Source organism: Engystomops pustulosus, chromosome 1 (assembly GCF_040894005.1).
Source record: "Engystomops pustulosus chromosome 1, aEngPut4.maternal, whole genome shotgun sequence".
Classification (NCBI taxonomy): domain Eukaryota; kingdom Metazoa; phylum Chordata; class Amphibia; order Anura; family Leptodactylidae; genus Engystomops; species Engystomops pustulosus.
Genome location: NC_092411.1, coordinates 265,302,742 through 265,446,920, shown reverse-complemented (window position 1 = coordinate 265,446,920; position 144,179 = coordinate 265,302,742). Strand labels below are relative to the sequence as shown.

Genomic DNA, 144,179 nt, shown 5'->3' with positions numbered 1-144,179 from the left:
TTATAAATCAGAAGAGTGAAATGGGTTATGAATTGGTATGTATGTTTTTCCAAAAATGTCTAAATGAAATACTTTGAAACGCACTAAAAGACCTTCACAGTTCTCCATCTGGAAGCCATAATTGAAGTTAATAACACTTGTTTTGACATAAGGAAACTCTTTGACACCTCTACAATTTGAAGTGAAATGATCAAACAGACATCATCTACTTGTAAGAAATGAGAGTAGTTGGCTCTGGCACTATGTCATTTCGAGGCATAGACTTTCCATCTCCATTTAATAATCTTCAAACGATGTTCCATTCACTATTTAAGATTTTGTACCTTAACTCTAGCCAATTAGGAGATCACGTACTAAAACAGGCATCGGGTTCATGTCATTATTTATTAAATAGAAAAATTTGAAATATTTTTTTTAGCAAAAAATTTAGATTTTTTTAAACATAAAATGTAAAATATTGTCCAAACTACTTATCCTGCTAAATATTGGGGGTTCGTCCGGGATCATTTCTCTTCTTAGAGGTAAGTGGATAAGAAAAGTAAAACATATTTGTAAATTACTCTTTTCTTCTTCACATATACTGTATCCCTCAAATCCCTGCCTGTACTTTGTTTTAATGTTTATGTGCTCTATCTATATAAAGTCACTTTACATGCTGTAGCTTCAGCCTTCTGCACCTGAAGCACTTCCCCCTCCCACTGTGTGCTGAAACTTCTCTTCCTCTGCTGCAGTGAGATTACATCAGGCAAAGGAAGGTACAAGTGCTGAGAGAGCAGGAGGAGGGTGAGACAGTGTAGCAGCCAGTGAAGCAGCATGGAGAGGGCAGTAGACAGTAATTAACAGTAAAAGCAGAGATAAGGGACTTACCAGGGGTTTCTAAAAGGAGGGGAGGACAGAGGAAGGAATTATTAAAGAGCTGGTTTCCTAGAAACTGAGCATTTATAGCAAGGTGTAGCTGAAGGCATGGGAAATAGAAGGAGTTTGGAAGCACCTAAGCATCCTTCAGTGGCAGAAATGTGTGAACTTTCTTCGCATATGTCTCCCATTCAAAAAAATACTTGGTTGCCCCATTGGGCATGGAGGGGTTGTTTAAAGAGGACTGGGTTATTCCATAGAGGGATTTTCAATCACAGTGGTAAAGTAGCAGAAACGGACCCTATCCCACAACAGGTGGATTGGCCCAGCAGGGGAGATGCTCCTTTAGTTATCCCACCACCCCCAACTAAGAGGTGCTCAAGGAAGGAAATAGGTCAGAATGGAGGCCTATAAGGAGTGGAACATTTTACATTTACTTTCCAAACCTAATGCTGGAAGACATTAGTAATATTAGTTTAGATGGTTTTTATGTATTTTGTATTACCAAAGTTTATATGTTGCCATAGAAGAAGAGGCATAAGCAAATGCCAAATATCTCTTGCTCCACTCATAAGGACGTCAGGGGAGTCTCTAAACAATTACCTTATGTTTATTTCAGGATTCTAGTTATAAAAGATTAAGGACCCTGGTACAAATGTGGGTTCAAATGCCTCTCCTTATATAAGGGTCCATTCACATATATATATATCTCTGATAATGGTAACTGATAACAAGTAAACGGACCATAACAAGGCACCCAAAATTAAAGGCACATATAAGATGATAACGTTTCTCACGCATGACAATTTCATTTTTGTTTGTCCAGAGCCCTCAGCAACAAGTGATGTCCACAGTCTTGGTGATAGTTGGTCAAAGCTAATTTATTTTAAATTTTCTGTTACAGTTCCAAAAAGTAAGAAAATAGAGATTTTTTCAATCCCCTTTTGGACCTGAAATAGAAAATGTAAAAAATTTTTGGATCTGAAAGAAAAAAATTAAAAAATCTGAAAAATTTGTTCACAAAAATTATTTAAATTTAAACCAAATAAAAAAGCGGAATAAAAAAAATTACCCTGAATCTTGACAAGAATTAGATGTTGATAGTTTCCAGTTTGTTCCTAATCTAAACAGCTGTTTTCTCCAGACTTTTACTAGAAGTAACCAGAAAGTCAACAGTTCCTTGTTGATGTCTTAAAAGCAACATAGACATTAGCCAGTGACTGCGAAATACAATCTATATTTCATACCTCGGCTCTGTTCCCTTCTGACTTATTTAAAAAATATAGCAAACTACTGCATGATACAGATAATGGGAATATGATGTCATTAGGGAAACATATGTTTATTTTTAAAGGGCCCGCTGGGAGTTTTCCATGTGTTGAACAGCTCTGTCTAAGCCTTGATTCATTCATTTGACTTCTTGTGAATCATAAAACAGGTTTCACTTGTCTCAAGTGTTACTCCGAGCATTATGTATCATTTCGAGGAGAAAATGGCTACACATCCTCTCCTCCGAGCGCAGACCAATAAGCAGTCTCTTATATTTCATTTGCTATGGCGTATTAAATTACGCTGTAAGCTTTCGTCTTTTGGGAGCCCTTTCATTCATCTGGCAGGTCCGTGACTTAGCTGAAGGCTATCTAAGCAAGAAGTATGTTGTTACAAGGCTAATTTGGACTTTGTGCGTGGTTAAACCCTATAGTTAGCCATGTTCTGTTTATTTGTGAGACGCTTTCTGACACCTATCCTCAATTACCTCCTTAGATCTTTAAACAATTTTTAGGAATTACATCTATTAAGATGGTACACTCACCAATTATTTCATTTAGGCGCGTTACTTGCTTTAAAACTGAAATTTGGGCCAGTTGTAGAAAACGAATATAAAAATTTGGTTAAATTTCACAAAATTCTAATGGCTGGAAATCCACTTTAAGTGTTTTGTTATAATAATGACTACAATAAAATATTTTTATAGCACTAAATAAAGAACGCAGGGCAAACAAATTTCTGGGGGGCTAACAAATTTCTGGGGGGGCATAGCCGGATTAAGACAGCAAAAATTAATTAAATTTTTTTTTTAAAACTATTTTTATGAAACTATTTTTATTATCTACAGAAGTGGAAGGATAATATTGCCTTTTGGATCAAGGGAAGCATTTTGTTTTTTATTATTATTTTTAATATGATTATTATAATAATGTATACAAATGTCAGGGATAACAGGGTTCCTGGACAGTGTAAAAAACATAAGCATTAGAAGACATTGGGGGAGATTTATTAAAATTGTTTGAGAGCAGAACTGTTCTAGTTGCCTATGGTAACCAATTGGAGTTCAGCTTTCCTTTTCCCACAGCTGTTTATAAAGCTGAGCTTTGATTGGTTTCCATGGGCAATTAGAACAGTTTAACCTCACTTCTGATAAATCTCCCCCATTGTGTAAGAAGACTCTTTACCATGAAATGCAAGATTTAAAGCCATTGATGCTCCACTGGCAAATTCTGGGAAATATGCAAATATGTTTTCCAGGATTGGAGAAATAAAACTTTGCCTCTTGAATACCTCTTAGGTTTTCTTTCAGAAAGTATAATGACATGGTTAAAGCCAAACCACCATAAATAAATAAGCCATAAGTAACAAATTCCCAACTATAGACATGTAGTCAATTATGTGGCAAAAAACTTATTAAACCAGATTAGCAGCTGGAGATCAGGTAGATAAAGTAAGGGGGAAGGTCTTACCTCAATGCTGCAAGCTCTCAGATGTTCTCCAATTCTGTGGGGGAGAAAGCTCCTAGTACTCTCTGGACAAAACCACAATCCTTTTAGCCAGATATGGGGCAATGGCCCATCCATCTTACTTTATTCGGTTCTAGGCATAGTATGATATATAGGTGGTAGGGAAGGTCCAGTCATTTATATCATATTGTCAGGGGATTGACACCCAGTATCTCGCCAAGCAGTTGTTTACAAGGTCCATGATGCACCAAGACTAACAAGGTAGTAGTATTGTAGTGGACAATAAGGGCTCATGCACACGAACATTGGGGCTCATTTACTAAGGATCCGAACGCCGCACTTTCGTCGGGTTTCCCGAATATTTACACTTTGCACCGAATTGCCCCAGGATTTTAGCGCACGCGATCGGATTGGGGCACATCGGTGCCGGCTTTCACGCAACAGAAATCGAGAGGCGTGACCGTCAGACAACCCGACGGATTTAAAAAACGATTTGTGTTGCAAGATCAACACTCACATGCACCAGGAAGAAGAAGGTGGAACTCCGGCGGACCTAGGCGCAGCAGCTGCGACACCTGCCGGATATCGGGCGCACAGACCTTAGTGAATCCCAGCAGACCCGAATCCTCGTTTGACAACGCACCGAGGGATCGCGACTGGACCGGGTAAGTAAATGTGCCCCATTGTGTCTAGATGCTAGAATCAACAGGTTTCAACATACTGTCGTTTTGTAATGTGTGCCTCAGCATGCAGCAAACATCACCACTTTTTTGTATGGGATCATACATGGCTGTGATTTTCATAGCTCCCTGTATGAAACAACCGCTCAAGACTGCAAATCTCGGTGCAGCTCATATTCCTATCTAAGTTTGGCACTCTTTTTGTGTGAGTAAGTAGATCTCACACAACAACCATACGCGGGCTGCAAACAATGATCTATAGGTCCGCTGTGATTTGCATTGGGCCAAAGCGATAGGTCATTAAATTTAATGTCTTGGAATACAATTTAACTATAAACTAAAGACTTAATGGATACATTTTGGTTTTACCAAGTTATAACTTGCCACCCTTAGAAATGAGCAGACCTGACATTCAAGTTAAGGTTTGGCTGCCTGTACCTGACTTACTGCCAGATTGGTGGGCGAACAGTCAATCCGGCAAATCGACGCCCTTAACAACTTTAATTTTGTGTGCGCTCATCTCTACCTATAATGCTACTACAGAAGGCCTAATACTGTACTTTTACAAAAAGTGGCACCTGGTTTTCCCCAGAGCCTGCCGCAAAGTGGGATGGACTTGCTGCGGCAGGGTACCACCAGGTCGCACCACAGGTGTGACTTTGCCCGCGATGGTGGCCAAGGTCTGGCACAGAGTCGTGAGGCAGAATCGTGGTCGGGGATAGCAAGAGTTTGAGACAGGTAGCAGGGGATCAACATCAGGAACAAAGCAGGACGTCAAGGCAGGCAGCGCGCAGTCAAAGTCGGGAACAGAATCGGGGTCACAACGGGAAATCAGCAGACAGGCACAAGGCAATGAAACAAGCTTTCTCTGAGGCATGAAGCACAAACATCCGGCGTAGAATGCAGGAAGTGGCCGACTTTTATAAAATTCCTGGAAATGGCCAGCACCAATTAGCGGTGCACAGACCCTTTAAATCTTTGAGAGGCTCCGCGTGCATGCCCTAGGTGGCAGGGATGTGCATGGCGGGCTGCTGGATCCGGAGCAGGAGCATGGAGAGGTAAGGAAGTACAGGGAGGAGCTGGGGGCTTCAGGGGAGCTGTGGGCCGGAGGGAGGCACGGGTGTGCCTGCAACATGGGAATGTGGGTCGTGGGGACACCCAAAAAGAAGTGAAAACATGAAAATTAAGTCACTTACTAATTTAACCTAAAAACATGTACATTTTTTAAAGTATTTTTTAGCACATAGAAAAAATGATTATCTAAATAAATATACTAACCTATTGTATACATATATTTAACTAGTCATTTTTTATGAACTAAAATAAAAGTGTCAACAGTGATATTTTTACTTTTATCTAACCATTTACAATTTTCCAGATCACACTCTTCAATTATTAAATTCCTGTTTCTTGCAAAAATAGTCCCCAAAGCCTAGGTGACCTTCTACTAGAGCCACGTGTGGGAATTTGACCTAATTTAGTTGTGTTAAAATTAGAGACGGTGCACGGAATATTACTTAAGAAAATACTCCTTTTCTGCTGCCAGCCCATATTTCCCTCAGTAATTGTCTTCTTGATACACATGGCAGCTCGGACACACGGCTCAGGTTTACTCTGAGACCAGGATCCAGATGTTACAAAACACACTGTGCCACTCAGTCATAATTAAGTCAAGTCTAATATGCATCTGTCAGGAGCTATTGACCTTCACTGGTGATGTTGAAATAAAAGCTTTGATACTCTAGCAGACGTTTAAGGATTTTTGACGGAATAATGTCAAAGGTTTGCCTGTTTTGGCAGGATATTAGCTCTTGAGATTCTAATGACAAATGTTTTATGCCTAATCTAAAACAACAATGAAATGGTGATATCTCAATTGCGACGTCTAATGTATAGTATCACTTTACCCTTGTGGCTCTACGAAAGACCCAAAAAATATATGAACACTTATATGAGTCTTCAAGGTGACATTAATGATACTGAAATATTCCGTAAGTGAAATAAAATCAAAAAGAAGAGATTTTCTACCGGTTTAGGATTATTATAGGTGTATTATGTCTCCAAAAATTTGGTAATGGGAGAAGACAAAAGCCGACTGTGTTTGTCATCTGCCATCAGTCTGGGTTAGTGTTCGTGTAAAAAATTGGTATTTATTACAAGTTTTGTAGAACTAAAAAAACAAGATGTTGTAAAGTAAGGTGAAATAAAATATGTGTTAAAACATTTTAAAAAATGATACAATTGTACAGAACGACACAAAGGACCAACGCGTTTCAAGTACAGCATCTTATTCATTCATTAATAAACACATTGGGTGATATGGATGAAATTGTTGTTTTTTAGGAAAGTGCGGAGTAGCACTTGACAGTTCTCGGCTGTGCCAGATTATTCCCTGTGTCTGATGTTGGATAATTAATCCGGTGTAGTACATTGACATTAATGTGTGCCTGTAGCACGGAGGGCACACATCAGTGCCAGGGAGAGAGCGTTGCTCACCCCGACCATCTCCGTGATAATATATGGCGCACAACGCCGTATTCCGGCAGAAGATAGGATAAGTCCTATCTTTCTCCCAGCTACAGAACGTTATGGTGCCGCACGTGTGCTGCACCGTACCGCTCCCATAGGGCGCCCCTCGCCCATTACTGTGTATGGGGGGCGTATATACGCCGTATATATGTCATCACATATACGTCCCCCATACATTCATGTGAATGGAGCCTAAGACTGGTGAACCTGGTCTAATTTGCTGCACCACAATATTGAATTTTCTGGCTCACAGACTCAATTTTCTGGCGCACGAGTTATTTCTGGTGCTGACACCCCCCTTCACCGTTACCAAGGACACACCCTTTTTTAGTAGGAGTCTGAAAAACTGCCTAAAATTTGTCTAAAACCTGTGGCGCATAGCATTTCAGGTGCAAATTACTCCTGTTTTCTGGGCTTATACTCCAGTATAAGCCTAGTTTTTCAGCACAAAAAGTTTGCTGAAACCCCAAACTCGGCTTATACTCGAGTAAAAAATATTATGGTTTTTACCAGGTTTTTGTGGTAAAATTAGGGGCCTCGGCTTATACTCGAGTATATACGGTACTAAATTCCTGTATTGGATGTTTGTGCTGGAAATCGTTCTGTACAATTTTATATGGATACAACAAAGAGAATGTGCTTTATCATCCTTTCTGTCATCCTGGGAAGTGTTATACTTTTGATGGGTCAGCAGATGGAAAAGGACAGCTTGAGCTGAATTACTACGTATAATGGTCAGGAGGTCCGAATCTCATGGTGACCTCAGTCCATCTTGAGAGAGACAAAACTAATTTTTAGTTTCATTGAGGGAAGCAGTTATTAGTGCAACCAATATAAGTCTAAGTGGAAAGAGAAAGGAGAAGTCATTCCAGAGAGACAGACAGATATAGACTCTGCTACTGCTTTTATTAGAGGAAATCAAAATCAGTAATGATAAACCAGAGACCCTTACTCATAGATCCAGGCACCGGGACTGTGGTAATCTCCTTATATATGTTGGCTTCCTGGCTTCACCGGCTGTTTACATTGTCCAGGAGCACTTCCCAGCTCCCACTGTGTGAGATTAATGCAGACAGTGGGAGGGAGGAAGTGCTGTGGGAGCAGTGGGAAGATGAGGTTCTGCACAGTGTAATAACCTGAGCAGCCAAAGCAAGAATGGGCTCTGGTAATGCCCCCAGAGCCTTTGAGACTCATTATCATAATTTTATGATATTCCAGGAATATTAATATCTGGGACCTTGTATTTTCATTCCTTCAGTAGTAGTTGCATTTGGACATTATTATTCTTTCAATGGGTGCAATTTATGATCCCATAAGTTGTGGCAATTGTGGGGGATAGGTAATCATAGGGGAGAGGGACCACGGAATCAAACTTTTTAGCTATGATGTTGTATTATGTGTAACAAACCCCAAGGTTTCTTTAGCTGGAGTTTGAGTGTGGTCCACCCATTTAAGTGGGCATGATGGTATGTACCATACTTAGGCATTACGCTCACCTTTCGCTCTAATAAACACCCAAAAATCTTAACGTGATTACCCAAGCCATTGCACGAAATTTACAATATTATTCTAATCTTCCCATGTCATGGGTAGGAAGGATTTCAGCGTTAATAATTGTGGTAACTGTCGGAGGTACTGGAATTTATGAACAAACACTTTGAGTTCCCCCAGCTTAAGACCCCCACAGTATGTCTCTTAGGTGTGATGGATGAAGTTGTCAATGGCCACTACGACAAGATCTTTTTTCCGATTTGTATTATACTATGCCAGGAAAGTTGTAATGCTGTCTTGGAAGGGTCAGGACCCACCTCCCCTAAAAAGATGGATCTCCTTCATTAATAGCGCTATCCCCAACTACCACTTACCATACACCATCAGGAAATGCCACCAGAAATTCAATCACATTTGGTCAGAGTGGTGTGCAAATCCACATACTACTACATGTGTCCTACTAGTATGTAGTTCCAGGGCTAACAATGTCTTCGCTATAGATAGAAGGACGGATATCGGTATGAATGTGTGCTTGTCCTATGTTTCTGTCGTTTATGTGGTGTTGGGTTATGAGCCAGCTGGCCATCTGCAGTATCATAGTCCTCACTACTATTTGATGTACACATTGAATTTACCCCCTCTGAAACTGTTCGCTTGTTGTTTGCATTGCATCTGTAAAAACTTGATTATCAAATAATGCGCTGTAGCCAGATGTCTTGTTCTTATGTTCAAGTTTATTGTTGTGTTTAAAATTTAAATATGACTAAATGAATAAATAAATACTTTTAAAATAAAAAATTATGGTAACGTCATTTTGGTAACCTGCCGATTGTATGGTCTAAATCCTCCCTGATTCAGATCACAAAAATTTTTGAGGATACTCTGCTTTTGCCATCAAAAGGGGGTTTGGGGTGCATTCGGCGGAGGCTGTAATAGTAGACCAACTTAAGGCCTGGTGGCTGGACGATCAGGACAAATTCCGGGTGGATATTGAAAGATTTATCCTACGCACTATGTCATATGTTTTTATACTGTTACGAAAAAAATGTAATAAAAAATGTGTAGTTAAAAAAAGCATGTAAGGTGATGAATAATTTTATTAAACCCATCCATGTCCTGGTGGAATCGCCAAATGTTTATTGTTAGCGTTAAGAACTGCCTCGCTGTTTGTCTGCAAGTTATCATTCTTAGTGCAAATCCATTACAGCTAATTGTACTTCCCTCCCAAAGATAGACTTTCCCTCCACATCTGGTTCCCATTTGTCCTTGAATCGTCCAACAAATGTTACAGCAGGACCGTACAATGCGTACTATATTAAATTGTGGAATGACCTGAGCCTGAAGGTGAGAAACAAATTTGCACCCTGTTAAAATATCCAATTACAACGCTTGGTCATATACAGTAAGTTATTAATATAGGATTAGGCCCTGGGTTCTAGAATATCGTTTGCAACTTCCATTTCAAGGGGAGAGAGGTTATAGACAATTACAGCAGGTAACATTTGGAAAGGACCTTACAAGCTTATGGAGTGATTTATTCCTCGGAGGAACGAAAAAGAATAAAATGAAATAGGTCTACAATGTGTGAGGAAGGAGGCCGCATTGGCAAATCATTCTCTTGGCAATTACCGATACCACCGTGGTTAAACGATATATTCTGTAATGGGGTCTCGTGTTTTCCCAGAGAAACACGTTGATATAAGAGAACTTTCCACAATACAGGTCATAAGAGGTCTGTAATGCTGTTCATGGACATATGGCCGGGAACTTGTGTGTTGTTTTAGCATTTTATATGAAATACAGTATTTCCCATAGCCAATCAGACATGAAGATCATGTAAAACTATCATTGTGAGTAGGTGAAGAGGTAGGATAGCACGCACCGGTCTTCATTCAATATTTTCATGCTTTATTTAGAAATCCAAACTTAAAGACGGGAGGTAAGATAAAAATGGGGATGGAAAGAGAAACAAGTAGCCCATGCAGAGGCCAAGCCTGTTTCAACCTATTTGGCGCTTCAGGTTGAAAATGACTGCCAAGGATGCAAAAAACAAGCAAGAATGGGATCTGCTCTATGTTTTGCACCTTGGGCAGAAAAATTCACAGCCGTGTGCATGAGGCTATGGACGTGTGCTATTTTTAGAAAATATGTCTAGCTCTCGTCCTCATTTCCTAATTGTGAACAGTTAGCCTAAGGCCTCTTGCCCAAGAACCATGTTGAAAATTGCAGGACTTTGCTCAGTGTGAAACGTTTGAGTTTGATCGGATTGTGTTTGGTCGGAGTGGGGTGCATTTATTAATAGCGTTCGTTTTTTGGGCGCAAGTTAAGTGCGGTGAGTAAGACTGGGATGTTAGCAGGGGCGTTACTACAGTGGTAGCAGCCATAGCAGCTGCTATGGGGCCCGTAGTGTCTGCAGGCCCTGTTATCTGGGGGATTTGGGTGTGTTCTTGCAGTAAGTGTGTGCTGGGTATATACGGTATGTGTGTAATTGCTGTATGTGTGTGTATTTGTGATATGAATATGCTCTATATGTGTGTAAATGTGATGTGTATATGCTGTATGTCAGTATATATGCTGTATGTACGTATATATGGTGTGTCTATACCATGTGTGATTGTAAGGGGGGCCCCATTCATAAGTCTGCTATGGAGCCCAGCCTCTCCTAGTTACGCCTCTGGATGTTAGATTGTGGCACAAGGGCTTTATAAATTGGTGCACGACCAAAATGTGTCTGAAATAACTTCACATTCATTAATCTGATATACAACTCAGTAGACTTGCTTTTTGTGGGTTTAAGCGTACGACACAAATTGCGCCCAAAAAAGTAACAGGGACCTAGAAGTGCAGGAAAAGTGTTCCCAAATCAAGCGACTAAAGAAAAAGAGGTGTGAGTGACGGAAAAAGAGAAATATGGGGGCGCCGACACTTCATATTTATGGAGCCCCAGGCGCAGCAAGGAAAAGAAGTCCCACAAAAAAACTTGCAGAAACCCATTAATAAATGCCCCCAGTGTTTGTTAAGATTTCAGTCTAAGTGCGATGTAACAATGCGTTTTTATTTGGAGCACCAATCATCCAGGGAGTAGCAGCGAAAATGTGCCACAGGTAAAACATGATTGATGCTCCAAAAAAAATGCATTATTACATCGCACTCTGATCAAAATCGCATGACTTTCACTAAGCACAGTCCTGAAATTTTTTTGCATACAATGTTTGGCATCACTGTTTCTGCTTTATTTGCAGCTATTTGTGGAACATGTGCACTTTTGCGACTTTTCCGTCTCCCTTTAAAGTTCACTACGGTGAAGTTTGTTGCAGTTTTCCTCGAGTTATCACTTAATTTCAGATGTGAAAGAATTTTTTGGATGAAGTGAGGATGACATTTTTTAAGTTTTTATAGCTCCTTTCCCCCAAGCCATTTATAACCTATTAAGCCCAAACAACCCCTTTCATTTATTATAATTTACCAACCTTCCCCACATCGTTGATACTATGGGGCACATTTGCTAAGGGTCTGTCGGACACATTTCCGTCGGGTTTTGCAATTTTTTCCAATTTGCCATGAATTGCCTGGGGTTTTCGGCTCACGCGATCGGATTGGGATGCATCGGCGCAGGCTTGCATGCGACACAAATTGGGGGCCGTGGACGTCGGACAACCCAACTGATTCGGACAAACCGCAGAATTTAAAAAACAAATTGTGTCACAAAATCAGCACTCACATGCACCGGGAAGAAGATGGTGGACTCCGGCGGGCCTCAGCGGAGGAGGTGACACATGCAGGAAAATGTCCGCATGATCTTAGTGAATCGCAGCAGCTCCGACTCCTTGTCGGACATTCCGGATCGGCGTCGTCAACGGGACAGGTAAGTAAATGTGCCCCTATGTTCTGTACTAACCACAAGCAGAATGGATGTGTATCCCAACAAGCAAGCCACTCCTCCAAAATCCAGAAATCCCGCCCACTCTGATTCCATAAGTCTAGATAGGGGTGTGAGCTCCTCTATAATAAATGGGATCTGTTCATGAACTTGTTACTTTTCAATCGCCTGCAGAATGGTGAAGGAGCGTTGTGCCGTTCTTGGCCTCTTTCCTTCTTGGCCACTTTCCTTCTTCTTCATCCCCAGCTGCTTGCCTGATGTCATGTAACACGTACCTATGGGTGCCTGTGGTGTCTCTACTTCATAGCTGAAGCATTTGGTTTCCTAATTGGTTGGTGATTTTGGCTGGGATAATGACAGTGGCGACCAAGATATTTACAGCAGAAAATGGAATTCTCTCCTGTATTTGCCACTGCCGAAAAGTTCAGCTAATTAAATTGGTGGTTTCACTTTTTTTATGTACTACCCTCAAAATAAAGTCCCTACTGATTTTCTATATAACGCATCTTACTGTTTATAAGTAGTGGAGCGAGCGTCTGACTTTGCCAAGGTCAGGCCAAGCAGAACTTGACTTTATTAGAAGCTGGAACGCGTCCAGCCTCAATGTTAATTTACAAAGGTATAAATCTAAGTTGGTCAAATACCGTCTGACTGTAGAACAACTTCTCAGCGAAAAAAGCTTCACTCCTCCAGGGCGATCGTAAATCAATTGTATATCGCCCTGCACATTTACACAGCTTCCCATGGTTACTGCAGACTAGACAAGGGGAAAGCTTCGAGGAGACCCTAGTGAAAGCCAAATGTAGCATCTGCTAGGACAAAGCCCCAAATTATGTGTAATATTTCCTCACTATTTAGGGTCCTTGGTGGAGATGACACTTCATAATACGGAATGTATCTGGAATTTTCATGCACCAAATTCAATACAAATCTTTTCTGATTCGTTTCTGGGGATTAGAGGGGGTTAATACCGATTTTGAGCATTTTCTATATGAATCGATTCATTTAGAATCAAATTGAATATTTTGAAAAATTTGGAAGACGGTTCTATAAATCAAATCTGCAATGATTCACTCATCTTGGTGTGAGATTGTGAATGTACAATTCAGGATTAAAGACCTGGCCTCAAAATAGATGTCAGAAGAAAAGAGAGATAGAAGATATTTAGACGGGCTGATGAATAAATATGATATAGAGTAAGAGCCACATACATAGATAGATAAATAGATAGATAGATAGATAGATAGATAGATAGATAGATAGATAGATAGATAGATAGATAGATATTAGATAGATAGATAGATAGATAGATAGATAGATATTAGATAGATAGATAGATAGATAGATAGATAGATAGATATTAGATAGATAGATAGATAGATAGATAGATAGATAGATAGATATTAGATAGATAAATAGATAGATATATATATAGATAGATATTAGATAGATAGATAGATAGATAGATAGATAGATAGATAGATACGAGATAGATAGATATGAGATAGATAGATTTGAGATAGATAGAACGATAGAAAGATATATATATATAGAAAGTTACATATGAGATAGATGATAGATTGATAAATAGATTGATGGGACCACCAGCCCAATAGTAGCGAGTCTTACACATTGGATGTGGAATCTGTCAGAAATAATTTTTGAATCAGAGAAGCAAAAGCTATTTGAGGATGCAAAAATCAAAAATTGTGAACAAGGTAAAAGGGTCAGCACGGTGGCTTAGTGGTTAGCACTACAGCCTTGCAGCGCTGGGGACCCTGGCTCAAGTCCTAGGGTCAGCATCTGCAAAGAGTTTCTATGTTCTCTCTCCGTGTTTGCGTGGGTTTCCTCCGGGGTCTCCAGTTTCCTCCCACACTCCAAAACATACTGGTAGGTTGGTTGGATTCTGAGCCCCAATAGGGACAGGGACTGATGTGACAAGTTCTGTGCAGATCTGTGTAATCTGTGTGCGCTATATAAATACAGGAATTATTATTATTATAAAGGAAATCTACCATCAAAATCTATACTGACAAACCAGAGACACTTACTCATAGATCCAGGCACCGTGACTGTAATCTTCTTATATTTGTTATACAAATTAGACAGGCGCATGTGAACCAGTCCCCCTGAAGATGGGAGCCATGGGGGTAGAACCAGTGTACAATGGTGCATGCGCAGGATCTAGTAGGGGGTGTGAGGTGTCAAAGTGTAAACAGTAGATGAAGATAAAGGGGTCGGTCTAGTGTGGCAGGTTCCCTTTACTTCAATTCCATTCAACATATTTTTGCTGTAAGAGCTTAAAAAGTAGAAATCTTTCAGGTAGGTTGTCTCATATGAAATGTCCAGCGAGAAAGGCCAACAAAACAGAGAAATGTTGATATGTAAGTACCAGAAGATAATAATCATAGTCTGGCTTCTGCTCTACTAATTTACTGCAATTTTACGATTTGGGTGGAAATTCCCTTTAAGGCTTTACTGTTGAGAGCATTAAGACTTGATTGTAACTTCAGCCTAATAATCATCATCATTTTCCCATTGCGGTAATTCCAATAATCGGGATAACCTTGGCTTTCTCCAGATATCATTATATGAAGCAGCTAATAATTTACAAATGTCCTCCGAGTATATGAGACGATGGCTGAGTTGCCATAAGGAAGTGCTCAGACGGGCGTATATGTATAAGCTCTGGGATCGCACCATGGATGTATCTTGTCCTGGGTACAGGGATTACCAGCAACAAAGAGCAACTGGAATCATTTTCTGACTTAAGAGGATTAGACGGTTGTGGTGAACACGGAGGACATTCCCAGACAGTAGAGAAGCTGCGGTGACTGTCAGGAGAGATTCATCTCATATAGAGAAATGGTGATGTCCTCTACCCTGCACTCCCCTGTGCACATTTGGGATAATATTACATAGAGAATGTCCAAAATGAATTCTTTCTTCTAGAAACACTACTACATCAGTCCATGAGTTGGGTCTGTAGTTGCATCTCTGTACATTTAAAGCGAAAGCAGATGGACTGCAATACCACGCACAACCTGCGGACAGGTGTGGTGCTGTTTTTGTAATGATTTTTTTCTGACCCTGTAAAAGCCTTTATTCCTTATGAGCATAAAGAAGGAGGAGCTGTGAAACTAGTTGGGGATCGCACCATTTCATTTGGATACATTGGGGCAGATTTACTTACCCGGTCCTGTTGCGATCCCGCGGTGCATTGTACGACGAGGATTCGGGTCTGCTGCTATTCACTAAGATTGTGCGTCCAATTTCCTGCATGAGATCCGCCGGAGTTTACCATTTTCCGGGTGCATGTAAGTGTTTGATCTTGCAACACAATTCCGTTTTTAAATTCCGCGGATTGTCCAAATCAGTCGGGTTGTCCAACGGCACGCCCCCAATTTCTGTTGCATGCAAGCCGGTGCCAATGCACCACAATCCGATCGTGTGGCCAAAAACCAGGGGCAATTCGGTGCAAAAAGGAAATATTCGGGAAACCCGATGGAATTGCGGTCCGCGGACCCTTAGTAAATGAGCCCCATTGTATTCAGGTTCCTAACTGTGGACAGGATGTTATAGAGATGAAGCTGAAAAGATTCCCATATAGAATTGTTAGAAAATATCCAATTTCATTTCCTGTTACTTTATTTCTGGGATGGCAGAACTACCCCCATAGCAGCCATAGCAGGGCTCATACATTGAATGTGGATAGAGTAGACTGCAATGGAGGAAAAAAGAGCTGCAGGCTCCCTTCTCTATATCAGTCCCCAGACGCTCTTGTGTCATAGGCTTGGGGACGCTCGTGTGTCATAGGCTGGAAGGCTCAAGGGGATGATGTCATACCGGCCTTAAAGATATAGCAGTAACAGGGAAAATAGAAGAGTAGAGAAGAGCTGCAGGGAAAGGTGGAAAGGTGAGCATATATAATTTTTTTTTTAGTTTGACTGCAAAGGGGAACATGCATCTTGCTGCAGGTGCTGCTGCCTGAGGCGAGGGGCTCAATTTGCCCCAGAGAAACTGCACCCCTGGTTGGACGCAAACACATGACCTGTTCCACCTATCTTGAGCATAGTCCATTACTGTTATGTGACGCCCATGTTGCCAGTGTGCTATACATACAGATAAGAACTAAAAATATGGGATCTATGCTATGACAGCCACAGATATTATTACAGAGCTAATCTTTTACATTATATCTTAATTTTTTTTTTTTAGTTAAAATTGAAATTTTCCAATGTTCTTTAAACAGACCTGAGGATTTATGGAGGAAGTTAATAAGAATACACAGAGTTGCTTTAATAATGACTGTTTCCAGAAGAAAAAGGCAACATTGTGTTTCTCAAATTTATCGCCGGTTATGAAAACGATGAAATAGAGATCCTCTCCACAGCTTCCTGTAGAAGGAAGAGCTCGCAGGGCCTGATTGTCTATACTGGGATGATTTGTACTCCTATGTATTCTAGCAGGCATGTTAATGGAGAGTCTATTTAGAGCTGGGAAGCAGCTATATACAGACGTCTATGGGTTCTCACAGCTCACAGCGTATTCCGAGCAGATTCCGAGCTTAGGAAGAGGAAGTAACACTGAAATGGTTTATTTTGCATGGTTTAAATCAGTAATTCCTATCTCTAGTCCTCAAGGACTCCTAACAGTGCAGGTTCTAAGTATATCCTCTCCAGGGGGAGACGGCTCAATCACTAACTCACTTATTCAGTTTCACTTTCCTGTACCCAAAGCGCTGTGAATTCATAAAAAGAAGGGCAATGGGATTGTCAGTAGTCTAAATGGTCATTGTGTAGAGACTGCATGCATGAAAAGGTGCTGGGAAGATGGTGAGTGTAATGGGTTACAGATGTATGTTGCATTTGTAGATGAATTTGTAGGTCAAGTTCACTTGTCCAAATGTGACACATCATCCAGGCCACACATAGAGAATAATGTTCTGCAACATATTCTTCTGCATGTACCAAAAACTTCCATTATTACAGTTTTTCTGCAGTCCGGTGGCAATAAGTGATGACCAATGATGAGTGGATTCATTAAAACCCGAATTTCAAAATCCTGTTCGTTACCTGAACCCCGGACCCAAACCAGTAACTGGCAACGATTGTGGGTGCTAACAGTTTAAATAGAAACAATTGGGCTGACATATTAGGGAGAGTTGTCACTCTATGTCAGTGGTGGCGAACCTATGGCACAGGTGCCAGAGGTGGCACTCAGAGCCATTTCTGTGGGCACTCAGACCATCACCCCAGGACAGAGTTCCCCAAATAAGACCAAATCTTCCCGCAGTCCCTGGCAACGTAAGCGACACTTCATTGGCTGTTTGGAAAAATGAGAAGGTGCTGACAAAACTGTGTTATCTTTGGAGCTCATCCTTCCCCTACAGAGACACCATGGAGAGAAGCTACGAGAGTCTGATTTTGCCCCTCCTTCTTTAAACTGTATTGGTGGCCTCAGGGGGCCAATACGATTGAAAGATGTGGAAAAACAGGTAGCAATAAGTTACTGCTTAAAATGCCATGGTGGCACTTCACGGTAAATAAGTAGATTTTGGTTGTAGTTTGGGCACTCGGTCTCCAAAAGGTTTGCCATCACTGCTCTATATGATGATACTGGGGAGCAACGATCCTCCACAAAATGATGGTATCCAGCACTGCCAGTAGGTTAATGAGGGCAAATTGCTGTAGCCACTTACTCTGGTGACTTTGTCATTGGCATTTTAAAGGAAATCTACCACAGGATGAAGGATTGTAAACCAAGCCCACTGACATACTGGTGTGTGCCCCCCTCTGGCAGAATATGCTCTTCTTTTAGCTTTCTATGCTGTTGTTTTTAAGAAAAAGAGTTTAAAAAAATTATGCAGATGAGCCTTCATGGCTCCAAGCTCTATTGAAATCTATGGAGTCTGGAGCCCCCGACGCTCATTTGCAGAATTTGTGATTCCCCCCTCCGGGCAGGTTCTGCTTTTATTTTAGCTTCTTAGGACCTTTTTTTTTACAATAAAAAGGTTTCACAAATTCTGCAAATGAGCCTCAGGGGCTCCAGACTCCATAGATTTCAATAGAGCTTGGAGCCATGAAGGCTCATGTGCATAATTTTTTAAAACTCTTTTTCTTAAAAACAACAGCATGCAAAGCTAAAAGAAGAGCATATTCTGCCAGAGGGGGTGCACACCAGTATGTCAGTGGGCTTGGTTTACAATCCTTCATCCTGGTGGTAGATTTCCTTTAAGAGTTAACCTGTGATTAGTGGTGGGCAATAACCACTAGGAAAAGTTGAGATGAAACTGGAGCCAGCCTCTAACTTCTAATGAATGAACCCGAAGGTTGCGATTTAGGTCTGCTCAACACTAGTGATGAGTTCTACACACATGGTACATCATGATCTGAGCTCAGAAGTGGAATGCCATTGGTTTATAGGACACCACTTCGCCTGTGATTTGTTGCATTGCTAACCTTCCGCTAAATGAAGTGTCACCTTCAACAGGTAGAATCGGAAAGGCAGTCCATTTCTATGTGAACAACCCAGTATGCTTGTAGAAACGATCCTATACCTCTACCAAGGGAGATGTCCCTTTTCAGTAAATGGAAGCTGACCCTAAGGTTACGTTGCCCCTCCACTACACATAGACAACATTGAGACAACTGCTTCCAGATGAGGGCACTTTATTTTGCTGGCAAAAACACAGACCCGGACATCTGATTGATGTGGGGACCGGATGTTGACCTCCCATGAATCAGATATTGAAGGCTTCTTCTTAGACAAACTTAGCTCTCAGCTTCTCATCCTTCTAAATATCCAAATGTATTGTCCATTTTCATTATTAGTCATCAATAAACCATGATATTTTCTTTTACAATATTGTATGATAAATTACCTCACCTTCAGCCGTTCTCCCTCACCGGCACCTTCATAGATGCTTCTGAGAGCAATGACCAGTGTAACGTCAATGCTGCCATGACAAGCCACCAGGAGCGAAAATGTTACAAGAGTATATATACTTTTTTGTGTGTATCTAACCACAAGGTCCAATGTAAATGTGTTAGAGCGACCTAAGATACAGAACCAGATGCAGTAGCCTTCACCAGGACAGTGATTGATCTACTTCGGCCCACCATCATGGAGATAAGAGATTAAACACACAGACACAGGCTCTCAGCAGGACACAAACATCCCTACTGTGAACAGAACAGAAACAAATTAACTCAGTAAACAAACCTTACATGATGAAACATCCCATGGTAAGACCCTCACCCTTCCATCATGACTGATAGCACCATCAGAGGTCATCCGGACTAAGCTTCTATCCCTGGAGATATATTACGGGTGATTACTGCTATACGTTATCACTAGTATATATTTTAGAATATCTAAAAACTGTAAATGTCCACAATAGCTGCTTTACAATGGAAGGTGCAAAAAAAAAACAGTACTTTGCATATCATGTAACCATGAGAGGACACGAACCGCAATATTTGAGTCTCTGCCGGATATTGTGGGTTCTGGTTCCCCAGACACGGCTTCAGCAAGAAGTCCACGTTCTAAGGATATTGTCTCTCCCTATGACGTCACCTATTACCGGTGTGCAGATTTGGGCCCAGGTACAAGAACCTGGACTTTTGTGTCCAAGTTTGGCCAAACCCACCGGACACCAATCCAACTCATGACTAGTGACCACCTTTCCTTTCATAGATGCAGATATAGAACTATTTTCATGTAAAATAAACTCTCTTATAGCTATACCCACAAAAAAGTTTTGGGCTCTTTTATAAGTTGACAATGTAAAAATAAAACAATTGTCTGAACCTTAAATGTTTTTTCGGGGCTAAAAATACTGGTGACGTCTGTGCCGAATATTGTGGGACCTTGGATACGAAAATGGACTTGAGCAAGAAGTCTGTGTTCAAGTTTTGCGCTTGGCCGAATGGTCATCGGTAACACCCAAGATTTTCTAGGCTAAAAATACTGGATAAGTCATTAGTTTTAGACTGGTGGGGGGGTTATAAATTGACTGTTTTTTTAGCAGAACAGGAAGCAGAAAGTGCCGTTCTCTGTGTGGTGGCTAAACTGAGTCACTGCAGCTTGGCTTTCATATATAAAAATAGGATTTGATGTGCAGTAACCAGGTCTGACCACTACACAGATAATGGAGCTATCTGCTTCCTGTACTATTGACAGCAGCTCATCTTCTAGGGGTGATGAGTGATGATATTTTAAGTAAAAAAAAACCTCTTTAGGGTCGTAGAAAAGCAGACACAAGTAAAGTAAAGGTGGTTCGGTTCACCGTATTTTGGGGATAAAAGAGCAATTTGCACTAATGTATGTTAAAAAAAAGGAATATTCCCCATCCAAATATCACTGTATATAAAAAGGCAGTAACCATAACTGAGCTATCCCCAGCAACACATAACCCGGTCCATCCAATAACTCAACGCGCTTCCGTCTTAACTCAAAACATAAGGCGGAAATGTGTTTCGTCAACCGAGAGAAATGTGGCCGAGCATAATCCCATTAAATTAAGGAAAAAAAGAAAACTTGCGGCAGAGTTTGCAGAAGTCGTCCCTCACAGTGTAAACAGATTATTTAGGCAAAATGCTAAACATGATAAATGGCACCGGGAGATCAAATGTTAATGACTTTTAAATTGCCATTTGTATCCGAGTCCCGGCGCACTTAGAGATGACATATCACTGCGCTGGGATAGGATCTCTCCCCTAAATTATCCCGGCATTATGCAGCGACTGCTGAAGTGATCATCCCGGCTAGAATTTTTATTGCCTTGGTGTTTAGTTGTACATCTCCATATATAGAGAATAAGAGAAACAGATGGGAAGAGTAATGGCCTCTGCCGGGACGTTTAGCGCAAATTCTTTCTCTGCTTTTTGTATGGCCGTTATAGGCTCCTGACAAGGCTGCATTCCCTTGTAGCATGCTCTCTGTATTATCAGATAGTAGTGACATTCATAGCCGCGCTGTGTTGACAGCATTTTTATGAAAAGTAGTAAAATCGGAGAAGACAGAGTACCTGCTCAGCGTTTCACACAGAGACGCACCACAACTTATATCTAAAATGGATTTACCCATTAAACTAAAGTATTCTCCCCTGGCATGCCTCTACTTTAGAGGAAGTGGTGTCTGCAGGAGACGGGGATCTGGATTATGGTTAAAATCTGGCAAATTGTTTATATATAATAGACTAATAGCGGCCTAATGCTCTCCGGCCCAGGTTCTGTTGGGCATTGATGGAGGGGGTAAATATAATCTATGAGGAGGTAGCAGTTGGTTTCTGAGGGCCCACAGTATATGTCATAAATGCGTGACAGATGTAGATCCAACCTCTAATCCCAGAGTGGAAACCCCTTCCTGTGGCCAGGCTGAACAATGTATATTCAGGTGTATAGCAGAGCCAAAAAATCAGTGTCTATATGTACGCCACTCTTATAGACACCAATTGAGAGTGGCTGCGCATATGTTATCTCTGCTCAGCCTCACCAAGAGAAGAAGTGCCACCCCTTTTCTTGGTAGGTGTTGGTCTCTTTTGCCCTTTTAAAGATCTAGCATTAGGAATTGAAGAGTTGTCCCGCTTAACAGTATTGAGAGCCGATCCATTTTATACGTCACCAGTACAAAATGGGGGATTGGGCAAATCATCAGGGCTTAACACGACTCAGGACCCCAAAAATTACCAATCACTGCTCCGCTCTTGGTCATTCGTACAACTCTCTGTTTTGTTTCAGCTGGTTCACAGATTTCAAGTGTTGCACCCCCACCTATCAAAAAATGAAGGGTTATTGGTTCTATAAAGCTGGCAAGTCTCAAGAATTTCAATATTGATCACTTATCCCTATAAGTATAAGCTGGATCCACACCAAGGAAACTGTAACTATTTGGAGTTATACAGCTCCTGGCACGATGCAGTGGCCAAGCCAAGTTACTGCAGCTCAGCTAAGATTTAGTTGAATGATTTAGTCGATGTCCTACAGTTTATGGAGATGTCTTCATCCAACACCCAAACAGTGGGGGGTAAAATATCTTGCCAAGCTCAAGTTTTCTGATGCGCAAGATATGAAGAAAGTCCCAATTTCTTGCCTGTCCTTGTCCAATTAGAAAAAAAAGACGAAGCAGGGTCAGAACAAGGTAGTCCAGGGCAGGGACATCTTGGCCAGAATACTGGTGCGAAATCTATGTAAGCCCTTGATTGCTGTAGAATTCAATACCAATGGAATGAATGCACTAGGTCAGTGTTAATCAGCTGGACTGACTGGGTTTTGGATATTGGACCAGGATCAATTGGATATTGATGACCTATGCTAACACTAAGTCCTAAACATCAATATCATGGCTGTAAGTCTTGGCCCTGCTGTGGATCTTACGGTCTGATCTAATAACATCATTGAGATCTATGTCATTATACCAGGACATTCAGGTATTATACCGGCTCAGGTAAGTCCCATATTACTCTTATATGATGGTGGGCCCATACTCCCCTTCCCCAATTTGTAGAATTCTATGCTCTTTTTATTTTGTTACATTGAATGGAGTCTCCAGCAGATTTCTTCTACACTTTAGCCCTTAGGTAAATTAGTCCTAGTACTTTAACCAACACCTTTATTAAACATTGCATCATGGATACTGAAGGAAAAGCAAAGGAAGAATCAGCCCTGGCAGAAATATCTGTTCCGTAATTAATGTTAGTAAAGTAATTAGTAGAAGTATGGGAAAAGAATCTAGGTTTGTGGATGGAGTTACATGTATTTATGCAAATCTTCCTTCAGGGTCTTCAAAAGTGAACAAAAAGCTTCTGATCATGGGGGAAAATAATAATAATTCTTTATTTATATAGCACACACAGATTACGCAGCGCTGCACAGAGCTTGACAGGTCAGTCACCTGTCCCCAATGGGGCTCACATTCTAATCAATCTACCAGTATGTTTTGGGAGGAAACCAGAGGACCCAGAGGAAACCCACGCAAACACGGAGAGAACATACAAACTCTTTGCAGATGTTGACCCTGGGAATTGAACCCAGGTCCCCATCTCTGCAAGGCTGTAATGCTACCCACTTGGCTTAGTAGATAATTTAGATAGATACATTTAGATAAGAAAGCTCTGTCTACGTGCTTGGTGGTTGGTTGTCTACGTGGTTGGTGGTTGGTTGTCTACGTGCTTGGTGGTTGGTTGTCTATGTGGTTGGTGGTTGGTTGTCTATGTGGTTGGTGGTTGGTTGTCTATGTGGTTGGTGGTTGGTTGTCTATGTGGTTGGTTTAGTGCAACCATTTGAATGGGGCGAGCTATGTACTGTGTCACAGACATTTGGAGGTTACGTACAAGATCGGTTCTGGAGGTTTGTTCTTAAACTGAATATGAATATAAGTCGGACCTGGTACATTTTGAAGGTGTAAATCACCTTTCCCATGTGTGAGGGACCGATATCTGGTGCACAGTTTGTGGCCAGATATTAGTCCCTCAAGAAGCCTATGGCACCCAGCTGCAATATGGTGACCACACACGTGTCACCATACTGTACTGTCCATGGGAAAAAGATAGAGCATGCTCTGTCTTTTCCCCTATCTATGGCCTGGCACCATGCCACACTGTGGAGTGCACGGCGTATGCTCGGCAAATGACCCTGAGGGGCTCCAGGCTCCATTAACAACTATGGAGCCTGGAACCCCTCAGGCTAATTAGCATAATTTTAAAAGTCTTTAGAAAAAGAAAAAAAAAACTATGGCATGAGAAGCTAAAAGAAAAGCAGATACTTCCAGAGGGGGCACACACCAGTATATCAGTGTGCTGAGTTTACAATCCTGATAGGAGATATGGGCAGCATGGTGGCTCATTGGTTACCACTACAGTCTTGCAGTGCTGGGCTCCTGTGTTCAAGTCCCATTCAGGTCAACATCTACAAAGGTTTTTTTATGTTATAACCGTGTTTGCGTGGGTTTCCTCAGGGTCCGCTGCTTTCCTCCCACACTCTAAAAACATACTGGTAGGTTGATTAGATTGTGAGCCCCATTGGGGACAGGGACTGATTTGGCAAGTTCTGTGCAGCGTTACGTAATCTGTGTGCGCTATATAAATAAAGAATTATTATTAGTATTATTAGATGTCCTTTATTAGCAGCCTGGGGCTAAAGTTCAGTAAATTACCAGCATCCACAGAGCTTCACCAGAGGTCACATTGAGCAGAGAGGTCCGTCTGTAAGTCAGGTTTTGTCTTGGAGTCATCTGTAAGTTGGATGTTCTTAAGTTGGGAACTACCTGTACTGCCTCTGAATGAAAACAAGAATCTACTTTGTAATATATAATAAATGTAGAGGAGCTGCAAAACAAAGTATATTACAAATATTGGAGCAACATTGTTCATTGTTCATGGACGATCTTCATCCGATTCTGCATCCGATTTGGATGTGAGTGTCTAAGGACCATGCATTCCTTATGGATGGAAGTCTGATGCCTTCCTAATCCCCACAGGTTTTGTTTTTTTTTTTCACTGACCCATTGGACGAGATTTATCACCGCATTGTTTGGTTTCTTCTACTTAAGTGAGACAAAAAAGTTTCGAAAAGTAGTACAAAAAACCAGATAAATCCCCCCCCCCCATTGACTGCTATTGGACAAAAGTTAAAAAGTGAACCTACATATGAATATACATTGTCTCACGGGCTCGGTCCTGGATTCTATACATGATTTTCCCTGTTTTCAGAAGACCTGGAGTCTACATGAAGGAATGTATATTTGTTCCTGGAGTAACAGGAAAGCGTGCCGGAGCCTAGTGGTGAAATTCTGCTCTGGTGACTGGAATAGTCTGGGTCTGCACAAACAAAGGAACCATAGACGACGTGTACATTTTAATTAAATATAAAGCAGAGCACTTTCTTCAGTTCCTACTGATCTCCTTAAGTGTCCGACATTTAAAAGAAAAACAAATGGAGCTTATTATGTTCCAACCACTGGGGCTCACTTAAGTACTTTTCCATCTCTTAGCGTCTTTTTCAATAACTTCAGCAACTGGATTTCCCGCTCCCCCGGGATGTCCTTGGAAATGCCGGCCTCAGTGCTTTGTATTTAGGATTGGCCATATGATGCGAGTGGGTTATAATAGATAATGGACCAGAACAGAATTTGCGGGATCTGGACAGCGCCAGGCTTGATTGATCTGTACATCGACTGTATATAGACCCTTTATGTCAACTTAGACTGGAAGAGGCTGTGCTACTATACAGAATGTACTCTGAATAACATGAATACTAAATTAGACAATTAGAGACCATTCCATTGCTGAATACATGAAGATTTAACTGCTTTACAGAGTTGTTACTCCAATCACTGTGTGTATAATCCCTATACTGTGACATCACTGTATGCATTATCCCTGTACTGTGACATCACTGTGTGTATTATTCTCTGTACTGTGACATCACAGTGTGTATTATCCCTGTACTGTAGCATCACTGTGTGTATTATCCCTGTACTGTGACATCACTGTGTGTATTATCCCTGTACTGTGACATCACTCTGTATATTATTCCTGTAGTGTGACATCACTGTGTGTATTATCCCTGTAGTGTGACATCACTGTGTGTATTATCCCTGTACTGTGACATCACTGTGTTTATTATCCCTGTACTGTGACATCACTGTGTATATTATCCCTGTAGTGTGACATCACTGTGTGTATTATCCCTGTACTGTGACATCACTGTGTGTATTATCCCTGTACCGTGACATCACTGTGTGTATTATCCCTGTACTGTGACATCACTGTGTGTATTATCCCTGTACTGTGACATCACTGTATGCATTATCCCTGTACTGTGACATCACTGTGTGTATTATCCCTGTACTGTGACATCACTGTTTGCATTATCCCTGTACTGTGACATCACTGTGTGTATTATCCCTGTACTGTGACATCACTGTGTGCATTATCCCTGTACTGTGACATCACTGTGTGTATTATTACTGTACTGTGACATTACTGTGTGTATTATCCCTGTACTGTGACATCACTGTGTGTATTATCTCTGTACTGTGACATCACCGTGTGTATTATCTCTGTACTATGACTTCACTGTGTGTATTATCCCTGTACTGTGACATCACTGTGTGTATTATTCCTGTACTGTGACATCACTGTGTGTATTATCCATGTACTGTGACATCACCGTGTGTATTATCTCTGTACTATGACTTCACTGTGTGTATTATCCCTGTACTGTGACATCACTGTGTGTATTATTCCTGTACTGTGACATCACTGTGTGTATTATCCATGTACTGTGACATCACTGTGTGTATTATCCTGTACTGTGACATCACTGTGTGTATTATCCCTGTACTGTGACATCACTGTGTGTATTATCCCTGTACTGTGACATCACTGTTTGCATTATCCCTGTACTGTGACATCACTGTGTGTATTATCCCTGTACTGTGACATCACTGTGTGCATTATCCCTGTACTGTGACATCACTGTGTGTATTATTCCTGTACTGTAACATCACTGTGTGTATTATCCATGTACTGTGACATCACATTACCCTGGATTATAGTGCTGGATTTTGATGGTAGGTTTCCATTAATTGGAATGTGTCAGATGGATTTTGGACACTAAACCACCCACAGGTCCTTATGGACCAAATCGCTGAAATTGCCCTCTATGTGATTACTTTAAAAAAAAAAATTATACTTACCTTTGTCTGGAGTTCCCGGTGCCTGTGTGTTGCTGCAAGTGAAGGCATCAATGCACAAGCTCTTTAAGTCTGGGCCATGTGCATTGAAGTCAGGTGCCATCTTGGCTTCATTTGCCAAAGCAGGATCTACAGATGTGAGGTTAGTATAAATGTTTTTTTTTAATTAGGGCCACCCAAAACTTATATACAGGTCCATTTGGGACCCTAAACCACAGGTCCCAAATCTACCCGACTCTTAATGGAGGGTAAATGGAAAGTCTGTAGTAAAAATGTCCTTTCCCACGTCTTCTGGCTACTTTAAACATTGGATCTTCAGGGGTGTCTATAGATTTACTCCCATAGATATGATCGTAATCGCCTATCATAAATATCAAAATCCTGAATGTACTTTAAGATAAGGAACTGGCAATCCAATTCTATACTGAAGGCAAGCCATTGAGGGGTTAAATATTTGTAATTTTAGCTTTGCACCATTTATTAGTTCTAAAATGGTACAGCTGCGAGGAAGAACAGAACCCATCGTAATACTAAAACCCATATGAATAAATTAGCTTGTTTCGCAAGTGTCATTGTGCTTTGCATGAATAGGAGCAGTCTCTTAGTTTGCCCATATCTGCTTGTAAGCAATGGCAGTCAGTCTAATTTTAGACTAATAGGGGAAGGGGAACCGGAGCAAATTCTAGATACATGTGTTTAAACAATACATACAATTGCTCAATTTTATTCTAAGTTATTAGTTGGAGTCGGGCCCAGATTCACTTTACTGCAGTGCAGTGTGTGCATCATGTGTGGATAAATGCTCAGAGTGATGTCACGAATGGTCTGGAGATGAAGACACAGGGTCAAAGATCCTCTGTGCCATGTACATTGTAACATTCTCGCCTTTCCCATCCCCTGTTCCAAGTTGTAAAAAGTTTATCAATGTGCAAAACTTATTGAGCTTCATATATTGTATATAACTCACCCTCTTTACACTACAGTCTATATTACAAATATAATAAACATCATTTAGGAATTTATCTGTGAATATTTTTTACTTCTAAAGGGAAAAAAAGTAATTGGAGAAAATGACCTAAAAACCCCCAAAAGTCAGAGGGATCATGAGACCCGGCTTTCACGGTCTGTATTCATAATGAGAATCAAGATGAAGAGAGATTTTACCTTTCTGCTCTATATTTCCTATAGGGAAAAAAAATAGCAATTGCAAAAAATTACCTAAATTCATGAATTTTGCAGAAAGAAAAAGTAAAGTGTCCAGGATGCTTCCAGTGCACGTATCAAAACATCACGACCAGAGACGGCACTGGCAAGTTTGGGGCCCCTGACTGGCAAACTCCCCCCGACCCCCCAATAATGATAATCCAGCCCTTTGTGCATAGTGGGGGTCATTTACTAAGGGCCCGAATTGCGTTTTTACGGCGGGTTACCCAAATTTTTCCGTTTTGCGCCGATTTTGCCTGAATTGCCACGGGTTTTTGACGCACGTGATCGGATTGTGGCGCATGCACGTGATGGAAATCAAGGGGGCATGGCCGAATGAAAACCCGACGGATTCGGAAAAACCGCCGCATTAAAAAAAAAAGTGTCGCTGGACACGCGCTGACACGCGCTTACCTGCACCCAGGATAGGATCGTGAACTCCGGCGGACCTCGGCGGACTTCAGCGCAGCAGCGACACCTGGTGGACGTCGGAGGAACTGCCTTAGTAAATCGCCGGAAGACCCGAATCCACCGCAGAGAACACGTCACTGGATCGCGAATGGACCGGGTAAGTAAATCTGCCACAGTGAGTTCCTTGCACCTTGGAGTGGAGTAGGGTATTCTGTGACTTGGGGCTCCTTCCCTTCCTCGGGGCCCCCTGAACACAGTCATACTAATCCCCCCTGTTGGCTGCCTTGACCATGACAATCCAGTTAGAGGAAATCCAAGGAATATTGTAGAGAGATACCGATCAGGATAACAGTATTACAACTCGTCTTACACTAAAGCAGAATAGGGGGAGATTTATCATAAGTGTCTGAGAACAAAACTGCACTAATTGCTCTTGGCAACCAATCAGAGCTCAGCTTTCATTTTTTTAAACTGCTTTAAGAAAAAGAAATTTGAGCACTGATTGGTGGCCACAAGCAACTAGAACAGTAGTTGTTCTCAGAGACTGCTAACTCTCTTCCATTGTTTTCTATGGGACAATTTACTGGATTAGCCGCTCCTAGAAGTATCAGGTTGTAGGGTGCTTCTAACAACCAATTAATACATCATCACTTTCCAAGATGGCCATAATATTCATCTTTTGCGCCTCTCACCCATTCAACGAGGCTCCATCAATCATTGGTCCTGTGCCAAGGGAACCTTCCCCATCATTGGCAGTAACATTATCAGAAGGATAAAGCACATCAGCTTTAGGGTCTCACCACATCTTAGCTCACTGGGCTCTTATGTCAGAGGAGGGTTAGAGGAATATTCATGGAAATGTGTGTGGCCTAATAACAAACAGATCACATTTTGCCAGAGCTCAAGGCATAACATTGTCTAATATAATTTACAGCATCCTGAATATAGGAAGTAACAGTCTGAAAAATACTCTTTAAAGAGTATTCTAGGAATACTCTGTGCAGATATGAGGAGATAAGCTGTGACATCATCTATTGTCAGTAGTGATGTAATGATGGGTCAGTGTTATCAATATAGAGGTCATTGTACAGGGAGGAGGAGGAGATAAGCTGTGACATCATCTATTGTCAGTAGTGATGTAATGATGGGTCAGTGTTATCTATATAGAGATCATTGTACAGGGAGGAGGAGGAGATAAGCTGTGACATCATCTATTGTCAGTAGTGATGTAATGATGGGTCAGTGTTATCAATATAGAGGTCATTGTACAGGGAGGAGGAGGAGATAAGCTGTGACATCATGTATTGTCAGTAGTGATGTAATGATGGGTCAGTGTTATCTATATAGAGATCATTGTACAGGGAGGAGGAGGAGATAAGCTGTGACATCATCTATTGTCAGTAGTGATGTAATGATGGGTCAGTGTTATCTATATAGAGGTCATTGTACAGGGAGGGGGAGGAGATAAGCTGTGACATCATCTATTGTAAGTAGTGATGTAATGATGGGTCAGTGTTATCTATATAGAGGACATTGTACAGGGAGGGGGAGGAGATAAGCTGTGACATCATCTATTGTCAGTAGTGATGTAATGATGGGTCAGTGTTATCTATATAGATGTCATTGTACAGGGAGGGGGAGGAGATAAGCTGTGACATCATCTATTATCAGTAGTGATGTAATGATGGGTCAGTGTTATCTATATAGAGGTCATTGTACAGGGAGGAGGAGGAGATAAGCTGTGACATCATCTATTGTCAGTAGTGATGTAATGATGGGTCAGTGCTATCTATATAGAGGTCATAGTACAGGGAGGAGGAGGAGATAAGCTGTGACATCATCTATTGTCAGTAGTGATGTAATGATGGGTCAGTGTTATCTATATAGAGGTCATTGTACATGGAGGAGGAGGAGATAAGCTGTGACATCATCTATTGTCAGTAGTGATGTAATGATGGGTCAGTGGTATCTATATAGAGGTCATTGTACAGGAGGAGGAGGAGATAAGCTGTGACATCATCTATTGTCAGTAGTGATGTAATGATGGGTCAGTGTTATCTATATAGAGGTCATTGTACAGGGAGGGGGAGGAGATAAGCTGTGACATCATCTATTGTCAGTAGTGATGTAATGATGGGTCAGTGGTATCTATATAGAGGTCATTGTACAGGGAGGGGGAGGAGATAAGCTGTGATATTATCTATTGTCAGTTGTGGTATAATGATGATGTTTTCCAGTATCCTTTTATCCTATATCTGTGATGTAAAGAAGATGACTGCTGAATAGAACCTCCCATTACAATCACTAAGTCTATTATACATTGTACAATATGGATTAGTAAAAAAATTCAAAAAAGAATCATCAAAAACTGCTAACACATATGTTTTACATGAAAACTTCTTTACAAAATATGTCATTTTCTGATTACATCTTGCCTTTAAGGTCAAGTGTAGTTTCAATTTCAGGGTAACATCAAAATATATTCTGTATATTAATGGAAAATCACGTGACCTCTGGTAGACCACATTCATCTCATATTAATTGGCCGATGAAAAATGTGCAAAAAATCTCTGTAGCAGAAATATTATGACTGGGTTCTTAGATAAGTGTAATCTCAAGTGCAAGAACAAACAAACATGGGGCAGACAGCACAGGGCAGAGCCTCCCAGTATAAACCAAGGAACGTCCATCCACGTGAAAATAAACTGAAATAATGGAACAGTCTGAGCCGTGTTCTGGTGTGAGGCGGCCACATAGATCAATGCAGGCTTTATGTGCTAGACACCACTGTCATAAGTAATAAAGGAAAGGCAAGTACAGTATCAAGACATAAACAGAAATCCCTTCTCTGAATAGTCGGCATATGGTCTTTCTCAAGCCGGTCACATTTACGCTGAACATGTCATGTGATTGGTGTTTTGGTTAGACAGAACTTAAGTCACTTAAGGACCAGAACAATGCACACGTATACTTGGTCTCTTTAATAATGTATAAACATATGGTGATCCGAGCCATGATAACAAGATATGATTGACTGTCTAGTATCGGCAACACCCAAAAACACTTCACCGTGACAAGCGAGCCCCGAAGGAAAACAAACTTTGAGTGTTAAGTGCAAGGGAAAAAAAAAAATTTCTCGCTACGTCGATACAATTTACAATGTCATAAATCATTAATCATGTTGTCAGCCAAGATTGTCCACATTCACAATGTATTCTAGCTCAGCCGTGAAACCCATATATACGCCCCCAGAAGGACGTCTCTTGTTGGGTGGTAACGGTTCCTCTTGACATTGTCCTTGCCATGCTGCTCTAGTTTTCAGAACGTGAAGCAGATCTTAAGCGTGATATAAGATGGAGCGTGGTAAGACTATAGCATGAAGTTTGGATTGTGCAGATAATTCTAGGAAAATGGAGATGATGTAAATACTGTCGAGAGCCGTAGAAGCAGGATTAGACACAGGTTTAGATTGGTGGTCAACATGGTGGTACCGATGTGTCCTCCTCAACATTTCCTCTTGGCTCGATATCTCCAGATACAAGTGTCACAACATGGTTAGAATTTCAAGTCATGATTGTTCTGTGATACTGTGTAATATGCTACATGTTCTTGGCTTTTCATTTTGGAATTGTGACCAGTTAAGATTTTTTGGTAATACGATTACAAGAAAGGTTTTCGGGCACTAATTGGTAAAACATCAGTAGTAAATCTTTAATTCTCCATCCATAAACCCATAAAATGAATGCCATCACCATACTCATGGTCGGCCTTAGGTTTCAGTAGGCCCCTCGGTGACAGAGCCTCAGTGGGCCCCTTTGCAGAAAACTCACGTGGCGGGATCAAAATTCAGAAACTAAAACAATCCCCTGTTCCCAAAAATATTCCAAACAGCCCCCTCATAGTTTTTTTTTATATACACTCACCATTGTTATTAAATATAAAGCCCCCCTGAAACCCTATGGATTCATTAGATACAGCCCCCTCACCTCCATGGATTCCTTATGTACAGACTTATGTGGGCCCCCTCCCCAGCAGCTCTGGGCCCAGGCACTTGCCCAGGTATGCCCAGCGCTGGTGCCGGCCCTGATCATACTGGTCACAAGGTAGGATAAGTCAACGTTTTTGAAATGCAGAGTGCTCCGTAGTGCGCTTGAAACTTATTAACTGATGACTATATTACCACAATATTAATTGGGACTTGTCTTCCTTTGTCATAGGACTTACACTTTTATATAGGATTTTTCTATTCCCAGGTCTTCTAAAGCTTTGTCTCGCCCTGTGGTGGTGCCGTTGCCCATAGTCACCATTCAGGTTATTATCTGAAGCCATTGACTAAATGGTCTGGGCTTCCTATAGAGCACATCTTATTGAAATACTGTAAAAAAAACCCTCATTGCTTATACTTCCTTCCCTCAACACTTTTTACAGCATAGATTACAGTTTAATTACCCTCCGACTTCATTGTTTTACCTTTCGGAAACAAATACCATTGAAACTCGAAGACTCCACTCAACACCTCGAGGAAGGGGCCGGCAAGAGATAATAGAATATCAGATGTCCTTGTCAGTCCCGTCATGCAATTCTATAGGAGAATAGTAATAATACGGTATATTGTGTCTATTATATTATGTATATTGTTGAGGCTGTAGGCAGCCATCTTTTCATGTACATGGCTGATTGACATGGGGAAGGGATAGGATATAGAGATAGCAGGAGCTATTCTCACAGACGGGATCTTTTTACAGTACAGTATACACTGGCCCCTAGCCAGACGACTTGTGCAAGTACGGAAATGTTCATTTTCCCCCCAATCTTGTATTTTATAATGTAAAGGGAACGATTAAGAACACCTGTACTGACCCATGAAATTTATAGGAGTGTAAAAGAAGTTATATTACATTAATAAGCAGGTGGTCTATGCTACGCATAAAAGCCGCACTCATACGGTATTTCCGACCGTCCAATGAGAAGCCTATTTGCATTATGCATCATATGATGTTTACATGTTTTTTAAGTTTTTGATATACCTTGAGTTGTTTTATACTGTAGCAGCTTCATCCTGAATGTTCACTATCCTCCATCTGTAGCATAGCCCCGGTGCATTCATCTATCAACCCCCCGCCCCCCCAGTGTCTATTATAAAATATTCCCAGGAGTCTCCAATGTAAGAAATATGATGGAAAACACATAATATAATTATAACACCTGGCCGGTGCAATCGCTCATTTATTAGTTATTTTACGGGTAAGTTATATTGTTCAGAGTTTACTGTGGAAATTATGTCTAATCTCCCAGGTCATCCATTACATCGAAACTTTATAGGTCATGTGAATTTTTGTTTATTTGAATTGAAAAATTGGCATTTTTGATGATATTTGTTTTGCCTGTGAAATGTACTGCTATAATTATAATTGTTTAAAATTAAAGAAAACTTCCCTAACTATAATGCATTTTGTTTTATGAGTAAAACATAATTGTTCATCATAGTTATTTTGGAGCTGAGCAGACTGTACATGGTGTCCCATCTGCAGGCAGCATGTTATAGAGCAGGAGGAACTGAGCAGAATGTACATAGTGTCCTATCTGCAGGCAGCATGTTATAGAGCAGGAGGAACTGAGCAGAATGTACATAGTGTCCTATCTGCAGGCAGCATGTTATAGAGCAGGAGGAACTGAGCAGATTGCACATAGTGTCCTATCTGCAGGCAGCATGTTATAGAGCAGGGGGAGCTGAGCAGATTGTAGATAGAGTCCTATCTGCAGGCAGCATGTTATAGAGCAGGAGATGATCAGATTGCATGCAGTGTCCTATCTGCAGGAAGCATGTTATAGAGCAGGAGTAGCTGAGCAGATTGCACGCAGTGTCCTATCTGCAAGGAGGAGCTGAGGAGATTGTACATAAGTGTCCTATCTGCAGGCAACATGCTACATAGCAGGAGGAGCTGAGAAACTTGTACATGGTGTCCCATCTGCAGTCAGTATGTTATAGACCAGAAGGAGCTGAGCAGATAATACCATGTTACATAGTAGGAGGAGCTAAACAAATTGTGCATAGTATAGTATCTGCAGGCAGCATGTTATGGAGCAGGAGGAGCTAGGCAGCATGTTATAGAGCAGGAGGAGCTAGGCAGAATATCCATAGTGTCTTATCTGCAGGCAGCATGTTACAGAGCAGGAGGAGTTGGGAAGATTGTACATAGAGTCCTATCTGCAGGCAACATGTTATAGAGCAGAAGGAGCTGAGCAGATTGTACATAGTGTCCTGTCTGCAGACAGCATGTCATAGAGCAGGAGGATCTGAGCAGAGTGTACATAGTGTCCTATCTGCAGGTAGCATGTTATAGAGCAGGAGGAGCTGAGCAGAATGTACATAGTGTCCTATCTGCAGGCAGCATGTTATAGAGCAGGAGGATCTGAGCAGAATGTACATAGTGTCCTGTCTGCAGGCAGCATGTTATAGAGCAGGAGGAGCTGAGCAGAATGTACATAGTGTCCTATCTGCGGACAGCATACTATAGAGCAGCAGGAGCTGAGCAGATTGTACATAGTGTCCTATCTGCGGACAGCATACTATAGAGCAGCAGGAGCTGAGCAGATTGTACATAGTGTCCTGTCTGCAGGCAGCATGTTATAGATCAGGAGGAGCTCAGCAGAATGTACATAGTGTCCTGTCTGCAGGCAGCATGTTATAGAGCAGGAGGATCTGAGCAGAATGTACAAAGCGTCCTGTCTGCAGGCAGCATGTTATAGAGCAGGAGGAGCTGAGCAAAATGTACATAGTGTTCTTTCTGCAGGCAGCATGTTACTGAGTAACTGAGTAACTCAGGAGGAGCTGAGTAAATTGTACACAGTGTCCTATCTGAAAGCCGTCTGTGGATTGAAACCTCCCAATCGAATACTGATAAATTACAAAAGCAGTTTTTTTTGTGTAACTTTTGGGTTGTCTTAAAGGAATTTTCCAATTACTGCTAAAACCTTGATTTGGAGAGTATTGAACATGTGACAAATGCTGGTTTACAAGCCCATATAAACTTAGTGAGAGCAAACAGCAGGGCACGTCCTGCAGAGCACATTTTGTTAAAAGGGGGCTCTACTGTGGATATTTTATTAAAGGGGGCCCTTAGTCCCCCCATAGTCAGTAATCCATGTAATAGGTAGGTCCTCCTTTATTCAGATACTCCTGCGCTTTCTCTAGTGTCCTCATGCGTCTTCTTCACGCAGCTTGATATGGATGACGCAGGAGTGCAATGCCATCACCATGTTCCTAAATTTTAAAGAGGTCACAGAGAACTTGATTCCATAGGACAACCAAAGGAAACGGTTTATCTTTGATATTATTTACATTAAAACTATGTACCATGCATTACATCGTCTGAAGTTGGATCATAGACCTAAACATTTAACATTGGTGCTCTATCAGATCTATTATGTAAAAGGAAAAGACCATGACTGGTGCTGATGACCAGTCACTATGCTGATCACAGTGTTATCAGTACCAGTGATGGTGAAGCAAGCACATAGACAGGGAAGAAATAGTTACATGTGCAACACCCCTGCCACTGTAAAGGCAAGGGGGTATTTGCGAATAGAGTCCTGCGCAACTCACCCGAGGGATAATGCAGGGATAACTCAGGTAATCTGCAGCTGTAGCCTCTGCCTGGCAAGGCAATAGTTAAGTGGGTGTAAGATGTTATCCAATTATATGGCTGTATTGTAAACTGGAGTGTGATTGGAGAGGTGATACCACCTGACCAGGGGGAGTATAAAAACCCTGGGTATTGAGGGGCACAGGGCTCTTGGTCTCTAGAATGCATGGTCTGTCTTTACCACAAGGTCAGTTCAGCCAGTCAGGGTTCAGAATAAGAGTGAAGAGAGAGAGAGAGTCAGTGTTTAGTACACCTTCAGTACTGACACAGAACCAAATCCCAGGACCAGAGTCAGGAGACTCAAATCCTGAGGTGTGGCTTCCACAGTTTGGACACATCTCCATCCCAGCCTGAATCTACTACCAGGCTGGTCAGCTATTCCTCTCCATGACCACTGCAGTGATCCGAATCTGCTGTGAGACTGTTTAGCCCGTTGCCTGCTGTTGTTCAATAAAGAACCGTGAGTTATTTTGCACAACATTGCCTCCGTCGGATCCCAGGATACGGCTGTTACCACCACGGGCTACCCATCCATTACCCAGGGACTCATCCTACAGACACTTAGGGGTTGCTCCAGGAAGAACCAGTACATCAGCCTCTCCCTCCATATTTCTTGCACACACCACATGCTGGAGACCTGCCAGGCTGTGGGACAGCCCTCCGGTCCCCATACCAAGCACTGTGACATCAGCGCGTCCTAGGCCACTTCGGTATTCTGGGCCCTGGCTGCCTCCAGGCCCCAAGAAAAGGCTAGGCCCCGGGTGGGGATGTTGCAAATCTATGGAGTTATATTGCTCTTTGGACATTGCCTTTCTTTAAATAGACCTCATCAAGTCCCAGTGTCAAAGGTAATAAATAGCTTTGGCTTCAATGCGGGTTTGAAGACCACTTGAAAATCCATCCCATGGTAGAAAATAGTAGGTAGAACATGTAATTTCTGAAAATCCTAAAACATACTATGGAAGAATATTTTCCTTTTTTTATTAGGGACTACAAGTACTTGCAAATCTCAGACACGTTACAGGAGACAAACTTTCATGTTCCAAAAATAAGATAATATTTGAATTCATAATATTGGTCAAAGAGCTGCAAAACACATCAAACACCAAAGAGAAACATCTTGGCCATGTGTATACGTATGCTTTAATTCCTTCCCCCCCATTTACTTTGATATTTAAGGATTTTATATAGTGTAACCTATCTCCAAGATTAGATTGTGGAAAACTCAATTTCCAAAAGAGCCAAAGCCACACACCACATCTGGTTTATAGGATTCCACTGAAAAGTGCACTTCAAGTGTTATTTATGTAAGTATAGAAGTAACATGGGGAGGCTCTACCCTCACGGGCCACAGGGCAACTGTACATTCCAGAGAATATCTTTGGTAATTAAAGGACCAACATTTGTTTGTTTATATAGAAGAACTGTCAAGGACTTTGCTACAAAAATCGTCAATTTTAAGCAAATTATACTCCATAGTGATTCTGTAGTCAGGATAGATGTACACATCCAGTAGCTACATGGGATGATTACCTGCTTGTTTCTCTCTCATTATTGCTCTTGGCTCTCTTTTTGATATTTGCTCCGTTTGAGCCAAGATTTGATCTATGAGCCATGACCACGGATTAGCTGCAGTGCCTACAGGGATCTCCGGGTAGTTTGAGGAACAACTCCTGTCTCACTATTGGTTCGGGCTGCTGCTCTCTTCTTCCAATCTGTTACTTTGTCTTCAGATCATATTGCTAGGTCTTTAGACTTACTTATTAATTATGTCCCTCTGTTATAGTGTCTAGATATTCTCAATTTCAAAGCACCAAGCATCAATCGGTGGCATGTGTGAGGGACAGAAAAGCCAGATCTGAAGCCATTTTTGTTAACTGCTTGAAACCTCAAATGTTAGGTCAAGTCTTGTGGTATTGTGATTCTATGATCCTTCATGTTCATCAATGTACCCATTACCAGAGGTAGATGAAGTCCACCATGGGCACTTGGATGAATGAATATTATAGTTCTACAAGTCTGGGATAACTTCCTACATATGGGACTAGAATCAGCTTCTTGGAGAATGGAGGATTCCTCCATAATTTGATTTTCAATCTGAAGTTTTTGGGACCTTTGGGGGACCTTCAAGAGTCCTCAAATGGTTCTTGTGTATTTGTGTATTGAGAGCAGGAACAGTTGTATGTGGATTTCATTGGTGAAGGTTCTTCTCTGTATCAAATTTCGTCTGAGTGACCATGGGCTCCGGACTGCCGCCCAAACCGCCTATATTATAATCCACTACTTGTATCAAAATGATAGAGACAGAATCCTTTAAGTGAGATACCATGTTCCCTTCACCAGATAACTACATATTAAAAGTGTGTTACATGCCCAAGTGGTTGAGGGAACAATGACACACTGGAGTGAGAGCAAGAGGTGACAAAGGCAAATCTCGACAGGGATGGATCATCAGATTACAAGTAGTGTGGATCCAGTCAGCACTTTAGGGGAAATTGGACATCACATAGCAAGTCTAGGGTGTCATACAGTATCTACACATCCATCCACAGAGGACCATTAGTAACCTCATGAAATAATATTTTTTGGTACAAGTACCTCTTTTCATCCTCATAGACTGTAAGCTCTTGTGTCACCTCCTCATCCTCATAGACTGTAAGCTCTTGTGTCACCTCCTCATCCTCATAGACTGTAAGCTCTTGTGTCACCCCCTCATCCTCATAGGCTGTAAGCTCTTGTGTCACCTCCTCATCCTCATAGACTGTAAGCCTTTGTGTAACCCCTTCATCCTCATAGACTGTAAGCTCTTGTGTCACCCCTCATCCTCATACACTGTAATGTCTTAGTGTCACCCCCTCATCCTCATAGACTGTAAGCTCTTGTATCACCCCCTCATCCTCATAGACTGTAATGTCTTAGTGTCACCCCCTCATCCTCATAGACTGTAAGCTCTTGTGTCACCCCCTTCATCCTCATAGACTGTAAGCTCTTGTGTCACCCCCTCATCCTCATACACTGTAAGCTCTTGTGTAACCCCTCATCCTCATAGACTGTAAGCTCTTGTGTCACCCCTTCATCCTCATAGACCAGTGATGACAAACCTTTTAGAGACTGAGTGCCCAAACTACAACAAAGACCGCTTATTTATCGCAAAGTGCCAGCACAGAAATTTAATTTGTGATTTATACTCCCTTCTCTGTCATAGTTTTCTTTGATACCAGCACCTGAGGCACCAATATAGCAGAAAATAGTCCCAGGTAGCGCTGTCACTTTAAAATAGCTCAGTGCACAGCAAGTCCTGGGCTGTCTGGGACTGTAGTAAGATACCTGGAGTCATCTCTGGTGATGGCCTGAGTGCCCACAGAAAGGGCTCTGCACCAGTGCCATAGGTTAGCCATCACTGTCATAGACTATAAGCTCCTGTGCACCTCTTCATCCTCATAGACTGTAAGCTCTTGTGTCACCCCCTTCATCCTCATAGACTTTAAGCTCTTGTGTCACCCCCTCATCCTCATAGACTGTAAGCTCTTGCGTTACCCCCTCATCCTCATAAACTGTAAGCTCTTGGATCACCCCCTCATCCTCATAAACTGTAAGCTCTTGTGTCACCCTTTCATCCTCATAGACTGTAAGCTCTTGGGTCACTCCCTCATCCTCATAGACTGTAAGCTCTTGTGTTTTCCCATCATCCTCATAGTGTCTTCAGGTGCACCAAGTATTATTTTCTTATTAACAGGTCTGAAGTTGTCTTAACTTTAAAGGTGTTTGCTCATGAAAGAAAGCCCTAGTTTACACAATATATATTTACACAATAAAGATAATTTAGAGTTAGTGGGAACTCTATAAGCAGACACTTAATTATTCTGTATGCTGACAATGTACTTAGATTAACAGGGTACAGGATTATCTATGCTTTCATTTAGCTTCTGAACATTCACTACTATCTGCCGCTTGATGATACAGATTAGAGTCATGAGATGGATATAAGACACAATGACACACTCAGCTCTGCTTCCTCACATATAAAACACAGTCAGCACTGTTATGCCCCCCTCCCCTCGGATCCAGAGCTTATCTTGTCTGTAGAGCTGCTGCCGTCTCCTCTGCTGCTGATGCGCAGGAAGTGCCTGTGTCTGTAGTTGTCTCTGCCTCTTGCCCCTCCCCTTGCAGTACAAGAGAAGCTATTCATGAGAGTTTATGTGAAGAGTTTATGGTCGTATCCAGGGACAACCAAAATGTAAACACCAAGACTTTGAAATGCTGTGTTTTTGTTAATAACAGTGAATAAGAGAATGTGTTATTTTGTTATCCTGAATATATTCAATGATTTTGTCTTCGTGGGAGGAATGCCCCTTTAATGTAAACTGTTGACTCATTCCTGATGTCCCCCATATTTAGAATTTACTACATTCGTTTTGTACCTTCTTTAATTCGCTCCAGAATGAGAAGGGAAACTCTTCCATTTCATATACTTAGGTGTTGACAAAACGCACAATATTTTTCTTGAACATTTTATTAGTGGATAGTTTGACTCTCCGGTTAGGTTACTTTTATGAGCGACTTGAAGACACTTCAGCAGTATGAGAGATTCATTCCGGATGCCAATTAAAGATAGATACATTTTACTGTAATGCTGGCCTTTTTTACGAGTAATACCACTATAATCGCCTTGGGAATTTACGGAGGACTGTAGAGCCAGTCACTGAAACAGGCTCAGATTTGATTTGGCAGGAAAAATAAACATGTCTCTGTTTTATTTAGCAGCTGGCATGAAATAAAGCCATTTACTTAAAAATACTTATTCTGCCAGACAACACAGAGTCTTCTGAATAACAAATATAATTATACTGTATGATAAACCCTTATTAAATATAGTAATGCAAAGTCCATAAATCCCAAAGGTTTCTACAAATATTCCCTAATTGGAAGAAGCAAAATGGCTGTTCCATCCGAGCCAACAATCTGTAGAATGATCCAGTGGCCAAACTTCTTAAGTACAGGGTCGACTTTTGTGGACCCTCGGTTCAATGATCTTCTAGGAGATTAGGGATAGACATTGAAGGCATTTAGGGGACACTGCTGAAATCTTCTTCATTCTTTTAATAGATAATCCCATTCTGAACATTCTTCTAGTATGTTACACAGAAAAAGAGACATGAGACAGATCAGAGTCATGAGATTGGTATAGGACACAATGACACACTCAGCTCTGCTACCTCACCTATAAAACACACAGTCAGCACTGCTATGCCCCCCTCCGCCACGGATCCAGAGCTTATCTCATCTGTAGAGGTGCTGCTGTCTCTTCTGCTGCTGGACAGGAAATGCCTGTGTCTGTAGTTGTCTCTGCCTTCTGCCCCTCCCCCGGCAGTACAAGAGAAGCTATTCATGTCTTGCCGACCATAGTCATGAATTTATGGTCGTATCCAGGGACAACCAAAATGTAAACACCAGGACTGATAGAGTTTTATCTGTGAAATGCTGTATTTATGTTGATAACAGTAAATAATAGAATACATTTTTTCTTATCCTGAGTATATTTAAGAATTTTGTATTAGTTGGAATTGCCCTTTAAGTTCTGAAAAGTCACACAAGGCAAATAATAAAACCAAAGGCGAATCAGCATGTTAAAGACAGCCTGTCACAGTGACCCCCCACTACAAACCACACTAAGTACCTTTTAGATGCTTAAAATTATGCTTATGAGTATGAAGTTCCCTTGTGGGTGTTTCCCTTAGTGCTGTAGCTTCAAGGGCTGTCACAATGAGCAAGTCTCCCCCTCCCCCTGCTGCTACTAGATTACACAGGCAGATGGAGGAGGGAAAGAGCAGGAGGAGGGTGAGACATCTTCTTCTCATTGTAACAGCTACAACATGGGGAGACTCTGGTAACTACTCCTTCAGGCTCATTAACATACCATATTTTTTGGACTATATGGCGCACAAAAAATCCTTTTATTCTCTCAGAAATCAAAGGTGCGCCTTATAGTCCAGTGCACCTTATATATGAACCATACTTACAAAGAACAGCTGCCTTGAACTGTGCACAGGTCTGCCACCTGCTGGTCATTCATCCGTATAATCAGGTGCGCCTTATAGTCCGGTGTGCCTTATAGTCCGAAAAATACGGTATTTATAAAAGTTGATTTTATAGGAAGGAGGCCAAGGATAACAAATATAAGATTACCACGGTCCCGGTGCCTGGATCTATGAGTAAGTGCCCCTGGTTTATTAGGATGGATGATGGTAGATTTCCTTTAAGAAGAAGAAATTCTTGGATACATCTTACCTCTCTAGACAACAAAAAGATTAGTAACCCAACATGCCTGCTCTCTGCAAAGTAGATTAAGGCTCTGTGTTAAAGGCGCTCTCCTGTCCAAAGGATAGTGAGGTCTCAGTGATGAGATCCCCATGGATCACGAGAATGAAGGTCCTTTGTACCTCTCTTGCACTTGAGATGACCGGAGCAGGAAGTCGCACATTCACCAGCTCCTCCATCTATCTCTATGTGGCAGATAGAGGGTGCGGTCATCTCCAGCACAACAAGGGTACAACTCCCATCACTGAGTAGAAACATATTCCACAACACAGAGGGGCTCTGGTAAGAGCCCCAAAGCTCTTCTGGGTCATTAACATAATTATAAAAGTTGATTTTAGAAGGAAGGTGGCCATGGATAACACATATAAGGGGACTATCCCAGTCATGGTGTCTGGATCTATGAGTAAGTGTCCCTGGTTTATCTTGATGGGTTTTGATGGTAGATTTCCTGTAAGTCTAACATATGTCTACAAAGAGCCAGACTCCTGGTCTGTATCCCTGCTGCATGGTATTTTTTCTTGTAGGGCTGTAACTTTAAACAAGAAGTTGTCACCTGAGAGCGCAGGCACATTCCGTCATATGAAAACATGACCTTACACTCAAATGTGTCAAAGGAAGGGACTTCCTGGACTTCTACTATTTCAAAACAGACGGCTTCATGTGGCCTACAAAACGCATACACTGGAGGAAAATAAGAAACATAGTAAAGATTCCGATATACTGCCCACTGCTGCTCGGTTCCCAAAGTTTACAAGGTGAGCTGACTGTGGGTGGGATCATTGCCTAGACATCTGACCCAGCCGTTCTGTGTGCTCAGCATCGGCTAGTACAGACCCATAATGCACTGAAATTAGGATTAATGAGCAGGTTAAACTTTATTTATAGTAAAAACATTCAAGGAGCAACTTTTCCGACCCCCTTGCTTGAAGATACTGTAACCAGTGTTAACATATGTCAACTTTCCCATTCGGGTGCGTTACAATATTTCATCTTTCTTTGGTTTAGTAAAGTAATTTTTCCTTTGTTCTCCTTTCCAACATCAAAGTCAAGTCATAAACAGAGGCTGGGATGGGTCAAAAAGCTTAACTCATAACGTAAACTCATCTCTAAGTATTGTGGACACATGTGACCCTTCCAATATTAAATCGCTGCAAATCACTTCCAACCAAGAAGAATGGATAGTACTGAAAGAACAATTCTATTCCCCATCCAAAAATTTGAGTTTTTACAGTGAAATGAAGAAAATTCAACCACTTAAAAACATATGTTCAGATTTTGGAGTAAATTAAAAAAAATGTAAAATATAATAAAATAAATTATTTGTCCTAAAAACAGCATCAAAAATGGTGTCTTTTCTTTTTGCATTCTTAAAGTGATTTTCCTAGAAAACAAGTTCCTGTGGATAGGGTCTAACTTGCTGATCGGTTGGGGTCTCAGTGATGGGTCCCCCCCCGGATCACAAGAACGGGGGGGTCCGATGTACACCCCATCGGACCCCTCGTCACACCCCAGGATAAGTGGAGTAGCTGGTGGAGCATGGTGACGGAGATTGGCGAGCACCGTATTCAGCATCTCGGAGACCGTTTAGGGTTCTGACTGGGGTACATAGGACCCCCGATTCTTGTGATCTGTGGGGGTCTCATAACTGAGACCTCTACCTATCAGCAAGCTAGGCCCTGTACTGTGGATTTCATTTTGCTTTTGTATTTTTAAACTGCAAGACGCAACCCACAGTGAAAAGGATCCATATATGAGGGTTAGGTGCATATATTGCTCTTGAGCGCCCCCACAGGCAAGCTAAAGTAATTGATATCAACTTCACTATTATCTCTATTATTATCAATAAGACTTGACAATTTTAAGACGCTGGAGTTCCCTGAAAGTGCGTTGTCCGACAATAATACACTAAGATTGTGCTCCCGATATTCTGCATGTGTCGCTTCCCCGCTCAGGTCCGCCGGAGTTCACCTTCTTCTTCCTGGTGCATGTAAGTGCATTGCCTTGCGACACAATTTGGATCTTAAATCCCGCGCTCAGTCCGCATCCAAATCGCCCCCCAATTTCTGTCGCATGAAAGCCAGCGCAGCTGCGCCACAATTCCCTGTTAAATACCTGTGCCAGCCGTGCAAAACCCGAAAAGGTTGGTAATTCTAACAAAAGACCCCTAGTAAATACCCTAGGTCCTCAATAAATGAAAAGTTCCAACAATGTTAGGCTCGGTTTACATGTGCTTTCAGAACTCCATTATAGTATTCCTTAAATAAAATGATAATAACCTTAGTTTCATGGATTTGCTACAATTTCTGTTGAAGCCTAGGGGGTCTAGAAATGCAGAAAAAAAATGTTAAAACATTTTGTAAAAAGTTCAAATCACACCTCTTTCTCTAAAAAAAAAAAAAAACATCTAAAAGTAAGCAAACCCAGCAAAGAAATTTTAAAAAATCTATTAAAACCCAAAAGGTGGAATATCTTGCAAAATACACATCAGAATGAAAAACTAAAAATTAAACGTATTTAATATATATTTTTTTTAAATCTATCCAATGATACCAAACTCTGGTATTTTAAATGGGAAACTCATTTTTTATTGCAGATTCGGATTCGTCAGGAAAAATTACACAGATTCAATCTACGATCCAAGTAATTTTCCCTGACAGATGGTGCTGTAATTGCCCAAAATCAAAATGGGTAAAAGTTTTTTCAAAAAGAGGGATTTTTATGTAGAAACTACATTCAGCGTAACCCAGGAACAACAACGTGGACTGTAGTATTTTTCTGTGCTCTTCGGGGGCTGGATTAGTGTGAGCCCCGCCTCACACATATCAGAGAGATGATTAACCGAAGTCTCCTCCCCTCTGAAGATGGGGATTTTTCTTGCTGGCTACAAAGTTTTCAGATATCAAATGCTCTACATCAAGTGCTGGAACTGCACATCTAGAGGAATCTGATTTCATATGCTGGTATCATATTCGATGGTAAATACTCGAATGGCGACAAGTCAGGAGAACGAGACGCCGACTCAATTTTACCTCTTCTTCCAATCCATTGTCTAAGAAATTGTGTATGTATCGTATATGGACTGCCTGAGTTTATAAGGTTTTACATATTTTTGTATCCAGCATGGGTTCGGAATATTGTGATATTAATTTAGGGGATTTTGTAGGTAGTGAGCATTTCTACCGTCTGTATTTTTAATCCGTGATTGAAATAAAGCTTGTATTATATTCTGATTTTGAAGGCCCCACTCACACGACCATCGTGGGGATGTAAATCTGGAAGCCAATTTTCCATTGGAAATATGACTCTATAGATAGCTCTGGTGATCTGGCATGGGAACGGTGCCACACACGTTGCGCACCCTCTATCTTTCCCCATACGTAAAGTGCTGTTTCCGGATGACCGTACACCTCTTCCTCTCCAATGCGCCGCCGGATGCTCACCCGGCTACGGCCATGCAGCATACATTAGTGTGAATGCACCCTAATACTTACTATTGGTTTATTAGTAAGCATCAGAATTGTGAATACAGCTCTGAAACATAATATACCGATTGTCCTGCAATGTGTTTACACGTTTACTTAGCTTCCAGTGTAGATGTTAATGTAAACCCTGCTCAAAACTTAACCTAAGCTTCAAGATTGCTAAAGTAATTATAGATGGAAAGCGCGTGGAAAAGATCATTTACCGAACAAATGATTTATGTCGTCCAGCTGCAAAACCCATCCTTCCACAATTCTCAACTTTTGAGTGAAATCCCCCATTTACAAGTCGTTTCTTTTGACAGATTTGTCAGGCAGGACAGTGTCAGTACTTTACTCTTTCCAGTGCATAAAGGCCCCACCAAACTTGTGCAATGGACTGGATGACATCCAGATATCTCACTTCATATTTTCCTAGTCCGTCATCAAAATATTTTTTTTCCACATGCCAACATGATGAAGCAGCTTTTGTTTATCCTCCATGTCGGCACGAAGATTTGGAAACATAAACAAGAGATGGATGTGTTCCCTATCTGATCCTAAGCCCCTTCTTTTACAGATCCTCTTCGTCTCGAGCTCTTAGCCGGCTTTGTTTTCGTAGGACTTGCAGTTCTGTGTCTCTCACGTAGTGTGACCGCTCCTCAGAGCTTTCTTCTAGGAAATCTTGTAGCATAAATCAGAAGGAAGAGTCTGGCACTAGAGGGATGAGATAAAAAGACACAACTTCCTAAAGAGGGATACAGGAATCCCATTTATGGATAATAACAGCCCATTCATTTTATAACTTTACATATTCAAGTTCAGGACCGAAAATAGAACTTATGGTGGATTCCCAGATCCAAAAGGAACCCTTTGGATGGTGAAGCCTAGTGGTGGCTTTAAAGGAAATCTTCCATCAAAATCAAGAATGATAAACCAGATGCTCTGCTGACGCCCCCAGAGCCCTCCTGACTCATTAGTATAATTTTAAAAGTTGATTTTAGAAGGAAGGAGGCCATGGATAACAAATATAAGAAGAAACCTCAGTCCCGGTGCCTGGATCTATGAGTAAGTGTCCCTGGGTTATCATGATGGATTTTGATGGTAGATTTCCTTCAACTATCACATACAATAAAGCGTAAACTGATGATATTTTATAGAACTATTGGTACAATAAAAATGAATAATTGTAATAAATGTAGACAGGACATAATCCTGCCTCCACTGCCAGTCTAACATTTACAAATTCTGAGAGAATGAAGAGTATTCCCATTTTCTAAAAAGCCTTCAACACTAAATAAAATAAAAAAACCCACTACATATATGCAGACCCTACAGGGGCAAGGCAGATGCTTCAGTGCGGAGACCTGGAATAGTCTTAGACGTCATGTGCATAATATACATGAGATCAAATATTAAGAAAGCAAGAAGTGGGCCATAGGACACCAATCAATACTGTGCAATAAATCTTTATTATAATGCAAAAATAACTCCAACAAGGATATAGAAGACAAATATAAAAACACTTTAAAGGTACAAAAGTACATATAATGTTCTACCCCTGAGGAAGTCTCCAATACAAGACGGAACGCGTGGGGAGTCCTCCACATCCTCCATAAACGCTGACCTGCCCTGATGATTAATTGTGTTGATGCCGTCCTGCGTACCCTTTTTGGAGGAGGTGTGTGGCTGGTGAATCTTACAACCATTTGATTATTATATGTACTTTTGTACCTTTTAAGTGTTTTTATATTTGTCTTCTACATCCTTGTTGGAGTTATTTTTGCATTATAATAAAGATTTATTGCACAGTATTGATTGGTGTCCTATGGCACACTTCTTGCTTTCTTAATATTTGTATCCATATATTGTGTGTCGACACATTTCTTACCTTGGTTGGTTGTGCAGGGTCCATTCTTGCAATATAAATATAGATGAGATCATCACTCTTATCCAATGGGAACAGGAGTAGGGAGGGACTGGAAGACACCACTAATTCCAAGGAGGCCCTCCGGAGATGTAGGGATAGATGGAGAATAAGAACAAATCATCTATCTCTAAGTCAATGGTGGCAAACCTATGGCACGGGTGCCAGAGGTGGCACTCAGAGCCCTTTCTGTGGGCACCTAGACCATCGCCCCAGGACACCAGACAGGACTCAAAGAATTTTCCTGCAGTTCCAAGCAACTTAAAAGATGTTGCTTTCAGACATATTTTGATACTTACTTCGCTACTTGGGACTGTAGGAAGAGGGAAAATGAATAGACAGGGCCGAATTATCTTTGGCGGACCTCATGCTGGCCCCTACAGGTCTACAGAGGGACACTGGAAAGAAACTAAAATAATATAAATTTTCATCTTTCTACTGTGTTGCTGTCCTCAGGAGGCCAATATGATTGTTGAAGAACAGGGAGCAATAAGTTACTGCTTTAATTTATGGTTGGCACCTCGCAATAAATAAAGGGGGGTTTGGGGTGTCTTTTTGGGCACTCGGCCGCTAAAAGGTTCACCATCACTGCTCTAAGTGCTGTCCCCAAAGGGGTTTTCATCAAGAAATAAAACCCCTGGCATCTCTGAGCGATTTGAGCTGGCAAAACGGGGTTAAGGGGAACCTGTCAGGTCGATTTGGGAAACTAATTATGGGCAGCACAGTGGCTTCCAGCGCTGGGGACCTGGGTTCAAGTCCCAGGGTCAACATCTGCAAAGAGTTTGTATGTTCTCTCCGTGTTTGTGTGGGTTTCCTCCGGGTTCTCCAGTTTCCTCACACACTCCAAAACCTACCGGTAGGTTGATTAGATTGTGAGCTCCATTGGGGACAGGGACTGATGTGACAAGCTCTGTGCAGCGCTGCGTAATCTGTGTTCGCTATATAAAGGAATTATTATTAATAAACCCCCAGGTATTTACGGACCTGCTATTTAGTGTCCCTAATCACACTTTAGCTAGGCCTTCAAAAAAATTAACCCTATATACTTGCCTATAGAGACGGGTTTTAAAATTTTACCCATTTTGGCTGCTCTCCACGCCAATGAGGAGCCCCATTTGGTAAAAAAATAATACTGGCCCCAGTTGGTGTAAAAAATAAATAAATAACTTCTACTTACCTTAGTTGTTACCTCTGGCCGAGCACAGCTCTTCCAATTACCACCAGCCTATGCTGGCACATGTAGCGATATTACATAGACAGAGAGCACCAGACGCAGTCTTTATCGACAGCACCTTGTAGAGCCTCTGTATACCAACAAAGTCCAGTGGTATTGGAAGGAGCCGCGCTGGATCAGAGGCAGGGAATGAGGTATTAGTTTGCTTTTATCTATGGGCCAATACAGGCAACAATAACTATATGATTTAGAATGATCAAAAAGACACAATGGGGGAGATGCATTATGCACACAAATTTCCATGACAGTTCCCTGGGCTTCACTTTCGACGCGTCTGAAAACGAAGATGGGCTTAAATGCCTGACCTGTCTGATTTACCGCTATGACTGTAGCAAAAATGTGGTCAGACCTGGTCTACAGGCCAAACTGGCAGAGTTTGGGCCCAGTTTCTACTCAAAGCCTCTTAGTAGATCCAGGCACAAGGTGGGGAATTTTAAGACTGATATTTAAAACGCCAGTCTTAATAAATTCGCCCCAATGGGTGCAATTTACTAAGATTAGCATTTTGCAGGCCAATTCTCAAATTCTCCCAGCCGGCGCATGATTTCTCAGATCTACTCTTTGTAGATCCGGAAGGGATCTCTGCCAGGTCAGCCCTGTTTAAAACAGATTTTAGCTGGTCTCTGGCTATACTAAATAAGGTGGGCCGAAGCATTGTCCTCCGAGCCCGCCCCCATCATACCCAGAGTGCAGTGTGCGGGGGTGGGGGGGGGTAGAGAAAAGCCTCCAAACAAGGCATTATCAATCTCTCTCATTTTGTTATGAATACTTAGTGTATAAGGATTTAACAAGCAATTTTATCGAAACACATACTCAATAATAAAAATGATTAAAAATACAGACAAAAATTTTTTGCAATCAAAAAATATTTATTTTTCATTTTTTTGGAATATAGTTTCATAAATGTATTTGCCAACATATATATGTATGGTTCACATGGATAATAGTATAACAATGCAACCCAAAAGGAATAACTATCTGCAAAATGATGACCCTCGTAACTCTTAACCGAAATTCTGAAATTGTGCCAAAGCTCCTCCCAAGTACAGTAAAAAACAAAGTATCTTCAGGATCAATTAAATAAAGGAATACACAATAATGTATATACCGTAGTAAAAAAAATAACAGATTGCACGCAGTTTCTCAAGCACCTAGTACTAAAAAAAAAAAAAATTTAATTCCCGTTTTATTCATTTGTTTTCATACATTTTTTTAATTTCCTGGGTAAAAATCTCAGTGTGTTATTGTATAACCGAGAATGAATTGAAATAACTGCAGTACATTCAGTATTAATCACATTACTCATTTTATCAGTGGTTGAAGCAATATGGAATCTGTAGGCGACTCCCCCGCAGGAAAGAAGTTTTACATTCAGCGTAAAGTTCTGACTAAGCGATGGTAGACTGTATAACGTATACGACAAAGAGGAAGAGTCCATTGACGCGTGACGTCCTGCAAAAAGTGGTTGCTTTGCCTTGATTGAATAGTAAAAATTAATAAAAATGGGGGCGGGGGGGGGGGGGTAGAAATAGCAAATGTGCCCTGGATAACCAAGCGTTCTGTCCATTGGTGGCCCAACCAACCAGGAAAAACAGATTCCCATGTAGAATCAATACTTCTCCGAGGACCTGAGGCAGGGGGTGGTAGACACATAAAATGTATCATCATAGGTTGGAATCTATGGACTTCATGCTGACCGTGTCCTGTTGTCTCCTCATGGTACGGACTTTAAAAAAAAATCTGTAGAAGGGGTGTGCCTTAATAGAAAGGGTGTGGTTTAAATACGGTCAATTCGAGCCAATAAAGGGAACCAATCAATAAGGAAGAGAAACGCCGAAAGTAGCTGTATCAAGATGTGCCAAATTTATCCACTCTTATATGGTGCCACAGTAGAGCGGCCATACTGATGTGCAAGGCTCTCACTACCTTGTAATATATTGGTATATTAAGAGAAGACCTTTCATCATCTCACCATAATATAGGCGCTGCTATACAGATTCTGGGGCACTTTCAATTTCCTTTCTATCCCTGACGGTTACCGAGATATTAGTCCTGGTATCGGACCATTATAATCCTCTCCATTGTCAGAGAGGAGGTGCTGGAGCAGAGGTGTTTCTTATGGAGCACTTTCCCCTGCCAAACGATCTCCGTATGATGAAAACTGGATCAACGTGTGCAAAAAAGAAGGCAAGGTCCGGCACTTGCAGAGATTTTCTAAAATTCAGATCCTTTTTTATCTCATATCAAAGACATACAAAGATATATTAATATATATAACTTTTTGACACATTACAGACAAAAGTCCTTAATCATGTTAATCCCTTACTCTGCTTAAGAACCTCCTCTCTGACAGTGGAAAGTACCACAATGGTCAGATACTGGGGATGATATTTCAGTAACCATGGGCAAAAAAAGAAAACTCAAAGTCCCTTTAAATTTGTGTAGCAGTCCCCCCTACATTATGGTACATTAATCTCCAAATGTGTGAGGTGGTGAAAAGTCCCCCTTTAACAAGATGGTGTTTTGTGGGATTATAATAGTGGCTATATACGTGGCACACGTCAGGGTCGACAAGAGAATGTGTAGACCGATCACCATAGACATGGAATCAGCTTCTTCATCCTATCTTACAATTTTATAGGAGGGGCTACAATTAGATGTAGAGAAAACACCCTCTAAGAAATTTCTGGGTTAGTGGAATACAATAATAAAAAGGAAAAAGTTGGAATGAACCAAACATTTACATTTTAACTAATAATGGAATTTTACAGACTTGAGTTCATCATATGTATGGTGAAAATTGTATGAATGTACACATACCTGAAGACTATTAGGATCTCTGTAGACGGAACAGATGCAAGAAAGTAAAGGTACAGAATTCTGAAAACTCCATTCTAATTTATACTTTCTAGTGTGTGGTCCCGGGGCTTTGGACATCGGCCAACCTGGCGCCTGCTGTTCATAAAATAAAATATTGTAGTAGGTTTTTTTTCTGAGTCCTCTAAATGCACTGCATCAAGATTGTCGTTGTTACAATGAAGTTCATGGAGAACCGCTGGGCTGTGCCCACAGTAGAAATCGCCCCTTCATTCGATCCATGGGGCCTTCACTGAATGTCACACATTGAACTTCGAGGAGGGTTTACCATTCTGGTGACGGGCTCCTGACTGTAGTTCACAATGTCAGCCTTCACCACTCTCTGGAATAAGAAATAAAACAACCTAGTGTGACTTTGGTACAAAATATATAAAACATTTTTTCTTACATCGATATGAGGAGGAATTAAAAAAGTGTCCAGCCTTAACCCAGTACAGGCGGTCCCCTGCTTAAGAACACTCGACTTACATACAACCCCTAGTTACAAACGGACCTCTGGAATTTGGTAATTTATTGTACTTTAGTCCTAGGCTACAATAATCAGCTGTAACAGTTATCACAGGTGTCTGTAATGAAGCTTTATTGTTACTCCTGGTTCTTATGACAACCCAACATTTTTAAAATACTATTGTCACAGAGACCAAAAAGATTCTGGCTGGGGGTTACAATTATAAAATATACAGTTCCGACTTGCATACAAATTCAACTTAAGAACAAACCTACAGACCCTATCTTGTATGTAACCCGGGGACTGTCTGTACAAGACTAACACAGGCTCTGTCAGCTTGTAGTCACATAGTAGCTAAAATATATAGTAATATAGGTAAAGTGTCTTGAACCATACTGTATGTGTGTGGGGTCCTACTGAAAAGCAGTGGCCTGAATGCAGAGAAATCTTCTAAAAGGGAACCTGTCAGCAGGTTTTCAAACTAAGCCAAAACTACACAGGAGTCTTTATACTGTGCTTTATACTTTATACCGTTTTGTATAAAAATCCATAACACTGATCTATCTAAAACACTATCTAAAACTTTAAAAACGAAGGTGGCACCTTGCCACGGGATTCAGTGGAGCTTATTTACCAAGCGTCGTGGATCGCACTTTCCGACGTCTTTTGTGATTTGCACGGCTTTGATAGGTTTTTAACAGGGGTCTGCGCTGGGATTGTGTCACACGCATGCGTTGGCTTCCACGCGACACAAATTGGGGGGGGTGGGCCGTCGGACAATCCCTCTGATAAAAGTGATTATAGCGAGATCGGAGCTATAAATTTTTTATATAAAAAAGCATGGGGCACAGTATGAAGACTTCTGTAGCAACCCGTCATCAAATTTACAGCTGAAAACCTGGTTCCCTTTAACTTACATGCAAATAAGCACTTGGGTGCATCATAGGAGTGTTGTGGGGAACCCTGTTTAGCCAATTCTCACCATTCTCATTTAAATGACTGCGCTGCTCCATCCGTGAAACTCGACTAGGAACTGAAGCTCATGACCACTTCCATGGTGTGCCTAAGTGTTAATTTACATACAAACAGAAGTGGAGAATACTCTGCCTTTAGGCCCCAGATTTTCTTAAGAAATGTTTATGATGTAGGACCCCTACAAGGCCATAGGTTAGGATTATGTGTGACCAGGGGGCAAACCGATTCCCTCTTAGACAATATTTCGACTAAATATGAGTGTTTGGCTATACATACAGCCTTGGGAAAGGGCTCGGCCTGTGAATCACCCGAGTGGGAATCCCCACCACCTTCCAGGCTCTGTCTCCCACATCTGAGCAGGAGATAAAATTAGGGAACCTTTATTCTGTAGACACTTACAAGGTGGGGCTCCCAAAAGTCTCTGAATCTCCCATAGCGGGTAGGCAGCTCTCTTGAAAGACACAACAGAGGGTCTACTGCCAATTGTCAACTTTAAAGTAAGACCTGTCACCATTAACCCCAGACCCTTGAAAATTATTTAAAAAATGAAACGGAACATGCAGTAAGACAAACGAATATCCAATTATGTCCCATGGTTTTTAGTTAGAATTATATTTATTTGTATTTACAAATATGCTAATGAATTTTACAATAAAATAAATGTAGACTTTAAACCTCTGATAATAACACATAATAATATCCCTGTACGTGTTATATCATTGGACTTGATAATGGCCTCGTGGCCAGTGTGAGACGACTACCTGAGTGACACACAATGGGTTGCAGCACATGTCAGCGCGCGCTTGTATATAATACCTCCATCTATTGCAATGAGCAGACTTTACTCTGAGAGCGTGCCGAGTTCAACTGTGTATCGTCTTCGGGATAGTTCACTATTTCTGCCTTTACAATTCGCTGCCAACCCGGTGTCAAAAGTGTAGGCGAAAGCAAAATGAATGATCATGCGAAGGGAAGAAAGAAGAGAGCGATGAAAAGGAGGGAAACAAAAGGTTAGAATAAAAAGAAACACAGGGAAGGTAAGAAATATGAGCTATGGAAGGAGAGGAGAGTCTGCACATGCATCACAATGAGATTTACACATGCAAATAGAAGCAGAAGCGAGACCAGAACATTCTGTAATAAAGTGTTTCCCTTTTGAGGGGACTAAGCGTATTGGCAACCTCTGGGTCACAATACGGCCTCAGTCACTCATGTCACAGGGCAACATTGAGATCTTCAAAAATTGCAGTATTGCCCTAGTCTTAAAGGGGATGAGGGTGTTTTATATCAGGCGGAAAATTATATAAAGAGGTGTTTTTGTTTTTTTTTTTACAAAAAAATTCTACAGCAGTTAAAGGGGTTGAACTCCTGACCATAAAATGGCCGCAGATGGAGGGTCATGTTTTCCTAACTCCCTACCAGGACCTTGATCATATATTCATGAATACTATCATAAGGTCCGGGCACGGTGATTGTTCATGGACAGTTAGAGATCACATGACCCTCCATCTGCGGCCATTTTATGGACAGGAATCTCTGGTTGATGAGGTAAAAGACAGGAGGCTTCACTTTACATATCAAGCCCCCCCACCCCCTAATACTTACACACACATTTCAAAAACATGTGGCAAAGAGGGCAACCCATTTAAGGCTGTATTCGCACTATATTTTGCAGTACCTTTGAAGATTTACATTTAGGTGATTTCTCAATGTGTACCTTGACTGATACCACTATCTAGGCACAAGGTGGGATCCTTGGGATATAGGCACAGATTACAATATGGTATATATTACTGGATGTTTCCCATAGCTATAAATGGAGTATCGACCTATACCCATCCTAAAAGAGACTATTTTAGGCTCTGGTAGCTGAATGAGGGCCTTTCCTTGCTGAAGAAAACAGTGAGTTGGGTACAGACTAATGATTCTGTAGTGGCCACAGGAGGATCAGTAGTAGTTGCAATGTATATGACTAGGACTTGTCCTGGTGAAGAAGGTCAGTGCGTCTTATCTGCTCTCCTGGACAAGGCAGTGATTTACAGAGGTGCAGGTTATCTCTAGACAATTTGTTGTGCTCCAGTGTGAAGTGCTCTTATCTCCCCGAGGCTGAGATACCCCGTATCTCTCGTACAGAGTTGTCAAGCAGTCAACAGTTTTGCAAATCTTTATTTACTGCAAACATTTCTGTAACCAATTACCATCCCGGAGCTGATCCGCATTATCTAAAATGGTCAGAAATGGAGAATTGAAAAATGCATAACCCGAGGTAAACAGTTTATAAGATGTACAGCCCCTTTCAAAACATTTCCAGATCTGTACAGAAGACAATGCAAGACAGCAACCCCTTGTGAAGGCTGACACGTGCCGGAGGAGGCTACCAAGCCAAGAATTAAGTCATTCCACAGTTCACTCAAGTGTACTGGGACTAGTAGATGGCAAGTCTTATTCAAAATGGCCGCCTAAATGTATAACATTAAGGAGTTCTGACCACCTTACGCATAGGTGCGATACCTGGCATCTTCCCTGATCAGATGGGCTCTTGGAGATAAAAATGCAGTTTCAGGGCTGTTGGGGCTCACTGAGGGCAACGCTGTTATTGAAGTGAATGAAACCAACAACTCCAACTAAGCAACAAAGTGCAGCTTGGTGGCCCATACACCAAGGATGGAGCTGCCTAATTCCAGTCCCAACCGTAGTGTAGTGGTTGATGCAGCACTACTGATCTTCTCTAGATAGAGAGAGTCATATAGAGCAATATATGGGGCCGAAGACCCAATCCACCACTCAAAAGAGACTACATATCTTCTACTTAGTGAACTGAAATTTCATTGTGAACTGGGCGTTTCTACGGCAGGCAAGTGTCTGATGACCTTGCTGACAACTCCTCCCATTTGGAGGAGATAGCGACATAAACAAAATTTTAAGGGTTGCTGCCGAGACCACAGGACACTTCTGTCCTGGATACATGTCTGCTGAAGAGCTGCTCTGCAGATACCTGGAGATTGCTCTGCATGTGGCAGGGGATATTTTTTTCAGTGCTTAGCCCTAATAAAATGTATTAGGTCAAAAACACTTGAATATACAGTTTATTTTCACCCATGCTCTCTCCTTAATCTAGTTAAATGGATAAAATATATTAATAAATAAATAAAAATGCCAAGATCAGGCAAAATGGGGGGATTTATAAAGAGAGGCGTTTTGAACGCGCTGGCGCTCCGGTGCCCGTTTCTACTGTTGGGCTTCGGCCTCTTAGTAAATACTCCGCTAGTTCGGACCTAAGACCGGGAATGATCTGGTGGAGTTATTTGCTATAGCCTCCAGCAGGGACTATATTAAATCTGGGGGGGGGGGGGCAGTCGTTCATACCCTCGGCCCATCCTGCTACCTATTTGCTCTCCATCCTGACATGCCCCAAGTGCTGTGCAGGTCAGAGAAGCATGGCAGGGAGGAGCAGATTTATGTGTCTTCTCCACCAGTTTTTGGCATAACGAATCTCCGCCAATGTGACTAGTGGAATGGTAACACTGACTTGTCAAACAAATCATAAATTGGGCGGAGTAATAGTAGAGGAACCGCACTTGGCTGCTTTTTGCCACAAACTGCTCCTCTCATGACTGTGGGTAGCATGTGGTATTGCAACTAAGCTCCATTTATCTCCACACAGAAGAGCTGCAATACTGGCACTGACCACTATCTGATATGCCACGGTTTTTGGAAGAAAGCAGCCATGTGTTTCACCCCTTAATTCGGCAGCATTATGTAAAACATGCAATTTAATTGCTGTGGATCACAAATCTACAGAAATAGCAGGTCCGGCTGCAGATATTTTAGTACGCTGTGGATTTACTACACAGAAATGCTAAAGCTAATTTTTTTTTTCCCCACAAGCAATTTTTTTACATTTTCGCAAAAAAAAAAAAAAAAAAAAAAAAATCATATCCACTATTATTATTATTATTACATGGTACTCAAAATTCTGAAAACTTTTATGTTTTCCTATGGATTTTGTAGAGGGTAAAAAAAAATTTTAAATATCTTGTGTGCACAAAAAGCCCAAAAGAAAAAAAATCCACAGATAACCCATAAAAAATTGTAATTGTAAATTTATTTAAGTTTTTTTAAGAAAAAAATTGAGAGAGTCTATACCTGAGATTGTTCAATTTCTGCCTTGTTTAATTTGATCCCGAGGATCTCTGCAGCAACTCTCTGAAAGCACAAGAAAACCTACAAAAGGGGGGGAAAAAATGGGAGGTTAAATGATTAAAAGCAGACATCCTCCAGTTACTTTCAAATAAATCAAGTCTTTCCTGCACTGTAAACACGGACGAGATGTAAACGCAGAATTTAGACTCGACGGCCCTTAAAATAACTTCGGCTTTGAAATTGGTGTCTTTTTAATACAGAAAAGTGTTGTGTTTAGCAATTGAATTCCAATACATTTACCAGATTCGTTTCACGGAACGAACATTTGTCTCATTGTTTTACAATGAGATTCCGAAGAAAGTCAGAACAAGAGGAATTAACCGGAGTCAATCCAATAAAATATAAGGGACAGCACGTACAACACCCAGGAGAAAATCATTTTTAAAAAAACAAAAGGGAGTAAGAAAAAAGTGAATAAATGAAAAACTTTTATACCCAACAGGTCCACAGTCAGGGTACCTGGTGCTGAACGACGATGTGGGTCTCCACCAGTGTTATTCTTTTTTATGGTGTAAGAATTGCTTCTTAAATGAGTTACCCGAGTATACTAATAATTTAGGGCCGGGCTGGGGCGGGCTATTTAAAAATAATAAACGTGCACTTACCTCCTCCGTGGCTGCCAATGTCCCGCGCCGCAGTCCATCTGATCTGTGCGCCGGTTTGTTTACAAGGGCGCACAGGGAGCTTACGGCCGGCAGCTCCCATCCAATACCATCTCCCAGCTGAGAGATAGGGTCGGATGGGAGGAGCCGACCACCTAGCCGTTCCCTGTGTGCGGCTTCTGTGCCCCTGTAAACAAACAGGGGCACGGATTAGATGGATCGCGGAGCGTGACATCAGAGGCGCCGGAGGAGGTAAGTGCACCTTTATTATTTTTAAATAGCCCACCCCAGCCCGGCCCTAAATTATTAGTAAACTGGGATAACCCCTTTAAATACAGTACCAGAACCAATCTTCGTGGGATAGGATTAGAATCATTTTATGTTGGCTTTCAGTTTAAGAACCTGTGGTGGACCTTAAAGGTCCTAGACGACCTGTTCTACACATGTCAAGAGCTATAATATCCAAATACAAGAGATCAGGTTTGGGGGGAGGAGGGGACCGGGAAGAAAAAATTATAACCAAGTGGTGTTACATCCCTCTGGTCCTAAACTGCAGTGGTCCCCCACTTTTAAAGTATACGCTTGGGGTTAAAACCTCAAAACATAATGAAAGCTGATGGTATCCCACCAGAAAAAACAAACTGGAGGGAAAAGAGGAATAACCAAAACAATGTATGAAATATAAAACAAAATTATTTTATTGTTAACAAGATAAAAATGAGCAAAACATGTAGACAAAATACATACAGTATGGTGATGACACAGAGAGAATGGCGGTCAGAGCCGAGGACAGTGAAGGAACCTGAAAGTATATGTTGTACTGGACTATGTACCAAAGGGGAACCCACTAAAGTCCTGGCAGGTGGGAAATACCGTGCCCGGTCACAGACCAATGATGTGGGAATATACCCGATGTTGACTAAAGTCCTTACCAGTTAGTAATGATGAAGTGTTCCACTGCCTGGGATGAACCGCCTGCCCCTGAACACTTCATCATTACTAACTGGTAAGGACTTTAGTCAACATCGGGTATATTCCCACATCATTGGTCTGTGACCGGGCACGGTATTTCCCACCTGCCAGGACTTTAGTGGGTTCCCCTTTGGTACATAGTCCAGTACAACATATACTTTCAGGTTCCTTCACTGTCCTCGGCTCTGACCGCCATTCTCTCTGTGTCATCACCATACTGTATGTATTTTGTCTACATGTTTTGCTCATTTTTATCTTGTTAACAATAAAATAATTTTGTTTTATATTTCATACATTGTTTTGGTTATTCCTCTTTTCCCTCCAGTTTGTTTTTTCTGGTGGGATACATGTCAAGAGCTACTACACATCTATTAGGACTTCAGGGCTGGAGTCCCCCCTTTTTATTATCTCTACAAGGCAGAATCAAATCTGGTGAGTGGATGGGTCACCATTTGGTCCATATAAGCCTCGAGCCCAATGATCCCATTAATCCACTAATGCAACCACCCCAACCTAAGCTATTGGAACCCTAGAATTCAAGGGGGGGTACACAATAGTTGGATGCAGTTAATTCTCCTTGAATGGGGAGAAGCACCCAACTCATCCCAGTAATAGTAAACTCTTCCAGCTTAGTCCTACAGCCGAGAAGAGAACAGTAGACTCCTTGCTCTTCCATGTGGAGCTGAGCCGTGTATTTGGGGGGCACCTCTCATATAACTTTGCCTGGGGACCAAGAAATGCCAAATACGCCCCAGTTAATGGGTTCCAATTGGTCTGTACTTTTTCAGTCCTGCATCAACAGAAGAAAAGCCTGCCAGGTTGGTCAATGGCTGAGATGGTCCAATGTCAAGAGGGGAAAAATAAGAAAGATCCTAAAAAGGATCGTAACTGTTACAAAGGAAGTATTCAGGGGTGGAGGAGCGCTTACTATCTTTTTTTCCGGTCACACACCGAATCATTTTACATGTCCATGGTTGTATGTAGAGAGCAAAGGCTGACCTGGATCCAGAGGATCTTGCTGTCCAGGCAGAATTAATTGAAGGGAATCTTACAGGACCATACAAAGCTGGAGACCAGGTTAGGTATTGTCACTGGAGATCGGTGTAAACATAAATTAATCTGCGTTGGTAGCAGCACAACTGTGAAAATGTATTTATATTCCAAGATAGCAGCTGGATCCATTGCACTCAGCTGCCTCCCCTGCTGTAAATCACTTGCTGTAGCAGGCTTTGGGTCTGAATATTACAGCAATTACTCAGTGGGGAGACGATGTGCTGTGTTCTCATACAACAGTCCACAAAGTCCAGCTACAATCCTGGAACATAAATTTATTTTTTACAGTCCTGGTGCAGATCTCCAGGGCCAATGCCTAATGCTGTCTAGAGCTTTGTATAGCCAAAAATTAATTCCTTTCAAACCTTAATTGATTAGATCTGGTAAGGTTTACATAAATTTTAAAAGCAAAGTTGACGGTGTACTGAAGATAAAAATCTGTTCTTGTTTTGTGATACACACAACACAGACACATGCACCAGCCCTGGTAGCCTTTATTTCAGAAACCATGCTCCTGTCTGAAAAGCCCATGGAAACTTTGCCAATTAAGGCAGCCTTGCAGGCATGTGGAGACTTATAGCCATTGATGCTCCACCAGTGAATTCTGGGAAATATGCATCCTGAAAAACTTAATTTGTATATTTCCCAGAAAACCCCATGAGCAGTACAGATAGTTATCACCTGGGTGAAGGGATGAAGATTTCTACTTCATTACAACAAGACAAAATCTCAACGGTCTTGAGTTACTGAAACTGCAAGTACCTTTAACTATTATTATACATTTCTGGCTGACACATAACATCTTGGATGGCCAACATTCACATCCAAGGTAAAGTCAAAGTCTGGTTGAATAGAAGGACATTGCAAAAGGACCATCACACTACATTTTTTTATGAAGACCCATAGTTTACGTGGCAAAAACGTTTGATTCTGGTCCCTTTTTTTTTTATCCCAATCAGTGAATACATTTCTTCCAACAAACCTCCATGGCTGTTGCAAGCTGTGTGAGGACATCTCAGACCAAACATTGGCATGTAGAATTCTGCTGGATAAAAACAAACCAAAAAAAGTCATGGTATGCATGGCGCCAGACTTGGACTTCACCAGAGTTGAATGTTCGAACAGCCTGACTTTGGAAGGTTCCTCTAAGGCAGATCTTTTGATGTAACCCGCAGCTTAAGACGTGCTCCTCTGTTCATCTTAGAAAACTAATCTTGAATAGGAACATAACACCTGAAACAGACTTTTCTATACATTTTGACCCCCATGGACTGTGGACACATAAGGGGACATTTATCATAATAAAACCCCTCATGTATCTGGCTGTCTCTCACTGGTGTGCAATTCTATGCCAGGTTCTGCCTGTTGTACCATTATGCTATTACCAGCAACTGTTCAGTCCAGAATGGCCACAGGCCACTACACTGCCAGACGTGCCCCACTACGCCCACTTGGCGTGAAAGTGGCCGATGGTTTTCTGGCCATTGCAATTGTTTCAGGGCTTGTGTGCCAGTTTTCTGATAAATTTCGCCCTTAGCGCAAATCTAAATGTGCAAATAGACTCTAATAAAGTGAAGACAATTCTTTTTATCGTCTTTACTTCTTTTCTTTAACCCCTTTGTGACCAATGGTCATTGATGCCTGAACGTAAAGGTCAATTTTTGCAGTTCTGCTTCTTTAAAATGATGAGATCTTTAAGAACGCTTTACATATCAACACTAATTTTTCTTAGTTTTTTTTCATGACATGTGAGACTTTTACTTGATGGGATAGTTTTACTAATGACATTTTTTTCTTTATAAAAACACCCGAACGTTTATAACTACGAACATGAAACAATAACTTTTTTGGAATTTTTCAGATTAACGTAACGTTTTTATTAACAAGTTGTAAAACTGAATAAATGTTTACCAAAATATCGTATAAATATCATTCAGTATCATTCCATCCCCCTTTCCCCAAGTTCAGCCTACAGATTGCAGAGCTCCAAGTACATGCTCCCTCTGCATTTGTAGCTACATCTTTCCTGCGCTTCTGCCTTTAGCTTACAGGCTGGAGGGGGGTACAATTCAAACAGCTTTACCTCCTGAACCTTGGTACCTAGAAACACTATTCTTGTATCATATTAAACAAAAGAATCTTTCTTTAATATAATATACAGATTTTATACGAAAGTGTTCCATAAAAATCTAAATTAATTAGTGGATATCTCTGGTTCTGGGAAGAATTCATACACACTCCAGATATCATACTAAAGGAGAGATGCTCCTGTGTTTCTAGGTTCCAGGGTTCAGGAGATATTGCCATTTGACGTTGGCCACCGTCATGGCGCTTATAAAATGTTCTTTTTGTACAGGGCACAAGCAAATAGGATGTATACAGCTGTATGGCAGTTGTGCAAGGGTTAACGCTAGCTGCACAGGACCCGTGTCTAGATGCAGTATCCTTGCATACTGGGAGCCCAGGAACATTGGATTTGGGCGAGCTGGATGACATCTTTTGATTCATCATAGAAAGCTAACTAAATGTGAAAACGTCACTAAGTATCCGAGAAGTGATTATGGACGGAAACAATACGGCACATGGACAAGAGTTGTCACCTTTCCATCTTCCAACCTAGTAGTAACTGGTTAGAAATTGTGTATTCACACTCACGTTACAGAATATATTCAGGGTATCACTTGTGCCGCTCACCTAGTCTGGTTGTATAGGGTATCAGACTAGGTTAGTGGAACTTCAGAATGTTCCCAGTGTTTTTATCTGAGGGTCTCAGTCAACTAGTTGGGTTCTCGACTACTGAATCTAAACAAGTAAAGCTCATGGTCCATCACCGTGACATTGCAGTGCTTATATTTACCCTTTAGGGAATAGATATACACTTACCGAGTCTCCAGTCTTTGCAGATACAAAAAAGCTTCCTAGTCCATTCTCTTGGCAGAACCTCTGGTGTTTATCTGCTTTCACTGTCCGCATGTGCTCCAAATCAACTAAAAAATAAACACCCAGAATAAACACACAAGTGAGTACATATATACCACATACACACAAACCCAAAGCAAACTGTAGAGCAATAAATTATAGCAGTCCTCCCACATTGTGCCACACTTTGATACTTTGATGCTCGGGCCAAAACAGGAAATTAACAAGAAGTCTTCTGCAGTTTTATACATTAACCGTCATAAAAAATACACAGTATCCTGTTCATTCCTGGTTGTTCACACGTAGGTCCATACATCTGCGAGATACATTTGAGACACAAACGTTAAACCCTTTGATCTCAATGCAGCAAAAAAAATAAAAATAATAAATTACGGCTATATGGTTGGCCGAAATCGACGGCCTCCAAATAAAATGTGTAAATCTCGGTATGTAAAGGCTTCAACTTGTGATGAATGAAATGACCGGGTAATAAAAGTGGAAGCAGGTGCAATATAAATATATGTGGACGTAAAACCAGATTAGCTGTGGGAACGTCTATCCAGATGTCTATGTGACCGATGGAAATAAAGGGATCCGTGCTGATATTTATCTGCACCTTATCCAGCTGTTTCAGTCTACCTAGCATGTATACAACCTACCTTATGGTGTATAATACACTTGGTAATGCATTTCCTACAATTTTTAGGTCTCAAGATTTAGCCAAGAGCGGATCCCAACTAAGAAGATACACTCAGACAGGAAGTCAAGTGGATGCTGGATATCAAAAGCAAGATAGGGATAGAGCGGCAGGCTGGATGACCGATGAGTCAGGGGTCTACCTGCGGAGACTGCGGGTCTATCCTAGTAAGAAATCTTTTTACTGCTAGCACACATCCTCATATTTTTGTTTGCTTCATACATACTGCTGTAGGTTTTATAGCCCGGTGTATGAGCCCGGGGCACAAATTATAGACCAGGTCCAAGTTTGCAGCTTGGGCAATCTTTAACATGACTACTGGACCGCAAATATCGGACCATAAGATTGTGGTTTGTAGCCTATTAAAAGCTCACAAAGAAAAACAAACATCAGGTTCCCATACCATTTAGGTTTTGATTTCCATATTTTTTTGAGCTTTGTGACTAGGTAGTGACTGTGTAGTACACCCAGACTTCATTGAGACTTTGCAGGCACCAAGAGCACCTGACAAAATGAACTAAAAATCTTTGGGCTTTTGATTGCAGGTCTGAAATATACAGTTTGGCCCATTAAGTCCTTACTCCACAAGGACCTTTGGGCGGTTTAGTGTCCCAATTCTAAATCACCGTTACAGTTTCCCTTTAAGGTGTAAACTCCAGAACATGAAAAGGTTAACTCAAATTAATTTAGGATGATCAGAAAGACTCCTTGGAGGAAGTCGTGTAATGCCGAAACGTATGTCGGGGAGGTGACTTGCAATAACCCATGGATTTCTCTGCCTCCTCCAGTATGGATTTTAAAGCCAGTTAGAAAGCCTGGCTGAATAATTTGGATTCAGTATTTAGGAGTGATTCCATGATTGGGGAATTAGAGGGGCTCACCTGATCAGTAAGAATATTTGCTTTAAGAAGGCCAAAATTGAGGTAAAAACAACTTCATAATAGAAAGTCACCCATTTAACGAGTAAATAAACCTTTGAAAAAATATATTTTGTAATATTTTAGAAGTGAAAAGTGGAGGTTACAATAACAAAGTGGGTGCTTCTTTCTTCTCCTGCAGTGAGCATCAAATCTGAAAGTCTTCTCAAGTATGTATACAGCAGATAGACAAGGAGAGGAGACTAAAGATTAGAAAATGTTTTACTTGACGATTGAGATACGTCTAAGCAGTCAATGTCTCTAAAGAATCAAATCGTTAGAATCTGTGTAAGCTTTTATCTATCAGTTATTAGCGTGAGTACAGGAAAGAAATGTATACACACTGCTAAAAGCAGGAAGGAACTGAATTAAAAAAAAAATTATATTTATAATTACATAAGGAGAACTCTTACTCCCCGACTTAAGCCTAACAAAGTCTAGGGTGAGATATAGCAGGAGTTGAAGGGAATATGTCCTGCTCAAATGGGTCAAGCGGCTCCTCCCCATGCCTTCTTACCATTCAGCATTTCATGTCATGTGACCAGGGTGATGCCATCTAAGGTCCTTTAACCACTAACATTTGCAAAATCCAACTCATGTTTGCAGCTGATCACATGAAGTCACAGAATGCATGCATAGAATCATGGGGAGGAGTAGTCCTTCACGTGATCAGATACATATATGGGGTAGATTTTTCATTTATGTGAGTGTGAAAAGGACCTTGGATGACATCACCTGGTCACATGATATGAAGTGTAATATGGGGTGGCATTGGTTATAAAAGAGTAGAAGTGAAAGAGTACAGGATGGCACGCCCCCTCTGACCCACTGCTGGATCTGGCTGTATGCCAGGTAAGATAACAAAGTTGATTTAATGGGAATGTGAAGGAAACAATTTTTATCTAAAAGAATTTTGGCATTTAATTAAATCGGGCTCCATGGGAACCTCTCACTAGCTGTATTTGTGAAAAAATGTGGTGACAGATTCCCTTAAATGCATTAATGTAGTTCTTTACATTACTGAACTTTAAGCCAATCTTGAATTTAAAAATAATCTAATTTAAAAGGCATTTGTGATTTTTCACATTTAAGCCTCAAATTTTATTGGGTATGCTCTCACCAGCAAGCTATCCTGTATAAATGCACCAAGTGACACAGAGGTAGTGTGTAGGAAATGCTGTGTAAGCTCTTTAGAAACACTTGTAGCAGTCGACATACTTTATTTTGAAGGGCAAATGTTAATCCCATAAGCCTACGCTAGAAAAAAAAAAAAAAAGTTGTATTTAAACAGAAAATGCATAATTTAAGTGTGAGGTATATATTATTTAGTTTTTACTATTAAATACCCTACTGGAAAACGAGCCAAACCTAACAAACAATGCCATGTTTCATAGGAGAGGGCACGGCATTCGAGCCGAGTACAGGTTTTATTGTACACATTCCAAATTCTCCAAATCTGATCCCGGGGTGACTGGAAGCTACACTGAACAGTTTCCCTTTTTATTGCATTGCAGTTTCTATAATGGTGTTGATTCAATGCCGTCAAATTATAGGGCAAATATATTCACAAGCATTTAAGGACAAGCGGGTTCTTTGAGTAAATACAAGGAAGAGAAAAAAAAAAATACCTTAAACTGATTTCCTGAGGAAGGGACCCAACTGGCTTGTAAAAACCTGTAAATTTGCAAATCTAGTAAGTCTGCATAATGGTGTCATTTGATTATCAACTAAAAAATGTTCGCTTACTCCATAAAAAAGCTTTATTTAAAAAAAAAAAAAAAATGATATTGGCGGTCTTTAATTTGTATACTCAGGAGATGTGTGTGTTGTTCTTGCAAAGTCATTCCAAAGTCATACTCCACTGCGTAAATGAGCTAATAAGGCTTTACTGCAACGCGCTGGGCCTCTCATGGCACGGCAGTATGAGCCTAGTAACAGCCAGGCCTCGTGTAATGTACGGCCAATAATATCACTGCTAGTCCCCGACATGAAATCTCGTTATTCAACACTAGAAGAAGAAAAATATTATTAATCCAACCGTAGGAATCCAATATCAGATTACCCTGCGCCCCCGCTCATCTACTACACTCAGCGGATGATGAAACAAGAAAAAGACAGCTCTGTTCTTTGTGTAGTGGTCAGACCAGGTAACTGCAGTCCCCAACTTAAGAGTTTTGTCAGGGAAAAAAAAAATGGAGAAAATGGGGCGCTCCACGTGTAGCGTGCTTCCAATTTTTCAGACCATAGCAGACAATTCGCTCAAAAATTTGGTCCAATTAAATTCTATTTTACATTAAAATATTTTACAATAAAAGCAAATTGTAAAAGGTTTTCATAAAATCTTAAAGCTACGCGTTTCGAGGTTAGAAACAAGACCTCTTTATCAAGCTTATCAAGATAAAAAAACAGTCCCCAACTTAAGAACACCTGACTTACAGACGACTCCTAGTTACAGATTGACCTCACTGACCACTGACCTTTGGTGAAGCTCTCTACATGCATTATGGTCACTGGGACAAAAAAAAAAATTGTCTGGAGCAATTCTAAAATATACAGTTCCGACTTACATACAACTTCTTCAACTTAAGAACAAACCTAAAAAAAAAAAAAAACACATATCTTTACGTATTCCTGTAAATTAAAAGGAATTCAAGCTGTGGTGAGATGGTTCAGCCACTACACTTAGAATGGCACTATCATCTTCTTTCATTTCTGGTCAATCATTGTCTAAACTGAATTCAGTTATAGGGGTTCTTGTTATTGGATCCCCATTGATCTGATATTGCCCTATGCTAAGAATTTATATTATATTATAGAACCAGAAGAAAAATAAAATACCCTTGCACATTTGATACATATACAGGCGGTCCCCTACTCAAGAACACTCGACTTACATACAACCCCTAGTTACAAACGGACCTCTGGATGTTGGTAATTTCCTGTACTTTAGCTTTAGGCTACAATAATCAGCTGTAACCGATATCACAGGAGTCTGTAATGAAGCTTTATTGTTACTCCTGGTTCTTATGACAATCCAACATTTTTAAAATCCAATTGTCACAGAGACCAAAAAAGTTCTGGCTGGGATTACAATGATAAAATATACAGTTCCGACTTACATACAACTTCAACTTAAGAACAAACCTACAGACCCTATCTTGTATGTAATCCGGGGACTGCCTGTAATTCCAATACATAATTGCTGACTAGTGGATATTCGTGGGTAGGTCAAGTTGTAAAAGAATTATAATCTGTGAATGGCTAGCCTCAGTGTCCTGCTCTCAAAAATAACTGGGTTACTATGGTAACATGTAACTATTACTAGATACAGTTGCATGACTTTTGAGCTCCTCTCAGGAGGGTTATCCATTTTATTAGTGATCAACAGATCATTTGGTTAAAGAACAATAAAAAGTGATCTGCCAAAATTACAACACAGAATTACGGCAGATATATTGTGCGGCATGAATTTTGAGTTCCTCGGGGGAGGGGTTAGTCATTTTATCTGCAATTGACAAATCACATGGTTAAATTGAAATACAAAGTGACCTGGTAAAAGCATCTACTAAACACTAGAGTAGATGTATTGTGCTGCATGGCTTTTGTGCTCCTCAGGGGCAGGGTTAGTCATTTTATTAGCAATAGATCATTTGGTTAAGGCTCATTAAAAAGTGACCTCCTAAAAGTATCTACCAAACACAGAAGTAGATATTAGGTATCTAATATCTAGTATTTGAAACCCTTGTACCTGTACTACAGTTGTTGATGGACCTACTCTCTGGTGGTTCACAATATAGGGCGGCACGGTGGCTGAGTGAGTAGCACATCTGCCTTGCAGCACTGGGGTCCTGGGTTCGAATCCCACCCAGGTCAACATCTGCAAAGAGTTTGTATGTTCTCTCTGTGTTTGCGTGGGTTTCCTCCGGGTCCTCCGGTTTCCTCCCACACTTCAAAACATACTGTTAAGTTGTTTAGATTGTGAGCCCCATGGGGACAGGTAACAATTTGACATGCTTTGTGCAGCGCTGCGTAATCTGTGTGCGCTATATATATATATAAAGAATTATTATTAAGAATTATTAATACAGTTTTCACCGTTTTTTTTTTTTAAATTAAAAAATATATATATAAAGAAGTAACGATTATTGCCAAATGTAACTTACAAATGTATCTGTGCGAGATGTATTGTATTAAGCAACAAGAGGGCACCAGTCAATACTAGGTTAAAGATAAAATTGGATAATCACCGACTGACCCATATTTCAACATAAAATTAAATTTAAAAAAAAATCGTCAAAGCCTAATTACTTTTAATACAATCGAATGAGAATGTGACCAAGTTAGCAAAGTTGATAGAAACCTATCCGCAAGGGTTTTATGCTGAAATTAACAAAGGTGGCTCGAGCGACCAAATACTAACTGAAGAAGTAGTGAATACAATTTAACATTTTTGAAGGCAAGGAGAAAACACCATCATCTTTTATAATTCTACAAGTTTAACAAAATCGTTTTTAAAACGATAATGAAGTTTTGGACAATAAAAAAACCCTTTGTTACGTTCGCTGATTTTGGGTTGTTACAATGTAGAGTGGAAACCATTAGTAAAGGTTTTCAGATAAGATAAAGGAAGGACAATAAATCTTTGCATTGAAGAGCAGATGCTTACATTAGGCCGCATGTAATTGGCATTCCTAATAGACAAAGCTGAATTATTATAATTGTGCACATCATTTTTCCTTTTAAAAACAAGTCGGATTAACATTTGACATATATGCACAAAGTACACGTCCTGCGCTGATTTGTGGCATAAACAACCCCGTAAAGACTGAGAGCAAGTCTCAGAGACTCTACGCACAACTTACTTTATACGAACTTTGAAAAAGTTCTAAATATGCATTTAAAAAAGACACACATACATACATACATACATACATGCATTCATACACACTAGCAATTGATACCATGTTTGAACAAAATAAAATTTAAAAAATACATGTTAACTATAAAAAGAATAATTGTAATAATTATATAATTAAATAATAACAGAACAGTCCGTTTCTAACAGAGAACACAATTTTGTGTTAAAAACTATAAAAACAAAAAAGCATAAAATGTCCACATCTTTAAAAAAAAAAAAAATGTGAACAAAAACACCCTAAAAAAAATATATATCTAAGACTTAATAGAATTTCTAATAGTCTCACAGAAGGGCAATAATCTAATAAATTTCTAATATAAATGGGTTTCCTTTGTACATTTTTGTCTATATCAAGCCCCCAGAAAAATTGGATTCTTTAGTCTGTGCAAGAATAATACAAAAAAATTCCCATTTGACATATTTTCAGCATTTTCCAAAAAACTAATTCAAATCACTCTGATTTAATAATTTAAGTACATTTTCCAACATCATTTTATTTTAAAAGGACAACATTTTTTTGTAAAAACAAACCCTTGTAAATGACAAAAATTACACAGAAAAAAAAAAAACAAAAATTCAAATAATAAAAAAAAAAAAAAAAAAAATTTAGTAACTACAAATTTTTTTTTTCATTGCAGTAAATCCAGAAAGTAGCGGCGAAATGAAATGATCCATTTGCTTTTTTTGATGCCGGCAATCATGAACTATTCACAAAGCCGCGGTGATTGACGTGTAATTACTAGCACATCGCCTCTACTTAATTCATTTTCTCTCCTTAACCTTTGCCTGGCAAAACATAAGCAAAACCTTTTGAGTCAACCTGAATGACTGGCAGCTTAATGTATCCAAATGATCCCAATGCTGCCACCGCTCATTAATGTCCCCTGCCTGATTAATCACACTGGGTGATGCAACGTAGACGCATCAGAGGGCTTTCCCCAACACAATGCTAAATATTTTTTCGGGCTCCTTATACAATGATAGGGAAGTTTGTTAAACTTTATAAGTGAAATAAAACTTAATTAAGACGGTGGTGCTAGATTTCAGGGAAATGTCCGATTACATGTTGAGGAGGTGCAAGATCCTTTGTAAAGATCCACCTACTTTATTCTATTTGTTGTACTCCAGATACTGTTAATTGAAAATGTCGGGGGGGGGGGGGGGGGTCGGTCCAAATGCGTTACATGGGAGGAATGTCACATACTGGAACCTTTATAAATCACATTTCTGCTACAACCTTCATCAAGATCCTTGTTAATTCACCAAAAAGATGAGAGAAGGGTAAACATATCTTTCATTTTTGAAAGGTGTGTGTTAATAATAATAATTCTTTTTTTATATAGCACACAGATTACGCAGCGCTGCATAGAGCTTGCAAAATCGGTCCCTGTCCCCATGGGGCTCACAATCTAATCAACCTACCAGTATGCTTTGGAGTGTAGGAAGAAACCGGAGGACCCGGAGGAAACCCGCGCAAACACAGAGAGAACATACAAACTCTTTGCGGATTTTGACCGGGGTGGGACTTGAACCCAGGACTCCAGCGCTGCAAGGCAGAAGTGCTACCCACTCAGCCACCGTGCCACCCCAGTGTTGCTAAAATTATCACAACATTCTGTTTCCTTATGCTTATAGGTTTTTTTTGTTTTTTTTTATAAATTATAGATGTTTTTTAAAGAGGTGTTCCCATCTGGCAAATTACCTTTTACTTTATTCATTCACCCGTGCAATAAGATAATTTCCCATAAATGTAGCCATGCTGTCCCTAAATAGCTGTCCTTGGATACTACCACCCCCACACTCTGGTAGTGGTGGTCACACATGCACTATTGAGCCCTGTCTGACTGCCTGGATTCTGGATTAATCACCAAAGAACAACTGTTGGACATGCAGTAACGCGAGGAGATTTCATATGCACAAACTATTTGTTTCTTTGTGCAATCACTACGGCATTGTTGGTCGTATCCAATGACAGCTGTCTCATTCTTCACACAGGTAAATCTCTCTCTGGCCCAAACAATGGACTTGAAGTTCCCACTCTTCTCAGGGCAGATGGATAAGCATGGACTATCCTTGATTTTTTTTTTTTTTTTTTAAAGTAAGCAGGAATTTGGGGCCCTTGTCTCACCGTGAGAGCCCCTTCAACTTAAGGTGGTTAGAAGTTATCACAGAAATGAATGGAGCACCCAATCATGGCTGAGGAACAGCTGTGGATATCAGTGAATAAATAATAATTTTGATTAAACCTTGGAGTTACAAATGATAAAATAATTGGCTCTGGGGCTATGTCATTGCAACTCCCTCTGCAACCAGGGATTGGCTGAACAGACCAGGTTAGTGTCTGAAGCAGAGGAGACCAGGTAAATGAATGAGAGTTTCAGAAGAACTTCAGGTAAGTTCCAACCTATTTTCTTTTTTTTTTTTTTTTCCCACTAGGCAACCTTTAAATTTTAAAAGAAATATGTCCTCAAAATCCATCATGACAAATCAGGAACATATACTCATAGAGCCAGGCACTGTGACAGTAGTAATCTTCTTATATTTATTGTCCATGGACTCCATCCTTATAAAAGCAACTTGTAAAATTATGCGAATGAGATTGAACGCTCCTCTGGTAACGGCCCCAAAGTCCTTCTGTCTAATAACCTAAATTTGAAAGTTGATTTTGGAAGGATCCCGTGTATAACAAGTACAAGAAGATTACCACAGTCACGGTGCCTGGATCTATGAGTAATGTCCCTGGTTTATCAGGATGGATTTTGATAGTTCATTTCCTATAAACAAAATATACTCAAATTAAAAAATATCCATTTGGCCAACGGATAACTAATTTCTAACATCTGACTTTCTATTTAAAATCCAATGAATGAACAAGTATAAATTGTCAACCTGCCAAATGTCTCTCCCCAGATGACATCCACGGCCAAATTTTTTTTTTTCAGCTGTAGTTGTCGCCACCTACTTTCAAATGATTGTTTATCGATGGTACAGGCAGTCCCGGGGTTACGTACAAGATAGGTTTGTTCTTAAGTTGAATTTGTATGTAAGTCGAAACTGTATATTTTATAATTGTAGATCCAGACAAAAAATTTTTTTTGCCCCAGTGACAATTGGAGTGTAAACATTTTTGCTGTAATGGGACCAAGAATTATCAATAAAGCTTCATTACAGACACCTTACAGCTGATCATTGCAGTCTGGGACTATAGTAAAGCATCCAGAGAGCTTCACCAGAGGTCACAGTGGGCAGAGGGATCAGTCTGTAACTAGAGGTCGTCTGTAAGTCGGGTGTCCTTAAGTAGGGGACCGCCTGTATTGGGGTTACAACTCTTCCATTCTATGGCCACCTTAGCCCGACATAGAAAAATGAGTCAATGTGAAACGCTGAGACTAATGAAAACAAGTCCTTGGAGCGTGTGCGGACAGACTCCCTGGTTAGCGCTCCCCGCCACATGTGCATGTGTTTAAAGCCTATTTGTATGTTAAACTAAAATTATATACATTTTATACTCGCAATAAAATAATGTTATAAAAACACTGCTGTGGAATAGAGTGTATACTGCTATGATTTGTAGGGCCCAATCTCTCCCCACAAAAGTACTTGCAGCTGTTCATACAACTCGTGAAATTACATAATGCTTAAATAATGACCTATCATGATTAGCCCACACACAAATGACAAGCAAAATGCACTAATAATTTATTAATTTGATTTACATGTGCTTAAAATTATGTACATATTTTCCCTTCTAAAAATACACAGGGGTCATAATTTGACGGACCAAGGATACAGCAATTTCTTTACCACAATCTTTGTCTTTGCATTTATCTCTAAGGCGACTCAACAATCAGACAACCAGGAAGAACTGTTTTTTTTTTATTTTTGGATGGATTTTTATTTATTTAATCTTTCCATTAAGGGGTTTTTTTTTTTTTAATTAATTACCGGCAGTCCCTGGGTTACACACAAGATAGGGTCTGTAGGTTTGTTCTTAAGTTGAATTTGTATGTAAGTCGGAACTGTATATTTTATCATTGTAACCCCAGACAGAACTTTTTTGGTCTCTGTGACAATTGGATTTTAAAAATGTTGGGTTGTCATAAGAATCAGGATTAACAATGAAGCTTCATTACAGACACCTGTGATAACTGTTACAGCTGATCATTGTAGCCTAGGACTAAAGTACAATAAATTACCAATATCCAGAGGTCCGTTTGTAACTAGGGGTCGTATGTAAGTCGGGTGTTATGAAGATTATGCAAATTAAACCAGATCAAGTTTCAAATCACGAACATATCTGGGATTCCTTTTTATTACATTGTAGCAATGGCTCATTATACTCACATATATCAAAAGGCCAAAATAGATTTGTAAAATTAAGAAAATATTAATTTTGAAAAAAAAAAAAAATCTACCCTTTTTTAAGATTTATAAATATTTTAAAATATTTATATATAAATACCTGAAAATATTGATATTGATATTTATACATTTCTAAATATTATTATTTATAAAATTTGTTACATATACTGTATTCTGATGTTGTTTTCTATAGATAAGGTTTAAATAGGCAGAGTGTATGTCTGGTAATAATGATGTAAAAAATGATTCGAAATAATTCTTGGATACCCAAAAATAATATTAAAATAAAAAAATTAGGAAAAAAAAAAAAAACTAAAAAGACACAGTGCTTTATTTTGTTGTAAAACATCACTACAATTTTACATTTTTCTGAACTAAATCCAAGTGACCCAGAAAGAAAGAAAAGTACAGCATAAATTCCCCATCTGTATTTACCATTCCTATTTCGTTTAGCTCTGGCTTGAAATCGTCTACAAAAACTGCGTTTTTTTTTTTTTGTTTTTTTCTTCTTACAGAAAATTTTGTTCAAGACTTATCTGGTTTTACTTAAAAAAAAAAAAAAAAAGGTTTTGCGTTATCATGCATCGTTTTGTGTAAACTAATGTGAACAGGGCCTCAGTCTGTAGCCATCTCCTTGGAAGGAAATCTACTTGGGACACCTTCTCATAGATTCTGGCACCGTGATTACGGTAATCTTCTTATATTTGTTATCCATGGCCTACTTCCTTTTAAAATCAACAATTATGCTAATAAGCATGAAGTGCTATGGGGGTGTTACAAGCTGTGCTGCAGATTCAAAGCCTGTTACACTGTGCAGGAGCCCTTCCCCTCTCACAGAGTGCTCAATGCTGTGGATTTCAGCAGGTAGAGGGAGCTGCCGAAGGAGCAGGCGGGAGGGTGAGAAGTATTCCTGCACCATATAACAGCCTTTGAAGTGTGAGTGTGTAGTGGCTTTGGTAACACCCCCAGAGTCCTTCTGGCTCATTAGCATAATTTTTAAAAGTTGATTTTAGAGGGAAGGAGGCCATGGATATCAAATACATGCAGATTACCACAGTCACAGTGACAGTGACAGTCACAGTGACCCACAGTGACCCTCGATTATGACGGCAGATTCCCTTTAACATAACAAGGGATTGGTGGAGACCACGGTTCTGACTAAGACACCTGTGTGGTGTCACTGGATGTAGTTGTCACTACAAAAAAACAAAAAAAAAACACACTAACAAAAATTCTAAAACTTACCTGAACACAATATGTAAGAGGCTTGATGATATTGTTCTAGTTGTTGGTATTTACTACAGAGCCACAGGCTCGGGAGCCACGATGGACACATTTCTAACAAACAACATCACCTACTGCAAGTGCACAAGGGAAAACTTACAATTAACACCAACAAGTCTCGTCCGGATTTATTAAGTATTCATGGTTTTTCGGGGACAAGCTGGAAATAATCTAGAATTGTGTTTTTTAGCACAGAACTCCGACACATTTTTTTTTTTTTCGGTTATCAGGGAAACATCTTGAGCGTTGATCTGGCTTTACTCATTTTAGACAAACTGCGTGTCACATTAACTACCTCCAGGAAGTTAGTCCAAACACAAAATAAACTGTTTATGCCCCCGCTCAGATAGATAGCATGACAGATTGTTATTAGTTGTAGACAGATGAAATGCATTAATTTGATCGGGAACGTGTGTTTACGCTTTATCTGCCATGTACCCTGCGATCTGACGCCTCATTACAATGACACAGTAACACACAAGATCCACTGAAGCCAAATTTAGACACATTCAGTGCACGGCACAACTTCCTACCAAAGTGTTTTCTAAGGATCTACAGCTGTTACACTGGATGGAGTTTTTTTTTTCTCCTTTGCCTGGCACATGCACAAACCAAAGTAGCCAGCCGGTATGTACGAACACAAAATCCTTTCTGATCACTGTACTGAACATATGTTAATATGTTACTCCTTTCATGCTGTGACTTATAGGGGGAAGTCTATGGGTCTATTAAAGGGAACCTGTCACCAGTGAAAATCAGCCCTCTGTTGACAGGTTCCCTTTAGTAGACCCATAGAAACCCTCTAACAGATTTCTCCGTTCACTTTTTATGGACCCTGTGACCTCCTCATCATGGAGGGGATGCATGGTGTGTGATCAGACCTACGATCTTGTGCAGAGGAGATCTTTACAATTCTGCTTCTGGTTACGATCTCCTGTTGTCGCTTTTCCCTGTAGACATGTACGGCTCTTGTTTCTAACGCGGTTCTAACATGGCGATTCATCGGCTACCGATTCAACCTCATCACTCGGCACTCGGCTACTCTTCCTGTTGTGTCCGGTGACAGGTGGATATTGCACAGCAGCGCAGACGCACTTAGTCTGGTTTCATAATAACTATGTGTTGGTGGGTTCAAGAATGCTATTCCATCTTAAACTTTACCTGGCTCCCTGCCAGCATCTTCCTTCAAGTCCCGGAGAGGGTGGGGGCTGCACTTCAAAAACAAATGGGCACCTACTTGTTAGCATACGTAATTCCCTCACAGCCCGACCCACTAATATTCCACCCACATCCTCCCTCTGCATCACCTCCCTCCTGATGTCGGCATACGCCACAAGCAAAGGTTTGCCTTCTACCTCTGTCATGTGTAATGAGCAGCGAGATGGATGGCTGGGCCCGCTGCTCACTGCACATGCGTCACCTCCGTTCGCTTTGATACTACTGCCTGGAGAAGTGTAGGGGGGAGAGGCATGCGCAATGAGCAGTGAAGCGTGGTGAGCACAGGATAAGCCGTACATCCCAGGCCCACAAGAAAAGGCTGTGAATGTGTTTTTTCACTAATTTCACCACACTTGAAATTTTTTCCACACGTCACAGTACACGACAGGGAATATTAAATAAAGTCACTTTAAAGCACAATTTGTTACGCCGAGATACTAAGCATTTCAGACAGTCTAGTGGCGCACGTTTTCCCCAGAAATCAGCTTCATTAATCTCTGCCCTCATGTCCCATTATGCCAGCCTGAATTTGATGGTAACAACTTACCACTACAACCCACTAAGTATTGAAACTCTTATTATATTATTAATTCAATAATTCACACGTGTATTTCACAATATATAATATGGACTGCAAAAATTTAAAAAAAAAAAAATGCACAAATGCAAATACTGAAAAAGTTTCCCTAATATTTTTTTTTTTACTTTTTAGATTACCGTAAATTATGGTCTGTTTCAAACAATTCGGATGCAAAAAGAAAGAAAAAAAAAAAAAACGAGGAGTATTATTTGGCAGGGGGCATGTGGAGCATTATTTGGCAGGGGGCATGTGGAGTATTATTTGGCAGGGGGCATGTGGAGCATTATTTGGCAGGGGGCACGTGGAGCATTATTTGGCAGGGGGCACGTGGAGCATTATTTGGCAGGGGGCACGTGGAGCATTATTCGGCAGGGGGCACGTGGAGCATTATTCGGCAGGGGGCATGTGGAGCATTATTCGGCAGGGGGCATGTGGAGCATTATTCGGCAGGGGGCATGTGGAGCATTATTCGGCAGGGGATACTCACGCACTTATATGCAAAAATAATAAATCTCAGAAAATACCGAGCAAGTATCAAAAAGTTCTTCAACTCCTTAACACTATTCCGTATAAATGTGTTTCTTGTCCAGCTGTGAAAAAAACTGAAGAGCATTCATGAAGAGCTGGCAAAACGATGGTATTATTCTTTGTGTGATTCCAGATTAGTCATTCTGATAAGAGTTCCAATATTTGCCCAAGTATTTTCACATACTGCCAGCTGGGACCGGCCTGTTGCTCTCCACTTATAAAGCAATCACTTAAGCAAAACACAGTTATGGTATTAAAAGAAGCAGCTCGGATTATTCTTGGCTTAAAATATAAGTAATCCTATATGTGCTCAACCTTTCAACTCTCCGGTTATGTACAGATTTTTGAAATGGATTTCTCATAGGCCGTCTTATTTTGCAGGGGTCTCGTCTGCTATCTCGGAATTTTAATCATAACTAAAATATTTATAATAACTGTACATTAAAAAAAAATTTATATACACACACACAAATACACTAATAACAGTAGTTACAGTATTACAATTAGAATTCTTTTTATGTTAGTATTAAACTTTCTCGTGCCCTTTGGCTGCTGTATTGATCAAATGTAAAAAAAAATTAGTAAGCCATAAAAATTACATTTTTACACTATGGAATGGCCTTTGTATTGCAGATCTGGTGCATTTACAAACTTCGTATGGTAGTATAATGCAGTTTTTTAAATTCATTTTTTATTAAACCGAGGGTGAGAAATGCATTGGTCACTGCCTCCCCAGTATATAGCCAGCAAGCCCCTGTAGTATATAGCCTGCCAGCCGTCTTAATTATACAGCTAGCCCCCTTTAGTATATAGCCAGCCCCCTTTAGTATATAGTCTGCCAGTCACCTTTAGTATATAGCCATCCATCCCCCTTTAGTATATAGCCACCCCCTGTATAGTATGAAGCCAGACCCATATAGTATATAGCCAGCCAGCTCCGTGAAGTATATAGCTAGCTAACCCCAAGTTTGTGCAGCACAAAAAAAAAAAAACAAACCTAGTACTCATCTTTCCAATGCCCCCGGCAGTTCTTCTTCTTTCTTCATCTCTAGTTCAGTGACGGGTCCTGGTCCGTGCACATGGCCAGGTCAGCGCACACTATGATGTCAGCGCCGGCTGAGATCATAGCTGCTTGGGCGCTGCACATGGACCTGCCACTGCCGACGGAACAAAAGGAGACCTGCGGAGGCGCCGGGAGGTGAGTTTTGACTTTTTTTTTTCTTGACTCGAGTATAAGCCGAGTTTGAGTTTTTCTGCATGTTTTTTTTGCTGAAAAACTCGACCAGGAAGTGAAGAATCGAACATCCAAGTCCTTACAAGGTATGTACTACCTCTTTAACCCCTTAACGACTTGGCCTTTTTTAGTTTTTTCACTTCCATTTTTCACTCACCAACTTCAAAAATCTATAACTTTTTTATTTTTCCACATAAAGAGCTGTGTTATGGCTTATTTTCTGCGTAACAAATTGCACTTCATAGTGACGGTATTTAATATTCTATGGCGTGTACTGGGAAGCGGGAAAAACATTCCAAATGCAGTGAAAATGGTGAAAAACCACATTTGTGACGTTTTCTTGTGGGCTTGGATTTTACAGCTTTCACTCTGGGTCCCAAATGACAGGTCTACTTTATTCTTTGGGTCGGTACGATCATGTGGATACCAAATTTGTATAGGTTTTTTAATGTTTTCATACATTTAAAAAAATTTAAAACCTCCTGTACAAAATATATTTTTTTTTATTTTGCCATCTTCTGGGGCCAATAACTTTTTCAGACTTTGGTGTACGGAGCTGTGGATAGTGTCATTTTTTGCAAATTTTAATGGCGTTTTCATTACTATAATTTTTGGGACTGTGCGACCTTTTGATCACTTTTTATTAATTTTTTTATATTTTTCAAAATGGCAAAAAAATGCCATTTTCGACTTTGGACGCTATTTTCCGTTACGGGGTTAAACGTAGTGAAAAAACATTATCTTATTTTGATAGATCGGGCATTTTCGGACGCGGCGATACCTAATGTGTTTATGATTTTTACAGTTTATTTCTTTTTATATCAGTTCTAGGGAAAGGGGGGTGATTTGAATTTTTAGGTTTTTTTATTATAATTTTTTTTTTTTTTACTTTTTTTTATTTTTACTTTTACTATTTTTCAGACTCCCTAGGGTACTTTAACCCTAGGTAGTCTGATCGATCCTATCATATACTGCCTTACTACAGTATGGCAGTATATGTGGATTTTACTCCCCATGCATTACAATGTGAAATTAGCACATTGTAATGCATGGGTTAAAACGAAGTAGCCTCGGGTATTCGGAACACCCGAGGTTACCATGGCGACGGATCGCCGCTCCCCGTGACGTCATCGGGGAGCAGCGATCAACGACAAGATGGCGGCGCCATCTCTTTGAAGCCGCCGGCGGCATTGCCGGCGGAAACACCCGCGATCGGTGCTAGCAATATGCAGCAAAGACTTACCGGCTATGGAGAGGGCTCGGCCCGCGAGCCCTCTCCATGCACCGGGACCCGTCGGGAAGGGGTTAAAGGGCATCTACCACCAGGATGAAGGCCTGTATTCAAATGAGCCTGGGGGGTTCCAGGCTCCATAGCTGTTAATGGAGCCTGAAGGCCCTCAGGCTCATTTGCATACAGTCTTTCATCCTGGTGGTAGATGTCCTTCAATGTTTGTAACCTAGTCCAAGATTATTTTTTTCTATTTTCTTTTCTGTATGGAATTCTTTTAACCTCTTAACCATCCATGAAGTACGGGGCCATAAGCAATGTATGAAGACGGTCTATGGGCTAAACACCCAGAAGTAACACCAGCGATTGGTGACATCAGAGGCATTTAAATCCCCATGGTGCACAGGCAGTGCTTGTAACTTATCATCAGTAAATCCACCAAATACTGCAATCCAGCTGTAGGGTAGTACGGTATATAGAGGATCAACCAGACCTCCAAGGGTTAAAGAACCCTAGTTAAAAAAAAAAAGAAAAAAAAAAGAAAATGCGTAATCTACCAAAATATAAAAATGGTTATTCTCATCAGTGAACCCCATGAAATCTTCTCTTTCACTATTCAATCGGCAGCAGACAGTGTCAGAGAACACTCTGCAGAGCGATTATACTGCTTCGTGCAGCAGGCAGTGTTCTCTATTAACGTCCGCCGCCCATTGGATAATGAAAGAGAAGATTAGCATATTGACACATCCCCACTCGTGCTGCAGCTCCGCGTCTCTCACGATACCGAAGATTGAATAGTCAGACACTGGGGCTTAATATCTCCGTACTAGGAGAAAAATTCTAATTGCCCCTGGATCAGTGTACAAGCCCCTACATTCTGGTATGTTAGATTTAATAAGTTTGGGGTGGTGAAAGGTCCTCTTTTAAAGGATTAATAAAACATATTGATTGTAATGTCCTACAAATACAACCACACCAACTCTCCTCTACTTGATCTGGTACAGGACAACCCGGCTTGTACACACAAAGAAATCATAGAACTGACCAATCCCATATCCACCAGGGAAGGACACTTATCAAGTACAGATAGTTTAAAGGTACAAATAACAGTGTAATATTTTCCCACCCCAAAAAAATAAATAAATTGTAAAACAATTTCAATAATTTATTTCAGGTGTTTAATTGGATGCCCCCGGGTTACAAAAACGTCCTTTATGAGCTTTTATTTTCCCTTTAAATACTGTAATTGCCAGCATCAATTACAAGGAAATATCTGGTTCTAGACAAGGAGGCAAATTGGGAATAGTAATGATTCCATGATCTCACTGAAAGTGGATTCCAAAAGCAATAATGTATATTAAAGAAAAAAAATGGAAGAGAGACTATGACTAGAGAGACTATTTCAGATTCTGAAAAAAAAAAAATTAATAAAAAGGAGATGAACAAAAAAAAAAAAAAAAAAAACACAACTTTCCTGTGAATTCACCCCTACTAACCCAGAGCCACCTCTGTGTGAATTCCGTCGGGTCTCTGTTTAACCACCTGCACCTACAATGTTTCCATGTACCCAGAAGGCCTCTACAATCACGGGCCTAAGTTAAATGACATCTAGGACGTTTTGTCATTTTTATATCATTATATCTGGTCCAAAATCTTTTGGCTATTCCAAATTGTCTTATTCTTCCACCAAAGCGCCATAATATCATATTCGAGGCTACCAGTGGAGCACGTTCTAAGGCTGCATTCGAACAGCGGCACATGTTGGCGTCAAGGAGAGGAGGAGGGGTTGACCGCTGTTCACCCCACCCCTCTCCATAGTGATATATGGCGCACGTTGCCGTATTCCGAGTAAAGATAGGACATACCTTTCTTCCGGCTACAGAACGGTATGGTGCCGCACCGTACCTCTCCCTTACGGAGCCTTGCGCCCATTGCTGTATATGGGGAACGTATATACACTATATATAAATGCAGATACATTTTCCAGGATGGGATAAAGAAAACATTACCTGTTAGTGACCTTGTAAGGTAGCCTCCTTAACATTAAAGAAAAATTTACCATTAAGATCAAGGATTTTAAACACCGCAAACTTACATGCTGGTGTTTGCCATATCTCTGATGTTCTTTTAGATTTTTATGTCCTTATTTTTACAAAAAATGCCTTCAAAATTATACAAATGAGCCTTAGGGGCTCCAGGCTCCATAGATGTTAATGGCGCCTGGAGCCCCTAAGGCTTTGGAGATGGGCCACAGCCACTGGCGAAATAAAACTCTTATAACACATTTTCAGAGCGCTTTGGGCGATTTGTGTCTAGACAAGACGTACAATAGAAAGTTAAAAATAATCAAAAATAGTCTTGTAAATAATGTAGAATTCAAATTATTTGTAATCACTACTGTAACGGCCAGAGCTGCGTTCCCAAAATCTTAATAATGCATAAACAAGAAATGTACAGTGAACTTTTCCAATTTATGGCAAAAATACTAATTTGCGTCCCTAATGCTAAAATAAAAAATATACTTGAGGACAAACTTTTTTTTCTTTTTTAGATATTTAGGGCTTGGAATAAGTGTATAATTCTCTGTGATCATAGATGACATGGATTGCACACCCATGCATTCTCCTTGGATGATATAATATACATTTATAACACCAGTACAGTGAGTCACCACCAGTAGGAGAGCCTCAGCCTGCATCATACACACCAGGAACAGCAGGAGGAAATTGGAAGGTACACACGCTGCTCCCGGCCCGGCCAAAACAAGTACTGCTTAAGATCCAATTACTGATATTACTTGTTATGACCAACCAGCTTATGCAGTTTCCTCTTGCAGAATGTCAAGGTTAAAAAATTACCCCTCTTAAATTCTGCATGAATTTGCATAATAATATCGAAGTTTGCTGAACTTTTAAGTTGTTTTAAAAAAGTGTTACTCTTTACTTGTCCACATAATAACTGGTGTGGGCGGAGATGGGGGGGGGGGGGCAACTAGGTCTCCCTACCCCCACTTATAAGTACCCACTAGCAGGTAACAGGACTGTACAAGGACAGAGTTTGGTTATGGGTAGGTTAAAACTTTTGTTTTTGCCCTATATTTAGGAATATAATACATACTAGCGTTATGGCTGAGAGACTGAGCTTTCATTACAAATAGGATAATTGGTGAGGCGCAAGGTTTCGAAATATTTTTTTGTGTAATCAATAAGCTAAAATTAAAAAAGTACAGTAGTAAATTATAAGCGACCCAAAATAATGTCCAAATATTGGCAAAAAGAAAGAAAGGCATAAAGCTGCTATAAATAGTAAATAAACGAATCTAGATGCATAGTATTTTATGACAAGGATGAGAAGAAGGACATATCGTTGAAGTATGTAAAAGAAAGGGTAACATGGGTTTTGGAGTCTATGTGCTTAGAAAAGGGAGATGGGAGTGACTGTGAAGAGCTGCAGACATGGGGGTGCAGATTGTATGAAAAGGGGCAGCCAACGGGGTTCAGGTTGCATTAAAAGGAGCAGGCATAGGGGTGCTGGCCATGTGAAAGGGTGCAGGCATGAGGGTGCTGCCCCCGTAAAAGGGTGCAGGAATAAGGTTGCTGACCATGTAAGAGGGTGCTGGCATGAGGGTGCTGCACGTGTGAAAGGGAGCAGGCAGGAGGGTTCTGGCCATGTGAAAGGGAGCAGGCAGGAGGGTGCTGGCCGTGTGAAAGGGTGCAGGCAGGAGGGTGCTGGCCGTGTGAAAGGGAGCAGGCAGGAGGGTTCTGGCCATGTGAAAGGGTGCAGGCAGGATGGTGCTGGCCGTGTGAAATGGTCTAGACACAAGGGTATGTATATATAACAAAAAAAATGGTAAAACCCAGTTTATGAGACCACGTCACTTTTGCCCCACTGGCTAAAAAGTGCCCGATTCGAAGGATCCGGCACTGCCCCTGTCCTGGAGATCAGGTGAATTGCTGACAACATATATATTTCTGCTAATGTCTAATCATTAATTTGCTGACAAGTTCCCTTTAACCTCTTGTCTTCCAATGACAATATAATTTTGAATTGATATTATGGCTTGTGGGGGAAGGAGTTGGTTGAGGCACCAAAAAAAACTGACGTTGCGTGCTCTAAGAATAGGAGCCCCATTCTCATGATCAGTAGGCAGGGTAGGGTCCCAGCAGTTGGACCCTCACCAATCAGCTTCTTACCCCTAATCCTGTCAAAAGGGATCCAATCCCTTTAAGTGTCCCTGCTCTGAAGCAGTTAATGAGGCATCATAACCATTCCATATGAAACAAAAACAACCTTTGAAATCCTCTTTCCATCGCCTGTGGTCTAAAATTAAAAAGAAAAACATTGGATCATCCGGACTCTCCAAGGGTTTCCCTGTTCACACTTTCCTGCTAATTCTCTCCTCTCATCATGTGCTTTATGAGATAAGAAGAGGTGTCTGGAGATTCCCTGTGTCCCTTCTCTCGCTAATCGATGTGTTCCAGGAGTGGAGAAATAAAAGGGCATTTCACTGTAATGATGCGTCCAGACTTCCCTCAAGTCAGGTGGTTACTCGCAGTTAATGATCTGTGACATGCCACACAAGTAGCCCTAAAAAGACTTATTATCCCACTGCATGTGCAACAATATTTGCTTTATGGATGGCTAAATGAATGAAGACATTCAATGCGACTGTAAAAGTAAGAAAAAAAGTAAAAAAAAAAAAATCAAACGAAAACTTACAAGTAACATGTTTTCTCGGAGTAAAAAGGCTGTGAACATTTTCCATTAATACTTAACCTTTTGCTGGAGTAGAGCAACCACAAGTAATGACTATATCCAGGAAGCCGGAAAGTTACCCATAGTTAATTTTTTATTCGCTGCTATAAACAGAATGTTTCATACTCTTAAATATATAAGATCGCCGGCCTCTCAAGGATTAGCCATCAAATTCTGATGTCACGCTGGGGAGAAACCCACCCCCCAAAAAAAATTTCGTCTCTTATTGTAAAGAATGATGATTCCTGAAAACAGGAAAAGGCAGAGCGCTCACTTTAATTAAACGTGCGCTGAACTTAAATCCCGAAAGTGTTAAAGCCGCGGACGCGGCCATTAAAAAGCGGATTGTCAATCTGGCCACAAGCGAGTTAAAAACCCCAAGCTATCTCCCCGCTCGCCATCGGACGCTCCAGACGTTCGCACGTTGGCTGTTTAGACTTTTATTTCGTTTACTAGACTCAGCGTTTGTCCACCATATGTCCACTGTAGATTAACTATCCCCGCGGGGACAATTAGGCCTTTCCATTTGTTGCGAGAAGACCTGAATATGAAAGACGCGGCCAGAAACAACATTTCTACCTAAACCAAAAACAGAAGCACATTGAGGTGGGGGAAAAAAAAAGGTAACAGTTTATGTAGCATCTTTTTTTATTAGGTATAAGCCGGCCGCAGACGCACACATTAACCCCCATAGTTTATACGGTGTAAAATATCATATCGGTGACTTATTTTCTGTAGCTATAAGGACAGCTGTGCAGTTAGAGACACTTCCTGCTCTTGGGCTGCGTTCACACGTCGCTCAGCGTATACCCATTGACATATACGACCATATTGACCACGTATACGCTCAGCGGAGGTAATAGAAGGCTATGGGGAGCGGATGCAGCGTATTGCATCCCTCCTCCCGGGCTCGCCAAGTGGGTACGTCACTCAGCAGGAGGGAGGATGCGGTGATCTCACTGTCCATATAAGGACAGTGACATCACTGGGGAAATACCCCAGCACCCCATCCCCATGTACACTCCTTCCCTCCGCATCAAGGGAGAGGATGAGCCACAGGGCGATGTATTCAACGGTACTATACAGGCATACAGGGGGAGATTTATCACAAGTCTCTTAGAGCAGAACTGTTGTAGTTGCTCATGGCAACCAATCAGAGCGCAGTTTTCATTTCCCCACAGCTGTTTATAGAATGAAAGCTGAGCTCTGATTAGTTTCCATGGGCAACTAGAAAAGTTTTACCTCAGAAACTCATGATAAATCTCCCCCACAGTGTAAAAGCATATGGGAAGATTTATCATAGGTTTCTGAGGTAAAACTGTTCTAGTTGCCCATGGAATCCAATCAGAGCTCAGCTTTCATTTTATAAACTGCTGTGGGAAAACAAAAGCTGAGCTCTGATTGGTTTCCTTGGGCAACTAGAACAGTTTTACCTCAGACACTTCTGATACATCTCTGACAGTGTATAAGCATACAGTAGAATACATCAGGCCATGTCAGGAGCCCATGCGACATGTCCTTACAACATGTAGCAAAAACGACATGTGAACGCAGCCTTCGTTGGCTTGAAGCAAATATAGCATCATAATCCATTAATGCAAAAAGTTTTGTAACTTTTTCCAAAAAGAGCGTCATACGCTACAGTTAATAGGGGCATGTGACATAGCGATTGGGCCGGGGTGGCGAGTGTGGCGCCACCACTTCTCAGAAACTACCCCAGGGGTAGGATCAGCCTTTAAATCCCACTAATATTTTATCAAGGTTTGATCAATTGAGCAGTTTAAGGACCTTTGAGGATTTTCAAAGGTCCTGGAAGGGCTCTTGCGTATTTGTTATAAGCTGGCAGACTTGCATGTGGATTTCAGAACTGGAGGTCTGACTCTTAATTAACTCTAAAACACTGTACTGTATTATTAATTTATTATTAATGATTTACATGTTATGGCAACCCCTTAGAAAAATGGACCGGTCACTGTCTGATCACTGCAGAGCAGCCAATAGAAATATCTTTCTGCCCTGCTTGTCAGGGAAGGAGCAAACACTCTGTAACTGTGTTGTAGAAAAAGTTTAAAAAAAGTCAGCTGCTGCGAAAAAGGGAGTCTAACTAAACATAGATTGTCCATAAAATGACCAAAACAGTAGGTATTTTTATGATTAAAACACCAACAACTTTAGAACAAATATTAACCTACCATTACTCGGCTCTTTTTGTTTTTGAATTTTAATTTTTTTACTTCATCCCCCTCAGGAGTCAGAACTCCTGTCTTTTCCCTCATCAGCTAGACATTCCTGTCCATAAAATGGCTGCAGATAGAGGGTCATGTGATCTCTACCTGTCCATGAGCAATCATCCTGCCAGGACCTTATGATAGTAATCATGAATATAATAAGATCACGGTCCTGGTAGTCCTGGATGGTAGATTGCCCATGGACAGATAAGATCACATGACCGTCCATCTGCAGCCATGTTATGGACAGGAATCTCCGGCTGATGAGGTAAAAGACAGGAGGCTTCACTTTACATATCAAAAAAACAGCGCCGAACTTTTAATAAATGTATATTGGTAAAATACTTAAAGGGGTATTCCGGGAATATGAACGTCTGACACAAAAACCCATGATGATATAACTAAATGAATACAACAATACTCAATGTCATTAGTCACAAAACGGAGCTTAAATAATTTGATTTTATGATTTACAAAATTTATGGCCTCTCTAAAGTAGGTGGAGTTATCACTAAGATGGCTGCCACTGGAAACTACAAGTTCCATGATCCTTTAGTTCTCAGTAACTCCTCCTACCACTTATGCTCTGATGATATAACAGACTTTCTTGCTCTGTTACCATAGTAATGATGTGTAACTGCCATCACCACAACACTGGCCATACTGGATGCACTGCAACCAACTGACTACAGCCAAACATAGTGGTGATCACATGACCTGCCCAGGCAGGTGTAGGACATGTGATGTGAACATGTGACCGGCGACCATCTTCTGTCCTGCAACTAACAACTAATTACACATTAGCTTATATTTTGAGTGCCCACTTGTATATGAATTATGCTGATTCCTGGAATACCCCTTTAATATCCTGCCCCCCAACACTTACACACATTCCAAAAAAAGTGAGGTAAAAGTGGCCAACCCCTTTAATGTAAATCCCTTAGATGAGCTTATTACGTAGAGGGCCCCCCTTTACTGTATTGTATTAGGGTCCTGGAACAACTCGAGTTACAGGCAACAAATAGTCTTGATCACCTCGTCACTTTGGGTTGCCAGGGATAGTATTTAATGGGCTCCTTGTTCTCCTCGTATTAATTATTAAACATAGCTGTAGGCAGCTGGAGGACTTCGGATTTCCATGTGATTTATGGGATGATGGTAAACCAGCAGAAGGATTTGCCAAGTGAAGTGGCACATGAGGTGTGGGAAGCTTGATACAGGAGTCTGGCAGGAGAAGGTTGAATAAATTTCAATGTGACGTCAAACGTGACCACCAGTTGCGGCTTTAGGGGGGGGGGCGAAGCCTTTGAAGCTGCATTAACAGCAATGTCTTCTGGAGAGGACTCCGGCTCTGTTAGGGAAAGATCCAGTTTTTGAGGTAATAAATTTGCCAGATCTTGGCATCGGCTCCATGACAAGCTACAATGGACCAATGCCATTATTTTTACATGAAAAAATTATTATATCGGAGGTCAATTATTCATGTTTTTCAGTATTTCTGTATAAAAAGAAAAAAATCAAAGCCAACTGAGGTCCAAATAAATTTGTTTTTTTTCCATGGAAAGAGTAGGAAAGCGTAGCAGGCTATCTTGTCTTAAAAAAACATTGGAGGGATCTGAAAATGCCCACACATTAGGCCACATTCACAGCTGTTAGAGGCAATGGCGGATGGATGTCACTGTATGGCATCCATCCCTGGCCTCCGCTGAATAAATATTGTGGCCGTTTCCCCAGTGATGTTAGTGTCCACTCGGGAGTCACCATGGTCATCAGCAGTAGCAAATCACTGGCTGCTGCATATGTTAACAGCTCCTCCCACTTTCAGAGGGAGGAGCTGAATTGGAAGACGTATCACACTGTATAAGCACGTGGTGGGATACCCTGATGTCCTCCATTATAAGGATATGCTGAGAATTCTTGCAATGGGCAGCAAAAAACAAGATCTGACTGTAAACTTAGATGAATGTGTTGATTTTAGCATGACGATCAAGTCAGCCTCACTCTTGATGAAAGACGGATCAGACATGTGGAATTTCAACATGCCTGACCCTTTGTTTACAAGCAAGATAAGCTGATAGAGGTTTTTAACAGTGGCCTATTCCCCTCTACCAACTGAAACCATATTCACACTCCACCCAGGATCAGGGAGGAAAGGGATTGGGAATAATAGATGCCCATTAAGCCATCCTACAGGCTAGACAGTCAAGCGAATGTAAGAATGAGAGGTCTATGTCAAATTTTATAAAAAAAAAACATCCCCATAGTGAAATAGATTAGCGATCCCTTTCATATATCCAACTTTATATTTAGTCGACTATTAAAGGGGTTTTCTGGGCCTGCATTACAATACCCATAGAATAGGTCCCGAATCTCAGAATGGTGGGAGCCAAACAATCAGCAAACCCAATGATCATCTATTCTCAGCAGCTGATAAACTGAGAATGGAGCAGGAAGCAGACAGCGCCATTCTTAGTGTTGTGGTCAGACCAGGTTACTACAGATTAGATCTTATTTATTTGAAGTTTCCAAAGTTTTGTAAGTCTTTTGGTATTGACCTAAGAAGGTAATGTGCATCTTACATGTACAATACCATTGGAGGTTAAGGGTAAGGAGTGATACCCACAATTTACAGTGCAGCAGAAACTGATGAAATCCCGATATTTGGAATGTAATAATCTTTATGTGGAGGTATAAGAACCATACCCACGGTGGTGAGAATCCTGATAAAACAGAGCCTAATGGATTCTTAGGATTAGCGTAATGTAAGAATAACAACTTTCCAGTGACATTATTCAGCTCAATAGCGGAGTGTTTCCCGGGGTCGGGGCGTATGAATGGACCCACCAGCATTTATAAAGCGGGTCCTGAATGTTTACACTGTGTTTATTATGAAACACATAATGCAGTGTTGTGACCTCCATACGTTGTGCTTGATGCCAGCCATCAAATTAACACTCTCCTGCCACCTCCTGCAGGAAGCAGACGCTCGCAGGACTTCCTGCATTTACCATACTGGAAACTGCGAGATGCGAAAACGATTTACTGATCGCCCCGCCCAGGACAAAGCTCTACCGAAATATACTAAATATACTATACAAATGAAAAAAAAAACACAAATCAAGTTTATATTAAAAGGGGGTGCTGGCCCAAACCACAGGATCCATCGGAGAAGTCATCAATGGGAGTGCGACATGCGGCACCCAACCGCTCATCTATTGCACACTATGGTTACACACGGCTTCTTCGCGGTATATCGCCCTGCAGCAGTCTTAAAGGGGTTGTAGCAAGTTTTGTTATTTCCCCCCCCCCCATCTATAGAAAAAGTGGATAACAATATGATCAGTGGGGGATCCAACTTGTGGGACCTTATCGATCACGAAAACTGGGGGATGTTCCTGCTCTCGGTAACTGATGCCACTCTGTTTAAAGAGGACCTGTCAGGTTTAGTGTCCCAAATCGCACTGTGACCAGTCCCTCCGTGGCCACGATAAAAACAAAACACAGAGATGTGTCCGATAATGCGCATCGGACTAATCTCTTGTGCTCCCCGTGTGGTCACAGTTCTTCAATGAAGCCAGAGCACTACACCCCGGCTTCATTGCGCAGGCACTAAAACGGCGCACACAGGAGGACTTAATAAAGGGCCATTTTTTTACGCAAAAACACTGGTCCATAAGGACATGTGGGTGGTTTAATGTCCTAAATTGCCTTGACAGGTCCTCTGTAAGGCCTCCTGGACATGACTGAATGGTCCCATCAGTCACCGTGGCCCGCGTACAAAATATAGGACGTGCGCTCGGCTTTCAATGCAGAGGAGTATGGGAAGGGGGGGGGGGTTGCTAATCCAGGGATCCGGTCCAGGCGAGCACATAGCCGTCTAATACTAGTCGGGAGGTTAATCAGAAGTTTCTAGTTTCCCATGGCAACTAATCAGAACTCGGTTTTCATTTTTTTTCATTTTTTCATCAAAGCTGTGCTCTGATTGGTTGCCATGAACAACTAGAACAGTTTTGCCCTCAGACACTTCTGTTACATCTCCCTCTATGGGAAACAAGGGTAGAATTGCTGCGCACAATTTTATGACATTCCCTTAGTATTGAATAAGAAGGAGGATGACAATCAAACGTGGTACAACCCCTATAATACCCCCGTGCCTTGCCGCACAGACTCAACAGCTCTTACAGAAGATCTTGGCTAGTAGGGCGCCGGAGTAGATTTTTGTGAGCTTTCTGACAACACTTTTGTCATGCCTCTGTGTTTTTAAAGTGACAAGGGTGGCAAAAGTTTTGTAATTTTTTCCAAAAAGAAAAAGTTTTCCCAGCTCTGCAGGGCTGCCGGGTGTTACGCCCCCTCTGATCAACAACTATCCAATGGGTAGTTTTAACCTGGAAATCCCATTAATAGCTTTTCAAGGTTTGATCAAAACTCCTTTAAAGGAAACGATCCAGTCACCGTGACTGTGGTAATCTTAAATTTGTTATCCATGGCCAATCAATTTTTAAAATTATTCTAATGAGCCAGAAGGGCTCTGGGGTGATACCTTACCTGCAGCTTCACAGTTTGTTACAATGAGCGTAGAAGGGGGGAGATATGTTCTGCTCATTGTAACAGCCTGTGAAGTTACAGCATGGAGGGGTTCTGGTAACACAGACAGAGGAAGGAGGGAGAGAGCAGGGGGAGGGGGAAACATTTCATGTTCATTGTAACAGTGTGAAGCTACAGCACTGAGGGGCTCTGGTAACAGGTAGAGGGATAGAGAGCAGGGCGAGGAAGAGATATGTTCTGCTCATTGTAACAGCCTGTGAAGCTACAGCACTGAGGAGCTCTGGTAACGCCTTCGGAGACCTTCTGGCTCATTAGCAAAATTTTAGAAGTTGATTTTAAAATGAAATAGGTAATGAATAACAAATATAAGAAGATGACCGCAGTCACGGTGCCTGGATCTATGAGTAAGTGTCCCTGGTTTATCATACTTTTATGGTAGATTTTCTTTAAAACACTTTAGCACAATATACATAAAGTAGGTGGTAAATCTCCGGACAAACTATAGAACGGGAACATCAATATATATTCAGGACATTTTAATGCAAGGATTAAAACTAATCTCTCCTATTAGCCATTGGTTTCGGAGAGAAGTGTTAGACCACTCGCAGACCATGGCTGAAAGTACATTAGCCCGTAACCTTTCAACTTCACGCTGAAACAGCCCATCACTTTTTGCAGAGAGTTCTCCATAGTGGGACGATCAATCACGGCTGCGGAGTACATACCGTCAACATTCTTAATTAGGGTTGACACTCTCTCCCTCCTTGCCCCCCGTCTGTCAAGAAGAACTGTTTAAAAATCTGACTTATTAGTCCATATTAGAGAACAGGGGGGGGACGGGTCTGGTTAATATCTTTATGGTGAAATCATTCATCCGTCCAGGCTACGCTGGTGCCTGATAATTCCTACCCTTACTAGAGGTTGCAGATAACCACTGGCCCCCCGGGGACAGAGGTGCTATAAATCAATGAGAGTGCAGCTCCCATACATCCTGGGTTAATATCTGTTTATAATATCTCTGCTGGGAATGTAGTCCTGACACATTTGGAGTCATCTTAGAGAGTGAACAGGCTGAGCAGGCAGGGTTACTTAAGAACACCAAAAAGCAAGCTCAAGATACACACATCTGTCAGAGATATGATGTGGGTAGCCCCAACGTCACTGCTGGATTGTGATGGATGTCACAACATTTGGACCCCCTTATTACTATAATAGGGGGTGATTGTATGGAGTTTGTTGTAATATGGTTGGTTATGAAGAAGACATATGCTATAGAGGGGCAAAGTCTCTGACCCCCCTCTTCACTACGGCAAACAGATGACATGATTTAGGTAACATATCTGCGGTATGATCAGTCCCAGATGATCATCTTCACTTGTAGTGTCCTTCCTTATGGGTAAATAAGCCCTGGGGCGGCAGGGTTACTCAATGGTTAGCATTACAGCCTTACAGCAATGGGGACCTGGGTTCAAGTCCCAGGTCAACATCTGCAAAGAGTTTTTATGTTCTTTCCGTGTTTGCGTGGGTTTCCCCCGGGTCCTCCAATTTTCTCCCACACTACAAAATATACTGGTAGGTTGATTAGATTGTGAGCCCCATGGGGACAGGGACTGGTGTGATGTGAGCTCAGTGCAGTGCAATCTGTGTGCGCTATATAAATAAAGGAATTATTATTATTATGCACTTGCTGATAAACCTTAAAGGAGCTATACCAAGGTTGATTGCTATCTACAGGACAGGGGTTGAAAATCTGATCAGTGGGGGTCCATCTGCCCATCGATCACAAAAATTGAGTGGGGATTGTTCAGGGTCTATTCCCTATCTATTTGATTTGCCGGAGATAGCCAAGAGCTATGCTCTACAATTTCTTATGCTCCAATAGTGCTGAATGGAGAGCCGGGCCACTCATGATTGTGGGTGTCCGAGGAACTGGAGCCCCGGAGATCAAAATGTCATCCCCTATCCACAGGATAACAAAAGATAACAAACTTGGTACAACCTCTTTAAAAGGACACCTGTCATCAGGTCTGTGTCACTAGTCCTGTCACTACTATCTGTTGGAGCAGCTCACATGGATCCCATCCCAGCCATTATCTAGTTATTTCATACATTAATCATTATAAAATCATCATTTCTTTATTATGTAAATGAGTCTGGTCACATGCTCAGAGGCAGTGATGTCACCCCTGTTACCCCTCCCCTCTCCTCCCCCTGCTCATGTGTGTCTGTAAAGTATTGCTGGTATCTGTGCTGCATCTTCTAACATGCTTCATCCTCCTAATATACAGGTGAGAGACACAGACATCAGCTACACATGAATCTGACATGTTCTGCTGTAACATGGCTGCCTGGAGCTGTTGTATCTCTCCTATACACACACACACACATGCACACACAGGCTGCAGGGGGCGTGGCCACCAGCACCAGGAAGCACATCATTATACAGCCTCACATCATTATACAGGCTGTCAGTCATGCACTGGGGGTGTGGCTGTGCCTCCCACTCATGAATAGAGTGGACAGCTTGAATATGCTAATGCTTCATTGGACATTTCACAGGTCATTTGCATACAGCTTTAGGACCTCATTGCTTAGGTTTACAGGCATGTAGAGGGACAATGAAGGGATAGAGGCAATGCTCTCTAATGGCAGTTTATGAAAATAGATTTAGTTTAGGGGGTTATTTTGCATGACGGGTTCTCTTTAAGAGACGCTTCAAAACAATCAAAACAGACTGCAGCTAGAAGGGAGAAAGTGACATCATGTGACTAATTCTTTTTTTACGGCCGTGTGTTACCCATACCGCACCGTTTATATATGGCCATATCCACTTTAGGGGGCAATATGGTCATCCAATTTGAATGGCTGTATTACCCACCGAGGTGAAAGCCGTACGGCTGCGCTGATACAGGTAGGACATGTCGGATTTAGGGCACAGCTGCCGGATTCCTAGGAGAGAGGAGGGGTGAGGAGCGCTCATCCCCACTTGCTGGATCCGGCTGTATGCTACTCCCAGGTACAGTCTGGTTAAGCAAGGGTCCTCAAATAAATAGCACCCAATAATATCTTTCGTCTGTATTATAATCCTGGAGGTCAGGTTTTTGAAAGATGTTTCGCTTATTGATATCATTTTTTCTTTCGCTATGCGCTCGCTGTCAGATTGGATTTTTAGCATTATTTTTTTTATATATATGAAAAAATTTTAGTTAACAATTCTTAGGATAGACGAAGAATTCAAAATTGCAGAAGCACCCACATATCTCGTATCAGCACTGGCACATATACCCGGGGGGGGGGGGGGGGGGTAGGAGGCAGCCAATGGGACGCTGTATACTTTTATAGGAATTTAGGACCTTCATAAAATTGATATAAAATATAAATTATGAATACAATGTAAAACCCAGAATTTACCAAAAAATTAAAAAAACCTCACATACAGATGTCGGGAAAGGCATGGTTAGGGAGCGGACCTGGCAAGCCTTTAGTTGAGAACTTGATTTGAAGCTACAGTCCTTGTTGCAGATAAATCACCGGTGCGGTGTTTGCACTTACTTTTATTGCCTACAAGTGCTATGAACGGTTGCGTTTCGGACTCTTCGTTGACCTTCTTTACCATGGAAAACCAGTCTTCTAGATTCTCAAAACTCTGATAGTTGGTGATATCATAAACCAAGAGAACTCCCTGCAAGAGAATTAAGGCCGGTGTAACACATCTTATACATTATTTCCCAGAACTACAACACAAAACTCAAAGACTACGAGACCAGTAAATAATGTAACACCGCAATGGACAGGATATCTAGGTCTAGAGATGTGTATATCTTATGCCAAACATTAATATTCAGAAAGCATTAACAGGATTAACGGAGGTTATCTACAGGTGGCCGAGGCAGTAACAAAGACATGCTTAGTGCTAGATAATTGTTTCAACATAGATAACAAGACATCCGCTGAGGAACAACAGAATCCGCAGAGAATAAGCCTAGAATTCTGGAGATATGAAGGTATTAAATACGTGTAAAATTATAGAATACAACAACGTGGTGGTAATAGTGAAGGGGAATTGAAGGATTGATGGTCCATAACTATTTTATAATAAATATATATATGTGTGTATAATAACAATAATGAGGAGAAAAATTATAACTAAGTCCTATCAGTTAATATCATGTGTTAGAGGACCACTAATGGAACAGGGGGAAGGAGAAGACAACCCAAGGGTCAGATGCCCAGAAGATAGGATCCACCCCAAAACGCTCCCAGACTACGGCCTCATGCACACAAACGTGATATGCTAGGCTGTGAGCTAGCCATCCTATCAGCAGCTAGCACACAACCTCCCCGTTCCTTTCTATGGGCTCATGACCGTGGTCGTAGATTCCACAGCCCTGTTCGTGAGCTGACGGTCTGAGTCGAAACAGAGCGAACAGGTCCTATTCCTGCCCCAAGTTTGCAGTCCAGGAAGTCATTTTTCATAGTCAATCGGCAGTAGTAGATTATAACATACGAAGTACGGGCAGTGGCCTGGGATCCAAGACTTGTTGGGGGTCGATGGCCACCCAAACCCCCAACCAAATAATATACGGAGAAAGCCTCATGCATCTGTTACTGCTCTCAATACACGGATTGCGGAGAACATACGTTTGATGGCAGATTTCCTACTAATCTCTATATGTGCAGGTATCAGCACAGACAGAAGGTGTAGGTAACATCCAGTATATAGCGGATAAATGCTAATGGCTGGACTAACCCTTTGGGGGAGATTTATCAGAAGTGTCTGAGGTAAAACTGATCTAGTTCTCCATGGAAACCAATCAGAGCTCAACTTTAAAGGGAACCTGTCACCAGGAGACCCATTTTTAGCACTCCCCCAGTCCCCACAGAGCATAGTACATACACTACCAAAGTTTTTTTTTTTTATAAAAAAATAGGATTTACAGAAAAAAAGATATGTTACATTGTACCTTTTATTAGCATCTGCTGTGTGACTAGGCGGTTGCCGAATGGGAGGGGCTCCCCCACCCTTGGGAAACATGTGACCTTTGCAAATATATGAATAACTCCCAACACTCGGGATTGGCTGTAGAGGAGCAGGGGGCGTCGCTAAGCCCAGTGATGGGTGTTTTCATATATTTGAAAAGGTCACATGGAGGAGCTGCTTCCCAGGGTGGGGGGAACTGCTCCTTTACAGCCCCTCCCAATAGGCAACTGCCTAGTCACACAGCAGATGCTAATGAAAGGTACAATATAACATATCTTTTTTTCTGCAAAACCAATTTTTTATACAAAAACACTTTGGCAGTGTATGTACTGTGCTCTGTGGGGACTGGGGGAGTGCTAAAAATGGGTCTCCTGGTGACAGGTTCCCTTTAACTTCCTAAACAGCTGTGGGACATTAAAAGCTGAGCTTTGATTGGTTGTCATGGTTAACTAGAACAGTTCTGCTGTCAAACACTTCTGATAAATCTCCCCTCTTTACCTCTATTCCCGTTATGTCTTCTTTCTTGGTGTATATGCTGTAAATGCCCCCAAAAAACAAGCTGTGACTGTAGCCCAAGGCAGTCGCAATATCAAGAAATTATATAAACCTGATTAATAAAACTTTACTCTCCCCAGCAGCGTTAAGGGTTAAAAATCAAGATTCTCGCCTTGCGATAGGTCATTGTACGTTAACACAAAATCAGCATTATTTTATAATAATCACCTCGCGACTAATTGATCTAAAAAAAAAACAAATGGTAATGGAAGCGATGAATGGGAGATTTCATGTGTATCTGTAGTGTTCGTTCTTTTATGGCCGCGTTTTGGCGATTTCCACAGCATCCTAGTGGTTTATGATTACACAGAGGGTGTAGGATCATTGTTAATTTCCTCTTTTACTTATTTCACTTATGTTTCTCCCACTTTCTCTCTCCGGGGGACATGTGCTCTGAAAATTGTACCTGTGGTGTTGATTTCCCAAAAAATCCTCCACTAATTACTGCGATTTTCACATCTGACCCAAAGCCACAATGCCTGGAAATGAGAAGCCGTCTCTCCGGAACAGCTGGGGATCTACAAACAAGGCCGATCGCGGCGCTGAACTGGAAAGCCGGGTCAGGACAGCTTTACTACATCTCTACATAAATCCAAATTATATTAATATTAAACCTTATTGCTCCTTAAAACGGGGCTCTGTACTTAGCCACGAACATTGGATTTGCAATAAAGTAAAAGCGCTCAGGCATGCAGCGCCCCGGCCAGTGCGTTTTATGCTTCTTTTCCTCCGTCAGGAATTTTACAAGCATTTACCCCAAAACTAGTCTAGAAAGAATAAAAGACTAATGTGCAATTAATATCTCTTGTGTGAACGTGCGGTAATAAATCTGGAGCTAAGTGCAGGAGACCGAGCGCTTCTGTCATAAAGGAGGTTTATTGGGCAATCTCTTCATACAGGACGGACAGGACGTTATAATAAAGAGCTCCGCAGTGTTATACCCAGAGCAGTCAGAGATCTGAGGAGGACGGGGAGTAGTGACAAGCAGATACAAACAAAGCAAAATAATAGTAGATGTACAGAGAAGAATGATAGAGAAAAAGAAGGGAAAGGAGAAACGGCGCAAGAGCGCGAGCGCGGGTGGAGAGACGGCGCAAGAGCGGGCGGAGAGACGGCGCAAGAGCGCGAGCGGAGAGACGGCGCAAGAGCGCGAGCGGAGAGACGGCGCAAGAGCGCGAGCGGAGAGACGGCGCAAGAGCGCGAGCGGAGAGACGGCGCAAGAGCGCGAGCGGAGAGACGGCGCAAGAGCGCGAGCGGAGAGACGGCGCAAGAGCGCGAGCGGAGAGACGGCGCAAGAGCGCGAGCGGAGAGACGGCGCAAGAGCGCGAGCGGAGAGACGGCGCAAGAGCGCGAGCGGAGAGACGGCGCAAGAGCGCGAGCGGAGAGACGGCGCAAGAGCGCGAGCGGAGAGACGGCGCAAGAGCGCGAGCGGAGAGACGAGGCAAGAGCGCGAGCGGAGAGACGAGGCAAGAGCGCGAGCGGAGAGACGAGGCAAGAGCGCGAGCGGAGAGACGAGGCAAGAGCGCGAGCGGAGAGACGGCGCAAGAGCGCGAGCGCTGGGCGAGACGGCGCAAGAGCGCGAGCGCTGGGCGAGACGGCGCAAGAGCGCGAGCGCTGGGAGAGACGGCGCAAGAGCGCGAGCGCTGGGAGAGACGGCGCAACAGCGCGAACGCTGGGAGAGACGGCGCAACAGCGCGAGCGCTGGGAGAGACGGCGCAACAGCGCGAGCGCTGGGAGAGACGGCGCAACAGCGCGAGCGCTGGGAGAGACGGCGCAACAGCGCGAGCGCTGGGAGAGACGGCGCAACAGCGCGAGCGCTGGGAGAGACGGCGCAACAGCGCGAGCGCTGGGAGAGACGGCGCAACAGCGCGAGCGCTGGGAGAGACGGCGCAACAGCGCGAGCGCTGGGAGAGACGGCGCAACAGCGCGAGCGCTGGGAGAGACGGCGCAACAGCGCGAGCGCTGGGAGAGACGGCGCAACAGCGCGAGCGCTGGGAGAGACGGCGCAACAGCGCGAGCGCTGGGAGAGACGGCGCAACAGCGCGAGCGCTGGGAGAGACGGCGCAACAGCGCGAGCGCTGGGAGAGACGGCGCAAGAGCTGGGAGAGACGGCGCAAGAGCGCGAGCGCTGGGAGAGACGGCGCAAGAGCGCGAGCGCTGGGAGAGACTAGGCAAGAGCACAAGCGCAAGGAGAGACGAGGCAAGAGCACAAGCGCAAGGAGAGACGGCGCAAGAGCACAAGCGCAAGGAGAGACGGCGCAAGAGCACAAGCGCAAGGAGAGACGGCGCAAGAGCACAAGCGCAAGGAGAGACGGCGCAAGAGCACAAGGAGAAAGTGCAGGGACCCAAAAGCAGGGAATGATATAGAGCACAAAAGAGTAAGAATGCAGAAAAAGAGTAACAGAGTACAAGGAGAAACAGCAAGTACATGATGGAAAAAACAGGGAGAGAGCAGAAAACAAATGTACAGAACCAGCGGAGATCTCAGTCTTCTGATTGATTTAAAAATAGGGGAGAGAAATGGAAGAGGAAAATATACAGTGAGTTGCAAAAGTATTCACACCCCTAGAATGTTTGCTCTTTTTTAAATGTCACAGCCACAACATAAATGTATTTTGCTGATATTTTATGTGAGCAGTACAGAGCGTCATGATACAGGAAAATGAAAAATGGAGAAAAGATGCAAAAGAAACCAAGACAGAAGAACCAAGGTGAAGAACATAAAATTCAGATACATGGAAAATATAACAGTGAGTGCGGAGAGTGCGGTGATGACATATCTGAAGCCGTACAATACCTGGGTTCCATAAATATATTTATCCAGCATTTTGCCCCCTATCGTCTGTCCTCCAATGTCCCACACCTGAAGGGCAACATTTAGATTTCCTAAAACAAAACATAAATCCGGTTAATGTAATAACTGCACAACAAAAATAAACACTTATTTTATTCTGAAATTTCCAGTTTTATTTGCAGATTCTGCATACATTATGTGAATTTACAAGCATGTTTACAATAAGGCAAATCAAACAATTTTGACAAATAAAAGCCCTTTTCCACAGATATTTGTATACTAATGACCCACAATCATTGAGAGTCCTGATTACTCCTCCCACAAACTGTGATTGACAGCGAGAGTTCTGATTACTCCCCCCACACACAGTGATTGACAGTGAGAGTCCTGATTACCCCCCCACACACACACACACAATGATTGACAGTGAGAGTCCTGATTACCCCACACACACACAGTGATTGACAGTGAGAGTCCTGATTAACCCACCCACACACAGTGATTGACAGTGAGAGTCTTGATTAACCCACCCACACACAGTGATTGACAGTGAGAGTCCTGATTAACCCACCCACACACATTGTTTGACAGTGAGAGTCCTGATTACCCCGCCCACACGCACTGATTGACAGTGAGAGTCCCGATTACTCACCCACATACAGTGATTGACAGTGAGAGCCCTGATGACCCCACCCACACACAGTGATTGGCAGTGAGAGTCCTGATGACCCCACCCACACCTTTAGGAGACTTTTCTTAATGCACAGCAGTTTCATTTTGCACAATCCATCTATACAGTGGACATATAAACCCATATAACAATTCATTTACACATAAATACATCCAATCTTACATGAGGTGGACCCAGACTGCTGTATAATAAATCAGAAGGAAACTTTTCGCCAGCTATATAGCAAAAATAGTCGTCTGAATGGCACATAAGAAAAAAAAAAAATAAAAAATTACACTGAAGTTGGGATTGTGGACTGGGTACATTTGATTATTTGTATAAAGCCACCCTGAAATTCAGTCAGTAAACTCGTAAAATTATGCTAGGTTCTTTGGTTAACCTAAAATTTAAGTGCTGCATGGCCAAAAAGTAAGTGAAAACACGCGCCTGCCCACTTCTAGCACGAAGGGCTTAAAATATCTCCTGCACAGTGGAGACCTTTCTGCTGGCTTATGCCACAAACTTCCTGGAGGTATTTTGTCTGTGAAGCGAAGAAATGTGTTTGAGCAGCGCGGGGGCTCAGCGGTCCAGCGTCCCCAGCTATAAAACGTGCACAGTGACTGCACCTAGACTACACAGTGCGGCGGGGCCCAGGCATTCCAGAATAGGCCGCTATTTGCACTGTAATGGTCTCCAAACATATTTATGTGATTTGGGTTATAACATTGCTGGACAATTAACGCCTTCAGCGGCTGCGACATTTCTCCTGCGGAGCGTCGTAGGACCCTCCTGTGCTCCTGGTACACTACTGTTATATGGGGATAAAAAATTTTACCATACTTCCAAGTGTAGTTCAGCAGAATTAGCAAATTTCTAAAATATGTAGAACATGAATATTGTATAAAAATAATCACGGAGAAAAAAAAAAAATTCCGATAACGTCTTGGGTGGCCTTTCCCTCTGTGTGAAAGAGGAGGATAAAACTATTATAAATTATATGCTTTACCTGCACAGATTGATAAATTTTAGCAAAAAAACTGAAACAAAAGAAATAACATAAAAAGTTATACAAGGATTTAGGTGGAAAAAGAAAAAACTTTGCCACATTACAATATACATTAACACACAAAAAGTGGTAGCCCCCCCCAACTTTAAGGACATCTACCACCAGGATGAAGGATTGTAAACCAAGCATCCGCTTTGTCCGCTATGGATCTATTTCAAAAAGGAGGGTTATGGGTGGGATTTTATTTTTAAATAAACACATGATGGAGCGGTTTCCCGAGGGTGGGGGGGGGGGACGCTTCTCATTGGCCACTCCCATGGGACACAGGGCACTAAGAGAAAGGTATATTTTAATCTTGCTTATCTTTTTTTTTTTTTTTTTTTTAGGAAAAACAGAGTTTTATTACAAAAACACTTTGGCGATGTGCACAATATTCTCTATGGAAACATGGGGGAGCCAGAAAAAAAGGTTCCCTATAAGAAAAAAAACCTAAAGAACCTACCCTGTATGTAAACCGGGGACTGCCGCCATCTTATTTTTCCATTATTTTTGTTACTAAACTTGTTTAAAGCAATTTTGTAAGTCCACCCCCCAAATAACAAGAAAAGGGTGCCAATCTTTATGTGTTTTTTTTATTTATTATAGTATATTATTTTAGGTTTTATATTTAGTTAATAAATTATGATTTATAATTTGTAGTGAATTTGCTCAAACACATTACAGCACTAAATCATTATAATAAAAAAAACTACTAAAACAAGTCTCATATCATGGAAGTTTACTTAAAGGGATATTCTTGTCTAAGCATTAGCATTTAATTCAATTAATCTGCCATATACATATATTTGTTTAATGTAGCCATGTTGTCCCTTAGAAACCAGATAGCTGCCCTTGGATACAACCACTGGTGTCCGGGAGTTACTGCATGTCCTACAGACGTCCTGTGGTAATGAACTCTGAATCCAGGTGGTTAAGGTAAGACTCTATAGCGCATACGAGGGTGGTCGTATCCAAGAAAGCCAACCTTGCTTCTAAGGGACATAGCTAGCTACAATTATGGGAAATTAACTTCACACAGGGACATTTTTTCAACACATTTCATTGAAGAAATGTATGTATATTGCACATGATTTAAATGAAATCTTAATGCCCAGATAGGAACACCCCTTCAGGTAACTTTGCATACATTGCAAAAAACAAGATCTACTGCTATTAAGTTTTAATTTAATTAATTTAATTAAAATCCTAATAAGTTAAACAAAAGAAACAAACGAAAATTCAATAACGTCAATGCAATAAAGTTGGACAATAAGAAAAAAAGGTTATTAAAAGTGATACATAAAAGGAGTCTTACTACTTGGGTCATGTCATGGGATGCAAAAAAGTAAAATTAAAATAATCATAGCGGTTACTGCTCCGAAATGTGCATCAAAATTAATTTAGGATTTTTTTTTTTCCATTGCAAATTTCACCTTTTGCAATCAATAGCCTTAGCGAATGGTCGTATAACTGGGGTTCGGATAGCAAACAGAAACGTGTGTGATCTGTGAGACTTCAGGAGTTCTGAGTTCACATATCACGTTGTGCTAGTGTTTAACGCTGGATATGAAAAAAAAAATTATAGAATTTAAAAATAAAACTTAAAAAACAAAAACATAAAGTACAGTCTGTCTCAACCACAAGCGTCACCTACCTCTGCAAGAAAATAAGAGCCACAGAATTGACCTACGTTGCTAATCTTCAAAAATATATAAATAATAATATATAAAAATCGCCAAAATATCTACAAATCCGTCCAAACCAACGTCAATGAGAAAACCATAGTTACAATTACAGACAGTCCCCGGGTTACATACAAGATCGGTTCTGTAAGTTTTTTCTTAAGTTGAATTTGTATGTAAGTCGGAACTGTATAGTTTATAATTGTAATCCCAGCCAAATTTTTGGTCTCTGTGACAAGTGGACTTTAAAAATGTTGGATTGTCATAAGAACCAGGAGTAACACTAATACTTCATTACAGACACCTGTGATAACTGTTATAGCTGATTATTGTAGCCTAGGACTAAAGTACAGTAAATTACCAACATCCAGAGGTCCGTCTGTAACTAGGGGTCGTCTGTGAGTCGGGTGTTCTTAAGTAGGGGACCGCCTGTACACTCATACCTACAATCTATTGTGAGATCCTTCCCACTGATTTCCATCAACACTAAGGAACTTGCCGCGGGTATCCTTCACTACGAGGCATAGCTGTTTCATCTGTATATTACACTCGTATCTAGGACTAATGCCGTTACGCCCGTGGTACGACGTTTCTCTGTCCATAGATGGCAAATTAGACGGCGTTAAATTTGGTTCATATTTTCTACGTGTTTCCTATGTGTGAACTGTAGCTTAGGGTTCTTCTCGGTTTGTCAGTCAGTCTGGTTTCTTATCTGCACTATGGCTTAGGAAGGGACTATCCTCATGGTTGTGCCATATCACCTGGGATACTGGAGGCAAATAGGTAGGTAGGGGACAGGTTTGGAGGTCCAGTTTAGGGCTTCCGGTCCTGTCTGTCGTTCTCTTGGCCCCAATTAACCCCCCTTCGTACAAAAGCACAAGAAAACCATATATAAAATGTCATGAACTAAGAGGTAAATATTTGCTGTATACATAGCGTCTTATGTATCCATACACTAGTGACTATCCTCGCTATCCGCTTCTGCCTGTAAGAAGATTTATTGCGCCTCCATGTAATTGTTGACGGGAAAACAGCATTGAGGGAGCGGCGACCAAATGAACATGAAGGGCATGAAACACTCCAAAAACTACGGATTCTCTAGACTTCCAAAAAGGAAGTTTCCCGTTTTCTTCCACTTGCAGCCGGTGCTTTGCAGTTTTCGCTAATGTCAGGCTGATTTAGCCGGCGGCTCGCTGCCCCATCTCTATGTTTATCTAGTAAACTATGTTCTATCTTGGTTTCTAGGAAAGGCTAGAACATAATCGCTCCAGGCTTTTGATGATCGGACGCATTAGGTCCATGTACAAAACTTCTATCATGTGTTATAGTGGGGTAGATCCTCACCATCTGGTAAATACATGGATTTTTGTTTTTCTGTGCCCATGTTAATGCAGAGCTCAGACTGACATTTGGGATGAAATCTCCTGTGCCAGGGTTAAATTACCTTATATACTCGAGTATAAGCCTAGTTTTTCAGCACAAAATTTGTGCTCAAAAACCCTAACTCGGCTTATACTCGAGTCAACTAAAAACATAAAGACAAAACTCACCTTTCTGACGTCACCCGTAGGTCTTCTTCTGTCTGAGACAGTCTGAGACAGAAGAGGACCTATGGGGGACGTCGGAAAGATGAGTACAGTGTTATTTTTTTTCCTACTACAGGGGCTGGGCAGGCTGTATGCTACAGGGGTTGGGCAGGCTGTATGCTACAGGGGCTGGCAGACTATATACTGGGAGGCTGTAACCAATGCATTTCCCACCCTCGGCTTATACTCGAGTCAATAGGTTTTCAGAGTTTTTTGTGTTGAAATTAGGGGTCTCGGCTTATACTCGGGTCGGCTTATACTCGAGTATATACGGTACTCAATTCAGTAGATTCTCCAGTTTAAAATCCAAATTTAAAAAGAAATTTGTACAGTAGTTGAAATTTTTTAATTAAAATTGGTTAAAAAAAATAATAATAATAATAAAACAGACAATAACTACTTACCAAAGATAGCTGGTGCATGCTATCTAGGGCAGGACATCGGGTCCTCTAAACATAGTACAGGCAGTCCCCGGGTCACGTACAAGAAAGGTTCTGTAGGTTTGTTCTTAAGTTGAATTTGTATGTAAGTCGGAACTGTATAGTTTATAATTGTACATCCAGACAAAAATTTTTTTTGCCCCAGTGACAATTGGAGTTTCAACATTTTTTGCTGTATTTTATCAATAAAGCTTCATTACAGACACCTTACAGCTGATCACTGCAGTCTGGGACTATAGTAACATCCAGAGCGGTCACAGGGGACAGAGTCGTCTGTCTTTAACTAGGGGCCTTCTATAAGTTGGGTGTTCTCAAGTAGGGGACCACATGTATCCAAAAAAAAAAAAAAAAATCTATAACAGCGATTCAAAAGTCAGATAAAGAGAAATTTCAGCTCCTTTCTCAAGCTCTGAGTTTACTACTGGAGCCGAAACATTGCTGCCAATGTGGAATAGATCCACAGAATTTCTCTTTATCTGACTTTTGAAGGGCTGCTATTGATTTTTTTGGATACTATTTAAATATACATAACGTATAAAGAATTTCTTTTACCCACTCCGGCTCTTTTGTAAAATATTTCCAGGTAAATCTGTTGTAAATGAATCATGCAAATAACTTCTCTGCGTCTCATAAAGAATTCATTGGGCATCGCAGGAGTTGTTCATATCCGTCTCTTCCTACACGAGGGTCCGCGGATCGCACTTTTGTCGGATTTTCCAACGTTTTTAGGATTAGCGCCGCTGGGACAGGTATTTAACTGGGGATTGTGTTGCACACGTTCTGGTTTTGGCGCAGCTGCAACAGAAATCGGGGGGGGGGGGGCGTGCCATTGGACGATCCGACTGATTCAGACTGAGCGCGGGATTTAACTTTCAAATTGTGTCGCAACATCAAGCACTTACATGCACCAGGAAGAAGAAGGTGAACTCTGTCGGACCTGAGCGGGGAAGCGACACATGCAGGATATCGGGCGCACGATCTTAGTGAATCGTGGCACAGTGCATTATCATAGGACAATACACTTTCGGGGAATGCATCAGGATGGGAAAGTAAATGGGGCCATTAGTATCTCATGTCTTGTACATTCCATATACATAGGATATTATGAATGACTTCCAAGGTGGGTTAATGTCTTGATTCACCTTTATATATACCAATATATTTTATATATATATTTATATAGATTAGATTTTTTTGTTACAATGGGGGTGATATTTCCCTCTAAATAGAATAAAATTTTGTTTTCTAAGTGGAAGCTCACTTTGAGGTGGCCATACGAATGACATTTGCCAGCAGCTATTGGTCTCAATAGAGCAATAAATGGTCATAGACAATAAATGAAGCAGGCATGAGCATATCGAAAAGGTATGCAGACGCGCTAATAGCAATCTATTTTTTTTTACGTAGATTAGGGGCATTAGACGTACCAATGACTATCATGGTAGGTTTTTATAACCCGGTTATGATGAGTGCTTTTGCATTCGCCTTAGCAGCTTGGGGTAACTGTATCTCTAGTAGGGATTGCCAGAGGATGGATAAGATAATTAAGAAAGCCTCCTCGATAGTGGGTTCGCCCATTGAGAAATGGGGGGGAACTGGTACGGTGTGGAATACTGAGAAAATTGGATAAAATTAGAGAGAACATTGATAGCTCCATGCATGGCGTGCTGCAGGCACAGATTAGTGGTTTTAGCTCTCATTTTATTCTTATGCAGTGCAGGTCGGAGAGATTTAAGAAGACGTTTATACCGGCCGCTCTCGAGCTGTCAAATACAGTGAGAAGGGGTAGATTAAGTAAGGATCGTGCAGTACGACTTCAAGAAATGTAATTGGGAGGGGGGGGGTACTATTAACTATTTATTATTAATCCATTTAACTATTTATTGTAAACTTGTGTAATGTATATGTGTACCTGTGTTTCCTTTTTTATGGTGTATGTGGTTTTATGTGAGTTTTAAATATGTTAGATCTCTGTTAAATTGGTGTATTGCGGATGTGACACTTTAAGTTCCAGTTTGGGATAATAAAGTTATTATTATTATTATTATTATTAGACACATCCCTTTTATTTTATTGGGACTTCCTCTAGTGCATTGGTGGATTTGCGTTTGCACAGTGGGGCAGATTTACCAATCTCTTTACAAAAGAATTGAGAAGTTGCACCAAAAAAAAAAAAAAAAAAACTGTCTGTGCTACATTTATCAAGAGTTTTAGACAGCTTTCAGGTACTAGTATGTCAGAGGGGGTGTGACGTATTACAAAAGTGGCGTGGCTTCACATCAAGAAGATTGCGCACCAAAAGTAATGTTAATGCTCCAGAATTTTGCCACAGCTTTCTGGCATAAACTCATAAGTTAACTGATAGGAGGTGCAAAGTATGACCACACAGTATCATACTACACCAGATTCATCATCAGACACAGTCATAAATCTGGTGCAGCATAAGACTGTCTAGTCTAAGGCTACATTCACACTGCCGTACCGTACCAGGCAACGGCAGCGCGGGGAGAGGAGGAGGGGGGCGAGCGCTGCCGTTGCCCGGTACGGTACGGCGGGCAACGGCAATGTGAATGTAGCCTTAGAGTAGGGATACATGGCGCATGGCGGCATATTACTGGAAAAGACAGGACATGTCCTATCTTTTTCCCGGGTACAGAGCGGTGCGGTGCCGCACGTGCGCCCATTGCCGTCTATGGGGGACGTATATTGGCCGTATATATACGTCGGCCGTATATACGTCCCCCTTGCAGCAGTGTAAATGTAGCCTAACTCTGCACTGCCCTACCTTTTGACACTTTTGAAAAAAATCATTACTTACTCTCTGCAAATTTTCACCGAAATCCAGATGTTGAGGTCTTTAAAATTGTTAAATGGCAAAAACAAATATAAAAAAAAGTTGGACTGGTATCGGAAAAAAGTGTCAAATCTTTTGTAACTTTTTGAAAAAAAGTTGCAAAGAGCCTATGGACTCTAGACTATTCCTTCTTAAAAAAAAAAAACTTTTAAAATTATACTACAGATCCATAAGAACCAAAGCCCCACTGTGCTGTAGCTACACTATGTAGAAGCACACCCTCTACCCTGAGCACTAACCCCCCCTTCCTCTGTCTGCATAATCTCACACAGGAGAGGAGTGAAAGGGGTCCTGCACAGTGTAAAGCTACAGCACAGAGGGGCTCTGCTAACGCCCTCCCAGAGCCCCCAGAGAAATTTGATTTTAGAAGGCAGGAGACCAATGAATAAGATCACCACAGTCACAGTGCCTGGATCTATGAGTAAGTGTCCCCGGTTTATCCATGCTTGACTTTGAAATAGGTCTGACCACATACAGATGAGACGTCGACTATGGAACTGTACATCTATACCGTCATACTCAGCAAAGTGCTGGCACTGACCCATTCCTCTTACTGTGTGCGGTCTTAAACATCCTAAGCTGCCTCTAACCCATTCTGGTCATAAAAAGGTTAACTAGCGTCAGCAATCCCCCCCCCCCCTTCTTATTTTCCATGCAATGTGCTGCAGCAGGCATCTAAATGGTTCCTTTGCACCATGGCCTGAAACATCTTGAATGCTCAAACTGTATTTTTATGAGCGTCTTGGGACACTAAATTTTAGTGGTCTATTAAATGCCAGCAATTTCATGCTGCCTTGCATAAAACAGCATTCACATATTAGGACTCGCCGCTTACATAGCGAGATTATACATTTTTTTTCTCTTTTTTTTTTTTTTTTTAACACATATGAGATTAGTCGTTTCCGTAAATAACGTTATGCTTTGTTTCTCAGAAATACCTTTTTTTCCCCCTATAAAAATGATGTAGGTATTATTTTAAGAGAAAACGGGGTATTGTGCAGAGGCTTCATAAACTTTGTACAGGGTAAGGCTTGAGGCAACCCCCCCCCCCCCCCCAGGGTATAGTCCGTGGTGTAGGTTCATGGATGAATCAGTCCCTGCAGGCTATTCCTTACTTACTGAAGGATCCTAAAGTTGCGTTTTGCCCATGATCTCAGAATTAAGATGCTACAGAACTCACCTAGAGAGAATGAAAAAAATCTTACCTGGCAGCGTTATCCTTTTCAGAAAGAAATCCAGCCCCACTGTTTGTTTGTACTGTTTTCCGAACGACTCCTGGGCAAACCGCATGGCGAGCGAGGTCTAAAAAGGAAATGTGTGAGATGTTTGCGTTTAGACAGCTTGGTAGGACGGGAACACGAAAACACATTCTAAAACCATTAAGAACTGACTCTAAAGTAATGTAGAAGTAATATTACCAAACAAATCGTTTTCGGTAAGTGACAGGTTACAAAAAAAGAAAAAAAAAAAAAAAAAGGGAATGAAATTTGATTGGAAAGTTATACATAACCCAAATGGTCACAATTACAGCTTGTCCTACAAAACATAAGCCCTCGCATACAGCTCAAATCAACACAACTAGAGAGAAGAGAATCATACAGGATGCGATTTTTTTCAGAACATTCCATTTCAGTTAGAATCGAATCGATCCCAAACAACGTTACTCCAATCGTCCTGGAAATTGGTATATAACCCCCTCTAGTCCCCTAAAATTTTGTTCATTTTTTAAAATATTTTATTTTCCCATACCTGTCCTCCCTCCTCAAAGAGAACCTGCCAGGTCAATTTGGGAACCTAAACCAACTACATAAAAAAAAAAATATGAGGCACATCAGACTCTGAAGACAGGGTGAACGTAGCCTCTCTGCTGGCTGAGGCGATTTATAGAAAGATATTCAACCCCCCCCCCCCCCCCGGTCAAAGAGCTATATACTGTATTAAGCTTACTGGAAATAATGCATTGGGTTACCCATGGATTACAAAATTGATAGAGAAGCCGATCACACATGCATCCTGCCATATAACGCTATTTCCAGTAGCCCCCGATCCAAACTTATTGACTGGGAAATGCAGCTGCTACTCTTTAATAAAATGTCCACAGCAGAGCCCTCCCCTGTAATAAAATGTCCACAGCAGAGCCCTCCCCTGTAATAAAATGTCCACAGCAGAGCCCTCCCCTGTAATAAAATGTCCACAGCAGAGCCCTCCCCTGTAATAAAATGTCCACAGCAGAGCCCTCCCCTGTAATAAAATGACCACAGCAGAGCCCTCCCCTGTAATACAATGACCACAGCAGAGCCCTCCCCTGTAATAAAATGTCCACAGCAGAGCCCTCCCCTGTAATAAAATGACCACAGCAGAGCCCTCCCCTGTAATAAAATGTCCACAGCAGAGCCCTCCCCTGTAATAAAATGACCACAGCAGAGCCCTCCCCTGTAATAAAATGACCACAGCAGAGCCCTTTCCTGTAAAGAAATATCCACAGCAAAGCCCCCTGTAATGAAATGTCCACAGTAGACCCCTATGTAATGAAATGTCCACAGTAGTACCCTCTGTAATGAAATGTCCATAGCAGTGCCCCCCCCCCCTCCATAATGTAATTTACACAGCAGAGCCCCCTTACAAAAAAACCTCTTTACTTACCTCCGGCTTCTCCTCCCCGCGGCTCTGTCTTCGTCTATTCCTGTCTGAACGGACACACTATCACATCACAAGGCCGCAACATTGTGTAACTTCATAGCGTGCGTGTCCGCCCGGCCAATACGCTGCCAGGAAGAGAAGAAGATGGAGCCACAGGGAAAAGAAGCCAGAAGAATATTGTTTTTATTTTAATAGAAGTTCTTTGGCTGTGGCCCAGGACTGGGTGTTCAATGCCGCAGCCCTAGAGTGTTTGACCAGAAGGGAGAGGGGGGACAGCACTCATCACCCAGCAGGGGGCGCCACCCAAGGCGATTTTCTAAAGTTGCCTCATTGGTGGTGTGCCCCTGTCTGCAGTTCTCGCAGCCGTACCACATTTCATGATGTGGTAAGTGAAGCCAGGATGGGGCAAGTAAAGCAGCTGTACCTATGGTGCTTGTGTGGTGAAGCCGTGTGTACTCTGCCAGCTTCACTTGCCACAACGCCCAAGCGCCAAGTACAACAATGGAAGGAGGCGATTATTAAACAGGTTCTCCAGTCATGGAGAGTCAGACTGGATCCGGTGGCGGTAAAATGGCAGATCCGTACTGATCTACAAATAGATCTGCTCATCTTAAAGCAAAATCATAAAAAGTACAAATCAAACACCTAAAAATGTATCACATTCACATCACCTTTAAAAGACTAACTATGCCACACACGACTGTTTCTGGTAGAGCCCCTACCTTTCCCTATGTCAACGTCATTTTATTTTGGATCTTTATTGTCAGATGGGTGGAGCTATTGGCTGTTGGCTTTAACCTTGGACCTAACATGTGACTGTAAAGTACCTATTTGGCATATTAGGGAGTATTCAGACGAGTGCAATTCACGTACATGTGCAATCCGTTATTTTCACACTACACGGGCTCATTATTTTTTGGGGGTTTATTTAGATATCAATAATCAATATATTCCAGGGTAAAAAAAAAAAAACAAAAGATACGATTGTGGTCTGTAAATTTCACAGATGATACAGAGGAACCCGATTTTATTGGCATTTAATTTTTTTCTGGGCATGTAAAAAAAATTAAATACATTTCCGTGGACTGTATGCATTGAACAACAATGCCTTTTTTTTTTATTTTGCGGAACGTGAAATGGCCTAGCCCGACTGAATGAGCCCTGGGTGGTCGTGACTGTAGAGAGCCTAAGGGCTGGTATGTCTATAAATGCCGGGTGTTACACTCAGGATCTCTGTGACCTAACATGACATTGTGTAACGTGTATGGAGCCCCCTCCATGGCTGGATCCTATGTATATGAGTCATTACTGTACAGCATTAGATCAGAGCACACCAGCAGAGAGGACGCTGTGATGTCTTCCAGCAGGCAGCAGTACAATCGCCTACATATACAATGAATGTGATTGAAACCAAATGTAGGCTAAGTCAACTTTCCAACAAATTCTGTAGGTCATACTGAGCTGCGTTTTTTAAAAAAGTTTTCATTGTTTTCTCAGTTGCACAGATTACTGGTACCAACATATATCACCTGCCCAGCGGTGACCCCAAACTCTCTGCTGCCAGAGGCAAACTATAGAATGGCGCCCCCAAATTTCCCATCTAGTAGTAATACATCAGGTTATTTTTTAAGTAAGTTCTCCATGTATTGTCTCATGCCGACGTTGGGTGAGAAGAAGTCCTGCTTTGTAGCAGGTGACTGTGCCTTGATGCTACCCCCCCACCATCTTCCTACAGAAGCCTGAGGCATGAGGTTCAACTCGCCTCTTGGCTGGTGCAGCCCTACATTTACCATAAGAGGACTAGGGGGTCTCTGTCCACCTCTAGCGCTTTGTAAATAGACTTAAAAATCTACTTTTATCTTGATGCAAACAGCCTTCACGGTGCACTGAGGACGTGGCTATAATTGGTGCACCCCCCCCCCCCTTCTTTTCACGAGACCCTGAAGAGATAATTCCAAGGTCTTTCCTAAATAACTGACAATTCCGATAAAAATAAGTAAAAAGAACAAAACGGATCCTTGAGCAGATATGAGTCGATAAACTTGATAAAGCAAAGTTGGCCGGAATTCTTGCCAAGTTCAAACGAAAAAAAATAATAATAATAAACTATTTATCTAAAATAAAAACGGTCTTCCCCAGTTTTTGACGTGTTAAAACTTACAAAAGAAATTCTTAATGGCTCAGAAATTTTAGCTTCTATTTCTGCCTAAAATCTGGTCATTGGGATTGTATATTTTGCCTATAACAGGCGGTCACCTGCTTAAGGACACCCAACTTACAGACGACCCCTAGTTACAGACAGATCCCTCTGCCCACTGTGACCATTAGGGAAGCTTTCTAAATGCTTTACTATAGCCCCAGGCTGCAATGTCCAGCTGTAAGGTGTCTGTAATGAAGCTTTATTGAGAATCCTTGGTCCCATTACAGGAAAACATTTGGAAACTCCAATTGTCAAAAAAATTTTGTCTGGATCTACAATTATAAAACACAGGCGGTCCCCTACTTAAGGACACCCGACTTACAGACAACCCATAGTTACAGACAGACCCTTCTGGTGAAGCTTTCTGAATGCTTTACTATAGTCAGCTGTAAGGTGTCTGTTATGAAGCTTTATCGATAATCTTTGGTCCCATTACAGCAAAAAATGTTTAAACTCCAATTGTCACTGGGGCCAACATTTTTTTGTCTGGATCTACAATTATAAAATATACAGTTTCGACTTGCATACAAATTCAACTTAAGAACAAACCTACAGAACCTATCATGTACGTAACCTGCCTTTACTGCCCGAATAATCATATGTGATTACATTTTAACTACAATGCCTACTCCTACTCTGTCTCCTCTGATTGGCTGCTGTCTACAAACACAAGTCTATCACAGGCTACCTGCATACAGAGAACGGGCAGAATGATAACCAAGCACAGGTAAAAAAAATAGGATCATCATGTAAAGAGTCGAATAAAGGAGTAACCTGGAGAGCGACTCGAAATTTTCTGAATATTCATTTATTACATGGTTGCCGCCACTTGGATCTACTTACCAGAACTGTGAAGGCTCCGAAATAAGAAATAAAACAGGCTAAACCCAACCTGAATCCCAAATCTACTTATCACAAAGTGTCTGCTTCAAAACCCACAAGAATGAGTTACAGATCTTGTAGGCAAGTAATAGGGATCACACTAAGCCCAGGCTGTAATCTGATTACCCAGAGATTACAGGTAGACCTTGAAACCATTGCCTTCAGTAATATGTTATGGGAATGTGTTATTAGGAAGGTAACGGCCGTATTGTGTCATCTCCCTCAGCTAATCACTACAGGAGTCATCAAATACAGAGCGCTTGTAGTAGGAGACATTCACAGTATACATTAAGCAAGACATCAAGTCATCCACAAAATTAAAAAATTGCCAATGGTATCAATGGACAGCACACAGACAATTTTTTTTCGATAGGCTCTTACCCGTGGCCCATGTGTAAGACAACTGCCTAGGATTGAGTAACTATGCCCAGTTTGCAGCTCAGGTAGGTCTATTCTATCACCATAGATGTGTGAGCAGACCTCCCACGCCAATGGCACATAAAGTGACCATTGGGCCATTGGTTGTGTCCAAAGATGGCTCATGTTTATGTGCAGGCAGGCTAAGGAGAATGCCTGATGTGAAGAAGATGGACTGTCCAAGGAGACAGCGAGGTGGTGTAATTGTCCTGGAAATGCTAATATATGCAAATTAGCCATAACTTTTATACAAGTCCGACTGTTTAAAACCTGATTATAACAAGAGAGTTTGGTTCGAGAAACTCTATCTATGTGCTTGCCGGATTACTAGTATCAAACCGAGAATCACTGAACAGACATGTTATGTTTAGGGATACAATGTTGAGTCTGGTAAATACCACCAGTGCATGAAGTGAGTCGGATCAAACTCGCTTGTGGCTAATCAACCACTTGCCTTTGGTAGTTTTCGCGATAATAGGGACACATCAGCGCTGTAATGCATATGTAGGATCTTCCTTAGGCACAAAACCTTATTGTTCAGGAGATAACCCAATATTAAAATTATGCTACTTCACTTCGGGCGCTCTAGGCTCTCTAAATTGAGCAGTTTGGTGCTTCTACTTCCCTTAATTATTCACACCACCTTGATCCGCTTATCACCGCCCCGCCCCCCCCGCCCTTGCTGCTCCAGTCACTACATAGTGGACAGGCCTGGTAATTACAGTTCAAAATTAGGAAATCGCCCTTGTCCTGCCCCCACACATCTATTACTATGACTGACAGGTTTTTCTACATTTCCATAAAAGTTTTACAGCTCACACTTTTCCGTTATTCCACTAATAATCTAAGCCTTTTTATTTTTTAGCAATAACGGTATTTTCACAAATACAACACATTCCCAGAGCGAGAGGGGAGAGTTACGAGTCTCTGAGCAGAAGTCTACCTTGTCCGCGGTTATAATAAAACCACAAATCAGATCACAAATGGTTGAGTTTGCTCATATAATATCAAATCTGCAGGATTAAAACCGCTGGAAACTCGAGTTATCATTCATCAGAGGATCATAAACCCGCAAGAGTCTCTGACCGTGATTAACAGCCAGCGAGGGGGTACAACTCTCCCTCCTCTGTCCATGAAACAGACCAGGACTACGATGCGAGCCACTAAATTACAGCTGGAAACATCTCAACTCTAAGCGCCAAAACTCCCAAATCACCTGGGACGGTCAGTGCCCGAAGGTGAACAAATGGTGGGATTTAAAGGGATGTTCTAGAATTGTAAGACTGATGACATCCTTAGGACGAGCCATCATAAATTGATATGGGAGCGTCAAACTCTTAGAACCCCCACGATCAGCTCTGTGAAGGAAATTTAATATCCATCATGATAAACCAGGGACACTTACTCATAGATCCAGGCACAGTAACTGTGGTCATCTTCTTATATTTGTTATCCGTGACCTCCTTCCTTCAAAAAAATCAACCTTTATAATTATGCTAATGAGCCCGAGGGGCTCTGTGAGGGATTTTACCCCTCTGTGCTGTAGATTCACAAGCAGAAGAGCACCCTCCATTCTGCTCTCTTTTCTTTACAAAAAGTTGCACGGCAAATGCAACCAAAAATACCCACGATTTGCCAGTTTCCCAGTAAAATATAACTTTTATTAGTAAACTAAAATAAAAATAATGGAGTGTGAGTAGTTAAAATTACAGAAGATAAGATAATTACAGAAGAAAATAAGGGCTTGCATAGAAGAGGGACTCCCCTGCTCTCTTACGGGAGGGGAGGTGGAGAGGGCTAGTACATAAGCATTAGGGATGGAGTGCTGAGCACTTCACCCCAGGTATCATACTAAGGCTACATTCACACGATGTATGCCCGCCATACCGTAGTACGGCGGGCATACATCGGCGCTGCGGAAAGGAGCAGGGGATGAGCGCTGATCACCCACGCCCCTCTCCATAGGAAGATACAGCGCACGGCGCCGTATCACAGGAAAAGATAGGACACGTGTGCTGCACCGTACCGCTACCGTACAGGGCCGTGAGCCCATAGAAGTGTATGGGGGACGTATAACGGCCATACATACGTCCCCCATACAGGTGTGTGAATGTAGCCTAAGACTGTAAATGTTTCGACGTGACAACGGTTTTGAAACAACTATGAGGCAGTAGACACCAATGGGGTTAATACTTCCTTCTATGTTGTCACTTTTGGGGTGTGTAGATGTAGGCTAATAGCCATAGGCTAAGAAAGCAACCAACCCCCCTTAGTAACCTGTAATTTGTAGGAACCCAAGTCCAGACGCCTGCGTAAAGAAAGTTGTATTCTAAAGGGTCAGCGTATTTTTGGTGCCATTTTCCATGCAACTTTTTGTAAAGAATTTGGACTAATTTGTAAATATCCCCCACAGTCCCACGGATCTAATTTGAAAATAACGTGGGCGAAATTAAATTCCATTCTGCTCCCTTGGCCTGATGTCATCTCACTGCAGCAGAGGATGGGGGCTCTGCTAACACTACCAGAGCACTTTAGGCTCAATAGCCGAATTATAAAAGTTGACTTTAGAAGGAAGGAGGCCATGGATAACAAATATAAGAAGATTACACAGTCACAGTCACGGTGCCTGTATCTAAGAGTAAGTGTCCCTGGTTTATTGTGATGAATTTTGATAGTAGATTTTCTTTACAGTAGAAAAATTCCTTCAAAATCTGAAAAAAAAAACAAGATTCCAGATACGATGTAGCTCTTCAAAAGAGGAATGTAGCTCCATGAGCACTACAGTCTCAACGCATGAGGCCGTTTGAACGAATTGGAGACCAAGAAAGTTGGTTTCCAAACATGGCCATGATGGCCTCAGAGGCCACGATACATGCAACCACAGCATCTAAGTGTTCGACAGAGCAAAATCCAAAACCCTCCACCTTAAAGTGATAGTGTCGAGTCAATGCCTTACTAGCAAATGGAAACACGCTGCGAAACACCAACAGCTTCCAGAGGATGACATGCCGGCAGAAATCTGATTGCAACTCCGTTGATTTTTTTAAGGAGCGTTTTAAGAAAATTTGTCAAGAATTTCTCTTTTATGGCCTACAGATCATATAAAATTAATTATTCGAAGGGTATTATATCAATATCTCAATCTTGAAACCCCGTTTATATGGTCTTCCAGTGTACATTACTACCACCAGGGCTGTGTAGTTGGAGGCCCCACAGTGCAGCCGACAATGCTGGAGGCCCCACAGTGCAGCCGACAATGCTGGAGGCCCCACAGTGCAGCCGACAATGCTGGAGGCCCCACAGTGCAGCCGACAATGCTGGAGGCCCCACAGTGCAGCCGACAATGCTGGAGGCCCCACAGTGCAGCCGACAATGCTGGAGGCCCCACAGTGCAGCCGACAATGCTGGAGGCCCCACAGTGCAGCCGACAATGCTGGAGGCCCCACAGTGCAGCCGACAATGCTGGAGGCCCCACAGTGCAGCCGACAATGCTGGAGGCCCCACAGTGCAGCCGACAATGCTGGAGGCCCCACAGTGCAGCCGACAATGCTGGAGGCCCCACAGTGCAGCCGACAATGCTGGAGGCCCCGCAGTGCAGCCGACAATGCTGGAGGCCCCGCAGTGCAGCCAACAATGCTGGAGGCCCCGCAGTGCAGCCAACAATGCTGGAGGCCCCACAGTGCAGCCAACAATGCTGGAGGCCCCACAGTGCAGCCAACAATACTAGAGGCCCTGAGAGCAGACTAACAATACTAGAGACCCCCAGAGTGACCATTTTGGTGAAGCTGGATTCTGAGTCGAAGTTTGGGAAATTGAGAAGTCAGAGTTGGAGTAGGAGGTTTGATTTACCAACCCCACATACTTCTACCATAGACCATTAGTAGTTGACCAGTGAGGATGAGATGCCTCACATCCAATACAACCTTCAGGCCATGGTGGTGCCGATGCACCACTAAAATATGGCTGTTCATAGTGATTTAGTAGAAAACTGCGGGTCTTTCCACTACATGGCCATGAAACTGTATTTCCATAGGCTTGGACAAGCTCTGGATCTTTCCACTTACTTTCCACAGTTTGTCACGGCTGCTGCTGAGTAAGAAAACGATTTTAATTTAACAAAGCAATAAATTGGTGTGAAATAACTTTCTTCAACTCCTGTACAAATGAGCTTTTCTTCTTTCTTCCTTGTCTCACGAGGAGGACTGCCAAATTCTTCAAGGAGATTATCATGGAAAATGGCAAAGTTGTCATCGACTCTTGTGAAGTCACCAGATCTGAGAATACATTGACCACATTGCCAAAGGAATAGGCCCAGCGTGCGGGGTGTAAAATCACAGACTCTGCGCCAGATGTTCTCAGTTTCTGCTTTTCCATGGCAAGACGTCCTACTGTATCTCTGCCGATTGTTGTGCTGAATTGGATTTACACTTCTAACGTTCCAAAAATGTAACCTCTAAGGCTCAACGTTATAGGCATTCATTGTCCAATATGAGTAACAAGTCAGACATCTTACTATTTACTTAAAGGGGTTATCCGGGTTTTAAAAATTTTTTATGGCCGGGCTGGGGAGGGCTATTTAAACAAAATAAACATGTACTTACCTCCTCCGGTGCTGCCGATGTCCCGCTCCGCGGCCCGTCTTCTCTGTGCACCGGTTTCAGTACAAGGGCGCACAGGGAGCTTCCGGCCGGCCGGAAGCTCCCATGCGCACCATCTCCCAGCGCTTACAACGCTGAGAGATAGGGACGGAAGGGAGGAGCCGTCCACAACGCGGACCGGAAGTTCCCTGTGCGCGGCTTCCGTGCCCCTGTAAACAGGGGTCGAAGTGACCGCAGCGCGGGACAGCGGCGGCGCCGGAGGAGGTAAGTCCATGTTTATTATGTTTAACTATCCCTCCCCAGCCTGGCCATAAAAAGATTTTTAAACCCGGATAACCCCTTTAACAATTTCTATTATGTACCATTAAAGAGGTTGTCCCAAATTTAAATGTTGACCTCTATCCAATGATGGGACCTTCCTACTGGGATATTAGCAGAGAGGAGTTTCTAGCTATAGGATTTAAAGAAACTGATCCTTGGGTTTGTGAGGACACCACTAAAGGGGTCTGTCAACAGCTTTCTTCCACTGTCGGCCCATAGAGGACACATTTGTTAGTAGTGTAGACTTGTACCGTACTAGAGAGCAAAAGAGGAGCAAAGAAATCAGGTGATACTTTGAGGATAACGGAGTATATGTGAGGGTGAAGCTTTCGAGAATACTAGTTCTCTTCGTCAGACATGATGTAATGCATGAAACAGAAAGTTCTCAGCATTATATACACACGAGGCAGTGATCTGCAATATACATTGAAAAAAAATCAACAGGATGATATATACACAGACATTTTATTTACAACAGGATGGTAATAAACAGACTAAAAACCTGTGAGGCGGAACAAGAGAGCCCTGACTCTTATCTGCTTGTGGCCTCCAGGTCAGAGATAGGAGGTCATGAAGCTGAATGTTAAACCACTTTGTAAGGTGTTAAATCTCTGCATTAATTTATATTCCCGTTCTTTCCTTTCCCTCTGTGTCTTGAGTTGTCCCATTAAAACCGGGTTCAAGACATAGAGGCCTGTGATGGGACACTGTTCACACATAACAAGGTCCTCCACATTGTAAGACCTGCAGGAAAAGGTCCCCTTGATCTGATGTACCCGCTGTGATTATGGTACAGGTACATGGTCACCTGTGTGAATGTGCCAACATGTTTTGTACCAATTTTTCAGGCAGAGGTCGGTGCCATTTTCTGATGGGGGCTTCAGGGCGTGACGGAAAAAAAGTTGTTTTAAAGGAAACCTACCACCACAAATCTACCTATAAAGGTAGATCGGGTGGTAGGTGGATCAATGGGACGTGAGGATAGCCCTTTTAAGGGCTAATCCTCACGTCCCCGCACTGTTTTGTAAACATTTATTACCCTAAAATGCTCTGAAGCCGGGGCTGCGCAGGCGCGGGCCTGCTGTTCTGCGCATGCGCAGACGGCAGGATCGGCGGAAGAGGGCGCGCAGCTACGAGCAGCTGCGCGCCGAACATGGTGAGTAGGAGGGGTAATGTGGCTACCGGGGCGTGGAGTAGCCGCCTCGTGTAACCTCAGATGCGGCTACTCCACGCCCCAGTAGCCGCATAAGTAAATTAACATATTAGGGTAATAAAAGTTTACAAAACAGTGCGGGGACGTGAGGATTAGCCCTTAAAAGGGCTAATCCTCACGTCCCATTGATCCACCTACCACCCGATCTACCTTTATAGGTAGATTTGTGGTGGTAGGTGCCCTTTAAGTTTGCTGGTTACCGGAAGGACAGGAGAGGAGGGACGGGGAATATTTCTGTTACACTTGTATCTTTATGCAGAATCGGTTGGAGTTTCCTGGCGATGTGACGTAGGATCTCCAGTTGTGGGCTATAAGTGACTACTAGGGGAACTCAGGCCTCCTTTTGGGTCTCCTTATATGTGAGTAAATGGTCTCTGTTGACCAACTTATTTGGTTGTCAATCACTTTTGGTCTGTAGCCCAACTGGAGAAATTCAGACCTGAGCTCCAGGAGGGATTTTTCCAGGTCTGTCTTGTCTGAGCAGATACGGTTGTAGCGTATGGCCTGACTGTATATGATGGATTGTCTTTGGGTTTGGGGTGGAAGCTGTGATTTCTAGGATAGGTCGTTCGATTTGGTTTGTAGTATATGGTTGTGGTGACTGTCTTTAATGTCTATGGTGGTTTCCAGAAAGTGTATATTATTATCTGAATAGCTTGATTACAGATTGATGCTGGGGTGAAAGCTGTTGTAACCCTCATGGAGTTGAAGCAGGGCCTCCTCAGTCCAGATGATCAGAATATCATCAACGTAAGGAGATAGATCATGGGTTTTGTGGTGCATGTAGAAAGGTCTACACTTTCCAGTTCGGCCATAAAAATATTTGCATATTGTGTTGCACACTTTGAACCCATTGATGTTCCCATACTCTGGAGGTACAGGTCCTCTCCAATCAGAAATAGTTGTCGGTGAGCACAAATTGTACAAGTTCTGCTACCGTACCAGTTCTGTTGGTAGGTTGTGTTTCTCCATGTGTATACACCGACATACATATACATACATACATACCACATCCATGGTGGCCAGGATTGTACCTCTAGGTAGTGGGTCTACACCCTGGATATAGCAGGGAGTATCTCAGACCAGTGATGTTAGGAGGTTTTCAACCCAACCTGAGATGTTTTTTTCCACCAGAAATAGTAGGCCTTCCTGTACGGCCATCTTTGTGGATCTTGGGGAGCATATAGAAAAAGCCTGACCTAAGATTCTCTGGGACAAGTAGTTTGACCTTGTGCTGGATGTCCATTCACACCCGGGGTGACTGAGGAAGATAGACCATCACTGACAAGGTGTCTTACTGGGGTAAGGAAGTGGTGAGGGAAGGGTCAAGATGATGACATCACTATCAAGTGTCTATCATTTAGGAAGGAGAATCACATACAACCAGGAGGGGGACTATTGATGATTCTTCTATGGTTGTACCAGGGGTGTCACTAGGTCACCTGGGCACCACAGGGGGTATAAGGAAGATACCACTTGGGCAGCATAAAAGGGAGAAGAGAGGTACCACGGCACCGCAATGGAAGGAGGGAGATACCACCTGGGCACCATAGGAAGGGGGGGCAGAATGAGCAGGGTCGGCTCCAGGTTTCAGAAGGCCCCTTTGTTGTGAACTCACTTGGGGCATTAAAAATTCAGAAGCTAAAACAGTCTCTTGTTCCCTAAAATATTCCATAGTTTAACATACCAAACAGCCCCTCATGGCGCCCTCTAATCTATAGCTCCACCTTGTGTTATAGTGCTGTCCTGAGGACCTCCTTATTGGGAAGTCCGTACCCACCGATCCGGATGTTATATCTGGTGGAGAGGTGAGATTATTGTACTGCACAAGGCCCAGATACCAGGAGTATTGTATGACCCAGAGAAACCAGCGCTGTCACCAGTAAGTGGCACTTACCTTACTTTCATATTAATACATTATGTAGAGGGAAGACATTTCCATCAATATTAAATGATCTGACTGAGTATCAATGTCTGGTGCCCACATCACACAAACTAAATGTGGATCTCTATGGTAAGAATACAAACAACAGCGGTGGGCACACCAAGGGTGGCACTGGCACAGGGCATACAGACCATGGGCACAGATTATAATAACAATGGCGCTGGGCACAGACTATACGGGGGGAGGGCACCGGGCGCAGGCTATACGGGGGGAGGGCACCGGGCGCAGGCTATACGGGGGGAGGGCACCGGGCGCAGGCTATACGGGGGGAGGGCACCGGGCGCAGGCTATACGGGGGGAGGGCACCGGGCGCAGGCTATACGGGGGGAGGGCACCGGGCGCAGGCTATACGGGGGGAGGGCACCGGGCGCAGGCTATACGGGGGGAGGGCACCGGGCGCAGGCTATACGGGGGGAGGGCACCGGGCGCAGGCTATACGGGGGGAGGGCACCGGGCGCAGGCTATACGGGGGGAGGGCACCGGGCGCAGGCTATACGGGGGGAGGGCACCGGGCGCAGGCTATACGGGGGGAGGGCACCGGGCGCAGGCTATACGGGGGGAGGGCACCGGGCGCAGGCTATACGGGGGGAGGGCACCGGGCGCAGGCTATACGGGGGGAGGGCACCGGGCGCAGGCTATACGGGGGGAGGGCACCGGGCGCAGGCTATACGGGGGGAGGGCACCGGGCGCACGCTATACGGGGGGAGGGCACCGGGCGCACGCTATACGGGGGGAGGGCACCGGGCGCACGCTATACGGGGGGAGGGCACCGGGCGCACGCTATACGGGGGGAGGGCACCGGGCGCACGCTATACGGGGGGAGGGCACCGGGCGCACGCTATACGGGGGGAGGGCACCGGGCGCACGCTATACGGGGGGAGGGCACCGGGCGCACGCTATACGGGGGGAGGGCACCGGGCGCACGCTATACGGGGGGAGGGCACCGGGCACAGGCTATACGGGGGGAGGGCACCGGGCACACGCTATACGGGGGGAGGGCACCGGGCACAGGCTATACAGGGGGAGGGCACACGCTATACGGGGGGAGGGCACCGGGCACACGCTATACAGGGGGAGGGCACCGGGCACAGGCTATACAGGGGGAGGGCACCGGGCACAGTATAAGCCATAGACTCCTGGCACAGGTGTGGCACAGCACTTGTATGAGGCCAGGACATGGTGGCACAGGCAGGACATGGTGGCACAGGCACTAGACATGGCACTGACCTTCCCGCACGCTCCATCCCCCAGCACCACGATCTTGAGCTGCCGGTCGGGGCTCTCCTCCTCGGAGTCGGACATGTTGCGGGCAGGAGGCGGCTGTAGATTAGGTCCCGGATTACAGCAGCGCTAAGCAACCAGACGCCATCACTGCGAGCATGTCACTGGCTGCGGCTCACACCAACTCCAACCCCGGGGGGGGAGCACAGCCTCCTACTGATGGAGGAGACACTGGGGGTCCTTTCTGAAGTGTACACCATGCAACGTTATACCCGAAAATGTGGCCTCCAGTCCTCGCAGGTCATCAGTGGTGACTGAGACTGTGTGCAGAAAGAGAGGATCGAAAATCTCCCCCTCTTACTGATGAAGTGGTACAGTCCCCTTAGTGACGCCGCTCCGTTACTAAGGTGAATGAGAGAGGTCAGAAAACAGAGAAGCCAGGTACCCGAGCACCACGGGAGGGAGGTACCACCTGGGAACCACAGGGGAGCAGGGAGATACCACCTGGGCACCACAGGGGGAGCAGGGAGATACCACCTGGGCACTACAGGGGGAGGAGGGAGGTACCACCTGGGCACCACAAGAGGTAGGTACCACCTGGGCACCACAGGGGGAGCAGGGACATACCACCTGAGCACCACGGGAGGGAGGTACCACCTGGGCACCACAAGGGGAGCAGGGAGATACCACCTGGGCACCACGGGAGGGAGGTATCACCTGGGCACCACAGGGAGGGAGGTATCACCTGGGCACCACAGGGGGAGCAGGGAGATAGCACCTGGGCACCACGGGAGGAAGGTATAACCTGAGCACCACAGGGGGAGTAGGGAGATACCACCTGGGCACCACGGGAGGGAGGTATCACCTGGGCACCACAGGGGGAGCAGGGAGATACCACCTGGGCACCACGGGAGGGAGGTATCACCTGGGCACCACAGGGGGAGCAGGGAGATACCACCTGGGCACTACAAGGGGAGGAGGGAGGTACCACCTGGGCACCACAAGGGGAGGAGGGAGGTACCACCTGGGCACCACAGGGGAAGGAGGGAGATACCACCTGGGTACCACAAGGGGAGGAGGGAGGTACCACCTGGGAACCACAGGCTGAGGAGGGAGATACCACTTGGGCACCATATAAGGGAAAGAAGGAGCTACCATCTGGGCAGCACAGGAGGAGGAGGGAGATACCACCTGGGCACCATAGGGGGAGGGGAGAGATACCATCTTGGCACCATAGGGGGGGGAACTTGGGCAACACAAAAGCGAGGATAGAGGCCCTTGGGCACCACAGGGGGTAGTGAGATACCACCAGGGCACGACAAGAGGGAGGAGACAGAGGTACCTTGCCACCACAAGAAGGAGATGGTGTTATCACAGGGGGGAGGATGGCGAGAGGATCCTAGGCACCATAGTGGCAGAAGGGAGATACCACCATTGTACCAAGGGGGGGAGGAGAAGGAAACTATCTTGGCACCACGGGGGGGGGGGGGGAGAGACCATCTAAACACTACAGGGGGAAGGGGGGAGACACATCTTGGCACTAGGGGAGGCAAAAGGAGCAGTTTCGGCTCCAAGTTTAAGTTTGGCCCCTTGGTGACAGGACCTCAGTGGGCCCCTTTGCAGTGAACTCCTGGGGCCGGCATTAAAATTTCAAAAACTAAAACAGTCTGTACGTTAAAATATTCCCTAGTTTATCATCTCAAACAGCCCCCTCATGGGTATTTTATGTACAGCCCCTTCATGGTTATTTTATATAAGGCCCCCCTCAGCCGCTATGAATTCATTAGGTACAGCTTCCCTCACCCCCATGGATTCCTTATGTAATAATAATAATAATAATAATAATCTTTATTTATATAGCGCCATCATATTACGTAGATTATGTACAGCCTTATGTGGGACCCCCAGCGGCTCTGGGCCCCAGCACTTGCACGGGCATGACCAGTGCTGGCGCCAGCCCTGGGGAGGAGGAAGATACCATCTTGGCGCCACAGGGGGGAGGAGGCAGATACTACCCTGGCACACGGTGGGGGCTAAAATCTTGGCACCACAGTGGGTAGATAACACATTGTAACCACAGGGGGGAGTAAGGCACCTGGGCATCCCTCTTTTATACAGTGACATATTTTGCCCAACTTGGACTCTCATTACCAAAATAATTGTAAAATTTCTCCCACTCTTTTTGACAGTAGTGAATCAATTGCCACATGTACGGACGTGTTCACATCTGTGCAGCGAGATGACCTGCTGAGCATCACAATGCCAGACACCAGACGTACCCCACTACTGCGGGCCACCAGGATCAGTTTTCATCCATCATGTGACATGTTTCATATTTGTGGGGGGTCTTATGATCAGAATCCCATAACTTACCCCCCCCCCCCCCTGTCCTGTGTATAGCAAACCCCTTAAATCCCCTACCCATCAAATCCAAAAGTATTGTAGCTGCATGTAGTAATGTAGCCGCACAATTTCTCACATAGTTTTCAGATGATTTCATAACATTCGGATATATCCCATGATTTCCCACCAGAGGGAACAGTGCAGCCAGCTATGATCCATTGTTTAATTGGAGAGATTTTGTGGTTTATTGCTCAGTCTGCAGACATGGGAGAGGATAATGGAGTCTAAATTCAGCTGGAGGTCACTGAATTATAGGGAATCTGTCCATAAAATCTGTATCCACATCCATAGTTATCCATATACATCACTGATAGGACCGCCTTCTGGACTCCTAATACCAGCATGAGCAGATATTAGGATGAATAAATGATTTATACAATCCCCTTGTTATCACAACCAGTTTTATCCTAAAAGATGTGGTGATGTTTGGGAGTTTTGCATTGTATAAACTATACATTTCTTATATTGCAGCTCATTTATTTCCTATTTAGATATCATGTGACCCTATAAGAACTTTTTTTTGCAAAATGAGATGCAGAATGACGCCATTGTGCTATGGCCATAACTAATTAGCAAACTGTATTAAAGGGGATGGTCATTTCTTTATTTAAGTTGTCCATATGCCTTACTCTCTTTTACATAATCCCTTAGTGTTCTTAAAGGAAATCTACCATCAGGATGAAGGATTGTAAACCAAGCACACTGACATACTGGTTTGTACTCCTTCTGGTAGGATCTGCTCTTATTTTAGCTTCTTATGCCCTGGTTTTTTTTTTTTAAAAAAGGCTTTTAAAATTATGCAAATAAGCTTGAGGGGCTCTAGGCTCCATAGGTGTTAATGGAGCCTGAAGCCCCTCATGCATTTTTATCTTAAAAACAAGGAAATAAGCTAAAAGAAGAGCAGATCCTGCCAGAGGGGGTGCACACCAGTATGTCAGTGTGCTTGGTTTACAATCCTTCCTCCTAGTGGTAGATGTCCTTTAAAGTAATTGAAAAGTCCAACTTAATCTTCCTCAGTCTGGATCTCTATGGCCGCTCTCACCTTATGGGGTAAGGATGATTCTCATAGAGGTCAGGAATCAGTCCAGGACCTAGTCAGTGAACCGAAGTGAGTCTCAAATATCACCATTAGTAACACAATAGACGTCATGGATTAAAAACTGCAGGATACGCAAAGTTTCCCCTGCCCATGTCCAGACCTGTTTGATGTTCCCTCATGACCATCTGACTGATCCAGAGGAGGCATGGGAGAAAGTCATGTGGTCAGATGAGACCAAAATAAAACTTTTTGAGATCATCCCCACTGTTTTTGGAGGAAGAAGGATGAGTACCCTAAGAACACCGTCCCAACTGTGAAGCATTGGGGAGGTAACATCATACTTTGGGGGGAACTTTTCTACAAAGGGGACAGGCAGGGCCAGATTAAGGGTCCCAGCGGTATGGAGTACATCATATATTATGGGGCAGCCAATGTGGGGCCCCCTCCCACAAAAATATGTATAAAAGTTACCAAAGTTACTAAAAAGCTAACTTTTTAGATACTGAGTGCCCAAACTACAATCAACACCCACTTACTTATTGTAAAGTGCCTACACAAAAACAATCTGCTGCTTAAATTGCCAACTGCTCTGCCTCTGCTTTAAATAACCAAACACCAATACATTGAAAGTAAGAGGGAAAATTTGGATTATCATTGTAGCATCCATCCAGGATGACAGGAAGAATTGAGGGGCTTGCAGTAGGTGCCCTGCTCTGTCCACATCTCCTCTCTCATCCTGCAGACTGGGCAACCAAGAATGTATTGTGGCTGGGAGGGCAAGATGAGGCCAGAGGTCCTGTACTGGGGCATGGTGTGGGTGCCCCCAGAGAGGGCTCTGACTGCTGCCCCTGACACCAATGCCATAGGTTCACCACTGATATATACTGTTTTAAATATCAGCCCATTGCTAGCGATATTAGAAACAATTGTATCTTTAATTTTAGGTTGGTTCCTAAATTCCTAACTTTACCAACTGATTCCAATTTTGGCCCGAGGCCAACCAAATAATAATAATACCACCCTACTGTTACCAACTAAAACTACCATAAGACCAATATTTCAAACAATAACGCTCTAATTACATATAATAAAATACCAACATGCTGATAATGAACAAAAGACCAGTATAACCAAAAATTTCACAAATATAAACTCCTATTATGTATGGAGAGGGCAATATCACTAATGATGCCTCTGTACAAAGACTAAATAATAACGTTACATCATGACCATTACATAATGACTGAATAATAACCTATACACACAGGCCAGTATTTACCACCGTTAAGTGACCATATAGTAGTAGATACCAGTCCTGCACAGAGGCCGCAGTATAATCCAATGACTTACAGATGTTGTCTCTTCCCTTAGTTCTGTTCTTCCGGACAACTTCTTCCTACCAGGACTTATCTCTGTCGGTTTATAAAACAGATATGGTTATATACTCCTCACACCCGACCCCCACATAAGTTATATATACCCCCCCACACCATATGTATGGACACTGCTCCCCCATATATATTATATATATATATATATCTCTCACAACACAACTAAGCACGTTGTGCCTCCCATTTACCGTATATACTTGAGTATAAGCAGAGTTTTTCAGCACAAAAACATTGCTGAAAAACTCAAACTTGGTTTATATTTGGTTTATATTTGCGTTAAAAAAAAATTTAATATTCACCTTTCTTATGGTCCTCTTCTTACCTGTTGCTGCACAATGCATCGAAATCACGGTACTTATATGATACTTTCAAAGCCAGAATGGTTCAATACCAGGTTTATGTTACTTGCAGTACTGAATGACTTCTGCAGACTCTACAGACTCCTTGGGGGAGATTTATCATTAGGCAGGATTTTGAGCAGTTGTCTATGTGTTAGACTGGCAGGTTTCCACCAGTTGGATTTATAGTGCAGTGCATGTGCAGTGTTAAATGCCTTCAAATGTGTGCGCTCTATGCGAATAGATTGCACCAGTCGCACGTATGTGTAACATCTGCTCAATTTCTGCTTTTTTTTGCAATGTTTTTGCACAGGAAATTCTCAGATACCTCAAACATAAAGTTGAGCAAAAACTTCGAAATTGAGCAAAAACGTTAAAATTGTGCAAGTTTGAGATAAATCTCCCCCCTGTAGTAGCATTGGACCCCCATACATAACCTCCTATGTGGTGTAGTTTTGCGATTAAATTTGCGTTCTTTTGAAAATTCTCAGTTGATAACTGTGGTGTTGCACACTCTGTGGTGTATTTTTTCCACCATTGCGAGACTTTAGAGTTGCGTTTTTTCTTGCTAAAAAAAAACGCATAAATGATGTTTGCGCAAAAAATTGCAACAATTATACGCCAAGAAGCTACATAGGACTAATGATAAATCCCCCCCCCCCCTTGTATCTGTGTGCAGAGCAGGCATCGGGCAGGGAATCCTTTGTGTAAATGTGTCTGATTAGCGGCAGAGCAGGGACCACATCATCAGGGTAATATCATCATGTGTCTAAATCTCCTAGGGCAGTGGTGGCGAACCTATGGCACGGGTGCCAGAGGCGGCACTCAGAGCCCTTTCTGTGGGCACCCGGGCCATAGCCCCAGCACACCAGACATGATTTAAAGAATCTTCCTGCAGTTCCAAGCAACTTAATAAATGATGCTTTCAGTCATATATCTAAGTGATACTTACCTGGCTACTTGGGTATGTAGGAAGAGGGAGAATGAGTAGACAGGGCCGAATTATCTTTGGAAGACCTTCTGCTGGCCCCAAAATTCTGTGTACAGAGGGAAACTGGAAAGAAGCTAAATGATGCAAATTTTCCATCTTGTCCACAGGAGGTCAATATGATCGAATGTTGTTGAAGAACAGGGAGCAATAAGTTACTGATTTAATATTTGGTTAGACATTGGGCAGGGATTCCTTTGCATAAAAGTGTTGGGTTAGCGCAGAGCAGGGAACACATCATCACGGAGACATCATCATCTGTCCATATACGGTCTCCACATCTCCCAGGGCTTCCCCAGACACAAGGGGGCATATTTATCAGGACCTCTGCGCACCACCACTGGCGCAGAGGCCCTGGAATAATCGCAAATGCTAGCTTATTGCTAGCTTTTGCGATTATTTTCCCCAATCCGCCACCTTCATGCCAGGGGGGCGTGAAGGGGGGGGGGGGGCGCGGCCGGACGGGAGTGGGCCGGCGCAGGGCGTTACCGTCCCCGCGCCTGCGCACTCGCTGCTGCCGGCGACTTTTCATTCGTGAAAAGTCGCCGGCTTTGTTCTTTTCTACGCCAGGCCCTGTCTGGCGTAGGATAAATGCTGCGCTACTGGCAGCCCGATACATCAAGAGGCAGAAGCCTCTTGATGTATCGGGCTGCGAATTCGCAGCGGCGGGGCGATGATACGCAGGAGCGCCAGCGTATGATAAATATCCCCCAAGGTCTCTATTTAATGAATATGGCACCCCCTGCACTGCCCAGAAAGAGAGCACCAACTTTTTTTTGGTGCACCTTTAACATAGGGCTTGTGACACAATTCTGTCAGAATTTGCATGTTAAATCTTCCGGACCATCCGACTGGCGCAAGGGCCATAGTAAATGCCATAGTAAATGTGCGTCAATGTTCCCAAACACACACATAATAGTCATTGGAGCTGAATTTTGCATCATTTTGTACTATTCTGTAATACGTCTGGCACCAGTTCAGAAGCAGAGCCGTTGACAGAAGCTGCGGTTGTCATCTGTGTATTACTACTTTTACCCTTCTCTAACCCCCACGACTGAAAATAACTTAGATTATGGGACATGTAAGGGAATTCTGGCACTTTCCCCCCTGGAACGGACTCTGTACCACTTACTGGGGGATCAAACCTTTCCCTGGAAGCCTCAAGGTCCGAGACCCAATGTCCGGGCACGTCAGATCCTTCTTCTGACAGGATCTGACTAAATGTGACTGAACATATATACATAGATACTTAAAAATAAAGGGGGGAGATTTATCAGAAATGTCGGAGAGCGGGGGGGCGGAGCTAACCGCTGCACGGGATGGCAGCTTAGATCGTGGGCTCCGTGCAACAGAGTTTGAGAATCCCGTTATAAGAGGCTAAAAGACCCACAACATGGTGAAATACGGTGGGAGCGGGAAGGGGAACAGGTCTAGCCCCCCGGGTCCCGAAAAAAACGGAGGCTGGAACAAGAAAAACAGAGAAAAAGCAAAATACACTCTTACCGCGCCGCGATCCAAGATGGCGCCGGCGGACCATGCAGGCTCAGACCACGCCGCTGACTCCGATAGAGATGACTCCCCAGGAAGGTCAGAACTCGTCATGGCTATCGAGATCGACGCTAAGAGATACCATCACATCGGCACTGCAGCCAGTAATGAAGGAGCTGGGAGAAATAAAAGCGGAGGTGAGACACGTGGGGCACAGAGTAGAAGCCCTTGAGGCAACGCAAGAGGAGATGGTGGAGTTTGTGGAGGCCGTCAGGGGGAAATTGAAAGCCAAAGATGAGCAACTACACCAGGTTCTAATGATGATAGAGGACCAGGAGAACAGGAATAGGAGGAAGAACGTGCGCCTGAAAGGTCTGCCGGAATCCTGGGCAGTAGATGCGCTACCAAGCGTTATGAAGCAGCTCTTTACCAACTTATTAGGAGCTGAAAGGGCAGAGAAAATTATAATAGAAAGAGTGTATAGGGCAATTAAACCTAAACCTGCTGCCTCAGACCCTCCGCGAGACGTGATATGTGGACTTTTGAGCTACCAGGACATGGCTGCGATATTACAGAAAAGCCGAGACACAGAAAACCTGAGTTATGAAGGGGTAGAAATCTCCATATATCAAGACCTAGCAGCCTCGACGTTGGCTAAACGCAGAGCACTCAGACCACTGCTGGGGAAGCTCAGAGAACAAGGGATACAATACAAATGGCTATTCCCCTTTGGATTACACTTTTCTAAAGGGACGCAGCAGGTTGTGATACGACATCCCCGTGACCTGGCAAAAGCCTGGAAATGCCTTGAGATGAGACCTATAGAGATTCCTTCATGGATTCCGTCGGAAGATAACATCGCATTACCAGAGATCAAAGCAACCAGCAAGTGGCAGTCAGTAGAGGTACCGAAACCACAGAGAGATAAGAGAAGACCACCACCCAAAGGAACATATTAAAGCCATCAAATCCTGCCGAAAAAGCGGGAACTTTGTTCATCTTCACTGCCAATCTCTCGTAGGCAGTCAATGGACCCTCGTGTATAGACCCGGAATTATGGTTCAGCAACAAGATACGCGCAAGGACTGTTTGCTGTTATTCGGGGCTTGGAAGGGTTCGTAAACAAATATGTTCATGCTAAAGTTTTTTTATGTGTTACTTTTCTACTACTCCCTAAGTCCAGCCGTTGTGTGAAAAGGGAGATAGATGCAGTATAGTCTATTCATCCAGATCTCTTAAGTCAAGATCTGAAAGTTAAGCATTAGCTTTTATATTAGCTTTTATATTAATTTATGTTTGTACCATGTTGATGTAAGAAACAAGGTACCTGAGCTAACGGATAGCTCAAGGGAAATTATGACACCTCTTATTCAATCCAATGACCGAGTTACGGTCAATTCGAGCAACAAGGGATTCTCAGACTCCGGTTCTCTAGCGTCACAACAACAAGAACCGAGACATATGACCCCCAGCGCATGCAAGCGCAATAGTGAGGCCCCTGCAGAGTTCCTGCACGTAGTAGGGGCATGGTGGGAATCACACCTCACTTTAACGACACATATCAGCACGTGTCAGTACAACAAGTTATTGTTATTAAGTCCGAGTTCACATCCTTTCCCCATATCTCCCCACACCCCCAGTAGTAGGTTGATGTCCACAATCCCGAATAGGGATATTAGCGAGAAAGTATTAATCACTCATGGCTGAACTAAAAATTACAACCTGGAATGTTGAGGGGATGAACTCTCCCCAAAAGAGAGCCCAACTCCTCCTTCTCTTAAAACAAGGGAAAACCGACGTAGTACTACTGCAAGAGACCCACTTTAGGGAAAGACATATACCACGAGTCTCCACAACTTGGTTCTCACAATGGTTCCACTGTAGCCACCCCACTTCAGCATCTAAGGGGGTTTCAGTTGGTTTTCACAAAGAGGTACCTTTCATACACAAGGACACATACATGGATCCGGAGGGTAGAATGATACTAGTGAAAGGCACTATAGGAGGGTGTACATATACTTTTGCATCCTTGTATGCCCCTAACCAAGGCCAATGCACATGGCTATGCAATGCCTTAGATACTATTAAGAGGTTTTCAGAAGGTATGTTGCTAGTTGGAGGGGACCTAAACGTCACCCTAGATCCCCTAATGGACTCGTCCACAAAACACTCAGCGGTTCCTTTTAGGGCCTTGAGAAAACTGAAAATAGCACTACAGGAACAAAATCTCATGGATACATGGAGAATGCTTAACCCTACAAATTCTAATTACACTTTTTACTCGGGCCCTCACGGCTCATATCAGAGGCTAGATTACCTGTTGTGTCACCCCCTCATCCTCATAGACTGTAAGCTCTTGTGTCACCCCCTCATCCTCATAGACTGTAAGCTCTTGTGTCATCCCCTCATCCTCATAGACTGTAAGCTCTTGTGGCACCCCCTCATCCTCATAGACTGTAAGCTCTTGTGTCACCCTCTCATCCTCATAGACTGTAAGCTCTTGTGTCACCCCCTCATCCTCATAAACTGTAAGCTCTTGTGTCACCCCCTCATCCTCATAGGCTGTAAGCTCTTGTGTCACCCCCTCATCCTCATAGGCTGTAAGCTCTTGTGTCATCCCCTCCATCCTCATAGACTGTAAGCTCTTGTGTCACCCCTTCATCCTCATAGACTGTAAGCTCTTGTGTCACCCCTCATCCTCATAGACTGTAAGCTCTTGTGTCACCCCCTCATCCTCATAGACTGTAAGCTCTTGTGTCACCCCTTCATCCTAATAGACTGTAAGCTCTTGTGTCACATCCACATCCTCATAGACTGTAAGCTCCTGTGTCACCTCCTCATCCTCATAGACTGTAAGCTCTTGTGTCACCCCCTCATCCTCATAGACTGTAAGCTCTTGTGTCACCCCCTCATCCTCATAGACTGTAAGCTCTTGTGTCACCTCCTCATCCTCATAGACTGTAAGCTCTTGTGTCACCCCCTCATCCTAATAGACTGTAAGCTCTTGTGTCACATCCACATCCTCATAGACTGTAAGCTCCTGTGTCACCCCCTCATCCTCATAGACTGTAAGCTCTTGTGTTGCCCCCTCATCCTCATAGACTGTAAGCTCTTGTGTCATCCCCTCATCCTCATAGACTGTAAGCTCTTGTGTCATCCCCTCATCCTCATAGACTGTAAGCTCTTGTGATCAGGGCCCTTACACTATAATGTAATATATTTGTATATGTCCCCTATGATTTGTAAATATATGGAATATGATGGCGCTTTATAAATACAGATTATTATTATGTGTGGATAAATGGCGCTGTGTGCTCAGCATTAGCGCAGGTAGGTTCTCTGACTTCACTGCATTCCCTCTGCGTTGCGGCAAGCTGTAGAGATAGAACAAGTAAATGATTTTTCCACTTGCAGGCGTTACAGGTTCACATGATGTTATCCGCCTGCTGGCCGTCCAGGCCGCACTTCTCACTTCTTACTTGTGCAGCGCTCTGGGCAGACCCTTTCAGCATGTACACGAGGCCCCAGGGTATTTTCTGCTCAGCCTCTTTTCCCACTTCATAAAACAAAATTGAAAGAAGAATTAGCTACACAGGACCATCACCACTAGGAATATATTTTCTGCAAAATTGGTAGTTCACATGAAACAACCCTCACAGTCAGATCTCCAAATTGCATTCCAGGTAATATTGCTGTGTTAACATTTATACGTACAGCTGAATGAAATTCTAGTAATTCGCCTCTCATAAAAGCCGGCAGTACATATTAATAATTTCAAGCATTTTCTTGGACTCTTCTGGTTCCAAATACTTAAGGGAGGTGCGTGCAGTCTACCCACTGCCAGGACAACCTACGCTGAATTCTGAAGCAGGCGGCTTGGAAACGCTGATTTACCGACTAAACGAGACTTTTTATGTTGTTTTACATGAAATATTATTTTACATGGAAGTATATATATATATATATATATATATATATATATATATATATATACACGGGATATAGGATTTCTTTGGAAGGGATTAGAAGAAGTAATTGTTTATATACAAGGAACAAGATGTAAAGGGGCTAAATGTAAAAAATAAAAAAAATTTTAACTGTCCAGATTAAACACACAGCTGCTTTAATAGTGAGGTTACCTGCACCTCATGTTCTGTCTCTTGTAGCTCCTGTTTGACTCTGATTTTTTTTAATTTAAATTTTCTTTATTCCCCGCATTCTTATAGCGGCTTGGTGGCTCGGTGGTTAGCACTTCTGCCTTGCAGCACTGGGGTCCTGGGTTTGATTTCCACCCAGGTCAAAATTTGCAAAGAGTTGGTATGTTCTCTCCGTGTTTGCGTGGGTTTTCTCCGGGTCCTCCGGTTTCCTCCCACACTCCAAAAACATACTGTTAGGTTGTTTAGATTGTGAGCCCCATGGGGACAGGGACCAATTTGCCATGCTTTGTGCAGCGCTGCGTAATCTGTGTGCGCTGTATAAATAAAGAATTATTATTATTATAGTGTCTTGTGGTTGAGCTTGCCTCTTGCAGGGTTAAGGTTCACCACTGGCCCTTGGCTATATGAATAGTATAGCCTAAGACTGGAATTCACTTCCTACATATGGTAGTGGAATCAAGCTTCTTGGAGGATTAAATTCTTCTGTCTGATTTCAATATTCAGTTTCAGGACCTCTGGAGGACCTTCAAAGGTTCTGCAGTGGCTCTTGTGTACATGTGTATTGAGAGCAGGAACAGATGTATAATATTTGGTGGGTGGTTTGGGTGGACATGGGCCCCCTAAATGGCTTGGACTATTGGTTATAACTGCCTGTCCTATGAATGTACCCCATGTATGTATCTGATCACAGCATGCTTTCATGGACTTCTACTCCTTCCCATGCCTCCATGAAAACATAACCAATAAAAAAAGAGAATATCTCAGCACTAGGACCTCACCTCCCGGGCTCACACATATAATAAAACGTAAGTGGAGGTGCTATAAGTAGTGTTTAGGTGTCTATCCTGAACTAATAATGGTAAGGAGATAATGAATGTACAAAACTACCAAACATCTACTGCCACTAAAAAATGATAATGGTAATGCGGCTTCTTTCATGAACATCTTATACACGTGTATAAAAGCCATATAGTAATCCTGTCGTTAGCCACATAGGACATCACATCTTTTGATGAGACTAATCAGGTATCTGCTGAAAAAAATCTTTGACCGTGTGTACAGTATTGAATTCCAGATAACATTATCCTGTTATAAGTACAGCCACATATTAGTTACAACTTCTGTGGCGACCAAAAAGATACTGGTGGGAAAACCTCAGGATTTCACCTGCAACATTGTAGCAAACTCTGTTTGCAATATCGTTACAACTGTTCCAGTATTTACAAACAATATTATCTTTGTTGCCCATAACATTCAGTACAACCCACCACGATCTACCATCATTTTTTGGACTGTATTAGTCTTTTTTCGGTATGGTTAGCACTTGGGCCCTTTAGTGCTAATCTACCTTGTTGCCCAGCCTATGATCTCTAAACTTGCTACATTTTAATGTGTTTTTTTCCTACTACTGATCAGTTTTTTGCTTCCAAATGAATATTGTTAATGCAAGACTTTATATATGTCTTAGGTGTTAATAGCATACATATATTATCTTTTTAACTATATTAAAATATTTTATACTCCATGGAAACATGCTGTTATTTCATGTGATCAGATACATACCTGGGGTAGATTTTGAAAATGTTAGTAGGTAAAGGACCTTAGATGACTTCACCCTGGTCACATGACATGAGCTGCTGAATGGTGAGAAGGAGGCATGGGGAGGTGTAGGACAGAAGGACACACCCCTCTGACTCACTGCCAAATCTGGCTGTGTGCCAGGTCTGAAGTTGATTTTATGGGGATGAGAGGGAAATTTTTTTTGCTAAAATTTGTCATTTTGTTAAAAGGGCTCTATTGGAACCTGTCACTAACTGCATTTGTGAAAAATGTAGTGACAGGTCCCCTTTAAGCCTCACTAATAAAGGGTCATCCAGATCACCCTCCCCCAGAGCAATCTGAACTGTTACAGATTCACTAATAAAGGGTTGTGCAGATCATGTGCATGTATCTGCACAAACTGTTAGAAACCGACTCCATGAGGATGGTATGAGGGCCCGACTCTACAGATGGGGGTTGTGCTCACAGGCCAACACCGTGTATATTGATTGGCATTTGCCAGAGAACATCAGGATTGGCAAATTTGCCACCGGCGCCAGTGCTCTTCACAGATGAAGGATCAGACAGTAGGTGTTCTCCTTAAGGAGACAATGCCAATTAAGGCCTCCTTAAAGGCATGTGGAGACTTAAAGCCATAGATGTTCCACTAGGGAATTCTGGGAAGAATGCAAATAAGTTTTCCAAGGTGTTAAATGGAAAACAATACCTCCTTTTGCTACCTTGAAAGGCAGTCCCCTTAACATCAAGTATGACCTACAAGAAGTCTAAAAACATGATGTGGGATTAAGCCAAACCAGTATATCTATTCCATAAGGAACAGACTCCCAACTGTAGACAGCACTGTTTCGACCTGGTTGGGTCTCCTCAGTACAGTGTAGGGAACTGATTTGGCTATGTGAGAGGCTATTGACTAGGATCAGACAGTAGGTGTTCTCCTTAAGGAGTCTGTTCCTTATGGAATAGATATACTGGTTTGGCTTAATCCCACATCATGTTTTTAGACTTCTTGTAGGTCATACTTGATGTTAAGGGGGCTGCCATTCAAGGTAGCAAAAGGAGGTATTGTTTTCCATTTAACACCTGGGAAAACTTATTTGCATTCTTCCCAGATAAAAGCAGGTTCACACTGAACACGTGACAGAGTTTGGAGACGCCGTGGAGACCGATATATACTTCCTGCAACATCCTTAAGAATGACCGCTTTGGCAGTGGATTAATAATGGTGTGCGGGGCCATTTCTGTGGAGGGCCACACAACCTTCCATGTGCTTGCTGAAGGTAGCCTGACTGCCATTAGGTACCAAGATGAGATCCTCAGAGACCTTGTGCTGGCACAGTTGGCATTGGGTTCCTCCTAATGCAGGACAATGGTAGACACCATGTGGCTGGAGTGTGTTAGCAGTTCCTGCAAGATGAAGACATTGAAGCTATGGACTGTCCGCTCGTTTCCTCAGACCTGAATCTGATTGAGCACATCTGGGACATCATGTCTCGCTCTATCCAGACTGTCCAGGTGTTGGTTGATGCTGTAGTCCAGGTGTGGGAGGAGATTCCACAGGAGACCATCCGCAACCTCATCAGGAGTGTCGGACAAAGTGCACCTGCGACACAATTATAGTGCAGACACTTTATAAATACATGTTCAAGCTCCAAATTTTATTGCAACGTTAGTTAAAAAAAACCTGGCTCAGCCAGAATAATAGATCTGGGCCACTATTCTGTGACCACGTGTGTCACCTCGCATGGCAGAATTCCCAGCTACAGGAAAATACTCACCCACACAGTGCAGGCCCAGCTGCAACATTTGTAGGGAAATGTGCTGCAGGATACCAAATAGAACAGGTGTCCTCCATTGCCAACCATATCTCATCTTATGTCCAGGCTATAGATACCAACAGGGTCTGAGAGCCTCCAGCCTATTGTACAGTGGTAAATATATTACCACCATGTATTTTCCTTTCAGCAAATAATTGATAATCTGTGTGTAATAATAAGTTATACATTTTTCCAATATACTTTCTGTATCAATTCTTAACAGTTTTCTAGATCTCCGCTTGCTGTCCTGCTATAGCGTCTATGATTACTTTCACTGGATAGAAATCTGTCCACAGTTCACGTACGAGGCGTTATGTCACACAGCTCTGATTGCCACCACATCACCATGGACCGATTTCTATCCACTGGAAGAAAACTTTCTATAAAAGGACACCAAGCAGATTTTCAGAAAACCGTGAGGATTTAATACAGAAAGTATATGGGAAACGAGAGAACTTTTCCTAATACAAGTCATATCAATTATTTGCTGAAAGTGGACAACCCCTTTAAAGGGGTTGTCTGAGACTTATTAAAAAAAAACAAAATGTGGCTGGGAGGGGGCTGCTTAAAAAAATAAAAAAATAAAGATGTACTTACCTCCCAGCACCCTCTGGGTGTTCCGCTCTGCCGGCAGCATTGGATTCAGCTTCCAACTCGGCCGTGGCCGGCCATGCCCACCCTTCCCTATTCACAGCATTGTATATGCGGAACGCAGCCATGTTTGTTTACATGGCACACGGACCGGAATGACAGCAAAGTGAGACACCCAGAGGGCGCCATGAGGAAAGTACATCTTTATTTTTTTAGGCAGCCCCCTCCAAGCCACCTTTTGTTTTTTTAATAAGTCTCGGACAACCCCTTTAAATTTAATACTGTAATCACTTCCATGTATCACCCTTAGGCTACATGCACACTGCCGTTACCCCCGCCCCTCTCCATAGGGATATATGGCGCACGGCGTCATATGCCGTGAAAAGATAGGACATGTCCTATCTTTTCCCGGGCTACGGAGCTGCACAGTGCCGCACGTGTGCTGCACCGTACCACTCCCGTAGGGTGCCGTGAGCCCATAGAAGTGTATGGGGGATGTATCTCGGCCGTATATGCGTACATGTGTGTGAATGTAGCCTTAGGGTGATTTCAAAAGGCTGTTTGCTCACTTGGACCGGATACTGGGTGTGCACACTGCAGAAAAGCAGTCGCTTGCATTCACCACACCATGACCAGGAGCCATAGACTTATATTGTGGCCTTGATCTTGCCACAATTCCGGGTGTGTGAATGAGCCCTTTCAATCATATATATTCCCACAGTAATGTATTGGTGCACTTCTTATTTCTTAGACCAATATGACAACATTAGGTTTCGGTAATTTGTTACATCCAAGGCCTTCTTCAGGAATGGTCTGAGATAATATTTTCACATGACATTAATGAGGGGACACTTGGATCCGCTACCTAATTGCTGTAAATCTCTGGCTTCCAGTGCCTTTTGTTTAACTAGTAAGCTTTTAGGAGTATCCTGCGACCTGGTAAGTGAGTGCGGTACACAAATGTTTATGATAGTAATGTCTACAGACCTGGAATGTAACAACAGACAGATCCAGCTGCCGAACGTGACACACGCAGGGAATGGACTGCGCCAATCGCTGAGATTTATATATATTTATCTTTCCTAAAGTGGTATCTAATCAGTTATGGCTTGGAGATGTGAGTGTTAAAGTATGGCCTGTTATGTACACACAACATTTTTTCGGGGCCACTTTACGAGTCCTGTTAGACCACATAGTTTTCTAGTGGTGCACATGGATTTTGTTTTATGCTCCTGCTATTGTTTGTTACTAGGATACAATTTGTCATGTTGTATATAACACCTGCATGTTATAATGTTACGTGTTGTGGGATCAGTTGTGTCGGCTAGCAGCATGTGAAAATTCTGATTCAGGCCAAGGCCACACGAGATCCGTGCAGGAAATCTCCTCCTCATACCCACATGTAATTTTCAGGGTGCGTTTACACGTTGCGTTTTGGTTGCGTTTTCATTGCGTTTGAAATGCATTACAACAGCTGATGCCGTAATTACATTACCGTTTATGTTTGTTAACACAATGTTAACACACATGTTAACAAAGTGCATGCGTTAACATCACGTTTACTATGCGTTTTGTAAATGGAAATGTTAACAGTGATGTAATTAGGCAAATCACCTCTCACAGTGATGTCACAGTACAGGGATAATACACACAGTGATGTCACAGTAGAGGGATAATACACACAGTGATGTCACAGTAGAGGAATAACATACACAGTGATGTCACAGTACAGAGATACACAGTGATGTTACATTACAGGGATAATACACACAGTGATGTCACAGTACAGGGATAATATACACAGTGATGTCACAGTACAGAGATAATACACACAATGATGTCACAGTACAGGGATAATACACACAGTAATATCACAGTACAGGGGTAATACACACAGTGATGTCACAGTACAGGGATAATACACACAGTAATGTCACAGTACAGGAATAATACACACAGTGATGTCACAGTGCAGGAATAATACGCACAGTAAGGTCACAGTACAAGGATAATACACACAGTGATGTCACAGTACAGGGATAATACACACAGTGATGTCACAGTACAGGGATAATACACACAGTGATGTCACAGTACAGGGATAATACACACAGTGATGTCACAGTACAGGAATAATACACACAGTGATGTCACAGTACAGGGGTAATATACACAGTGATGTCACAGTACAGGGATAATACACACAGTGATGTCACAGCACAGGGGTAATATACACAGTGATGTCACAGTACAGGGATAATACACACAGTGATGTCACAGTACAGGGATAATACAAACAGTGATGTGACAGTACAGGAATAATACACAAAGTGATGTTGCAGTACAGGGATAATACACACAGTGATGTCAAAGTACAAGGATAATACACACAGTGATGTCACAGTACAGGGATAATATACACAATGATGTTACAGTACAGGATAATACACACAGTGATGTCACAGTACAGGTATAATACACATAATGATGTCACAGTACAGGAATAGTACACACAGTGATGTCACAGTACAGGAATAATACACATAGTGATGTCACAGTACAGGAATAGTACACACAGTGATGTCACAGTACAGGAATAATACACATAGTGATGTCACAGTACAGGGACAGTACACACAGTGATGTCACAGTACAGGGATAATACACACAGTGATGTCACAGTACAGGGATAGTACACACAGTGATGTCACAGTACAGGGATAATACACACAGTGATGTCACAGTACAGGGATAGTACACACAGTGATGTCACAGTACAGGGATAATACATATAGTGATGTCTCAGTACAGAGATAATACACACAGTGATGTTACAGCATAGGGATAATACACACAGTGATGTCACAGTACAGGGATAATACACAAAGGGATGTCACAGTACAGGGATAATACACACAGTGATGTCACAGTAGAGGGATAATACACACAGTGATGTTACATTACAGGGATAATACACACAGTGAGGTCACAGTGCATGGATAAAACACAGTGATGTCACAGTACAGGGATATGCACACAGTGATGTCACAGTACAGGAATAATACACACAGTGATGTCACAGTACAGGGATAATACACACAGTGATGTCACAGTACAGGGATAATACACACAGTGATGTCACAGTACAGCGATAATACACACAATGATGTCACAGTACAGAGATAATACACACAGTGATGTCACAGTACAGGGATAATACACACAGTGATGTCACAGTACAGGGATAATACACACAGTGATGTCACAGTACAGAGATAATACACACAGTGATGTCACAGTAGAGGGATAATACACACAGTGATGTCACAGTAGAGGAATAATACACAGTGATGTTACATTACAGGGATAATACACACAGTGATGTCACAGTACAGGAATAATATACACAGTGATGTCACAGTACAGGTATAATCCACACAGTGATGTTACATTACAGGGATAATACACACAGTGATGTCACAGTACAGGGATAATACACACAGTGATATCACAGTACAGGGATAATACACACAGTGATGTCACAGTACAGGATAATACACACAGTGTTGTCACAGTACAGAGATATTACAGAGATGTCACACTAGACAGAGTTGTCACAATACAGAGATAAACGCTATGATGTCACAGTACAGATGTAATATACACAGTGATGTCACAGTACAGGGATAATACACAGGATACAGCTCCTATACATGTAACCTGTGTGCAGTCTGATAAAACACATATCTGATGGAAGCTTTTCAGGTTGTCAGCAGTGTCTGTAGTGCGCTGCTCAGTGTCAGTGTCAACAGGTGAGCTGTGAAGTGTCACCAAAATAAAACCTTTCGGATTGTATAGATAAAAAATGTAAGGTAGAGAAAACTACCAATAATAGTGCAGAATGTGGTCATTATGTGGGTTTTGATATAACAAATGATTGTCGGAGGCAGCGCTGTGTTACTGAGCCATGCGCTATGTTTAGCTTAGCTCTGGCACTGATTTACTTTATCCTAATACCCCCAGTCCATTTAAACACATTAAGGCAGAGGCAATAGCAGACACTCAGCCCTTCTCCATCCTGTATCTGTGTTACTGTCAGTCAGGGCCTGCGCTGCCCACACTCGTCCTCCATGGACCTTCCTTATTCTGCTTTTCACATCTGCCAGTGCGACTCTCGGCCATAATTCATCCGATATTCGAGACAGGAATGAGTCAGGTTGTATAAATCTGTTTGACAGGCGCTTATTGCACATGAATTAGGAATCTGACAAGTTTGCATTTTCAAAAAATGAGATCTTCTCCATGAGATAATATTTTGGATAATTGCATTGAAATGTGTTCCTGGTCAATCCAATAGTTTACTTAATGTGCAAACATTCTGAGGAATACAGAAAATCAGCAGAAATAAATATGCTAGGATTGACGCTCAGAATCTTATCAAATACCAAGAACAGCGCCACACATTGTATAGTGGCTGGGTTTGGTATGGCAACTCACTGAAATTCACATAAAACAGGTCACAAGACCAAAATGAACCTTAAAATCACGGGCCTGGGAACTCACTGGAGAGCAACGTGACCATTTCAACAGTTGATTTGTGGGACCTCATTCATCTGATTTTGACCACTAATCCTAAATGAATATTGGAGTAAATAACAGAATTCCAAAATATCTAAATAACTGAAAGTATTTGTATTGTTTGATGGTGTGATCAAGTGATACACTTTTTTTGTGGAAGGTGGGAGATAGAATCATC

General features: G+C 42.3%; 1 protein-coding gene across 2 annotated transcripts; it reads right to left on the bottom strand.

Moving 5' to 3' along the window:
- Positions 1-49,915: 49,915 nt before the first annotated feature.
- On the bottom strand, positions 49,916-124,205 carry RAB28 (RAB28, member RAS oncogene family). 2 transcript variants are annotated; one of them, XM_072126073.1, is made up of 8 exons: positions 123,661-124,205; positions 109,423-109,519; positions 99,944-100,032; positions 95,163-95,292; positions 63,081-63,184; positions 57,514-57,591; positions 54,184-54,282; positions 49,916-52,266 (listed from the first exon to the last, which is right to left on the bottom strand). In XM_072126073.1, exons 1-7 carry the CDS (start codon positions 123,733-123,735, stop codon positions 54,190-54,192), a joined length of 666 nt encoding a protein of 221 aa, XP_071982174.1. In that variant the 5' UTR covers positions 123,736-124,205; the 3' UTR covers positions 49,916-52,266; positions 54,184-54,189. The 2 variants fall into 2 exon arrangements, with proteins under 2 accessions (XP_071982174.1, XP_071982173.1); XM_072126072.1 differs by lacking the exon at positions 54,184-54,282 and having other exon boundaries at positions 123,661-124,200.
- Positions 124,206-144,179: the final 19,974 nt, after the last annotated feature.

Coding starts and splice junctions, on each gene's coding strand:
- RAB28 (XM_072126073.1), bottom strand. CDS start 123,735: ATGTCCGACTCCGAGGAGGAGAGCCCCGACCGGCAGCTCAAGATCGTG. Junction 95,293..99,943: donor AATATATTTATGGAACCCAG/GTATTGTACGGC, acceptor ATTCTCTTGCAG/GGAGTTCTCTTGGTTTATGA. Junction 54,283..57,513: donor CAGAAATTGAACAATCTCAG/GTATAGACTCTC, acceptor CCGGGTTGGCAG/CGAATTGTAAAGGCAGAAAT.